This window comes from Rhododendron vialii, chromosome 10a (genome assembly GCF_030253575.1).
Source record: "Rhododendron vialii isolate Sample 1 chromosome 10a, ASM3025357v1".
NCBI lineage: Eukaryota > Viridiplantae > Streptophyta > Magnoliopsida > Ericales > Ericaceae > Rhododendron > Rhododendron vialii.
This window is the reverse complement of record NC_080566.1, coordinates 32,521,233-32,648,298: the sequence shown is the minus strand read 5'-3', so window position 1 is coordinate 32,648,298 and position 127,066 is coordinate 32,521,233. Positions and strand designations below refer to the sequence as shown.

At 37.5% G+C, this 127,066-nt stretch overlaps 8 protein-coding genes, 2 long non-coding RNA genes and 1 pseudogene across 14 annotated transcripts; 3 read left to right on the top strand and 8 right to left on the bottom strand.

The window, feature by feature from the left end:
* Nucleotides 1-15,682: 15,682 nt before the first annotated feature.
* On the top strand, nt 15,683-23,406 carry LOC131302465 (inosine-5'-monophosphate dehydrogenase 2-like). Of its 3 annotated transcripts, none has more exons than XM_058329130.1 (5): nt 15,683-15,782; nt 19,806-20,813; nt 21,276-21,455; nt 22,164-22,421; nt 22,966-23,406. In XM_058329130.1, exons 2-5 carry the CDS (start codon nt 19,815-19,817, stop codon nt 23,035-23,037), a joined length of 1,509 nt encoding a protein of 502 aa, XP_058185113.1. In that variant the 5' UTR covers nt 15,683-15,782; nt 19,806-19,814; the 3' UTR covers nt 23,038-23,406. The 3 variants fall into 3 exon arrangements, with proteins under 3 accessions (XP_058185113.1, XP_058185114.1, XP_058185115.1); XM_058329131.1 differs by lacking the exon at nt 22,966-23,406 and adding an exon at nt 21,919-22,012 and having other exon boundaries at nt 22,164-22,303; XM_058329132.1 differs by lacking the exon at nt 22,966-23,406 and adding an exon at nt 21,915-22,012 and having other exon boundaries at nt 22,164-22,303.
* On the bottom strand, nt 23,083-23,582 carry LOC131302466 (uncharacterized). Its single transcript, XR_009191750.1, has 2 exons — nt 23,245-23,582; nt 23,083-23,207 (listed from the first exon to the last, which is right to left on the bottom strand). It is a non-coding gene; the product is annotated as an uncharacterized LOC131302466 (long non-coding RNA).
* Nucleotides 23,583-30,916: 7,334 nt separating this feature from the next.
* Nucleotides 30,917-33,416, bottom strand: LOC131302464 (uncharacterized). Its single transcript, XM_058329129.1, has one exon. The coding sequence runs from the start codon at nt 32,476-32,478 to the stop codon at nt 31,087-31,089; it is 1,392 nt and encodes a 463-aa protein (XP_058185112.1). The 5' UTR covers nt 32,479-33,416; the 3' UTR covers nt 30,917-31,086.
* Nucleotides 33,417-50,965: 17,549 nt separating this feature from the next.
* Nucleotides 50,966-54,063, top strand: LOC131303136 (ATP-dependent Clp protease adapter protein CLPS1, chloroplastic-like; annotated as a pseudogene).
* Nucleotides 54,064-59,214: 5,151 nt separating this feature from the next.
* Nucleotides 59,215-59,631, top strand: LOC131302463 (uncharacterized). Its single transcript, XR_009191748.1, has 2 exons — nt 59,215-59,374; nt 59,547-59,631. It is a non-coding gene; the product is annotated as an uncharacterized LOC131302463 (long non-coding RNA).
* A 2,870-nt stretch (nt 59,632-62,501) lies between these two features.
* LOC131303135 (PKS-NRPS hybrid synthetase cheA-like) lies at nt 62,502-63,905 on the bottom strand. Its single transcript, XM_058329927.1, has 3 exons — nt 63,846-63,905; nt 63,297-63,395; nt 62,502-63,218 (listed from the first exon to the last, which is right to left on the bottom strand). The coding sequence occupies exons 1-3, from the start codon at nt 63,903-63,905 to the stop codon at nt 62,502-62,504; spliced, it is 876 nt and encodes a 291-aa protein (XP_058185910.1).
* Nucleotides 63,906-65,206: 1,301 nt separating this feature from the next.
* Nucleotides 65,207-84,133, bottom strand: LOC131302462 (actin-related protein 4). Of its 2 annotated transcripts, none has more exons than XM_058329127.1 (21): nt 84,035-84,133; nt 83,691-83,870; nt 83,466-83,557; nt 80,863-81,039; nt 80,691-80,764; nt 78,143-78,223; nt 74,038-74,098; nt 73,850-73,899; nt 72,712-72,766; nt 71,354-71,431; nt 71,214-71,267; nt 69,968-70,021; nt 69,823-69,883; nt 69,168-69,219; nt 68,753-68,819; nt 68,156-68,218; nt 67,986-68,048; nt 66,623-66,685; nt 66,400-66,464; nt 65,894-65,962; nt 65,207-65,610 (listed from the first exon to the last, which is right to left on the bottom strand). In XM_058329127.1, exons 2-21 carry the CDS (start codon nt 83,701-83,703, stop codon nt 65,565-65,567), a joined length of 1,338 nt encoding a protein of 445 aa, XP_058185110.1. In that variant the 5' UTR covers nt 83,704-83,870; nt 84,035-84,133; the 3' UTR covers nt 65,207-65,564. The 2 variants fall into 2 exon arrangements, with proteins under 2 accessions (XP_058185110.1, XP_058185111.1); XM_058329128.1 differs by having other exon boundaries at nt 83,953-84,091.
* An 8,644-nt stretch (nt 84,134-92,777) lies between these two features.
* Nucleotides 92,778-98,151, bottom strand: LOC131302461 (uncharacterized). Of its 2 annotated transcripts, none has more exons than XM_058329125.1 (3): nt 97,746-98,151; nt 95,245-95,984; nt 92,778-93,604 (listed from the first exon to the last, which is right to left on the bottom strand). In XM_058329125.1, exons 1-3 carry the CDS (start codon nt 98,046-98,048, stop codon nt 93,088-93,090), a joined length of 1,560 nt encoding a protein of 519 aa, XP_058185108.1. In that variant the 5' UTR covers nt 98,049-98,151; the 3' UTR covers nt 92,778-93,087. The 2 variants fall into 2 exon arrangements, with proteins under 2 accessions (XP_058185108.1, XP_058185109.1); XM_058329126.1 differs by having other exon boundaries at nt 92,778-93,590; nt 97,746-98,103.
* A 3,439-nt stretch (nt 98,152-101,590) lies between these two features.
* On the bottom strand, nt 101,591-103,177 carry LOC131303134 (uncharacterized). Its single transcript, XM_058329926.1, has 3 exons — nt 103,171-103,177; nt 102,434-102,561; nt 101,591-102,214 (listed from the first exon to the last, which is right to left on the bottom strand). Exons 1-3 carry the CDS (start codon nt 103,175-103,177, stop codon nt 101,591-101,593), a joined length of 759 nt encoding a protein of 252 aa, XP_058185909.1.
* A 4,379-nt stretch (nt 103,178-107,556) lies between these two features.
* LOC131303133 (uncharacterized) lies at nt 107,557-111,121 on the bottom strand. The gene is made up of 3 exons (XM_058329925.1): nt 110,941-111,121; nt 108,111-108,919; nt 107,557-107,744 (listed from the first exon to the last, which is right to left on the bottom strand). Exons 2-3 carry the CDS (start codon nt 108,895-108,897, stop codon nt 107,557-107,559), a joined length of 975 nt encoding a protein of 324 aa, XP_058185908.1. The 5' UTR covers nt 108,898-108,919; nt 110,941-111,121.
* Nucleotides 111,122-122,922: 11,801 nt separating this feature from the next.
* LOC131302460 (uncharacterized) lies at nt 122,923-126,364 on the bottom strand. The gene is made up of 2 exons (XM_058329124.1): nt 126,021-126,364; nt 122,923-124,310 (listed from the first exon to the last, which is right to left on the bottom strand). The coding sequence occupies exons 1-2, from the start codon at nt 126,258-126,260 to the stop codon at nt 123,474-123,476; spliced, it is 1,077 nt and encodes a 358-aa protein (XP_058185107.1). The 5' UTR covers nt 126,261-126,364; the 3' UTR covers nt 122,923-123,473.
* Between the last annotated feature and the right edge of the window lie 702 nt (nt 126,365-127,066).

Sequence of the window (127,066 nt, the reverse complement as noted above, 5' to 3'; positions counted from 1 at the left end):
AAATAGAAAATCCAAAAATTTAGGAGATAAAAGAGAGTTGTTGCGTACATGCATTTCAACTAAATAGCGCTAGGCACGATCGTCAATTAGTTAAGTCAATCGTCAATATCAATAGCGCTAGGCACATGCAAAGCACATGCTCGATCGATCGTCATATTAGTTAAGTCAATCGTCAATGGCTATTGATAAATAGTAGTATCACGCACATGATTAATGATTATGCTATCAAATTATAATTATAGTTGTGTTATTGCAATTCTCAGTTTATCCGCAACATTATGTTGATATGTATCATCTTTGTGCATCAAAATTGTTAACCTCGTTAACTACCATCATCAATTGCCGCATCATCATGTTTCGAAATATTTTTTTGCCTAATAATATATCGTCGCCTGATAATATATCATTATTTTTTGCACTATTTCTATTGAGTCTCGTTTTAAATCTTCTCTTATCTGTATCACTGGCGACCAAATTGTTTTTTGCACAAATTGTTCCATCAATATTATGGATTGCCTCCATCGTCTCGGCTATCAATATTTTTTTGGTGCGTTTAATGATTTTGAATCACTAGCTTGTATTTAGAGATCACTAAGAGTAGAGCCCACAAGCTCATGCTTATTAAATGTCATGAGTCCTATCTATAGTATATTGTTATTGCAGGTCCCACAATATAGTATAAGGACAAAAAAATAAGGGTTAAAGAAAGATTGAGGACAAAGTAGTCTTTTTGCAAGGTGCACGACAAACTTGCAACTCCCTCGTTTATAATTGGTATATAGAAGAGAAAAAACATTTTGATTACACAAAATGGTACTTTTATCTCTTTGTCTTTTGTTAGTCTTTGTTGAATTTCCGTTTGACCGAAAAATAAATAACTTTTCAAGAAGAAGACAAGCATTGAGAGTATAATTCACGTATGCAATAGGATAAAATTTGTTGCCCGACAGAGTCTTGCTTTTGATTCTTTCTTAAGTATCTACTAACAAAAATTATTTGCTTTTTACAATTAGACATGTAGTTTGAGACATCTTTGAAAATAAACACAATTGTGGAGTAATTTTCTGATAATTCCATTCATCGTAGTTGTACAATATATATAGTACAAACATTAACAAGGAAAGAATACAAGATTACATGGAAATATTCTACACTTATGGCATAAAATAAGATTACACAATTAAGGATATTGACCAAATCAAATATTGACTAAATCATATCCTTAATTCTAGCACTTCCCCTCAAGTTGGAGCATGTATATCGCACATGCCTAACTTGTCTAAAGAGTGACTAAAAACACTGCTGGCAACAGCTTTGGTAAGGACATCGGCTAGTTGGTCTGCAGACTTCACAAACGGGAAAGCAATGATTCCGGTTTCAAGTTTTTCTTTAATGAAGTGCCTATCAATTTCCACATGCTTCGTCCGATCGTGTTGGACTGGATTATGAGCAATCTCTATAGCAGAAGTGTTGTCACAATACAGCTTCATTGTCTCCTGAGAGTGAATACCCAAATCCTTAAGCAAGTTCCTCAACCATAGTAACTCACATACTCCAAAAGCCATGCCTCTATATTCAGCTTCTGCACTTGACCTTGCTACCACCTGTTGTTTTTTACTCCTCCAAGTCACAAGGTTGCCCCCTACAAAAGTAAAGTATCCTGATGTAGATTTTCTGTCGTCAGATGAACCAGCCCAATCTGCATCAGTGTAACCTTCTACCTTCAAGTGATTATTCTTGCTGAACAATAACCCTTTACCCGGAGCAGACTTTAAATATCGCAATATGCGTTCCACAGCATCCATGTGAGGTTTACGAGGATCATGCATAAACTGGCTTACTACGCATACTGAATAAGCAATATCTGGCCTAGTATGGGACAAGTAAATTAATTTTCCCACAAGTCTCTGGTATCTTGCTTTATCAGTAGAAGTTGCATGTAAACAATTAAACAACTTGTGATTTTGTTCAATAGGGGTATTTGCATGCTTACATCCAAGCATACCTGTTTCAGTTAACAAGTCAAGAACGTATTTTCGTTGAGACAAGAAAATACCATTCTTTGAGCGGGCTACCTCGATTCCGAGAAAGTATTTTAAATCTCCAAGTTGTTTCATTTCAAACTCTAAGGCCAAGTGTCGTTGTAAGCTCTCAATTTCTTCTTGATCATCTCCTGTCACCACCATGTCATCAACATATATAATCAAAGCAGTAATTTTACCCATTCGATGCTTTAAAAACAACGTATGGTCTGAGTTGCTTTGTTTATATCCGAAGCTCTTCATAGACTTGGTAAATCTACCGAATCAAGCTCTTGGAGACTGTTTTAACCCATACAACGCCTTTTTAAGTTTGCATACCATTGTAATATCTGAGTATTTTTCCACACCTGGAGGGGGATCCATATACACTTCCTCTGTAAGATCTCCATGTAAAAAAGCATTTTTTACATCAAACTGAAGAAGTGGCCAATCTCGGTTCACCGCCAAAGACAGGAGCACTCTAACTGTATTAAGTTTGGCAACAGGTGCAAAAGTTTCCTGATAGTCAACCCCATAAGATTGCGTATATCCTTTCGCAACCAATCGAGCTTTATACCTCTCAATTGTCCCATCTGCTTTATGCTTGACCGCAAAGACCCATCTACATCCCACGGTCTTTTTTCCTTTCGGTAGAGTCACAAGCTCCCAAGTATCATTTTTCTCAAGCGCTGCCATTTCTTCTGCCATGGCTTGAGTCCATCTATCATCTGCTAGAGCCTCCTGCATTTTACTAGGAATAGGAACAGATGATAACTGTAGCACATAAGACGCATATGACTTGGACAGTTTTTGACAAGACACATAATTACTAATGGGGTATCTAACGTTGGATTTAGGATCAGGCTCATATTTAACAGGTGGTACACCACGATTAGAACGAGGCGGAAGACGATATTGAGACACTTGAGATTCAGAAAAAAGATCATCACTACCAGTGGAGTTAGGGTTAGTGGATACCTCTGGAGGAATCTCAGAAGAAGACTGGCTCAGTGGTTGTGTTGAATTGTTGGGAGGCATTGTACTATCATGAAGAGCATTATCTTCAGTATGAGACGTCTCTGGTTCAACAACCGATAACTCTTCCCTTTCATCTGAAAATTCACCCTGTCCTGAAGAATCTCCGGACGAAGAAATATTTTCTGAGGTAAAAAATGCTTCCAGTTCTGCATAATTTATCACTTCGTCTGAATTCTCCCCTGGAAATGGTAAATTAGGAATTGGCGCCCTGTAAAAAAGTTCGGTCTCGTGGAAGGTAATATCCATGGAAACATAAAGCCTTCGAGTTTTTGGATCAAAACACTTGTAGCCTTTTTTATTGTTCCCATATCCCACAAAAACACACTTCAAAGCACGAGATTCAAGCTTAGTCCGTTGGCGAGGATGCAAATGAACATAAACCACACACCCAAAAATTCGTGGAGCCAGAAGTACTACCGGTGGGAGAGTGCAATGGTCAGAAAGGGCATCCAATGGTCTTCGAAAATTAAGAACACTGGATGGCGTACGGTTCATTAAATAGACCGCCGAATTCAAAGTTTCACCCCACAAGTAAATAGGAACATGACCCCCAATTAAAAGAGACCGAGTAATTTCCAATAAATGTCGATTTTTTCGCTCTGCGACACCATTTTGTTGAGGAGAATCTGTGCAAGATGTTTGGTGAATAATCCCTTCAGAGTGCATAAATTCCATCAATTCTTTCTTTTCGTACTTACCACCATTATCAGAACGAAAGACTTTTATTGGAACACCAAACTGAGTAGTTATCATTTGATGGAACATGCGAAAAATTGAACAAACATCACTCTTGTGTTTCATTTGATAAACCCAAGTCATGCGAGTGCAATCATCAACAAAAGTTATAAACCACCTCATCCCATTAAGAGTAGAAATTGGGGCCGGTCCCCAAACATCTGAATGAACTAATGAAAAAGGTAAATCTGTTTTATGATCACTCAAATAAAATTTAGTACAATGGCTTTTTGCTTTCACACAAGTTTCGCAAACAAAATCTGAAAGATTACATCCATGAAACAAGGATGGAAATAATTTCCTAAGATAGCCAAAGGAAGGATGTCCCAATCTCCTATGCCATAACCAAATTTTCTCCTTTTTTTTATTCATCGAATCTCCATTTACCACAAGAGCGTGCCCTTTTTTATCGGATTGTTGGAATCCATCTTCAAGATAGTACAATCCGCCCATTTGTCTACCACTGCCAATCTTCTCCCGAGTATGGATGTTCTGAAAGACACAGTGAGTAGGAAAAAATAGAGCAACACAATCATGAGATTTGGCTAATTGATTCACAGAGAGAATATTACAATTTAACGACGGCACAAATAAGACATCATGGATTTTTAACGTGGAAGATAATGGAACTGTACCAACTCCAATAACCGGAGATGATACATCATTAGCAGTGGTGATAGTGGCTTTGGAACATTTAGGAGATAAATGACTAAACTTATAACGATCACAAGTCATATGGTCTGTTGCGCCAGAGTCAATTATCCAATTACTATTTCCAGTAAAAGACATACCAGACTTAGCAGTGAATGCAAGGGTTGTAGCTAGATTTGCTTTTGGATCATAATTGGTACCGTCCAGCCGTTCCGGAGTGATGAGAGAGGATGTTTCCTGCATATGGAGACCAGACACAATAGTCGAAGATTCGTTCTTCTTTGGTGATTTAGCACCACTTACTTCAGCCATGACGGCACTAGAAGAAAATTTTGCAGCGGAATGATATGAACAGAAACACCAACAATTGTGAATACAGGACCTACTTCAATTCCTAGAGTTTAAGAAAAGGAGATTGAAGGTGGCTTTGATACCATGAAAATAAACACAATTGTGGAGTAATTTTCTGATAATTCCATTCATCGTAGTTGTACAATATATATAGTACAAACATTAACAAGGAAAGAATACAAGATTACATGGAAATATTCTACACTTATGGCATAAAATAAGATTACACAATTAAGGATATTGACCAAATCAAATATTGACTAAATCATATTCTTAATTCTAGCAATCTTAAGAGTATAAAGGTATGTATTAAAATGTTGCTTATCAAAATGTATTTCCCTCCTCTCTTTTTTAATTGGATCTCTTAGTGCGTGTGGTCACCTTTGCTCCATTGCTTACAAGTAACGATAAGTAGACGTCATATTCTTAGTATTGTAATGCACTTTTAGGAGATTTTGAATTCGTGTTAGTAGTCCTTTTAACAATGATCGACTAGTATCAAGTATATGCTCAATATCGCTTTCCATATATCCTTAAACAACTTTATTTTAACACAAATAATATAGTATGTTCAATTTTTAAAAGTTTATCATTATTTTTTTCTCAATTAATAAGGTCAATTTCCTAAATTGTTGTCAGTGGCATTCACCATAGTTCTCATAGTTTTTATTTTACTCACATATGTAATAAAATAGTTTAATTGCTTTAATTTTCACCATTATTAAATGTTGTCACTTCTAATTAATTCTTTTATATAATCTTCATCTTGCGTTTATATTTAGCCTCGGGTTCCACAATACCAAACTCATATTTTAGTATATTTAATCTCTTCATTGTCAATCTCAGTCGGCTCCCATCATCGATTTTTTTTTTTTTTATGGTAACTATTAAGTTAAATCTCGTGGGTCTAATCTCATTAGGAAAATTTCAACAATGTAGCACGGAGTAATTTTTATGTGAAAACCTTCAAATTAATTTTGACTAATCATATGATGCCTAAATGCTGATTGGCCCAATACTTAGGTACAAATATAATATTGAAGTATATATTTAGTGATGCGGGTAGCACAAGTGCACCTTATTTAATGAGGAGAGGAGGAAACGGTACAATAATCATTTTACGTATGCGTTGAAGAAATCATCAGCCCGCTCATGTGTAGGCTTTTAATAGTAGTATAGTAAATTTACCAAATTAGAACATAAGAGCCCGTTTCAGAAACCTTCTTAAAAAATAAGCAGCTTATTTCACATTTACAAATTCAAAAATAATGTAAATGAAAAATAAATTTTCAATTTTTTTTGCATCGTATAAAAGATCCCGATGAGATCTTTCAAACAAGATCCATATTGCATATTTTTAGATTTCAATAAATCCATAATTTTTGAGTTTGAAATTGCCTTCTTAAAAAATAAATGTTTTTTTTCTGTTTTGGAACGGGTTCTAAGTCCTTTCAAAAAAGTTGCCTTGACCGGGCCGAAATTACCGAACAATTTTATTTTTCTTTCCCGTGAAGCGTAATTTAAAAATTGTCCGGGTGTAATTATGATAACTGGTGTAGAATTCGAGGGGTAAATAAAAATCGGTGAAGAAGCTTTTTTTTTTTTTTTTAAGAGGTGAAGAAGCTGATGGGGGTAATATCTATCTACGTAGGATTTCATCACATGCGGGTGTCTCTATATTCCTATGTTTTAGAGCATCTTCAATCCAATACTCTAATTGAGAGTATCAAAATACTCTATTTTATTCATAAAGTGATTTTAGAGAAAATCACTATTTCTATTTACTCCAACCACAAATTCTCTATTTTTCCCTCTAAAATCACTTTACGAAAAAAAAAACCTTTTTTTAACTCTCATAAGGATATGGTTGGTATAAAAATTTAGTTAGAAAAGCTTACAAGGACAAAAATGTCTTTTAAAAAAGTGAATAGTGTTATGGAGATGATCCTCTATATTTTCTCTTACCCTCTAAATATAGAGGATCAAAATTCAATACTCTCAAATGGAGGAGGGTTGAGAGGATGGGTTGGAATGTCTTGATACTCTCAAATAGAGATATAGAGTATGGGTAGGAGATGCTCTAGAGCATCTCCAATGCACCCTCTATTCCTCTATTTCTCCATTTGAGAGGATCATTTTTGGAGGAAATATCATTCCAATCCATCCTTTATTTTCTCCTCTATTTGAGAGGATCAACTTTGGTACTCCAAATATGAAGGATGGAGAAAAAAATGGAGGATGTCCTCCATTTCACTATTCACCCTCACCAAATCCCATTTTGTTCATCAAATTAGTTTTGATACAATAATCCTTTATAAAATTGGTACCAATCAAAAGATATGTACAATATCTTCAAAATAAGACCTATATTGAGTATTTTTTTAATGAAGTTAGAAAAATGAAAATTTGAGTTTTGGAGGGAAAGTGAGGAAGTTTGAGATTTGGGATGAGTTTTTAAAGAAATAGAAGTAGAAATAGAGTATTGGGTTGGAGTTAGATTTCCTCCAAAATCATTTTTGCAATAAAATATATTATTTTGATACTCTCAAATGAATAAATGAAGGCAAAAATGGAGTATTGGATTGGAGATGCTCTTAGTGTTTTACTAATGAGATAGACACGTGCCTTGTTTGGCGTGCTCAGCCGATTGGGACGAGCGTATGTTAAAGGCGGTTGGCGCCGTGCTATGTTCAACACTTGAGGCGGTACCCAACACCCTTTTTTACACGGATTCAGTACTATTGGGGCACCGCCACAATCTGCCTTAACACCTTATGCTGAAAAATATAAGTTCAATCGGATAACACCAAGCGCTTAATCCATTCTTCCAACTTTCAATTCAAAATTTAGGACTACGAATTTTGAATCAAAACATGAATGAATAATTAAGCACTTAGCGGGATTCAATATAACTAGAATTTACAAAATTAACGTGTCTGTTCAATTGTGTAAGGCTCACAAGTGAGGATCACGTGCCCCCACTCATTTTCATTGACTTTGTACATATAGATTTTCTAGATTCACCTTAAATCCCATGTAAATGATCGCAATCATTCAATTTTTAGATAAAAATATTTAAGTCTTATTTGAAAAATGTTAGCTCAATCGGATACCACCATGCGCTTGATCCATTCTTCCAACTTTCAATTCAGAATTTTAGACTGCGAATTCTTGAATCAAAACATGAATGAACAATCAAGCACTTGGGGGGATTCGATAGAACTAGAATTTGCAAGGAAAGCTAAAAATTCGTTCTTTACAAAATTAACGTGTTTGTTCAATTGTGTGAGACTCAATGTGAACCCGCCCATTGCATTTGTAAATTTTTGGTTCCCGAAATTTGTATACGTAGAGTTATTGAAACTGTGCACGTGTTGTGCCGTGTCAGTTCGGTCTATTTGACACATCTACCCAAAATTAGACTAGGCTAGAGGATATACCAATAAAACTACCAAATCTGGTGATAGTCTAAAGGATATAGGAGTAGCAATAAAACTACCAAACCTGGCCCCGACACGCAATAACGTGCTTTAAATTTTCAAAAGGGTAAATTTCACTAGCACCCCTCGATTCTATCATAATCACACTGTATACTCCTATACTCTTTAAAATCACATTGAAACCCCATGTTAGAAAACCTCATGCATACCACTCTCTTCTCATTCCCTCTTTATATTTTTTTTCTTTGGTAATATTCCCCTTCCCTCCCTCATTCTTCTTTCCCCTCCTTCTATTGATAACATTGTGGGACCACATCCATATCCACCTCTAAATCTTGTAACACTCAATCAGCTTAAGCATACTAAGCACAATCCATAGCAACATTGTTGTAGCCTATACCCATATTCAAAATCATTGAGCCATCAATTCTTTCCAAAAAATTAATCACCAACTTCTCCAAAAATACAGTCGGAATCTCAGATTATAGTTTCTCTATACATATCCATATATGCATACGAACCCCGAGGAGAAAAGAACAAAAATGTATGTCTATATAGGTGGATAGTGAAATAGTCCCAACCGTTTTTGGTCGTATCTCCAGTCAAGTTTGAACAGTCCAATTGAGAGGTTTTTCGGAGCAATAATTGAAGGTTTCTGTCGCACCCGTCCCGGATATTTGGTATTTTAATTCACGTATTTAATTAAATTATACGTCTCGGGGTTAAATTGCATACATTAGAAGAGTGAGGGCTTGTGTGTGATTTGGGGATTGGAGCATGATAGCATGTCGTCTGATTTGCACACAATAATTCTTCTTAGAGTTTATCAAACTGAAGTACGTGTTCTATTTCCTTTTCCTCGTTTATACACGTAGCGAGAGAGAGAGAGAGAGGAATGGCAAGACGGAGGAAGAAGATGAGAATAAGGGAAAACCTAGGGATTGTATCTCTTTGCTTGAATTGAGGTTTGATTTTGATAATTCTTGTATTCATGCACTAGATTTCATGCCTTTGTGTTGAATTCCATGTTCTAGGGCTTATGTCTCATGTTTTGGAGGTGAATTGATATGGCTTAAGTTGATTTAATGTCTTGTGAATTCTGGAAAATCTGGACAGCTTCCAGAGCTGTGTTTTTCATTCAATTCATTATAGTTAAACAAGCTAATTGGTTATGGGTCCTTATGAGTCTTAAAGATTGATGAGTTGGTGATGTTTTGGTGTAAGAATCGTCGAAAAATATTAAGTGTACGATTTTTAGTGATCTTTCGATCACAGATAGTTCTGCTGAATTTCGTATTTTCTGCATCGACACATCTTGAAAAAATAGGCATATCTTTTAACACGTGTATCGGATTTGTGAACCGATTTTTGATTTGGAAACTAGACTCTTGTACCTTTCAGAACATGTAGGGTTTGTACCTTGAAATTTCGTAGGTAAATACAGCTTTTGGTTCGAACTTGGCTGATCTGCAGAAATTGCAGATTTGTGTTTCTAATCGAGCATCTTCGGACGGTCATAACTCTGTCATCCGAAATCTATTTGGGACAAACTTTATATCGATATTGGTGTATTGGAAGTCTATTTTCAAATGGTGGTGGTTTCATGACCCAACTCTGATCCTATAAAATGCTACAGTCATTTAAAGACAGGCTAGTTGTAGGATGTCTTGTCATTTTGGGAGTTTTGTTGTGTTTGAGCTTCATGTGTGTTTTGGTTTATTTCTAGGCCAATGAGATGAACATACTTGCATTCTTTGGGCATTGTTTAGTTCCTTATTAGCTATATATTTTTGTGTTGATCGTTCGTTGAACTCATTACTAATATGATTAAGCGTGTGGCTAAGTAACGAGCTAAGTGATCGGGCGGTGCCAAAACCGTGATTTGGCATACTTCGGTCGACTCACAGGTGAGTGTGTTTGATATCTTATATCTTCAATAAAATGTTAACATGTTGGTTGTGTATCATGCTATGATTGGTTTAGTTATTGATGTGCATGATTGGTGTATGTTGATTGTACCCGTATAGGGTTTGTGGAGCGTGTCACACCTTGTCGTGGGCCGTGCCGTTCTATTTACAATGAATGGGAGCTTGGTGTACGGGACACAATACCTTGGGTACATGGGATGTGGCAGACGTGTCACTGCATGTGTTGTGTATATAAATTGTGGACATTAAGTTAGTTGTTTATGTTGAGTTTTATTGGATATATTATATATCTCATACACTCCTGGTTTTCTTTTGGATTGCCAGATAGCAAGGGTTCGTAGGATGGTCCACTACCGGTCGGCGTTTTGGGGTTGGCTTTAAGGTTGTTGTTTGTGTCGGTGGTGGTGAATCGTCTTGTACATATTATCGACTCGTTTTGTAGCAAGGATGTATTACACTTTAGTATGCCAAGTATGTAATGGTATGGGTTTGATGTCGACTCTTTTGTTAATATTAATGTTGAGTCTTCCGCTGGTTTATTCTGAGTTAATTACTTTTGTTAAGTGGTTGTTTGGTTGGTGATTTGGGAATGTCACGTGACCGCGCCGACTCGGGCCCACAATGGGTGTCGTTTTGCAGGGCGAGGCGTGACAGTTTCATTTAGGGTTTGGTTAACGCAGGAATAATTGCAGGGGTTAATTCAGGATTTCGATAAATTGGAGCTTTTGGAAGAACTAATGGGGCATTTAATTTGTGGGTTTAAATTCTTTGATTTATGGTGGTTTCATTTATTGTCATTGATCTTGGTGTCGACTATTAGTAGGTGGAAATAGAGAGGGTTTCTGCTACAAAAAAGTCTAAGATTACAACTTTCATATACAATTATATTTGGAGCCATCTGATGCATGTGACCCATGTGCATTGAATGTGTCTTGAGTTAGTTGTGTCCGTAGTCAGAGACGGATGCAGCAATGGTCATATGGGGGCCACGGCCCCCGCGTTGTTCCGGGGTTTTTTTTTTTTTTAAAAAAAATTAATTTTAATATTAGGTATTTTTTATTTGTGAAGAACACCTAGATATTGTATTTTGTATGGAGTGTTGTTTAGACATTTAAATAATTTAAGAATGTGTTCATTTTGGATCCCAAAACTCAATTTCGCTTTGTGCATACGGTCTCTCATAAGTTTTTCTTCAATTATTAATCTCATTTTTCTTTCTCTTCATCTCCACTCATTACTCAAAAAACCTCCCTCCAAAAACTTAAACCAAACAAACTATTAGAATTCTGAAACTTGAAATTTCAAAATCTTGTTGCTCATATTTCAGCTCCCGCGTTTATGACATCCTAGTTTCGTCCCTGTCCGTAGTTGAATTTTAAAATTGTATTCCAAGCATTGCTCAGGGGGCAGTCGGAGCTCTGGTGGTTGGGAACGGGAACAGTGGCGATCATGTGTTAATGGTGAATTTTGTAGGGAGGGAGATGGGTTGCTGGAATTTTTATAGTTTGGGTTACTTCTCTCTTTCTCCTGTGGTGTTTCTATTTTCTTTTACTAATTGGAATGAGCCCAACTCAATATCAGGTGGGAATGAGAAATACAAAGTACCAAAAAATGGAATGAAAAATACAATTGTGATTGATTTCTCTCATTTCTTTTTTTCTTTTATCATCTCCCTTCTACTTACTAAATGTAAAACATAAAGGGCTCCCCTTTTATCTATTTACCCTCCTTTTCTTATATTCATTCACATGAAATATTCAAATTGTTTTTCACATGTGGAAGAGTGATGTAACGCCCCGAATTTTGGGTACGTTAAAAAGACAATTTTATTGAAAATTGAAATAGAGTTCAAGAGTTTGGCTCAATATTACATCATAAATCTTACAAAAGTACTTTTATTCAAACAAGAAGGGAACTAGGGTTCCTAAATACTGCTCTTCTTCTTCCTCCATCCGGGCTAGCTCTTCGGCTCCGAAGGCCTCCAAGGTGTAGAGTTCACCCTGTTCATCTATGAGGTCTGACATATTATACCGGCGTCGCCACCAATATAATAGGTTAGGGTCACCAAAAAGGCAACACCGTGAGCTTAAAAAAGCTCAATAGAATAATCTAAACCCACTAATCCTTAACTTACAAACAATGGAATTTATACAACAGACAGTAACAATAACACATCCATATTCGATATTCAACTATCGTTGGTATCCATGATTTTCTGTGTTTCTCCTACGCGACTCATCGTCGACTGTGCCCCCATTTTCCACTTTTCTTTTTCCAAATCAACGTTTCCAAAATTTGTGTTTATCACACTCAACCTCGGTTCCGCCGCTCCGGGTTCTCGAGTATCCGCACAATGGTTCCGCCGCTCCGGATTCCCATTGGCACACAATTGCATTGGCTCCGTACCGCGGATAACCAAGCCACACACCCAACCTCAGTTCCGCCGCGCCGGTCTCCCGAGTATCCTCACAATGATTTCGCCGTGCCGGGTTTCCATTGGCACACACACACACACAACTCACATAATGCCACCAAAATCGGTCATTTTGTAGTTTCAAAATATTTTCTTCCTCGGAAAACACATTTTCTTCCTCATTAACCTCACCCTAAGCGTCATGTCTCTAACTTTCTTGGTTTAGGTTTCTCATTTTCATGCATAAATTTCCGCAGTAAAACTTTCCACATAAACAAGCATTCATAAAAAAATTCAAAACTATTCTAATAAGATCATCCAACTCCAAACTACTTAGCTTGCTTAAATCAACATGAGCGAACATAAATCATGCATTTCCAACATTTTAAGATAACCTTATCTACTTTAGAAGAATGATCAAAGTTTACTTCTTAATGACGTTCTATTCACCAACATACGATCTAATACAATACATAGAGTTGGTGGACTAGGATTCCTACCTTACTTTTTGGCGGTGGTCGGCTACGGAGAATTTGGTCGTTGATTTTGTGATTCGGCGGCGTAACGGGTCTGGATTGCTTCGAAAGGAAGAGAGATGAACTTTTCTCTTCCCTAGAAACAACTTACTAACTAAGCCAAGCTACTTTAGAGATCTAGAGGTGGTTTTGGAAGTGGTTTGGTGGTTTCTCTCAAGAACTCTCAAGAAACACAAGAAAAAGAGAACTTTGGAACTAAGAACACTTAGAATTTCTAGAGAGAAGGAAGAGCAAAGCTTGAAGGTGTGAGTTTGAAGCTTGGAATGACTTCTATTTATAGGCCAAGACTCCTCTCTCTCTCTCTCTCTCTCTCTCTCTCTCTCTATATATATATATATATATATATATATATATATATCTCATTTTTTCTTTCACTTGTCATGGTTGATTAATAGGTTGATGGGTGAAGTTAAGGCTTGCTTGCACACTAACCACCTAGTTTTAGGCTTTCATGGCTAGTTTTAGTACTTTGGAGGGGACTATGGAAGATATGGAGGTAGAGTTGTACAAGATTTGGTGTTTAAATAACAATTCAAGGACAAAAGGTGATGAATTTGGAAGATATTCATCCCAAAAGTTGAAAGGATGAAAGAATAACAAGGTACAAGTCTCATCCTCCTTCTTCTTCCTTCCCCCTTCCCTCTCTCTCTCTCTCTCCCTCTTCCTCCCTCTCTCTCTCGGCCTCTCTCCTCTCTCTCTCGGTCTCTCTCCCTCCTCTCCCTCTTGGTAGTACACCCCTACTAATATATATATATATATACACATACATACATACATACATATAAAAGGAAGACTAAGTATATTATATATATAAGTACATGGTATTAAGATCTAAGGGGTTTGAAAGTCAAGATTCTCCTATTATACTAATACAAAAGGTACTAGTACTTAATTTATAAAATAGTGTACTTTGTACTCTAGGGAATCTTAATAAAAGATTAGTTTAATAGGCCTAGTACTTAGTTGGCAAGACTAACCTATTGACCAATGGGTAATAAATCCCCTAATGGTTAATAACCAAGGGATAATAAATGACAATGTACTTATATAATAAACTAAGCTCTTAGAAAAGACTACATGTCCTTTTAAACAATTATAAAATTCTATTTTTTTATAAATATTAGTACCTGAACAAATCCAACAAGGAACACTTTTAATATAAAGAATGAGGTTTCTATTATCCAATGGATAAAAGTTCTCCTAGCTTTTATTGTCCAATGGATAAGAAAGAAAACCAAAATAATAAAAGAAAAATAAATAAACAATTTCAAGTCTAGGGTTGAAAAGGTTTTCAAGGTTCAAAGATGGTCAAAAAGGTCTATCTAGGATTAGGAAATGTAACTAGATGACTTCCTAGTTTGGTTTCTCCAACAAGTTGGTTAGAAGCTAACTAGACTTGCTAAGTAGGGCTTTAAAGATAAGAAACGATCTTTGAAGGGCTAAAGTGTAATTACGACAAATTATGAAAATTTAAAAGGAAATATTAAAAGCAATCTAAGTAATTAAAAGAAAATTTCAAATATTTAACGAAATTTTTATTGACTGAAAATCAGGGCTGTTACAAGTGAAATAACAAGTGAGGATGTTTTACTACTTGAATGACTGGTGGCAAATAGGACTCGGGATACTGTGGTGTAGCGCTGCACCACAACAATATCCCCGAATCTTAACAAATAATGGAGATTACCGTATAGAAGGTTATAAATTTGTGCTTGATTAATGGACTAATCTTTTAATATTGAGACCGATTAGATTTAAACAAGCATCTCGTTACAACAAATTACTCCTACATCGGTTTCTTAAAAGAAAAAAAAGTAGCACACTCTATATTGCCCATCTATTACACTAACATGTATTATTAGAGAAATAAAATTGCAAAGCATAATGATAAGTCAATAAACTGAATTTAAAGAGGAATTCAAACCTTGATGAATAACATCAAAAAGTTTCTCATTCAATCAACTTTTGTTAAATGCAATGAGTTCATTTTTTTTTTCCTTTTCTATAATATTCAAAGAGTGTCAAATGCAGGTGGGGTATTATGGTAAATGGAAGATGAATGAGGTAGAAGGTAAAAAGGTAAAAGTGGCATTTCAAGCTTTAATTTGCTTATTTCGGATAATGTATGTACTATGTACTAGTCGTGTATGGGTATCAAATGCGACAAATAGGTACTCAAGATTTTAATTTAAGTGTTTTCAATTTTGAATACATTTGGATATGCCAAAGATACGTTTTAGGTTACGGGCCTACGGCGCGTCCAAAATGAATTTTTTAAGGAATTAAGTAGAACTTTAAGGGGGAAACTATAATAATACTGTAAATATAAAGTAGAAACCCTAGTAGATCAAAAAAAAAACAAACGAAGTAGAAACCCTAGAAAATTAGATAGATATGTTAAGAAAGAGCCCTGCTATCCGCAGAGACAATTTGCAGAGAACCACACAGAGAAAAATGCATTTGGCCCCATTTCGAATCCCGAAAAAATCTAGAAAAAAATCTATAAATTTTTGAATATTATTTTTATGAGACCCTGTAAAGAATCAGTAAATATTACGCTCCAACGGATATCGGTAAATCGATACCTGAGGGCTGAGGCTTCAGGTGAACTAGTTACCAGTGGATACTTCCAAACCCGGAAATCCTAGATCGCGAGTCGTCACTCCGAGGTACTCACTCTCTCCTCCCTCTCTCTCTCAATTGGATTTCCGTTTGTCATTTTGGGTGTTTGGTTGATAGTTGATGAATATCTCCCATGACGAAAATTTTCCCAACGAAAATAGAGTGGATATCAGTGGTGCATCACAACCACCAAATTAGGGTTTTTAACATGTGATTAAGATTGATTGTGGTTAGAGTGCTTCAACTTTGTAAAGATACTGATCGAATTGGGGTTTTACATGTGATTAAGATTGATTGTGATTAGAGTGCCTCAACTTTCTAAAGATACTGATCAAATTTGTGTTTTGCATGTGATTAAGATTGATTGTGATTAGAGTGCTTCAACTTTGTAAATCTACTGGGAATGAAAAGGTTGGCGCCTACGGAGGAGCGCAATAGACTCACGATTATTGATTTGTAAATCTACTGGGAATGAAAAGGTTGGCGCCTACGGAGGAGCGCAATAGACTCACGATTATTGATTGAGCATGTGAAGGAATAGGAAACCAAAAATGACTTACACCATTTCCGAGTGTAATACTTTTCACCAAAAATTGTTTCTGGAAAATAGGTAAAATATAGGGAGAATTTTTCATAAGTCCACTATACCACTTTCCAAACCCGCTAAGTCCATTTCTAAATTTCAAAACCTCTTAAGTCCACTAACTTATTAGTAAAGATATAATAACCATGTTTAGACTAATATACCCTTATTTTAAAAAATCTTTTTGCCCCGTTTTTTCATTTATTTCAAAAACATCAATTTGAAATTTCTCTATCCCGGAAATTTCTCTCCAATCCAGTACAAAATCCATTTCCCCTCCCCCCCTTCCCCCCACCATTATTTTTCCAGAAAGAACTATCCGGTACAAAAACCATTTCCCCTCCCCCCCTCCCCCCACCATTATTTTTCCAGAAAGAACTATACTTTTGGTGAAAAATCGTAGAAGAATCGAGAAAAGCACTAGATCGCCGTTCTTCACCCAGATTCAGTCGGACATTCTTCTCCGTTCCTCACCTGTTCTAGTCGGACGTTAATCGCCATTATTTGACCGTTCTAGTCGTATCCGTCGCCGTCGTTAAGCACTCGATTGCCGTCGTCACTCCAACAACGAGATCAACGGACGAAAAACAGAGATCAACCCACGTCCCAGACTTCCTTCGTCGTCGATCGCCCTTCGTCGCTGACATCGCACTCCTCCTCGCCGTCGTCCTTCGTCGTCGATCGTCGCCCTTCGTCGCTTTTGCATATATGTATATATAGTTTCTGATTTATATAACATTATATATGATCTACTGTCTCGTAAGACATTTTATATGATGCTCTATTGCTTCTGCATATATGTATATATAGTTTCTGATTTATATAACATTATATATGATCTACTGTCTCGTAAGACATTTTATATGATGTTCTGTTGCTTTTGCATATATGTATATATAGTTTTTGCATATTTGTATATATAGTTTCTGATTTATATAACGTTATATACAATATAGTGTCTCTTGAGACATTATATATGATGTTTTGTCGCTTTTGCATATATGTATATATAGTTTCTGATTTATATAACGTTATATACGATCTACTATCTCGTGAGACATTATATATGATGTTCTGTTCAACAAATATATAGGGTTATATATGGTTATATCAATGTTGGTGACTGAGTCCAGTTCAAGGTATATATAAGAACTCATTAGCAAAGCACAATTGAACAGTTAATAATATATAAGTTAGGGTTTTGATTGCGAGTAGTTATGATTATATCAAATTCTGATCATTATATGTTCTACTTTATTGAATTGGTCCGCGCAGCGGCCTTACTGACTTATTATTTGTGCAGTTGTTCAAGGGGTGAAGAGTATTAAGTTACATGTGAAATCGGCCGTTAAGAAGGCGACGGCGACAAAGGGAAAGAAGTTACAAGATCTCCTCCTCTTCTTTTTTCTATTTTTTTTAGAGTTAGAAAGGACAGAATCTCATGTAAAATGTTATAAGCTATATGTTTATTTTTTGTCACACTTATTACGTTTTTTTGTGTGTATTTATTTATGTGACAAAATAATACACATATAAAGTTCTTTGTTTGTTTTTGCATTGTAAACATATATAAGATTATTTATATACGGTTATCAGAAGTTAGTCAATGAAGCCGCTGCGCGGACCAATTCAATAATGTAAAACATATACCGTTATATGTGAGTTTCTATGCTGTGAAACTCCAAAAAAAATAAAACATATAACATTATATGAAAGCTGCTGACTTGTGTATCTCCCAACAAAAAAAGAACATATATTGTTACTCGAAGCAAGTCATTGAGGCCGCTGCGCGGATCAATTCAATAAAGTAAAAATATAATGTTATATGGGAGTTTTTGTGCAGCGAAACTCCAAAAAAATTATAGAACATATACCATTTTATGTTAATATATGTACGTTCAGATGTAAATGTGAAATGTTATATGTTCTTGTATTATAATAAAAAAAAAAGATTTCAAAAACTCATATAACGTTAAATGCGAGCCGATGAATGAGTATATAACGTAAAATGTAAGTATCGCACGTTAAATGAGAATTGATAAACGAGTATATAACGTTATATATGTACAATTACGTTATATACAGTGTATCAGAAAAGGAGAATCTTTTGTCGCTTTATTCCAACGTAACTGCTGGGATTTCAAATATAGAACGGATAATAGGCTAAAAATATGGGATTTGAATGGAAATGGTAATCTTCTCTCTCTCTCTCTCTCTCTCTCTCTCTCGTTTGGACTCTGTTTCCCTTTTGGATATGGAAACAACGTGAATATGAGAGATTTTATAGGAGTGGGATATGAGAGATTTTATAGGAGTGAGATATATTAGATTAACAGTTTTTAAAGGTAAAGGTATTTTGGTCCTGAACTAATTTATTTTTTAATTGAATTGGACTTAAAGCCTTACCAAAACCTAATTAGTGGACTAGAGGGGTTATGAAATTTAGAAGTGGATTTAGTAGGTTACATATATGCTATAGTGGACTTCCCAACAATTTTTTATAAAATATATCTTCAAAACAAATGGAGGAGCCTATGTATGACATACACTGATATATACTATATACTACTCCGTCCGTTCCAAATTGGATTACAATTTTTGAAATTTGTTCTATTTTTTATTGCTTATATCTTTCAATCTATAATGTTTTTCACGAATTTGAAAACTTTATATAATAGAACTAATCGAGAACTATCAAACAAGATCCATATTGCATATTTTTTAAGATTCATATTGAAAGATATAAAGAATTGAAATTGGCACAGATTTCAAAAATTGTCATTCAATTTGGGATAGAGAGAGTATATAGTATTAGAAATTGGAGGATATACCCCTTACTAAACTGGAGGATGTACATAGAAGGCGAAGCGGGTGCAGTTGAAGTTGATAATTGAAAGCTACGGTTGACATGAATGGAAATTAATAGGGATTTTAACTTCTTGTTATGGACTTTTGGCATGTACTGAATGTTGGATGTTTCGTACTTCTTTCGTTCCAAAATGATTGTCCGGTCCGCAAAACGGAGTGATAAAAATAATGCAATTTTTTTAAAAAAAAGTTTAAATTTTTTTCAAAAATTAAAAATACTTATTGATATCTAGTAAGTTGTTAAAAAACTTTTGATTTTTTCTTGCAAAAATTGTATTATTTTTAACACTCCGTTTCACGAACCAAATAAATATTTTGGAACGAAAAAACTATTTGTTCTGAAATGACTTATGACATTGACATGTGCTTGATGGATGGTATTGACAATTCAACTGCTCTTTTTTATTTCTTTTGACTTCCTTTTTTATGCCTAGTAGGAGAGTAATAATTATAATAATATATAAACACAGCCATATTCCTGATGTATCCTATTTTTTTTTGGCTTTTCGTATCCGTATCGTATCATATTGTATTCGTATTTGTATTCATACATATGATTCATAGTACTACTAGTTGTTTGTAGATTGATCATTGTTTCTTCTTTGTTTCCAAACTCTAGGTCTCTCCGATGGACGGAGCTCCGATGGACGATGGATTCCCGGCGGAGAGGCTATTCAACCAGGGATACTCTTATACGTACAATGATGTAATCTTCCTCCCTCACTACATCGACTTCCCAACAGATTCGGTCCAGCTCTCCACCAAACTCAGCCGCAACCTCAACCTCTCCATCCCCTGCGTCTCCTCCCCAATGGACACTGTCACTGAGTCCTCTATGGCTGTTGCCATGGCAGCCCTTGGTGGCATCGGCATCATTCACTCTAACAACTCCCCATTCGATCAAGCCGCCATCATCCGCTCCGCCAAGTCTCACCGTATACCTTTCGTCTCCGATGTAATATTCAAATCTCCTTCTGATTCTATCGATTCCATTGGGGAATTCAGTTCTTCACCTTCGTGTATTCTGGTTACTGAGTCTGGCACCAGGAAGTCGAAGCTGCTAGGTGTGGTCACAAAATCTGATTGGGAAGCATTGAATGACAAACAAGCTAGGGTTTCTGACTACATGGTCAAATCACCCATGTCAGCTCCATCCGACTACGATTTAGAGCAAGTTACTGCATTTTTAGCTGCAAAGAATCTTGAATTTGTACCTTTGGTGAATGAGAAAGACGGACAAGTAGTGGATGTGGTGAGTGCAGCTGACGTAGGCAGAATTAGGGGGTTTCCAAAGTTGGGAATGCCGTCGATGGGGTCAGATGGCAAGTTCATGGTGGGAGCGGCAATTGGAACAAGGGAATCGGATAAGGAGAGGTTGGAGCAATTGGTGAAGGCTGGGGCCGATGTAGTCGTGTTGGATAGTTCTCAGGGAAATTCAAGTTATCAAATTGACATGATTAAGTACGTCAAGAAGACGTATCCGGAGTTGGATGTGATCGGGGGGAACGTTGTGACAATTAATCAAGCATGCAACTTGATTCAGGCTGGAGTTGATGGGTTGAGAGTTGGTATGGGTTCCGGCTCCATTTGCACCACGCAGGAGGTCTGTGCTGTCGGTCGAGGACAGGTAATGGTTAATCAATACGTCAAGTTTCTTATTTTTTTTTTTGTTGTAATCTCGTTATCTATGTCTGTTTCAGTGGAACTGCACTGGAAAAAGCTGTAGAATGGATACATAAGGTTTCCTTTTCTGAAATTCTTTTTAGTTATTTGCTCTTGGGTAAAGCTAAGTGGAGCAGGATTGTGAATTATCCTCTATGGCGTGGGGCTGGGATACAAACAGTGATGGCCTCTCGTCTCTAACTTGAATGAATTTTTGCCTAGTGGACGCTGACTCCTGAACAATGTCCAAAATGAGGGGACTTTGATAACATCTAGTAGTACCTTCTTGAGAAGTTAGTTCAACTTTAAATTGATTTGGTATATCTATGCCATAGAAAACTTCTGATGATGGCTGAAAGTTCTCTTTTATTTTATGGGGTTGTTCTATTTGTTTTTTACTGTCTTTCATTTCTTGAAATTGCTCAAGGCAACTGCAGTGTATAAGGTTTCATCTATTGCTGAAAGAAGTGGTATTCCTGTCATTGCTGATGGTGGCATTTCAAACTCCGGACATATTGTCAAGGCTTTGGTCCTTGGCGCTTCAACTGTAATGATGGGAAGCTTCTTAGCGGGAAGTAATGAAGCTCCTGGAGCTTATGAGTATCAGGTGATGCATGCCGTGTCGGGTTCCTTTTATTTTGCTTTTGTAGATGATGAGTTGTTCGTATTATGGAATTAAGTCCTTCCATTATTTATGTGCAAAGTGTGCGGTATGGACATTTAGTATCCTTGGTGTATCTACATTGATTCATATCAACTATTTCCTCTCTCTCAATTACAGCAAGTAGATATGTTTCTGTTTCTCTTTATATTGATGTCGTTGCACACCTATGAAGGAGCGACGACATAGACTTACAAGCTGCGAAGTAGCTGTCTTTCTTTCTTCCTTTCTCTTCGGTACAAGTCCTTCATTTTCTCTAATGAGAGAACAGGGGAAGGGGGTGAATTGTTTTTCAAGATATCGTCAACAGTTTCTGATTGTTTTGATAAGTAATCAATTTATATCTCATTACATTGCTTCCCCAGCCTTCTGATAATTCCTTTTATGTTGGATGTTTGGATGAAGGAAGATAAGTATGGCAGTGAGAGATATGGATTCCACCAGTTCTTTATGGTTGAAAAATACACTCAAATCAGTAACTGATGACATGTTCATCAACTAGAGTACGATTTTATCTTTCTTGTTTGTACGGATACTTTTCTGTTTGGAGTAAGGTGTTCTATTGGGTACATGGGGATGCAGAAGCAGCTCATGTTTGCCTTTTCCTCTGAATTCCTTCCTTATTATCTCTTTCCACGTGTTTTTCTGTAACAGGGTGGCCACCGCATCAAAAAATATCGAGGCATGGGCTCTCTAGAAGCAATGATGAAAGGGAGCGATGCCCGATACTTGGGTGATACAGCTAAGTTAAAGATTGCTCAAGGGGTTGTTGGCGCTGTTGCGGACAAAGGCTCTGTCTTGAAGTTTCTACCATACAACATGCAAGCAGTTAAGCAGGGTTTCCAAGATCTTGGCGCCTCTTCCTTGCAATCTGCTCATGAGCTATTACGATCATCAGTACTTAGGCTCGAGGTATGATAAAACAACCAGCTTTTTTATCTGTTACATATTCTATGGTTCTGAGCTCTAACCAGTACGACTATTGTTTGCTAATCTACATTAGCTATAAACTTGAAGCACAGCTTATGTTAACATAATATTGAGAAATATTATGTTACCATGTTTTGTAGGGTCTATTACTCATGTTTCCTAGTTGGGTTGATTTCTTTATAATGCATGTTTCCTATTTGGTTTAGATTTCTTAGTGACCAAGAACATTGTAGCCTATATAAAGGCATGTTAGGATTATGGTTTGACACAAGCAATAATACATCATTTCTCTTTTCTTCACAGCTTATTCCATCCGCAATACATCTAATTTCATTCTTGCTCATTGAGAGTAATTTTCTTTTGCTTATTTAGTGGGTTAAGGGTTGGTTCAGTGGTTGGAAACTTGAACATGAGACCACAATCACTGACGGATGAGAGTTCCTGTGAATCGTATATAAGGGGGAAGAAGTAGTTAACTATAGTAATTCTGTCACATGATATTTTTTTGTTACTTCGGCTTGTACAGGTTCGTAGTGGTGCAGCACAAGTTGAAGGTGGAGTACATGGGCTGGTTTCTTATGAAAAGAAATCATTTTGACATTTGGAGCCCTTATGTGTGGAATTCAATCTATATCAAATTCATATTTCAGCATGGGCAGCTTACACGTTGTAATGGAGAGGACCAGGTAGTTTTTGCGGCCAGCCTTGTCACCCAAGGCACTTGTACTCTCTTGGGAAATTATGAACTGCATCCGTGTATGGATCCCCCTTTTTGGTGTTCCATATTTTTTTGAATGGCAAGAACCCTTTTGGTGTTCCATAATGTGACCAGCTGGACCGTTTGTTACTTTTTGCGTGTTTTTTTTATAAATTTATTGCTCGAGTGTACTATTAAGCAGGGTTAATAAGAGATTGAATGTTTTGTTGTGGTTGAATGTTATATTGAGGTTGAAAGTTTGATGCTAAATATGAAACGTGTATGTCTATGGTGCCACATTTAATAAGAGGTTGAACTGCATACTTAGGGATAGAGAAAGAAAGGCCACAAGGCCCCTTTGTTTGATCGGATATGAACATCGAATTGGATTATACATTCAAGGAGGCCATATATCTGGTGTAGGGTTGACATTTTTACAGGTTGGATTAAACGTACAACGGATTTAGTATCCCACGGTGTAAGGCATATAATATCATGTGATGTTTGGTATTATAAATCCCATTATTGTTACTTTGATGCAGACTAAATATCTTAGGAAAGTGATGTGATTTTGGCACTATTCTTTTTGTTTTGTAATCTCACATGATCAAGACACAAAGTGGAGTGCTAATAGCTAAAACTGGAGTGTCAAAATCAATTTCCCTTATGAAACTGTAAAGTCCTTGGGATTTAAAACACAAGTACCCCATAATGGTTATGCTTTTGGTTTTTTGTCATTCAGCCAAGACCTAGGGGGCTCAATGAATCTGATACTAATGGAGAATTTTGTTGATCAGATTTGGATAAATCTTTTGCATCCTCTGAATCATGTTTCTTGGACTCTTGTAAAGTCAATTAGCTATTTTTATTAAAACTTGGTGTAATTTAATTTCTACTGTGGCCTTATAAGCCAAATGGCTTATTCTTTTTTTGCTTATTTAAATCTTTTTCGTATTTGTTAGTTTTTGGTCAATTTTTTTTATCTTTATTAAAAAAAAATTGGGGTTTCGATCGTAATTTTTTACTTTTTAGATTCTTCATGTTATGAAAAGACAATATATACAATTTTTTTTTTGAATAAGAATAAAAAAAAAAGCCATTTGGGCAAAATAGGCCTATGTGACTTGCTGATCTTCGTAGGTCCTACTTATATCAGAAATGATTCGTGCACAGCAGCTGTGCACAACGGCTTTTTTCTCCCGCCTTGGGTCGCACAAAGATGATCGGAGCCGCTCATTTTGTTCAAAATATGTCGTTTAAGGTCTTTGTAAAAAATGAGTTTCGTTCGATATCGTTAGAGGCGTTAACAAAACACCCAAAATCACTTCAGAATTTAGCCATGAGCGGCTCCGATCATCTTTGCGCGACCCGAGGCAGGAGAAAAAGACCGCTGTGCACAGCCGCACAGCTCTACTTATATAATGGTAAGGATTCATTAATTAGTACAAACCAATCGTTATCAAATGATTAAGACCCTACCCATTTGTTTGCGTGGTAGTTTTGGGTTTTTCTCCGTTTTGCTAAATAAACTAATTGGCTTTTTTTTTTTTTAATTTTTTTCATATTTGTTAGTGTTTTTGGAAATTATTGCATCGTCATGACAGGAAGAATCCAAAAAGTAAAAAAATTACGATCGAAATCTAATTTTTTTTGAATAAAGACAAATAAGCCAATATTTTTCACAAGGACTCTCGAAGAAATGTTTTTAAAAAAAAAAATTGAACGATCCTGATCATTCGTGTGGACCAAAGTGGGTTCCACGAAATGCGATGTACATCTTTGGGTGCAACAATGGTGTACCCATTAGCAGGGATCTTTTGAAAATAATGTCTGTTGTCGCTGGGGGACCCATTCACAGCTGTGCACGTCTCTATCTCTCTCTTCTCCACCGACGCAAAACCACTACCTTCGAACAGCAATCGCAAATGTCAATGTCTTCACTCTCTGGGGAGCAGAAAACGCCGATTTTACTCGACAAACCTAACGTCCCGGTGGGCCTCCACACATGCGTCCGTAGGCTCCATACCATGTGTCTTCCAAGCTCTGTGTTGTGAGCGGTCAAATAGTTATGGACGCATGTCGGATAACTATTTAACCACTCCCCATCGGAAAGCTAAATACTAACTTTGTCCGTTAGGCTAGCTCTGTCCGTAGGCGACTAGGCGGTTTCGACAAAAGTTAACCTAACTTCGGAATAGTTAACCTAACTTCGGAATGAGAAGTTAGAAGATTGGATCGAATACTCCCACATATTTCATTGAGTTGATTTTTCATTAGCCACTCGAAAAGATATTTTTAAATTTTCCAAGGGATCAAATCAGTTATGTGGAATTTGTAGTGAGCCCCATACTGTGATATATGCCGTATGTAGATTCCCTCGTCGGTACCAATAGTAGGGCTCTTCTTAATACTCCTCCCTTCGTCCAATTTTCAATGTCCATTTTTGACAATTTTTAATTGCTTATATTGCTCAATTTATAATGTTTTTCATAATTTTAAAAATTTTGTATTATAGAATTAATCGAGATTTATCAAATAAGATTTATATTGCATATTTTTCAAAATCCACACTAAAAGATATAAGCAAAAGATATAAAAGAGACAAACAGAATAATGAAGATGGGACGGAGGGAGTATTAACAACTCCTTAAATGGATTACCAGAGAGATGAGGTGATAAGCACCCGTTAATGCAATGCAGGGTGCGCTAGTATCTAGTTTTAGTTAATTTCATCGCTTAATTAGTTGCTTCTTAATTGCGTTTACTCATAAGGTATGTTTTTAGTGCTTTTAGGTAAATCGTGTGAATAAGACATATTTTGACATCATCCATGGCCCGAGTGCGTCCAAGTACCCGAGGAACCAATGAAGACCCTGTTGGCCCCTGAAAATCTGTCTAAGTATGGAAAAATCACTTTTCGAAAAAATATCGATTTTCGAGATAAAAAATGGCGGTAATTGATCATTGAATTTTTCTAAGAGCAACTTCAAAATTGCAAGGTTTTATTCAAAGATTAAGGTCATGTTTTGAGCCATTTATTAGATAGAAAAGTGTGCTGTTTTCTGTTTTACACTAAAAGCTGGGGGTCAACATTTTGATTAGATTGAAATCTCAAAATTCTGGTAATGCCATTGTTTCCAAATAGGGGTACTTTCTTATTTTCATTAAATAAATTAAAGTAAATAAAAGGTAAAAGAAATGTTTAAAATGCAATCTTTACTTAAGTTTAGAGAATGAAAAGGGAAAATTTCAAAAAAGCCCCTGAACTTTCTGACAATTTGCAAAAAAACACCTGGACTTTCACTATTGACAAAAAAACACCTAAACTTAGCATTCCGTTAGCAATTAGGCCCCTGCCGTCCAATTCCGTCTAGTCCTAACGGATGGAGCTAACGGAAGGCATTAACTTTTTATTTTTTTTTTACTTTTTACATTCAAAAATTACTTTTAACTCTTTCTTTTTTTATTGGTAAATAAATATGTAATAAAGTTCTTTTTTTTTCTTATTATTTATCAAAAATTACTTTAATCCTATTTTTTATTTTCAAATTTTACCTTCCTCAACTCCCCCCTCCTTCTCCCTTTTTTCCTTATTAGAATCGACTCCACACCACCAATTAACCCCACAACCAACCGCCAAAACCTTAGCCACAATTTCAAAAATTCAAAAGTTCTTTTAACCTCCTCTTTGTAACCTTTTCTTTTTTTTACTACTTTTACTTTCAAAAATTACTTTTAACTCATTCTTTTTTTAGTCATAAATAAATATGCAATAAAGTTCTTTTTTCCTTACTCTTTTCCAAAAATTATTCACCCCAATTTTTTAACTATTTACGAAAATTATTTTAACACCCCCCTGCTTCCCCGCACCCCGCCCCGTTTTTTTATTGTTACTTTCAAATTTAACCCCACAACCAACTGATAGAGGAATTTTGGGTTTCTCCAAATTGATCGGTGGAGAGAAGAGGGGGGAGGATTTTCATCACAGAGAGAGAGAGAGAGAGTATTTGAAAGTAAAAATGGGTCTTAAAGTTATTATTATAAATAGTAAAGATTCGAGTTAAAGTAATTTTTGATAAATAGTAAGAAAAAAATTTTATATCATATTTATTTACTAAAAAAAATAAAGAGTAAAAACAAGAATGCTAAAAAAAACGAGGTTAAAAGTAATTTTGAATTTCTGAAATTAGAGCTAGAGCTTTGGCAGTTGATTGGTGGAGTGGGTTAAAGTTCTAAAAAAAAGAGAGAGAGAGAGAGAGAGAAAAGGCGAAAGGTAAAATTTGACAGTAACAAAAAAGATGGTGGTTAAATTTATTTTTGTAATTATAGTAAAAAATAGAGTTAAAGTAATTTTTGATAAATAGTAAGGAAAAAAAAACTTTATTGCATATTTATTTACCAATAAAAAAAGAAAGAGTTAAAAGTAATTTTTGAATGTAAAAAATAAAAAAAAATAAAAAGTTAATGTCTTCCGTTAGCTCCATCCGTTAGGACTAGACGGAATTGGACGGCAGGGGCCTAATTGCTAACGGAATGCTAAGTTTAGGTGTTTTTTTGTCAATAGTGAAAGTCCAAGTGTTTTTTGGCAAGTTGTCAGAAAGTTCAGAGGTTTTTTTGAAATTTTTCCGAATGAAAATAAGATGCTGTGGAGATTTGCCCGAGCAGAAGCAGAATTGCCCGAGCAAAAGGAGATTTGTCCGAGCAGAAGGAGATTTGCCCGAGTAGAAGCAGAATTGCCCGAGCAAGAGGAAGGCAGCCAAGGCAGAATTCTGGGTTAATGCGCTCAGCATCGATGTCAAGTTCTATGGTCCATCGATGCCGAGCCCCTTAGTGGTCCAGTCTCTTATTCATCTCGGTATCGATGGGATGTAATGTGTTACATCGATGGCGAGCCCCTTAGTAGAGCACTTTAAGGCCGTTGCCATCGATGCCGAGGGGCTTAGCAGGGTATTTTCAGAGCATCTAGGGAATATTCCAGGCGCGGATCTTAGAAGTATAAAAGCTTATTTCATTATTTTAAAAAAAAAACAAGTAGATAGATTCAAGTAGCATAATTTCTAGATCTAGATTAGATTTCATTACAATTCAAATTGTTCTTGAGTGTTCTTCATTTTTCAGTTTTAAATACTTTAATTTCTGCCTTTAGTTGTTAGTTTTTGATATTGTTGCTTTAATTAAAATTGTTTATTTTCTCCCGATCTATCTTAATCTCTAATTTTCTTCTAGTGTTGCTTTTCATTATGCTAAGTAGATTTTTGCTTGCTCCTATCTCTCTAGATATGGGTGAGTAGTTTCAAAGGTTAGGTCATGGGGTGATTAGCACCTCATGGCTCGGGCGAAAATTGCATTTTGCACCCAATAAAGCTTAAAACTTTGATTTGAAAATTGATGTCGGGTTCGGGTTTGTTTGTCAAATCACCGAGGTGTTAACCTCTTTGATCATGTGTAGGTGGGAGCATCGCCTACCCACCACACATGATGCTTAGAGCTCTGTCGCTCGAGGTATTTGCCAAATGAATTCTAGAGCTAGCTTGATTCTCAAACCATTTTATCTTCCGATTTGAGAATTTTAACCAAATATCTTAAATTGTGTAATTGGGTGAAGAGTGTGATTTAGCTTGAGTCTTGAGTGTTAATTTCCTAGACCTAGCCTATCTTTTCTCTAATTAATTCGTTTTTAATTTAGCCCTTTTATTTCCACCGTTTAAAGTAAAACAAAGTTGGCTGTCTAAAAGCCGAAAGCCCTTACTTGCATTTACAAATCCGATCAAGCCATATAATTATTCCCTTGGGTACGATCCCGGATTTCCGATTTACTATGCTTCAATCGATGTGTTAAACCCTACGCTTGGAGTATTATTCCACATATCACCATTGGAGTAAGCGAAGCATGAGGTGACAAGTTTTAATTTTTTAGTATCCAATTTTGATTATGCCATTAGAAATACCCTAGTTTTTAGGAAAGTTAAAATGTGATTGTTGTCATGAGTCTCATGACTAAGCTAGGGATTGATCGTTGAAGGCTCTTAAGACTATATGCGCTCGACGAGATCTAAAAAATAAATGAGGTCAATCTTCAAATTGAGCTTGGAAAGGAGCTAAAAATTGATGGGACTAAACCGCCCAATCCCATTGATCCAATTCCTTCTTGAGCCCATAGACGAGCCAATAGCACCGGCCCTCTCTGTAGCGGCTCGTTTGTTAGCTATCAAAATTTTTAGAGGGAATAAATGGGATATATATATATATACACACACACACACACACACACTCGGGATCCAATGAGGGATCCCGCACGGGCTTACCGTGTGGGACTCCCCTTTCTCGATTGAATTGCGACGATCCGAGCCGCTCAAAGTGTGCAGAACGTGATTTTAAGGGTACCCGCGAGAAATCGGCAAAAAAGATGATCGGGAAGGACTTGATCCGAACAGTTTTTTACTGAACCGTTCAATAAAAAACTGTTCGGATGAAGCCTTTCCTGATCATTTGTATTGCTGATTTCTCGCAAGTACCCTTAAAATCACGTTCTGATCACTTTGAGCTGCTCGGATCGTCGTAATTCGATCAGGAAAGGGGAGTCCCACACGGTAAGACCGTACGGGATCCCTTAGGAGATCCGGACTAATATATATATACAGTTATTTTCAAATAAGGAGGTCCTTATTTTAGTTAAAATAAGGACCTCCCCATTTCTCCCATTTTCCGATTGAATTTCAATGATCCAAGCCGCTCAATATGTTTAGAACGTGATTTTAAGGGTACGCGCAAGCAATCGGCAAAAAAAATGACCGGGAAGGGCTTGATTTGAGCAGTTTTTATTTGAACCGTTTGATAAAAACATAACAAAAACTGCTCGGATGAAGCCCTTTCCGGTTTTTTTTTTTGCTGATTTCTCGCGGGTACCCTTAAAATCACGTTCTGAATACATTGAGCGGCTTGGATCATCAAAATTTGATTGGGAAATGGAGGTCCTTATTTTATTAAAATAAGGTGGTCCTTAGGAGAAGGGGACTATATATATATATATATATATATATATATATATATATATATATATAGGAATTATTTATAATGTTTATTTGGATAAGGGGCATATGGATGAATAATGGCATTTTCAGTTCATTTTTGTAAATAAAATAATGACAAAGTTATAATTTTTAAGGTGAAAATAGAGAGGGATATAAATTGGATGGGGTGTCTAAAAAGGACGGATATAAATATTTTCCACAATTCTCACCGCCTTCCATATTCGGCTCACAAATTCCAAATATGAAAAGGAGGTGTCCGGCTCACAAATACCGAATATGACAAGGAGGAATTGCTTATCCGGCCGAATTTCTTGTGGCTTTCCATTGACCCCTAGCAAACATGCCAGGATCAGTTTCTTATTGTAGCGAATCCTAAGTTTTTGTCAAAGTCTATTGACTGGACACCTCACCCACCAAATTTACCAAAAATCTCATCCCATTACCCTTATGCCTGTCAGAAAAAAACCAAATCTCATCCCCGTATGCCTGTCAGAAAAACGGATGGGAATAGTTGTCATTTATTCATGATTTTGTACGTTATTCTATCAACAAATATATGACACAAATTGTCAATATCCAAATCCGAAATCCTCGCTTCTACAAAACAATGACCAAAGAAGAATAAACCCAAAAAAATCCTGTTATTTTTGGCTTCCTCACCACCGTCTTTTGTGAGCATTAGCTAACAGACAAATCACCAGAAAAAACACGGCATAAAACTGGACAGAGATATACTGGACTAGAAACACTTTAAAAACAGGGAGGGGAATAATTGCCCTTTATTCATTATTTTGTCTAATACGTAGTAACATACAAATCGTCTATCAACAAATATACGACACAAATTGTCAAATAAAAGAAGGCGAAATTTCTCGCCTCTACAAAATATTGATATTGAAAAAAAAGGAAGGAAAAAAAATCAGTTCTTTTTGGCTTCCTCGCCACCGTATTCCAAGTATGCCTTCTTTCTCCTGTCGGCATTAGCTAACAGACCAATCACGAGAAAACACGCGGCGTAAACCCCATGGATCCTCCAGTTAGTCCTGGGCGGCTGGCGCAACACGACCCTATGGAACACCGTCATGTAGCAGTGCAGCCCAACGGCAAGGCCCACGAGCGTCTGGGCCAGGCCCAGCATCTTCGAGCCCAGCCCAGACTCCGTCGCGAAAACCAGCACGAGATACATCAGCAGCAGCAGAAGGTACAACACGTAACCCAGGGTCTGCAGCACCTGCAGCCAGACGTAGGTGGACCGCGACGTAGCGTAGAAAAACCCCAGGGGCTCGAGGCCGGTCACCAGGGAGGACAAGCAGAGGATGGAGAAGTAGATGGAGAGGTAGAGGTGGATGAAAATGAGGATTTTCTGGAGAGAGAAGTAGGCTTTGATCTTGGTGAAGATGAGAGAGACTAGAACTAGTGGGATCAAAATGAAAGCAAACGAGACTATGGAGGCTATGGTTGGGGCGTAGCTTGTGCCCACGAAGGGTTTGAACCCTTTTGTTATCTCTTTGTGGCTTCTGGTTAGGTAGATTTTGGAAGTGGTTGAAATCTTCTCCAAGTCTGGGAAGAGTGCTGCTTGTAGCTTGGAAGGTAGGTCTCTGAAATCTTCTACCAAATCATCCACAACATCATCTTGTTCGGTTGGTTTTTGGGTCTTGTTTGGCTTGGGTTTTTTCTCTGTTTCTTGGTTTTTGGATTTGGTCTCATTGAGAGCCTTGTCTAGTTGGGTTTTGGGCTGTTTTGGGGACATGGGTTTTGTTGTTTTGTTCTTTGGCGAGCTTGGTTTGAGTAGATCCAAGGGTTTCTTGGCTAGATTTGAACTGGGTTTGGTCGAGTTCGATGCCTTCGAGGTGGAATTAAGCTTCTTGAGCTTGATTTTGATGGTGGGAATGGTTTCCATGGTTGAATTCTTATTGGGTTTGATGAGCTTGGTCTTGTTTTTGGTAGATTCCAAGGACACGAGCTTCGTAAGCTCTGTTTGGTTTTTGGCTAAACCAGACGTGGTTTTCAACAATTTGGTTTGGTTCTTGCCCGAGTCTGTGGTGGCGGTTTTGATCAATTTGGTTTGGTTTTTGGTGGAGGGTTTGATAAGTTTGGTTTGGTTTTTGGTGGTGGTGGTGGACTTGTTCTTGATTGGTTGATCTTCTTCTTTCTGTACCTCTAACATTCTTCTTTTATTTGAGGACTCATGGCTCAGAGAGTGGGCTTCAGTGTGGGCACAAACTAATACAGAAGTGAAGAAAAGTAATAACAGAGAAGTGGAAAGAATGAGTACCTTTCTGAAACTGAAGTACTGCAGCGGTGGAGCCATATGTTATGAATTATCAGATGTCTGTAGATCTATTGAGGATTACAAGACTCAGATCCCCAGTTTAGTTGTGAATTTTATAGAGGAGAGAGAGAGACAGATGGATATGTAGGTGAGTATGTGAAAGCTTTAAGGGAAGACTTTAATGGGAAGGAGATGGGATGAGTAACGAAATCATCAGTCACATGGTGCCACTGCACTCAACCACCCGTACGCGCTCTCTCTCTCCCTCTCTCTCTCTCTCTCTCGTGTGGAAGACATTTTCTTGGGCACCTGTTAAGTAGTAAACCGCACTTTCATTAAACAACTTGGTCCCGTTCCGCAACGGGAAAAAAGTCTTTATTTTTTAAAAATAGAATTTTAAGTTTAAAAATTATAAATTTATTGAAATCTAAAAAATATGCAATATGGATTTTATTTGAAAAATTTCATCAAGATCTTTTATACGATGAAAAAAAATTGAAAATTTATTTTTCATTTACATTATTCGTTTTGTCTTTATTTAAAAAAAATTTGCGTTTGTTAGTGTTGCGTCAAAATTTATGTAATATGCGTTCGTTTCGACGAGAGAAATAAAAAAAATAAAACTTTTACATAAGTATTTTAAAAAATATCCAAGAAAAACTAAAAAAATTGAGTAGCTTCAAATTACCCGTAATAACTTTAATACTCCCTCCGTCCCCTTTTTAATGTCCAGTATTTCATTTTGGGCTGTCCCTTAATAAGTGTCCATTTTGTAAAGTTAGTGGATAAAAGTAAGTATATTTCTCATTTTGCCCCTAAAAATAGATTCTTTTTTGAAAAGTTAGTGAGTAAAAATATAATGATGATGTCTCCATAGAGGGTAAGTAGGGAAAGTAGAGGTAAAAGTTGATGTGAGAGGTGTAATGATGATGTTTTTTTAATAAGTTGGAGTTACGAAGTGGGACACTTAAATAGAGACGGAGATAGTAATTTTTTTCATCAATGATTATACTCATTTCTCTGTCTCTCTCTATTTTTTACCCCAAAAATCTCACTCAAAACCCAAACACCTCGTTTTCGGTGTCGATCCCTCTAGTTTTAGTGTCTTCTTTCCTTCCGATTTTCGAAGTATAAGCGGGAGATGGAAGAGACAACATTAAAACGAAATGAAAGGGTAAGGTTCAAATTGCTAAAACTAAAGCTACATAAGCAAAAATTAAATCTCAGTAATATCAAGGGGACCAATAAATTAAAGTACCCTTAAAAGGACCACAAACCTTTCGAGATCTTCACAAGGGACTTGAAAATGACATAACTAGTCACCTTTAAACTAGCTTCCTAAAGAGAGTTTTTTTTTTTGGCCACACGGTATAGTAACGGCGGTTAGCGGGATGTGTTATGTTAGCATAGGAGATTGAATAAATTATCCATAGCCCTGATCTCAAACTGTCTATGGACAGACTTGAACCTCCACCTCCAAAAAGAGGAGAGTGGTAGGCAACCAACTGCACTAGGTAGTGGTCCCTAAGAGAACTTTGTTTACATACCGTAGACTTGGTTGACAATTCATGGCAGGTCAAAGATAAAGAAAATAGTCCGGTTGGTTGGTGGATTTGCTTCCTACACAACTGACTAGGGTTCAATTCTTAATTGGGGTCAACATGCAAGAAAGTGATTTTTGGGATTTTCCTAGCTAGTTTCGACGTGGATAACCTCTCTTTTTGACCAGATTATAAAGAAAATTAGTTAAGATGCGCGTAAATTGCCCGGACACCCAAGACCATGAAAAGAAAAAAAAAAGAAAGAGAGAATGAATTGAACAGCTACCTACCTACCTGCCTAATGCGAATGAACTAAATGCCGACTTTGGGCTTGCAAGTCACAAATGCAAATGTGCTGCTATTGGTACATACAATTTGTATATATAGATTTTGTGAAGTCTAATTCGGGTCCCATAAAGATGATCCGAACCGCTCATTATTTTTAAAACATCTTTTTATGGGGCCCTGTAAAAAATCAGCTCAATCTGATATCGGTAAGGATTTTTTCTGAATTTGTAGGGGCGAAACTAAGTAGTTAAGTAGTTTTGCCTCCACAAATTAAGAAAAAATCCTTACCGATATCGGGTTGTGCTGATTTTTTACAGAGCTCCATAAAAAAATGTTTGAAAAATAATGGGTGGTTTGAATAATTTTTGTGGAACCCGAGGTGGGCCCCATAAAACTGATATGTACATTTCATATGTACTCCTAGCATTTTTGCAAATAATGCCCAAATGGTATTACAAGTTAGCACCTACTTGATATTTGACTAGGATATGTGAGTATTACTGGTCTTGAAGCCATGGAATTTGGGATATTAATGGCCAAGTATATTAATAGTAGTAGTACATTACCACCTACCTTTGGACTCCATTGTTGACGCGTCTTAACTAGCTAGGTGATCATGAAGATACTAGTAATATAGTACAGAGGGATATGCATGCTTATCAAATTGATTATGATCTGGCAAAACCTTGCTTCCAGGCGTGAGAACACAATTTTTGAATTACTTGACTTTTAAGTGCACTTAATTCATTTTAAAAAAGCATAAAAAAATGTACGTACGTTTGGTTGCTATTTACACCCTATGTGTGGATAAATTTTTGACGTTGAATTTGTTGCACATAACCAACATCGATCTGCTTTGTGAAAGATTGCATCTGCACCCAATTTCGTATAATTTGAGAGGCATGGATGTAATATTTGTCAAGCTCTACAAGATTAATGGTTTGATTTTAATTTTTGGATTGAAATGAAACCCATATTAAAGGCAAAACAAGACCTATTGTCATTGAGTCAAACTCTATTAATATGGATGAAAAAATATGATTATAATGCACGTAAGTCCACAAAGCAACCACTTTGTTTATGAAAACCATTAATAATATTATAAATTCTAAATAGATATTTTTTTGTGGAATTGTGCAGATGTTGATATTGACATTTAGGCTCCGTTTGTTTGGACGTAAAATATTTTACCTATTTTTCAGTGTTTGATTGTGTAAAAAATGAGAAAAATATTTTACATGTAAAATATTTTTCATTAATTGGATGAAAATGACTTACCCTTAAATCTTCCATAAGTTATTTTCCGAAATGAACTCGCTGCCTTGTACTGCAATTCTCACTGCTCAGTTTTCTCGATCGTCTATCCTGACCCACGTTCAATTCCAATAATCTCATATCTCTCCACCGTTTAAACTCTCCATCTCCCTCTCTACACTATTTTGTTGATTTCTGAAAATATTTTCAAGTGCCAACCAAACACCGAAAAATAAAAGTTTGAAGTTTATTTTCTGAAAAAATATTTTACATCGTAAAACATTTTACATCGAAACAAACGGAGCCTTAAATTTGGATGGAGATGGGTTAAGTTCCTTTTCATACATCTATCCTCTCCACCCCTTAAGACTCCTTTATTTGGTCCCACTTTGAGTCCACAATAATGATCCCAACTATTCATCTCGTAGATACAGCAAAGGAAGTCATCCACACTGTTTGCTCAAAAAACGTAATGTACCCTGCGTTCAGGGAACGTTGAGTTCGAGTGATGAGGGCGTGCCATGACCGTGCGTGGTCCAAACGGATTAAGGTGTCGTAGTACCCTGATCTGACTTATTCGTGCAAGTGATTGTTTCATAATTGTGGGACCGCTTTTCCACCATCTCTCATAAAACCAATTGGTGTTAGCAAATTTTCAATTAAGTCTTTTATGACATTCGACATCGCACCCGCAAGTCTGTTTTTAGAGCGGTCGTAGGGAGTAGCATTCTGTAACCAAATCTGTCACGCCATCAATTTTCAACATAAATATCAATGATTTTCGTAATAAGAATTCTCACATTAATCCGTACGATACCCAAAAGAGTTCAACATTCCATTTTCGTAATTGCATTTCAAAGTCCAATAATTCCCAAAATATTACATCACTGGCTCAACGGCCTCAAATTGACATAAGTATCAAGTGTCAAGAGAGTAAATGTTCCTTAGTCAAAAGAATTACAACTTAAATTACAAATACATCTTTCAAAAGGAATTTATAAAGATGAATTGGTAACTCCTTTGGTTAGCTTTCAAAAAGGTATGTCCACATTCCAAGCATTCTAGTCATGCAAGCTACTGATCCGGGTTAGCACCTGAAAATTATATAAGGCTTGAGCTACACTAGCCCAGTGGAAAATTCTACGTAAACTCTACATGCGAATGAGCAATACGGAAGAACAAATGATAGAAACCAAACGACAACGGTTGCAAGCACAACTTATCATGACCAAAGTGTCCAACTATCACCGATCCTTCTTCTCGACATACTCTTAAGTTTTGTTCATTCTATTCGTGTTGCAACATCTTGTATCTTTTATGTGTCTGAACCGAAACTCCTGCCGGGCCAATTATGGGATCCCGCTATCCTCTACCAAGCGCCCACCTTGTAGGTTAAGCCTTGAGTGTTCAATACGAGCATTAGCTCCTGCCGGGTCAATTATGGGATCCCGATATCCCCTACCAGGCACCCACCCAACGATGGGCCCCGAGTGTTTGCGTGTCATTCACATACTCATGTGTATCGTTCGTATTTCAACGTGCAATAACTTACATTTCTCATTTCTTAACTCAACGAATTCATTCAAGTCCATCGGATACCACTCTTGTATGAAACAAAAAATACTCTCCAAAACACTTGAAATAATGCATAAATAAACTCATTAGAGTCGATGAGAAGCTCCAAAAAGTGATTTGGAAGATGTAGGAAAAAACAGCTCCTAGACAATGTGCCTACCGGTAGAAGAGGAGAATTTTGCATTTGTCCTACCGGTGGGTGAAATTCCTACCGGTAGAATTTGGAAACAGAAAGGCCAATATTTTGAACGTAAGAATCTTGTACTTGGCCTATTGGTAGATGGAAAGTTCTTACCGGTAGAAAATGGAAAATTTGAGCTGCTGCAGTATGTTTGAGTTGGTTATGAAGAATTTCTCGCTTGTCCAACCGGTAGGTGAAAAGTTCCTACCGGTAGGGAGAGTGTTTTTCAGGCAATTTTGATAGAATTTTTAGATTTCGATCCAATCTCAATAACAACCAATACAAGCTCAAAGATGACATAAGAACACTCAAATAACATATAAAGAGATGTAGAATTTCCTACCTCGAGTATCCAAGCCGAAACCGAAGAGATTGAGCAAGCCCAAGCTTCCGAAATCCAAAACGAGCTAAATACACCGAACCGAGCTCTATCCAACGTGATACGAGGCCGAATACGCTAGTAGAGATGAAGTTAAGGTTGATTGTTGTGGGTTTGAAGTTTGGAGGTGAATTTTTGGGTGTGGGAGATGGATAGATGGAGCGAGAGAGAAAGAACGGGAGAGAGAGAGAGAGAGAGAGATGGGGGAAATGGGAAATAATTTCCCCGGGCACACACACATATACACACATGCACTAAATCACACTAACACCCATATTTTTCAAACTCTTTCACATTTAACCTCCACATTCACATTTACATCATTTTCTACCCTTTTTTCCTCAATTACAAACATTAAAATTAACTAATGAAATTTAAGGGTTTCTACAAAATCCATGAGGGCATTTCGGGCCCAACAATCCCTTCCTCATCATGACGCTCCCGCGACTCGAGCTCATGACTTTCAGGCTCTGATACCACTTATCGAACCGCAGGGAATGACATTGTGTAACCAAATCCATGGGGGCACTTCGGGCCCAACAACAACCTTTTGGGAAAGGCCGTGAGAATTGGTTCGAATTTGCCTTACTCGTGAAGGACTTAGTATTTAGTGAATAACAAAATGAAATAAGAAACAAACGTAGCCACTTGTATTTCAGCGAATAAAGTGGAAGAGTACATGAGCAGAAAAAAGATAAAGTGTTGGGAAGCAAAAAGACTAGTATTGAGTGATGAGGCAAGCCTTGGGCCTGCCCTGTTTTCCCCTATTTATACCAGTAAAGACTCTAAAAACAGCAGATAAGGCCTTGAAAGTACTCCACGTGTCCTCTGCAAAAAACTACTCCCAACTGATTCAAAATAGCTAAAAATATGTACTGCCGTTGATATTGGTGGTAACTCCCCTAATTGATGCCGCGTGGCTCTTTGAATTGGTCAAAAAGTGACAACTTCTATTTTTTAGGGCCTTCTCCCACATTCAAGCATGCACGAACCATTTCAACTATAAACATGGCTCACTCACGCTCCATGTGGCAATAACTTCCTAACAGTCATAGTGGAGGACTATTCCCTGAATATGCCTTGAAAAGTGTCAACACTCCCTTGAATTTAGGCTCTGAGAATGTGTAACGATCCTAACCCACTCTAGTAGGTTTTAGCCGTAACAAAGCACCGATGAAACCATCATCAAGGCCATATTAACCCTACTACATCTCATAATCATAAAATTAAAAGGAATAAGAGTGTGTAATCAATGGAGGCATGACCTGTGCAGTCAAGTATAATGAGAACTTACATTTACAAAAGACTATAAACCCCAATACACACCTCAAAGTTGTGCTTAGACATAAAGTATAGCAAGTAACTTACAAGTAATTACATAGTTCAAACGAATAACACGAAAGTACATTTCATAACCGCAAACTATTCCCCACGTCTCGAATCCACAAACAAGTGCCACACCATCTTACTTCTTATTTCCTGAAAGGTGGAACATTTACATAAGCCAAAGCTCGTATGAATGATTAATACGCAATTCACATGCTTTCCATGGACAATGATTAAACCATTTGAAAAGGAATCTCATTTCATAGCAACATAACATAGTAATGCAAATCCTCTATTCATTTCATGTCTACCAGGCGTCCCCGGTAGTGGATAAGTTAAGACGTCTTTCATTATCCGATATAATAGCCATGTTTTGCTAGCCTTTTAACACGTGTCCCCTAGCAAGCTGGGACGTGGGAGGAGGCCATTAATAGATATAAAACATGTCAACCTTTCATTGATATTCCATGGAGTTCATATCAAAGTATAAAACATCATTGAAGCGAAAAGCTTATAACAAACCATGTGTTTTGGGTATTAATCACTCACCTTGGTCCGAGCTTCTAAACCACGTTCCCTACATAAGCATATAAGGTAATTTTAATTCAGATTCAATGAAACACATTTAGACATCTAAATACTTTCATTAGATCTCCCTAGTAGCTCACAAAGGTCTAAGGTTAAGGTCCCAATCTAAGTAAACTCGAAACCTAACAAAACTGCAAAATCGGTATGGAGTCCAAAAATCAGTCTCTGTATTTTGGCTATAGAATTTGATAGGATTGGAATTAGATGCTGGGACTATCACCATTGAAAAGTAGACTTTCAGGGCATCAATTTCAACATAAAATTTGCCCTAATTGGAGTCCGGATGACAAAAATATGCTTATCCAAAGTTCAGACTGTCAATCTATCCAGTTCAGCGATTTTTCTACAATTCATACCCTAAACTCACCAAAACTCCTACAAATCATGCTCTAACTCGTGGTTATTAAGGAGCCACATAAGATACTTCAATTTCATGGATTTAAACAAGTTCCAAACATCAAATTCAAGGGTTTCAGTGATGGGTTCTTGAGTTCTCTATGAACTCACCCAAATTCAATTAATTTTAGAACCATCTTACAAGAACATGGAATTCAACAATTAAGACATGAGATTCAACATCCAGAGTATGGTAAATACCTAATTGAACTTCAATTCTTCAATTCAAGGCAACTAGGTTTCCCCCTTGATTTTCCCCCCTCCTCCTCCTTCTACGGTCCCATCTCTCTCTCTCTCTCTCTCTCTCTCTCTCTCTCTCTCTCTCTCGGTGAAAAGAACAAGGGAAAGAACATAGAACCTCTCCCTCTCCCTCTGAAGCAGTGAAGATAGGAATGAAGGAAAAGAATGTCATAGAACTCCCTTTTGTTTTATCAGACTTGGGAAAATTATTGTGTGTGGTGCAACCACTTGCTATCATATACCCTCAGGCTAATTAAATCAAGTCTAAACCACACAATTAACCAAAACTCAACACGTACTCCAATCATAAATTAATTAAGGATCCGGAATACTACAGAATGCGACATGTGTCGCATGTCTTCAAACCACTTCCTTTAAGCTCAAATTGATTGTAGACGTTGATTGAAAACCAAAACCCCTGATGGTTGCCACGTGGCCCTTTGAATAGGTCAAAAGCTAGTAAAAATTCTATTTTTTAGGGACTATTCCTTGATTTTGCTCATCCCACTAATCATATTCAACTGAAACGTGCTTCATTAAGTGCCATGTGGCATTCATTCCTCACGTATTTGGCCCCGTTCCACATTCCAAAATAAGTACTTAAAAAACAAGAACCTATTTTCAAGCTTAAAAATAATGGGTTTACGAAAATAAATTTTCATTTTTTTTATTTTAATAAACTTATTATTTTTAAACTTGAAAATTGCAAATAAGTACTTTTTTTAAGGGGTAAACCAGAATACCACCTTAGCCTTTTTTATGCTTAAAATCTAGGAGAATAAAGGAATATTCCCTGATAATCTGCTTGTGAATGCAATTAGATCCTGAAAAATCTCAACTGCCCTAAAAAGTAGGAGTTTGTTGTTGGATATTAGGATAGGGCAAATCTAGTGTACCATTGTTATTTTGGGATTGGTTCTTCAATCATTGATCATTTCGCATTTGGACTTGATCAACTTTGACTTTCTAGTAGACCAACCAAGCGGGCCCACTTGATTTTGACTCTTTGTTGACTATGAGTTCGGGCCCACTTGCCATGTGACACTTAATCATTGGCTCTTTTCAAAAGTGTCAAAAATGGTTATAAACACACGCTAAAAATTCAATATCAATAATTGTGCGAACAATTTACGTTGTATTTTATGAAATAGACGGCAAGTATAATTGTTAAACTTACATTGACTATTTCATGCGAAATGTTCATGTGCCTATTTGTTATCCAATCAAGCCTATTGTTGCATGGATGTTCTTCTTTGCAATAACTACGAGATAAATGGTTGAGATCATTGTTGAGAGTCCGAAGTGCAATCTAGAAAAAGAAGTCTTAAGGGTACTCAGGACAGAGACATGAAGAGAAGCTCAACCCGATGAGACTAACAGTTTATTACAAGTTTTCAATACGCATTGGGAAGCATGGGGAAAATTAAAATTCCCTTGGATTGGTTCCCATGCACGCCGAGTATTCAATTGAAGCATAGGGCTGTATATATCAATTATATTCTCCAATCGTGTCTATTTTACAAACAAATTCCGTTAAGTGTTTGAGTTCCACCCACACTTTTGCAATGCGTATGGAACCCCAACACCTTTTTTTTTCCGGTCAATCGAAAATTTAACCCCAACACTTACGTAAGCATGTGCGCATGAGCTCAGGTGCAGAATTCGATGTAAAGATATGACATTTGACAGGCATTGACTACGAGGTAGGCCAGAAAGAAGCCCTTTTTAGGCAAAGACAAGAAATAGATGGCAGGATTAGGCAAAAAAATGTGGGAGCTATACATCCGTCTCAATTAAACGGGTCCCTCCCTAGCTAGCTAGGCTGCCTCGGATGCTTCCTATCTTAATCTCGGGAGGTGGGAGGTAGTGATCAAAAAAGTTGCTAGCCAGAGCCCTCTGAAAAATGGTGGGATCATGAATATTCCCCTCGTTAAAGTGGCTGCACAAACTCAACAAGGGTTGTCTCCGTTGGTTAAGGAGGTTTGCTTCAGTCTTAGAGGTTTGAATTTGATTCTTAGGAGATAGGCTAATCACTAAGAGCATCCACAATTTAATAATCAAAATTAAAAGGTTGCTAAAGTTAGTAATGTTTGTTCAAAAAAGTGCTCACATTGTAATAACTAAACTTAATAACCTCTTAACAACTCATCAAATTTTGGCCTTTGAATAAACAAAACTAGCAACCTTTTTACCAATAATCAAATTTAATGGTCTCCACATTTTCTCAATCAAGTACACCCATCATTACATAAAAACCTTCTCTCTCAACAATGTTTCTAGAAAATTATTTTTAAAAACTGTTTTTTTTTTCAAAAACTTTTTAAAAAATCAGTATTTAGAAAAAAAAAATTATAAGTGTTTTTACACAAAAAAATGTTGATTCTAACAGTTTTTCAAAAAAAAAAAAAAACTGTTTTCTTTTTGAAAAAAACTATTTTCAATTTTTTTTTTCACTAAACTATTTTCTTAAAAAAAAAAAACTGTTATTTTTTTTTCAAAAAAAGTATTCAAATTATTGTCAAAAAATTTACTCCTTCCGTCCCCTTATTATAGTCCAGTATTTCATTTTGGGCTGTCCCTTAATAAGTGTCCATTTGGTAAAGTTAGTGGGTAAAAGTTGGTACATTGTCTATTTTGTCCCTAAAAGTATATTCCATTTTGAAAAGTTAATGAGTAAAAAGTGTAATGATGATGGGTAAGTAGGGAAAGTGGAGGAAAAAATTGATGTGAAACGTATAATGATGATGTTTTTTTAATAAGTTAGAGTTATGAAGTAGGATATTTAAAAAGGGACGGAGGGAGTAGTTTTTAGAATTTTGTAGTTTAAAAAGGTGATATGAAAAGTTTTGGTTATCCAATTTTGATTATTACATTGTGGACCTCTACATTGCTAACCTTAGCAATGTCTTAAATGGATAATCAAAAGATGATGTGGCAACTTTTGGTTATTCAATTTTGATTATTACATTGCAGATGCTCTAAGGAAGTAAAAGTCTATGTGGGTAGTCTTATGGACGTGTCCAGTGGTTTCCCCTCCTAGCTATTTCTAGAGGTGTCAAATAGGCCGTGCCGGCACGGCACGGCACGACACAAGCACGGGGCAGCGCGGCACGTCACAGGCACGGTATTGGCTTGGCACGGCACGACACAACACGATTGTAGTAGGCCCGGGGCACGGCACGAAAGTTGGCTTAGCACGGCACGGCACGACACGGTCGTAGATGGGCACGACACGGGCACAAAAAGTGGACAGGAACGGCACGGCACAATTCTAGCAAGGCACGGGCACGGGCATGGACACGACCCGGCACGACATGGGCACAAAAGGGCACGGCACGAGGCACAGAAAAAAAAATTAAATAAGCCAAATAACTTTTTTTTTTAATTTTAAAAAAATTAAACAATTTCTATTCTGTAAAAAATATTTGTTAAACAACTAAGATATTTAATTTTTTTAAAAAAATAATTTATTAAAAAATCATGTTTTTAAAAAATTATTTTTTCACTTTTAAAAAACTATCAAATTTTATTCGATAAAAATATTTGTTTTGTTTTTGTTAGTAAAATTAAATAGGCTTTGGACCTTTGGTTTGCAAATTTAACATTACAATACAAGATAACAAGTAAAATTAAAAAAACTTATCAAAATATTTATGGTGCAAGAGTCATTTAATATGAAAGGAAACGTGCAAAAGTCATATATTATTTACACCAAATCTAACAAAAAATAAAAAAAAAGTGTTAAACAAAAAAGAAAAAAAATACATAGTAGAAATAAGTGAAAAAAATATATAAATAAGGGTTAGCTGGACAGCCTGGACTAGGATAATAGGACCATTTATAATATGTTATTTTTTTAATTGTTAAATTTTACTTCATTAAGACCAAGAATTTCTTTTTAATTAGGGGTTGTAATATGTTATTTTTTTAGTTAAATTTTTTTGGCGTGCCATGGTATATGAAAATACAGCGTCCATTGTTATTTTTCTCCTTTCATTGTGAATTGTCCTCTCCTTTTTCTCTTCTGCAAGTTACAAAGTGATTATAATATTTTGAGACAGAGTGTAGACCTTTTGCCTAACATAATTTTCGTGCACTAGCAGGAGCGTAAAACGGTAAATTTTTTTTTAAGAAAACACCTTAAACTATTCAAATGTGTGACAATAAGAATTGAAAGCATAACTGCAGATTGATTGAGCCCTTTACCAAACTCGCTTGTATACTAACCAAAAAGTTGTCTAAGATTTATTAAGTAGGAAGCTGGAAAAGCGAGAAAAAAGAGGGGACGTTCAAAGAAAAAGAAGGAAAAAGAAGGGGCAACCGAGTTGAATAGCAACTTCGCTCTCTCTCTCTCTCTCTCTCTCTCTCTCTCTCTCAAACACACACACCCATCCCTTGTTTTTTATGAGAATGCAGTGAATGCAAGGATCTCTCTATCTTTGCCCAATGTCGCTGAGTTTTCAATATGCCAAAAAACCAAATGTATACAATGGTTGCATGTTTGATGCAAGATTAGTTATGCCTTAAGTCAACCCACATATATTAGGGCAGACTAAAATGACACGACTTAAAACGGCACGGCCTGGCCCGATCCGACACGACATGAATAAGTAAATGGGCCGGCACATCTTGACATGATTGAAAACGGCACGACACGACATGATTTAAGAACACGGGCCGGCACGACACGACACGATTTAAGAAAACGGACCGGCACGACACGACATGATTGAAAACGGCACGACACGACACGATTTAAGAAAATGGACCGGCACGACACGACACGATTTCAGAAACGGGCCGGCACGACACGACACGATTAGCAAATGGCACAGCACAACAAAACACGATTTAAGTAAACGGGCCGGCACGACGCGGTCCGATTGACAAACGGCACGACACGACACGATTTAAGTAAATAAAGTAAACGGGCCGACACGGCACGGCACAAAGCACGGTTAGCACGAAGTTAAACGGGCCGTGCCGTTAACACCTCTAGCTGTTTCTCACTGTTTTTCGTGGGTGTTGGTTCATCACGGCTGGCCCTAGGAGGTGAAAGCCCATGTAGGTAGCCTTATGGGCGCATCCAGTGGTCCCCCCTCCTAGTAGCTTCTCATTGCTTTTTGTGGGTGCTGGTTCATCACGGCCGGCTCTAGGTGGATTAATCTTATTTCGTTTGGGTACGAGGATACTTCCTATGTTTAAAAAAAAAAGAAAAAAAGTGGCTGCACTGACGTGGATTTCGGAATACCCAAAATATCCCTTTTTTAGGTTGGAGGTGTTTTCCTCTTTAGAGCGTCAACATCAGAGTAGGTATATGCATAAGTTTAGGTAAAGTAGAGAAATAGAGCCAAAAAAGTGCATTGCAGTAGATTAGCAAAACGCAAAGGTGGTAGAAATAACTAAGAGCATCTTCAATATAATAATCAAAAGTGAATAATCAAAATTTGTCACGTCAGTTTTTGATTATTCATTTAGAGTTGCTAAAGTTAGCAATGTGAAATCCCATATTATTACTTTTGATTATTCAAATGCCCAAACTTGATTATTGGTTAGGAGGTTGCTAACTTTGATTATTACAATATCACTTTTTTAAACACACATGGTTAACTTTAGCAATGTTTTGATTTTGATTATTACATTGTGGATGCTCTAAGCACTGTTTATTAAGTACTGTTTACTTTATTATTGTTTTACACAACTGACACGCTCACTCTCCTTCCTTCTGTCTTCGCTTGTATTTTATAATACTATAAATGTCATATTTTATCATATTTTAATGGATGAAAAGTATTATATACAGAGCATTGGTGTGGTGTTTAGTCAAAGAAGGCAGCAAAAATACATTTATTAGTCAAAAGAAGGCAGCAAAAATACATTTATGCACTGTTCACCTGCCATGTACTTGCTCTTACAACTTAGGCCTTGTTCTTCTAAGTTTTTTTTTTTTTTTTTTGGGTTTTTGCTTATTTTGTCTTTATTTAATTTTTTTTGTATTTATTAGTTTTGCGCAAATATTTGTGAATTATTGATTCGTCTCGACGGAAGGAATCGAAAAATTAATAAAATTTTACTTTTACTCAAATATTTTTGAAAATATATATCCAAAATAAAGACAAAAAAGCCCAGCTCAAACCAACCCCAACCAAAACCCAAAACAATTAATTAAGTACTAGTGGAGTATTTCATTTCCAAAACCTAAAAATCCGGAAAAAAAAATACTCATTCAAAACCCGTTCCCATTAGGGGAATAATTTCGGGGGGGGGGGGGGGGCAAGATAAATTGTCTTGATAGATGTGGGTCCGTATGATGGGTATGACTTGCGAATCCATCTTGACAATCAACGGTTCAAACCTTAGCGAGTAATGAACGATTTAAATTTGTATATACTCAAATTTGATCTGAACCATTCATGCCACAATGACTGGTTAGATCGGCCCGCTTGGCAGCCAGAAGAAGCTGCTCGGCAGCATCCTGACTTGCCAGCTACCATGTTTGAATGTGTTTGCTGAGGAGTACTTGTAGTGATGATGAGGAGAAATTTTTTAGCGCCGGGTGCATACCACGTCTTGTCTAGCACATTCGAGCCCACGGCTCGAATTTGGAGAGAGAAAAAGAAGAGAGAAAAATGAGGGGTGAAAGGAGAGAAAATATTTCAATTTGAGCCGTACAAAAGTGCATCAAACAACTCAGAAATGTCGAACAGGCACTACGTGAGATATACTCACCCAGCACTCAAAGATTTCTCGGTAGTGATGGGCACCACTGTACTGTGTGTAATCCAATTTCAAAAGGGTGCCCCATGACGTTGACCTTGGCACCCAAATTGTCTCTGTCTTTGGGGTCAATCATATTGGAGTATTTCCGAGTCAATACAAAAGGGACTCGGGTCCAATCTCCCATCCAGTCCGGTTTTTTAGCTCATTCCGGGCTCACACCAGTGGTCGGAACCACTAATTTTTGTAGGGCTCATCAATTTTTTTGAGGATGAGAAAAATCAAGTTAATTGATATCGATCAATGATTATTGAATACCATTATTTTGAAACAAACGGGCTTGATTAGTGTGCATAATGCATTTATTTCAAGATAAATATGTTTTGATAAATGATTGATATGTATCAGCTGAACATGAATTTTCTCATGCCTAAAGAATTTAATGAGCTCCACAAACGAACGGTAGTACCGATCATTATTGTGAGTCCGAATAGTCCAAAAAAACCAAAATAGACCGGACTGGCGGACTCGATGGTAAGAACACTAGACAGGATCTGAGTCCATACAAAGGGTAATTTTATAGACAACTGCGGCGCAATAATAACTTGTAAAGGTTGAAAACTAATGAAATTTCTGTAACGAGTGTAGTTCTGTTAGTGCCTTGAGAAAATTGGTTCGGTTTTAATAGCAGGAATAAGACCAGCTGGGACTAAGATAGGATCATAAATTTGACTACCCAAAAATGATGGAATCAATCATAAAGCTCGAGATATGACATGATCACAAGAATTATTCATGTATGCAAGTGTTTTAGTTGGAACTCTAGAAAAATAGTGCGGAAAAACAGTAAACGATTTTACTAATTTCTGAAACTTACAACATGAACATGAATTATAAAATTACAAAATATGAAATGTAGACATAAACTATAAAAGAGTATTAGCAATTTCAAACCGAGACCCGTTTTGTTCAATGGTGCTCTTAAGACAAATTCACCGTCTCATCGGTGCTAGAGGTTGTGTCAGTGTTAGTCTCCCAGGGTTGACTCGATTACCACTAAGCCGCCGGAGTACTGCTGTAGGCTGCCCGTCGAACCAACTTGTGTTTGTACTCTCTCTCTCTCGAAAAGAACAATTGTATTGCAGAAGAAGTAGTAGAGATGCTTTGGATTGTTTTCGGTGTGTTGAAACCAAAGGTGGAGGTCCCCTTTTATAGTTGAAAGAAAAGCCTCTACCATCAATACGACAATGAATGCACTATTCATGGAGGAGCCTATACAATCAATAGAAAAATTGATTCCGCAATTCAATTCTGGAATAAAACTGATATAGTTATTATTCCCGAAATTGAATACACAATAGTGGGTAATAACTCTGGGTAATCAACCTAGCTTTGACCATCCAACTGTGCACTGTTGTTGATCTGAAACCCACTTTGAGAGACAATTTCTCATTCATCTCTCAATGGAATTTATTTATTCTTTCACCGGTTTAAACTCCTTAGCAAGTAGTATCTAAAACCCACTTGGGCTCACCTTGAGCAGTGTAGATCCCACCAAATTTTCTTTGGTTAAAATTCCATTTTTTCCAACAGGAACAACATTGTGTACTATTTTTTTTTCATTGACATAACAAAGAATTTCACAGATATATAAGAGGATAAGAATTATAGTGAGCGTATCAATAAGGATATCGATGAGATATTGGACGTTGACTCTGTGATTCATGATCCAGCTACGAATGGAGTGAAGTTTGATAGAGGCTTTTGGAATATCTTAGAAGTGGGTTTTTTTAAATCATAAGGATGTGGATGATCTTAACCCAACCCAGGTTAATTTTACTGAGGGCATTAAGCTAATTGTGGATCTCAATCCATCTGACGAGGCTAAGGATACAGGAAAAGGAAAATGAAAACAGAAGTCGATCAATGATATTTTGGGTATTCCAGAATCCAAGAAGAGGGGCAGTAGAAAGAAGTAAAATTGCCTAGTGTTTAGATCTGTTGTTACAGCTATTGCCCTATCCTCCTCTTCTGTTGGCTTTAATATAATTCACCTCAATGAGTCTCAGACGATTTGATCTTTAAATAAGATGATGGATACCTCAGTTATTAGGGTGATGATGAGAAAGTAATTAGAAGCAGAGTCATGATTACGGACCTGAAGACGAGGAAAAGGCAAAAGTTTAGGCTCTCCTACATGATGGTTGATCCTTGCGTGTTTCTTTGGGGGGTCTTATGTGTTTCTCAAATAATATCGGCAGCTGCGAAATCTTATGGGTGACCATTTTCAATGAGAATGTGACCCCATCATATGACTACTAATGTCCAGTGATAGACTTGTCCAATGGCTTGGATCATGAAGGTATATAGAGCCCATGGCTATGACCTGCATGAGACTGTCAAAATTGGATTGCTAAGGGAGTCGTCCTAGACAAACAGAAGCCCTGTTGAAGCACCACTACGTCTTAGTCTTCTAATTATTTGCCCTATTAATACCTTAGTCATGTGTTTATCTTACCCGGAGAAAAAGAAACAAGATGAGCACATGACTACTCAGTATTAGTTGGACACACCACGTAGCCAGTGGCGGAGTCAAGATTTTCGATAAGTGGGGTCAAATGGACATCGGTAGCATCACGAAATACAAAAAGAATGCTAAATATAATTCAATACTTAAACCGCTAGTTACTTCTGAAATAATTATGTTTCGATGATCTACGCACAGAATATCCATTCGTTTTGCTACCTTTACTTTTGCATAAATGATCTCCAACACAAGCCTGTGGGTTGTATGGTTCTGATCATCAAAATGAGTTCAAAATGGGCCCGTGACGACTGAAACTCGGTAGTTCCGATTGCGACCACACCAAAGGAAGAGTCCATTCCCAGTTATCCCACATCGGCTATTGACAGAACATCTGCTTCATTTATATTCCACAGATTCCATTTTTCAGTTGCCAAAATGGTTGAGATGGAGTCCGGCTGAGCATGTCTGCCATTTTCTTCCCTTTTTTTTTTTTTTTTTTATATTCTTTTTTTGGTTAATTTTTCTTCCCCCCTTCTCTTGTATTGGCTAGGGATAAAACTTGCATAGACTTTGTTACTGAGTTCTTATTTCAACCGAGACAAGTTGATTTGTTGGTGACCGGTTGAATATGGGGCGGATAAACGTACCAAGCTATTTGAGTTTAAACTTGCTTTCGTTCGTTAAAAGGTCATTCAAGATCAGTTTGTTGCATAAAAAACTAAACTTTGACAAGTTTTTTTAAGCTCGTCAAATTTCAAACCAAGTTCTAAATGCTACTACTCCGCTCGTTCGACTTATATTGTATACAAAATCCAAGCTCGATTAAAGCTTGTTCAGAACCCTTCTACGGCCACCGACGGTGGGTGCACCGACCGACACGCGGGGCCCACTCTAGGTCCGCACGGAAAGTCAGAATTGTTCAATATTTAAAATAAAATAAAAACCAAGTGGCCTCATGAAAAATAAGCTCAAATGGATAAGTGCAGATGCTTGATTCAATCTTTTAACTTTTTATTCAGGCTTCAGGATCCTATAATCTGAATAGAAAATAGGAAGATTAGATCAAACACTTATCCATTGGAACTGATTTTTCATGGGGAGCACTTTTTATTTTTCTTTTCAATTATTGAACGGCTCGAATTTTATTTATTTATTTATTTTTATGAGATTCGAAACAGAAATGCTGCTGGTACAGCAGATGTGGCACAGACAACCCGTACAACGCACGTTTGAACCCTTTTCGGGTCCAACAAAAATAATCGGAGCCGCTCATTTTGTTCAATATATTTTGCTTAAGGTCCCTGTAAAAAATCAGTCTCATCTAACATCGATAAGGCCGTTTACGAAGCGTCAAAAATCACTTTAGAAATTTTCATAAGCAATTTTGGATGCTTCGTAAACGCTTTTATTGATGTCGGATGGAACTAATTTTTTACGGAGACCTTAAGCAAAATATATTGAACAAAATTAGCGGCTCCGATTATTTTTATTGGACCCGAAACGGGCCCAAACGCATGCTGTACGTGCTGTCTGTGCCCACTTCTGCTGTACCAGTGGCATTGCTCGATTCGAAATGGGTCCTGTGCGCCAGTCGGTGGCTCTAGCGTTTGGTGTGCTTGCGTGTAGTAATGGATAAACATACACTCGCATACTCGAAATATCTTTTTACCTGGAAATTGAATAACCGTTTTTTTTATTATCATACATAAACTAGAAATAGTATATTTTTACCTGGAAATTGCCTTATTACCTGGAAATTGCTTCCTTTTACGACAAGAATCATCGCCGCTCGCATACTCTCTCTCTCTCTCTCTCTCTCTCTCTCTCCAGAATCTGTTATTGGCTTCCATTTAGATCCCTGCTGAATTCTTTCATCAACTGTACCGAAACCAATGCAACGGCTCGTTGACAACGTCTTCGCTGTTACCAAAGAGCGAGTCTTCAATCTATACCTCTATATAGATATTTGTACATGTATATAGATATGTATGCAATGGTACATATCGAGGTGCACAAACCGGAGCTTTTTTTGGTCAATACCAGCCACTGCGGGCATCGGGGAAAGGTGGTGTTGTTTTGGACATACCAACGAGAGAGAAAACAAAACCCGGTCGCGAAGCTGAATTTGGTGTGAGGTATGGATAGTGGCCGGAAGGTCATTTTTCACATTGTAATTAAGTTATATAAACTGAGCTAAGACCTTTGATGAAAAAAATAGGATAGTGGTTTGGGTCCAAGGAGAAAGAACTGACTCGCAATGGAGGGGGAAGGGAACGAGCCGTAAACTACATGGTTTTTTTCCGAAACCCTAGAGATGTTCAACAACGTTGCTACTTAATGTCCTAGAATTGCAGACTTTTATATTCAGCTTTTGGTACGTATCATGGTTCTGTTGGTTTCATTTTCAGGAAACCAAGGAAAATTTCCCCTCGCTATCGAGTCATATATGCTGCATAATGAATGACTACTATACAATAAGAGGGAGTATGTTGTTCAAGTCCTGATGAAGGTCATACCTCCGGGATGACTGCTGACTAGGGGTGTCAAATGGGCGGTTTGGACCAAAATAGATAAGTTGTAAGTGGGTTGGGTCTTTAATGGGTTATTGACCCATTTAGACCCATCAATTATGAGTTTAATTACCCATACCCAACCTAACCCATTTATTTTAAAGTAAGCCCGACCCGTCCATTAACTCAATTACATACTATATACTAAAATGACTAAAATACACATGTACACTAAAATGACCATATTACCCTTGTAAATTCAAATGTCTAAAATACCATGTACACTAAAATTACCATACTATCCCTCTACTACAAAAATGACCAAATTACCCCTGTACTCTTAATTACCATATTGGTCACTCTTAATTACCGAATTGCAGTGTATCCAAGTGGCATTTTTTTTTTTGTCTTTATTCAAATATTTTTTTGCATTTGTTAGTTTTTTGTCAAATTTTTTAGAATTATTGCTTTGTTGTGATGAGAAGAATCTAAAAAGTAAAAAATTACAATCGAAATTCATAATTTTTTTAATATAGACGAAAAAATTGGCTTATTTTTGTCTTCATTCAAAAAATTTAAATTACGATCATAATTTTTTACTTTTTAGATTCCTCTTGTCATGTCGAAGTAATAATCCACAAAAAATTAATGAAAAATAAACAAATGCGAAAAAAATTGAATAAGGACAAAAAAATAAACCACGAACAAGCCAGCTTTCCATTCATAAGTTGAATTTTCCATTCGATCAGGATCAAAACTAGCCCGTTGCGAGATGCATATATCTTTTTTTTTTTGTCTTTATTTAATTTTTTTTCTTATTTGATAATTTTGCGTCAAACTTTTGTGACTTAGTGATTGGTCTCGTCAAGAAAAATCGAAAAAGTAAAAAATTATGATCGAACTCATAAATTTTTTCAAAAAGACAAGAATAAGTAAATTTTTTTGGGTATTATTGACTTATTTTTGTCTTTATTCAAAAAATTATAAGTTTCGATCAAATTTTTTTACTTTTTCAATTCCTTTCATCGAAACGAATTAATAAGTCACAAAAGTTTGACGCAAAACAAAAAAATGCAAAAAAAAATTGAATAAGGACAAAAAAATAAATCCCTAACTTTTTAATCTAAACCCTATGTGGGACTACCATGAGAGAAACTTATTCACGGCGGAGTGCAATTTCATCATTCCATTTGCGCAATCGATGGATGAGATGTGTTTTCAATTTTGACTGGTCAAAATAATTATTACCGGTCACAATTGGTTTTTAATTCGGACCGTTCAAAATATTTTTGGACATCTATAATTTAGCATAGAAGAATTGAGAGAGAGAGAGAAAGAGAGAGAGACTACGCGAATTTTGAAATTTGGTAAAGAGGGGAATTTTTAGTGGGTTACCTTCATGACCCATTGGGTCATCTAAGTCGACTCAATTGATGCCCAATTAAGACCCAACTAATAATGGGTTAGTTGGGTTTGGACTCATTCTTACCCAACTAATAAATGGGTTGGGTTGGGTCTATTTTTTAATTGATGGGTTTGGATTTGTTAATGAGACTGGGTTTAATTTGTCACCCCTACTGTTGACAATGCCATCAATATCATGCAAGAGGCACATATTAATGGCCTCTCGGTCGTGATTATATGCGCTCAAGCAGATGCGGAAGAGCACTGCACACGGCTGAGAGGTAATGGCCTTAGGAGCTCGATAGAGCCTGCAAGTGGAGGTTGTTAGACAACTCGATAAAATTTGAATGCGTCCGGTAAAGTTATCTCGGGTCATGTTTTAGGACACGGTTTATGTGTACATATGCTGAATAACATGGTTGTGGATCATATGTACAATGCTTGTTGAATTAAAACAAGAACATATTATGACAAATAAAACGTAGTTCTAATATTTCAGTATAGGTTACCCCGTTCTTATGATGATTCGTTGGCTCGTCCCTCATTCAGTTGCACAAAAAGGTTTTACGATTGGAAAAGAAACGCGAGGAATTGCTTATATATAGATTGCAGTTTTTGTGCAAAATGTTGTTGCAGCATTATGGAAGCGTTGGTATGTTCTTGTGGAAAAAACAAGCAATTGAAGTCTTTGTAGCATTTAGGGCCGGCCCAAAGGTTTTGAGTGCCCAAGGCGAAATTAAAAAAAGTGTGCCCCTAATACTTTGATCCCACTGTAAGACTTCTGAATGAGAATGCTCTGTTCCTACGCTAAGAGGCAGAGAAGAACTCAAACATTCTCTTCCACGGTGATCCCAGCCATATTTTTTCTTTGTGAATCCGTCGACGAAACCATGTCAATTTTGCTTTCGTTCTAACACCAGATTTACGCTTTGTTTGGATAGCTGGCAAATAGCTAAACATGCCTTGCAAATTAAAAGTCCCAGAGAAAAATGAGAATCTTTGTTGACATTGGTGTTTATGAATTAAGTCCAGTTGTAGTTGTTGAATGTATCAAGTAATTGCTACAGATTACAGATTCATATAATCCTTCAAGTCTTGAACAAAAGTTCAGGGTTTGCAAAGCTCTGTTTTTTTCCTTGATTCTTTAGAGGCAATGCAATTTGAGTCAAACATAAATAAATTTTAATCCTAAAAAAACAAGAAGGATATTTTCCCCAATTCCAACACAACGCAAAACCCCAAAACTGAAACAATTAAACTTAGGTAACATCAGAAAAACTATGGGAACAATATCTGTGGATACACAAACTAATACACCAATATATGTACGTAGATTTCTCTGATCCGAAATACAAAAGTTATGATAAAAAAAAAATGCAAAACAGAGGAACCCCAATCGCTGCCATCTTCACCAAAGCTAAACATATTGAGGAATGAGGACCCAACCTCGACTTTTGTCACTCTGCTCAACAATCCCTAGAAAAGCACCAGAGAGAGAGGAGCACTGGTAAGAAAATGGGTGCACTGATGGCAAGGAAAAGGTGGGATGGCGAGAGATAGGCCGCGGCGGTGGGAAGGCGAGAGAACGGCAGAAATGACAGATTCGTTGAAATGAGGGTGGGCGTTTGATGGTGGTGGGATTGGGTGTCGGTGGTGGTGATGAAGATGGGAAGCAGACCATTCGATGGGGAGAGAAATATTTTAGAGAGAGAGAGAGAGAGAGAGAGAGAGAGAAGAGGGGAGAGGGAAGGAAGAGGATGAAGATTTTGGAAGTAAAATTGGTGCGTGGGCCCTCAAATTTCAAAATCTCCAATTTTTTTGAATTTTCACTAAATGTTGATGAGTGCAGCATCGGTTTTTTTTTTTTTTTGAAAATGGACCAATTAGTTCTTTAATTTACAAAAATGCCATCGAATTTTTTGGTCATTTAAGTTTTTGGGCCTTTATTTACATGTTGGGCCTTCATTTGCATGTTAGATGGGCATTTTTTTTATGGTATTGGACTAAAAAAGAGTCCTAGTCAAACCCAAACACTAAAAAAATTGGAGTGCCCCAAAAATTGGACATTTTTAGGATGCCCAAGGCCCAGGCCTCTTGGGCCTTGGGGTTGGGCCGGCCCTGGACTAGCATTCAAAAAAAGGTGGTCGTATTTTGGATCAAGAAGGCTAGAATTATTCTTGAACAACTTGGAGATGCCTATTGGTAAATCTGTCCACACAGACAGATTGTGCACAAATTTTGTTGTGGGATCCACCACGGGTTCCACACAAACGATACGGGCCGTTCATTAAATGTAAATTTTTTTTCAAGGTTTCTCATAAAAAATCAACTCAATCCAATACCTATAGGTGCTTGATCTAATCATGTAATTTTTCATTACCCGAAAATCTAAATGGAAATTTAGATAATTGGATCGAGCACTTATAGGTATAAGATTGAGCTTATTTTTTACAGGGACTCTTGAAAAAATATTATACATCTAATGAACGGCTCGGATCATTGGTGTGGAACCCATGGTGGGCCCCACAACAAAATCTGTGTACAATCTGTGTGCAGATGTATGTGTGGTTAGCAGGGTTGGATGCCTATTTGAGTTTCCGTTGTGCACATTTGGCTGTGTTTGTGTCTTGGATAGTTGGATTTGTAAGGGGATGATAAGCGGAGGGTTTTTTATTTTTTATTTTTAAGGCAACGTCATCCCAAATATTTAAACAAGAACAAAATTACAACCACAACAAAACAAAATACAAGAAAAGCCGCTTAGCTCCGTTGCCGGATCCATTACTCTCGCTTGTGGAGGTGGGTGAAGAATCGTCACTGAATCTGGTCCCGACGCAACACCATTGGTCCCTATAGATTTTTTTGTATTTAGATATGCAGCTTCAAGAACTCAATTTTATTTTGCCACTATAGTTTTTTTTTTTTTCCCTTGACGAAAGTCAGCATCATAAGTTGTAATTAGTGATGTTTGAACATTGTCAAATGCATAGAAGTATGTAGTGTCCACTCCTCCACTTGCTTGCCAATGCAGATTATCCTAGAGTCGGAACAATAAATTGCAAGCATTCGGCAAAAAAAAGCTAAAACTTCTTCGGTTGTAGCCTTTACAACAATTATTTTTGGTGGCCGCTATTCGCAGCCCAGTTCTTGCTACTCGCAGTCAATTGCTATCTACAAACCACAACCTTATAAGGAATTGCTACTTACAACCAAGAAATTATCCTTGAACTCCCCTTTTTACCCTTTTGTACAAAAAAACATACAGCCCTGAAGAAGGAACAAAAACATACAGCCCAGGATCCGTTCCTTCTTCAGTACGACGTTCCCTTTTCAAACCTAGGTTTTATTTCTCCTGTCCACAGCTCCATAGTCTGTTCCTTCTCTCCAGTCGACAGCTCCAACTCCCACCCCATTACCGCCACCACAAACTCCCACCCCACAGCCCCACCTCCCGTCTCTCTCTCTCTCTCGCGCTCTCTCTCCCTCCCCCCCGTGCGTTTCTTCCCCTCCCCCCGTCCTCGTGCGTTTCTTCTTCTTCTCCACAGCCACCAACACCACTCTCACCACTCTCACCACACCACAATAACAGTACAACTTTGAGGCGAAGGAGGTGTGAGAAGAAAGCACAACACGCCGGCATCACCAACTATTTCGAAGTTAAACATCGGTAAAATTTTGAATTTTGTTATTACGCGGGTTTTTTTTTCCTGATTTTTGTTTGAATTTTTTTTGAGAAACCCACAGTGAGTACACTACTATTTCGTGTATTTCAGATTTGATCGAACATTAGAGTCCGATTGTTTTCCACAGTTTCGGGTATTAAAGTCTGATTGTTTGCCCCTTATTCGGATTTTAATATCTGAAATTCATTGTATTTAAAATTCATTCGGATTTTAATTTCCGAATAGCCCCCTAGTTGAATATTATAAAAGTTGAATTGTTAGGTCATTCAGAATTTAATATCCAAAATTTATTGTCTCATTTGGATTTTAATATCCAAATCTTTATACCCCATTCAGACATTACAGTCCGATTAGTCCCCTCTATTTCGATTAACACCCCTTGGTTGTAGACAGAGCTGTAGCTTTTCTTTCAACCAATTTTTGAAGGCATCTTATTGTAAAAGCAAGCCAAATCAATGAGCTCTGTGGTCTGCACACGTGTTAATAAATTTGTAAGATGCAATATGCATGAATAATGCTTAACACACCAATTGTAGCTCTTTTATTATGCTTATAGAGATGCGATATGGCTTCACAACTATAACTCAATATCATGACATGTAGAAACACTTTCAATTTGTAACACAATAACCTAGTGAAAAGTCTGTTTTGATTACACTCCTAGAAATAGTGTCATTAACACAAATGCGAAGAAAACCCGTTTCTGAAATAATTAATTACTTTCGATTTTGATACCAAAGTCCAATTGGCTATGTTTTTTTGAAACGAGTCACCAAAGGTTGTTAATGTAGTCAATTGGTAACTTGGTATACAAACCATTGACATTGTCCAGGAATGATTGACAAAATTTTTGGATTTTAATATTTAGCTGAATTTGTAAGGTAAGGTCATTCGGAATTTAATATCTGAAATGTTTTGCCTCATTTGGATTTTAATATCCAAAGTATTTTACCCCATTCGAACATTAGAGTCCGATTTGTTCCCTCTATTTCAGTCATTAGAATCCGATTGTGAAAACCCATAAACATTCATAACATTACCCCACTCGGAGTTCTTTCTTCCCCATTGAAAAAGAATAGGAAAACCCTAGCTTGGCATGAAGAACTTGAAGTAATCTCTTGGAGTTTGACATGTAATCTGAAAATTTCTCTTCTTGTGGTAAGAAATCTTCCTTAAACTACGAGTATTGATGAATATGTGCATATAGAATCAACTTACATGGAAGAGATTTAAGAATTATGGTTCTATAGTGCTTACATGGTGATTTTTTACCTAATTCATCTTAAATTCTCAAATATTGTTAATTTGTGGATAATATGATTTTGATCATGGAAACCCAAGATTGATGTATGTTAGTTGGTATATAGATGGATTATGACCATGAACTTGTAGAATTTTGAAGTTGCTTACTGCTATTGATGTGAAGATATTTTAGAAAATTTGGGCAGCATCCAAAGCTGCATTTTTCATCAAATTTGTTATACTTAGACAAGTTTATTGGTTATGGGTCCTTTCGAGTCTTAAATATTGTTAAGTTGGTGTTGTTTTGGCAATTGAATCATCGAAAAATATGACATGATTTGTAATGAATATTCGACCACAGACTGCTCTGCTGAAAAATTGTGTTTCCTGCACAGAATTTCTGACTTTGAGATTGAATTTGACTTGGTTCTCTTGCTTATAAAATTTTGGAAAAAATCAAGGATGAACTTTTAGTCTTCTATTTGGGAGGGACATGCATTTTATGCATTCATATGTTGGTTTGTGCAAGTAAACTTGATTTTTTCTTTTCGTAAAGGTGATTTGGTGATATCAATTGTGTTCTAGGTGTTAACGGGGTTTTCTTGACACTTGGCTCATATTTTATTACATGTGGAAGTCTTATGCCAATTTAATGCTTCTCTTATGAGCTTGAAAGTAAAAGTTTATTGACGGAAAGTTTTTGTCATGTTACCATTGATGGATTCTGATATAATTCTATAGCCAAGGTTTATGTGGTATGTCGTTGGTATTACCTGACACGGTAGTTTATTCTTTGTTAAACTTCGTTTTGGGTGTTTCTAGACGCGGGTGTGACACCGATTTATGTATCTTTATTCAGATATTAGTATCCGATTCACCTACCTTTAATTCAAGCGTTAGACTAATGTATTGTTTGCAATGTACAGGAAATACAATGACACGAGTTCCTCCTACTGTTTCTACAAGGAAGAGGAAGGCTGAGCAAACTTTAACTTTGGAAAGTAAACGAGGCAAAACACGAGGACGAGGCCAGAGGTAAGAGGTTGGGGGTGAGGAGGATGTGGTGGTTGAGCAACATCGTGAGGTAGAATCTAGTACCTAGTAGGAAAATAAATACTATAGTTTTGCATGTGGTTTCATATTAGTCAAATGCAATAATGTGATAAACCATGATTCATTTATAGATTTGTATCGTTTTTGCGTAAATCGTAATATTTTGACAACTATGATTCTAACATATTGTTTACAATGTACAGCAAATGAAACGAGTTCCTCCTACCGTTTCTGCAAGGAAGAGGAATGCTGACCAAACTTTAACTTTGGAAAGGAAACGAGGAAAAAGTCGAGGACAAGGACAGAGACAAGAGGTTGAGGTACATCCGGAGGTAGAGGAGTATGTCGAAGTTGAGCAACATGCTCAGGTAGGGAACGATGTAGAGGTTGAGATACATTCGGAGGTACAGAAGGATGAGCCACATGCTGTTCTACGGGAGGATGAGCCACATGATAATGTAGGGGAAGATGAGCCACATGTTGAAATTTGTGAGGATGAGCCACATGTTGATGTACGGGAGAGTGAGCATGAGTCCGTTCAACAAGAGGACGAGGTACATGAAAGTTAGAATACGATTTTGTGTTTCTATCTTTGAATTGGATAGATATATTTCACTCAACTACTAGTACTACTACTACTCTAGAATTTTTCGTCTATGATTCATTTATAATTCATTTATTAGACTAAACTATTGTTTGCAATATACAGGAAACGACACAAGCCAGAGGACGAGGGAGAGGGCGTCAGGCAAGGCAAGAGGAGGTAGACGGTGAGGCAGTTGGTCCACAAGACCAGAGTTTGTTAGTGGATTTTAGGAACCATGTTGCTGTTGATATTTGGAACGGTATGGAGCGACCATTGTTGAAACTGCACTCGCACGGACGTAATTTGAAGAAGTGGTCAATAGCGGAGGCAAATGAGAGGTTACTTATGAGGGTTAGAAGTTCAGGGTTGTTTTCACTTTCTCAGATTATTTCTTCGTACTGCAACAAAGTGTTATTGTTTGCCTTTGTGGAGAGGTGGCATCCGGAGACAAATAGCTTTTACTTTTGATTTGGGGAGACGACTATTACACTGGATGACGTGCCGCACCTTGTTGGGCTTCAAGTGGAGGGGTTAGCGGTGCATGCAGTGGATAAGACGAGTGAGGAGTGTTTGGCAATGGTACAGAGGTGTCTTGGTGTGACGGCAGCCGTTGCGGAGAATAAAGTTTCAACAAACAATCGCGTTGAGTTTGAATGGTTGATGAAAACTTTTAGTGAGGTGGTAGATGGGGACTCGGAGGAAAGGGTTGATTGTTGCGCACGGGCTTACTTGCTCTATCTCCTTGGTAGCACTCTATTTGCTGTCAAGACTGGGACTCGGAGGAAAGGGTTGATTTTCTAAATATGTATTATGTGTAATAAAATACAGGCATGGATTCGGGAGCATTTTCCTATGTTTCGACACGCTAGGGACCCAGCCTACACGGAGAACCTACCACTGACAGCACGTTGGTTGTCTCGTCGGGAGATTACCATGGAGACCACTTACCACTACCGTGGGATGTTAGACGATCTACGTCCAAGTCAGGTTAGTGGAAAGCTTAAGTATGTTTTGAGTTAGATACTTATCTTGAAATACGAAATTATGTATTATAACATGTTTTTTTTTTTTTCGCAGGTTGTTTTTGACCCGTATACAGATCGCAGGCAAGTAGTCGCAGATGTTGTTTTTTACACGGGCTGCATCCGTGCCATGGCCGTCCTTGAGCCGTACCTACCTGATAGAGTATTGAGGCAGTTCGGCATGGTGCAGTTGGTCCCTGGGCCTTCGTTAGTCCCATTGTGAGGTAGTAGAGGCGCTAATAGTCATTCATACAGTGTGGTTTACGCGTACACAGATGGTCAATGGGAAAATTGGCGCGATCATGTCATGAATGCAAAGAAACAAGTTGCGATTCAGCCTGGAGTCCCGTGGGAGTCACACCCCGACTACCTTCCTTGGTTTTTGAGGATCTCCCACTTCAAGGTCTCACCCCGTCCCGTAGAGGTGCCGTATACCGAGAGTGCGAAAGAGCGCAATGCAGCAGCTTTGGCCATTTTGGACACTGTTTTGGGTGGGACTAGGGCTAGGACTTCAACTTGCCCGTATGAACTACGACAAGCACTTGTTGAAGTGCAGATGACTTTGAGGGGACCGGAGGCTGCTGAAGCAAGCATAGCAGGCCCTAGTTCTGATCGTTACTCGAGTCGTTACACTAGGTGCCGGCGCCATGACCGTACTTGAGACTTGGTATTCTCTGACTTGTTTTTAATGGACTTTATGGCTTGTTTTTGATGGCCTTTATGGCCTTGTATTTATTTTGGACACTTTATGACCATGGTTTATGGACTACTTTTCGTGGTGGAATGACTTTTGTTTTATTGCAGATAAGTATTAGGATATTTGTAATAATTGGATATCGTTAAAATATGAATGTTAAGTAGGACACCAAATGTGTCCGAGCGCAATCAAACGTCGACTCTCAAAGGGAAGGGGCGGATATCGTAGTGAACGTAAGACATTGATGATTCGATAAAAAGACAACCACAGCCTGAAAAACAGATGCTATGAGGTGAACATAAGAATTTTGCTCAAAAAACCCATTTTGTCGGTTTCCAGTTAACCCGTTGCAATTATTGTAGAGAATCTGAAATTTCATTGAATAGTCATGTCGGAAAAATTTCTACACAAAATCCTGGCAGCACGTATTTTGAGGCATAAATTCGCTGCAAATAACCCATTTTTAACTACAGAAAAATGCCAGCATCATTGGATTTTTGGACACGAACACGTTTTATGAGGAATAAAATTCCTGCAAATGTATATTTTCATGTCGCCACGTTATACGAGGAAGAATTTCATCCCATTTTCACCAATAATAAATAAGGGAGTTAATTTTCAAATTTTCCTTTTAATATCCACACTCTTTTTCGTCCATTACAGCCCATTCATTCGGAGAAAATTCAATTCGGAAATAAATATTCAAAATATATAACAAGTTTTGGACTTTAATTTTTGATTTATATATCAGTACTTGGATTTTAATTTCCAAACAGAATGCGAACTATTAGATAGAATAACACCAATCGGACACTAATTATCGAACTGGATCAATAATTTCGGAAACAAATTATTAAAATGTGGGGAAAAGCAAAGGAAACTTGTACTTATTCGTCTTGTATGTGCAATCCATCATTAAAACGTGGGGAAAAGCAAGTAACATCTCCCCGGCAGATGGAGGAGACCAAAACAACTCCGTGACATTCTCAGTCTCGTTCCCACGGGCCCAATGAACGTAGTGGTACTTTTCTAGCCGATCCAACAAATGTTGCATTTGAGATTTTCCAGCTTTCTCTATCACTCGATACTTGTGTCGTACATTGTACACAGTTTTGATAGACGTTACGTTATCAGGATCTTGAACCTTCAAATGGGTTAAGATTTCTTTGGGTTTCACCAAAGCGACTGACAAATCAACCATCGTGCTAGTCTGCTCTGCTGACAACCTCCCGGCATACGAATGGCCCTCCAAGTACACCGCTGGAGGATGGTTATAGGTGCCATTGTGGACAGAGACAGTCCAACCATCATTGCCCTTTACAGCTTTCAATTCAAATGGGCATTCACATTTTGTGGTGCCCGTGGACCGTACTCTCTTCTTCACAGCTACCTCCTTCCCATCAACTTTCTTCACAAACGGCCTATACTTACCACGCCTTTCACATGAAAATCTCATCCTAGGTGTGCGATTCTTAATACATTTCTCAGAACCCTTAATCACAATGATAAACCCGTGTTGTTTACCAGTGCATCTTATCCAATCTACCAACGCTTCATCGGATAGAAAAATCTACACACACATAACAAAAAATTATAGCCCGTAATATAAGATTGCACAAGATAAATACTCTATCAAAAAAACACTTACCATCTCCGTTGTAAAATGCTCCGTATAATCGTATGAAGGACAAGTTGAAATAGGTATAGTCGATGGCCCTACAAAACTACCAAGTGTTGAAGTGTCAACCTGTAACACCCAAAGACCAACCAGGTAAGTGGAGGATTTTCTGCAGTTTTATTCAGATATTAATATCTGAAAACTGGCACTAAATTCGGATATAAGAGTTCAAAAATGTTGACAATATTTGGATATTAATATCCGAAAAGTTGTACATAATTCAGACATTAGAGTCTGAAAAGTTAGTAAATTTTTGGCACTATGTATCCAACTGTAAATACAGGATTCTCTGCAGTTTCATTCAGAGATTAATATCTGAAAACTGACACTAAATTCGGATATAAGAGTCCAACAATGTTGACAATATTCGGATATTAATATCCGAATAGTTGCACATAATTCAGATATTAGAGTCCGAAAAGTTAGTAAAGTTTTGGCACTGCGTGTCCAACTGTGTCGGGCCAGAACTGAAATTGAAAATGGAGGGCTTCTGAAATTGAAAATGGAGGGCGGGCTTACCTCTTGCTTCGATTTTTGCTTCGTCACTACAACACCTGTGACATGTTTCTCAACATCCATTGTGTGATCTTCCGACTCCAAATTGTGGTGTATTAATGGGTCAACTTTTTCTTGTTTATCAATGGAGGGAGAAGAAGCAATCGAGGTTTCCATTGACAATGTAGGAGGAAGAGGAGAGGAGGAAGATAGGCAGACTTGGCTGCTGGTAGGAGGGGCCCTGTGGTGGGTGATGGCAGCTGAGTAGGGATGAAAATGGAGGAGTTTGAATGGGGGAGGGAGGAGACGTTTCAGGAGGGAGGGATGGACGGGGAGATTTTTTGAGGTTGTATGTTCTGGGAGGGAGGGATGGACAGGAGATGATTTTTGTGGTTGTATGTAATGAATTATAAGAGGATAAAATGGTCAAATAACATGAGATTTTAGGGGTATAATGGTCAAACTGAATAAGGGCATTTTTGTCCATAATTGATAAAAAATTTAATCGGCTGCGAGTAGCAAGAAGTGCGTTGCAAATAGCGGCCACCTTATTTTTTTCTGTCAATCAGAGGCATAACATAAATTCCCATAGTCCCTTTTGAAAGGGCTCGTCACAAAATAAAATTGAAAACCATTGGGCAAATGCCACACAAGTTATTGTTTCATCACGGTCACAAAAAGTTTGCATTAACCTTTCATGTTGCAGCTACTAGGAAGTGCCATATGTCAAAATTATGTAAAAAGACGGACCGGGAGACGGGAGACGGATGAGTCCGGACGACTTTTTTACCTATGTTTCCTTTTTTTTTTTTAATTATAATTGTAGTAGTTTCTTTTTTGTGTGAAATTTTTAAATCATATCGGTTCACCCACCCAACGTCTTCTTTTAAAATCAAAGATTTGCCCATCCATGTTCCTTAGTAATGCATTTTGCATCATGAAGGAACATCGAACACAATTCTAGATTCTGCTTTTCAATAGTACAATTCAAGATTCTCTTTCTCAATACTGAAATCCTATGCACAATTTTGTATGCACTTATACAATCAATCGGTTTCATCATATAGTTCATCGAAAATAAATGATGTTTTAGATGGTATTTTCATAATTTGTACTATCATATTTTAACAAGTTCCAAATTTATTTGTAGTGTTCCCCCATCCAAAACAAAATTCCTGTGTCATTCCCAGTGTGTACTTTGGTTTCTCCCGAAACTTGCGTTTTCTCCCATCACCTCAACTTTCGAGTGTTCGCGTAAATAACAGTAATAACAATAGATACTGCTGAAAGAAATAAGATTGATATCTCAGTTTATAAAACAAAGCACTATGGTAACTCTGACGAGTGAAAAGATGATCAAGTCCAGATGAGACATTGCAAGACTCTGGTTAAATGATTCGTACTTTTCCAATTAGTTCTACTCCACAATAGAGTGGCATATGACCCTAGAAAAGGAATCAAAAAGTTGGCTACAAGTATAGGTTAATAAACTAATTGTACAGTACAAACTAGTGCAAATCAACGGCCACGAACTTGAATCACTACATCCTAGCTATTTGGAGAAGTTACATTAAAGAGAATTCCAAACATCCTCCCAAACTCGAATGAGGCAAACAATTAGCAGCTCAATAAACGCAAACGATATTGTTTTGTGGATATACGGATAGCAAAGTGTTCCTTAAACTCAGATGGGAAGACACAGGAAGCTTCTCTTCTTGATATACAGCCAGAAAGAAAGGCATATTAAGGGCATTTCCTTTGAATGTACGATGCTCCATGCTCTTCGTACCTGTTACATTTGCAGTGTGAAAAAAAAAAGGAAAAGAAAAAAGGAGAGAGTTCACTTGGGAACGCAAATGTTCAGAACAGTGGAGGACCATTTGCCTGTGTTCGGATCATGGCATGTGGGAAAATGTAGTACTAGGGGAAACGAAAATGTGGAAAAAATATAAGACACTGAAGTAAAGATGCCAAATTTATTTTGTTTCCCTCTGTAAATTCCCCCACAAATCCATGATCCAAGATTTCAGAACACAGCACTAGAGAATTTTTGCCAAAACACACGAACTTACTCAGACTTGGAGAACCACATCTGCTGAAATGAACCAAGAGATGCTAGTATGCTCCCTCCTATCCAAACACTGCAAAAAAAAAAAAAAAATGCACATATCATTTAATCTACTAAGAGGAAGGCAATATCAGGCAGCCATCTTAAACAATGAGTTTTTCACGGGGGAAAAAACAGAAGTAAAAATATCAACTGGACAATATAGAAATTCCGAACGGTTAGACTAAAACCATAGTAATTAGCTTCTACCAATGATTCTGTAAATGGCTACTAAATTACAAGTGAGACATCTAGAGATTGCAGTTTTTACATTCCAAAAGTGGTAACCAGCATTGTTAATTCAGTAGAACTACCAAAAAGACAAATAAACGATGTAGTGAATGATGTTGAAATGCGTTGTCCAAATACAATTTTCCCTTGAACTGGATTTCAACTTAATGCATATCAAAATATGTGACCCTGTAATGTGAGGGAGAAAAGATGTAAGGTAGTTAGCAACACATATTCAACCTGAATCTCCTTTCTGTTGCATTTCCGCTTGCCAATACTTTAACTCTAGCTGCTTGAGGAGATTCCTAGTAATTGAAAGGGCCAGAGGTTCATATTCAGTATTTCACAAAACCAGGAGCCAAAAACAGTAACAAAAAAAATGCCACCAGTCAGTACCGAACTTGAACTTGCACCAGCAAAAAAATCAGGATGCTGTATATTTCAAGTAAGTGGAGAACTATACCTCTAACAAGTCTTTCTCAAGGCGTTCTTTTAACTGCTGCATTGATGCTGTGCCTCCAGAAAGCTGCATCAAAGAGAAACAATACTCTGTTCAAACTTTAAAAAAAAAAGAAAAAAGAAAAAGAGAAACAATACAAAATTATATTCAACCTATATGTGCAGTCATTTACAAGCACATGGCACCACTTAGAACCAAACTGAGCCTTACAAATAAATTGGAGTTGGCTCCGTTGAGCTTTTTTTAGGGCATCTTGTTCCCTAATATCCGAAAAACCTAGATCTTTTTAGACTATCGCCTCTAAAGTCTTGGTGTAAACATCTACCGTCACCATATCACTCCTCTTAATGACTTCATCGAATGATCAACGATAGACATGTCCAAACTAACTTAATCCATTTCCTCTCATCTTATCTTCAATTGATGCTATCCAGATATCCCTACCATTTCATTTTTCATATACAATTCTATCTCACAGAGTCTTACCACGCATTTATCACATCATTCTCATTCAGCTGCACTCATCTTACTCGCATGTTACTTTTAGTAGTCCAACACTCTGTGCCGTATAATATGGTTGGCCTAATAGCAGTAAGGTAGAATTTTTTCTTCATCGTGGGTATCCTACACTCGCACAACACTCACAAAGCACTCCACCACTTGATCCTCCAGCTTACCTCTTTGTGTCACATGATTTGCAATCATGCCATCCTTACAAACAATTGAACCAAGATACTTATGAGCTCTATCAAATTCAGGTCAATTTGGCATCTTCTAATGCCTGAGGTGACTCATCTGCTTCACTACGAGGAAAGAAATCAGCACTAGCTTTACTGCACATGGACTTACATCCATTGCTTTTGGTCAATTTCCTGACTCTAAGAAGATGAACTTCAACTTTCTAACTATAAGACCTGAACCATCATTTGCTTGCATCAACCATTTCAGTCCTCAGAATAACCTCTGTCCAACTTTAAGCGGCTATTGGGAAGCAAGTCAGGAAAAAGATGACCCACACTTGCATCACTTCGAAAATGTAAACACCATATTTGACCGTTCGCCACCCAGTCGCCCATGCACATGATATATGTACAAGACTTATAAGCGCATCATAATCGCAACAAACGATGAGCAAACATTAAAGCGCAAGTTTGTAACTCAAAGGAAATTAAAGCAAGAAACTTCATCGAAGTGTTCAAAGTCTTAATTTATAAGAAAAAATCCACATAATGGCGAGAAAAGAAAAGAAAAATGTGCAATAGAACAGTTATCAAACAAGATCATTAGAACAAAATTCAAAACTTAGGTTACGAAAATAAGTAACAAAAAGTATCAAAATCAAGGAGGCATAAAGTAATAACTTTACCAGTATACTACTGAACAGTTCCCTTCGAATATCCACATCACATTTGTTAATGCTCTCTATGACCTGCATCAATTCAGAGGAATTAGTTGACTAAAAGGAGAGGAAAAAAATAGTACAGTAAAGCCCATGTCCAAGCCAGTGAACATGTGCATTTAAAGAAAGCAATCTACCATTTGTGGCAGGCCTCGTACTGAAGCAGCAGTCTCCGCAAAACTTTCCATGCCCGGAATAGTCTGAGATAAAAATCACAAGCAAAAAATTACCATGTTAAAGGAGATGTCATACCAATTTTATTGGAATAGAAAAGTGTGGTAGCATACTGAAGATAAGTTCAGCATCCAGGGCGGGAAATGTCACTAGAATATGAGATTATATTACTTTTCATTAAATACCCAAGTAGAAGGTCAGTGGTCACTGATTTACCGGGGGGGGGGGGGGGGGGGGGGGGGGGGGGGGGGAGAAAGGTAAGTGGTCACTGAAGCAACAGTTCAATGGGCAAAACGATCATTGGGCACATGCAGAAGGTCAGTTGCTCAAATCAAAAGTATGACAAGCAGAACGCTTGTATTTCAGACAATTGTATAGATAGGAAAGAGAAGCTGTTCTAAAGAATAAACAATTTGAAGACTTGTAAAACCATCTCTAAACTTTGTGGCATCTCCTTAAGTTTCTGGAATTTCATCCACTTCCAGACTAGCTGAATGCAACTGTGGTCTTTCAAAAATATCAAGTTAACAGCCGGAATACCAATTATTTGAGCCTCTAACCTGAACCAAAGATGGATTGAATAGCACATCAGGAATCTTGAATCTGTCAGCTCCAATTTCTATTGTCCTGGTCATGCAAAGTGAAGTGAATATAAGGGATTTCGAATCTAAGCAGAAGATAGACTTTAGAAGTTTTAAACATTGTCAAAAAAACCCATAAACATACTAAAAACAAAACAATGAAGCAACTACCATACGGTAGTTCAAGTTGAATTTAGCCATGACACAAAAAAGCTGTTTGCCTACACAGCAGGCACTGAGAGACCTCAACCAATGGACATCAGCAGTTTAAAATGCAACTCATGAGATTATGGCGACTAGACTACTCTTACGGTGGGGAAAATAAAAGCAAGCAAAAAAGGTTGTGACCATATTCTCTAAAGAAACTCCAAGGAAAGATTTGAATAAAACTTACTGCCCGTCAGGGAGCTCATATGGTGTCATTGGAATGTTTGAATAGGAACTCTCTGCAAAAGAAAGTATACAGGATGAGTATGTATTCATGGGGTCAACGCCTTCAAATCTTCAGAGATGAAACAAGGAAACACATTACATCTAATATATGAAAGATGCATAAAAGATAATAAAGATACAGCCAAAAGCCCATCGATACCGTCAGTTGTCGATTAGACAAGACAGAAAGAACCCAATGAAATTGCAGCCCATTAGCAGTATCCTTACTTCCTGCATTCGCATGATATCATGTATTCGCAATTCATCCAAGAAAAGAGAAGGTATAAATAGTTTAGGTTTCCATGCATTGTCCAGACAGATGTTTGGAACACCAATTCACAATGGATCAAATCTACCCATACAAAATGAACGTAACCACAAGTAAAAACATGCCAAGACTAAAATCCATTATGAACAGAACATTGCCAAGGACTCAAAAGCGGAATTACCATATTTCACAAAACACACACGAACGACAATTTTGCACCGCAAGCCAAAAATATTTTGACTTTATAGAAAATAGCTTCCCAAAAAAATGAAACATCAAAACAAGAAGCAAACAATGGCCACAAACAGTTCAGGAGACAACAGATGGAAGATTGCAATGGAGAGCAGACCATCATAAGGAGTGTCTGGAGCTCGACACACACATTCCTTAATATCACTGGCAATTACCCTCTGCCACCAAAAATAAAAGAACAATCAGTAGAAATTAGAGGGAAGTGACAAAGGAAAAGGGGAAATTTGTGGCAAGTCACTGACCTGTGAGTACAGTCTGTAACTTTCTGTCGTATTTGGGAAATCAAGATCCACTGTCTGTAAATCAGAAGTGTATTCGACAAGGACATAAGAAAGTCAGTCATCAACTGAATCAAAGTATCATCACAGGAAAAAGATGGCATGCATCCATATTTATGAAAATGAACAATTCACATTGGATATTGGTTTCAACCTAAGGGTATCTCTAATGGCATAACCATAATTGGATAATCAAAACTTGCCACTTCATCTTTGGTTATCCATTTAAGGAGTTGCTAATATTGACAATGTGAAGTCCCACAATGGTGCATAATCAAAAACTCATTTTTAGTTGAGAGAGATAGAGAGAGTTGGAAAAAAAATGCAAGTGGGTGGGTCCATTGATAGTGGTAGGAGGAGAGAAAAAGGAAAGAGCGTGTGTGGTCTCCATTAAATTTGATTATCCAAAGAGAAAAGGTTGCTAGTTTTGGTTATCCAAATGCCAAAATTTGGTTATTGGTTAAGGGGTTGTTAAGTTTGGATATATCATTGTGAGCAAATATTGGTAAGCTTAGAAATCTTTTAATTTTGGTTAAGCAAATATTGGTAAATTTAGAAATCTTTTACTTTTGGTTATGCCATTGTGGATACTCTAACGGTATCTTTTTTTCTTATTCTCTTATTAATAGGGTCCAGTGGATAGGTTAGTGTCTGATCGGTAAATGGCTAAGCAGATGACCTTGGACTACGATTAATTCACAAAACCCTAGAGTGCAAGAATTAAAATATATTAGCTTCACTAAATTCACACTTAAAGCTAAGATTAGGCAACTATGTAGAAGCCCTTACAGAACTACGGTGAGTGGTTTAGAAAGAAAGAAATCATTGCTTATCGCTTGTAGGGAAGTTATGTATTCCGTCAAAATCGCATAGACACTAAACGCAGTTGCTGCTGTTGATATAACCAAAGGGTGTCAGATATAAGCACAGTTGGCGGACCTAGTCCGCGCTTAATGTGAACCATCCAGTCAACTGTGTGATGTGTCAAAGGCAATTATTATTTTCACAATTCTTGACAAGGAATAGAACAAAACACCTGTAAAAGAAACAAGAGGTAATGAAATGGGCCACTCTAAATTATGAGATAACCATGAATTATGCTAACTGCAAATACACACACAAAATGTGCCTATCTTTTCAATATGGAAAATGATATATCGATTTGTGATGCAGAAAAGTGTCAATGTAACGAAATAAGGCCAAAAATAACCTGAAACTCTCCGGGCCGTATTTCCTTCCTCTTAAAAGAATATCTTGGTTTTATCTGCAACCAAAATACAAAAAATACTTTAGCCGAAGCACAGCTATTCCATACCATTACCCTATCAACAAATAAAATTAGTAACTCACAGTAAGGCCTTTGCTTTCCAAGCTTTTCATTAAGCAATCAGATAGAAATTCTCCCCCAATTGGTGAAGATTGCACAGCCTATTGACAGCAAAAACCAATATGTCAGGAAACAGAAAAATATTAAATGTCAAATAAGGAGGCGGATTGTGCATTAGATCCTTGAAGGAGTAGAACATATCCCCAATCTTGAGGCCTTTGTGGGCTTCGAGTAAGAAAGCAAATGGGTCCTATGTAATAAAAAGGCGCTAATCTTTTGGGTGATGGCTGGTCCATCTGACCCTTCATGGACTATAAGAAAGATACTTGATCCCAGTGATTAGGGGCAAGCTTTGACAAAGTACATACTCCAATAGGCGATCAACAAGCTACTTTCCCATGCATTCATAATTGGCACCCGATGGAACCCTTAAATAAGTACAGGGAACAGATAGTCGATGATGTTGGACTATTGGTAAAAGTAATTGATATTATTTTACCAAAGTACAAGGAAATGGCCAACGATCAGGATTAGATGCATTCAAGATGTTATGAAAAGCTTTCCCCCATTATCCCATTCAATGTAACCTAGAACGCAGATTGCTCCAGTCCGAGGAGCGAAAAGGGGTACGCCACATGCGCTGAATGGTGGTAGTATGGGTAAGCAAATTAGATAACAAAATTAGAATCACCATTCTGTGAAAGATAAACATCCAGAAAAATAGAACATGGTAGGTAATGTAAAACACATTTCTAAAAGCATTATGAGCTATTTGTTTCTGTATTTTGTCTTGTTAAACCTCCATCTCTCCAACTTATATAAGAAAAACTTTGAGGTCACTTTCGATCGCTAAATTCACCAAACCATAAGTGTGCCATATTTCAAAAGGCATGCTCCAAAACATAAGGATGATGTGATTTTCTTACCCACTTGATGCCGCTTTTATTTTTCGAAACCTGCTTGGGACTCTATGGGAAGTTCACAACCACTTGTAATGGTTTAAGAAAAAACGTTGGCCAGGGGGTAAATTGGCGATAACACAAAAAATGTGGCCTCAAAATTGTAAGAAAACTCAAGAAGAAGTCACAAAAGATGCATCACCTGCCAGTGATTACACTGACCACAGAACTCAAAGTTGCAACGCTGGCAATTGGCAAGAATCAAAGTGTCTAAGTAGCTTGACCAAGGTCTCTGAATGCTTCGAGACTGCCTCATTGGTCAAGGAAGCTCCTAAAGTCACTAGAAGGCCTTGGCCATAAGATACTATCATACTGACCTCCCGAATTCCAGATTAAAAGTTTGGCGTATAATAAATTAAAAAGACAAAAACATCGAATTAAAGCCATTGGAAAGCCATCTTTCAGTTGATTAAGAGGATTACCTTTTGAAGTACATAGCCATCATGTACAGGGGCGATGGTAGTTGATCCTCCGCCACTGAATCAGTTAAAAGGTATGGCAATACGACTGGTTAGTCCCAGTTTAGTGATCAATCATAAAATATTAGAATTGTAACATACAACGAATCGCAAAACTGCATAAGCAGATTCAGGAATAAAAAGGTAATTTAATATAAATAAATAAATAAATAAAAACAAGTTTGTTTCCCCCTATAAATTGATTAGGGAAATTTGCCTTGGTATAGGACACTGTTGATTATTGTTGTTCAGGCTACAATAGCTGATAATTGACAATGCCCAAAAAACATTGGTCAGTGATCACTTGTCCCAGAGCAAAAGCAACACAAAGTAATGGCCAAAGTCCAAACAGTGTAAATATCAAGCTCCGAAAACAATGGCAATAGTCTGAAAAGTGACCAATCTAATTTACAACAATCAGATGGACAACTTTTCTAATAGGACCTAAAACGACTGTAAATTTTGGGATCATTGACCATATGAATCGTTGGTACACATCAGGAGATAATAATATTGCACAGTAAGAGAGATAGAGATGTCAAAACATAACAGCAAAATGATTCCTTTGTAATTAAAATTTTATGGGAACATCATATTTCATTTCTCTCACATGAAAATTACTCATTACCATCATTTCTCCTGAAAGTATCATTAATTATAAAAGGCAGAGAACACTGTCTTGCTAACCAGAAGCTCCTAACTGCTCTTCATCTGAACATCTTTTACGAACCTGTAAAACTAATTTTCAAGGTAATTTTTTCTAAACGTCAAATCCATGCCCTTATAGTAAACCCCCCATTAACAAGCAATAGCACCCTACCTATTTCTCTTTAAATTCCCGGAGATAACTTAAATCTAACAGCACATATAGAGTATCAGTAGCATTGCATTAAGGTTTTTCCCAACTTATATGTTCATCTACGAAATCTCAGAAATTATTTATGCAATCATTACCCAAAAACTCACAAGACTACCAGAAAAATAATACATGGATAATGTTTAAGTTGTTCGAAGGCACAAATAAGTGGTAACAAGGGTAAGATTGGCTGCATCTAGATTCAAAGATCAAATGTCAAGTGGTAAGAGGTTTAGAAAGTCCCACCTATCAACAACTAAAGAGGTAGCCCGTCCTGATGCAAAAGATGTGAGAACCTGGAATACAACAAAACTTAACCCATTTAAGGACTTCAATGATTTCAGAAAAGGGAGAGAAGAAAGCAGATTAGGAAATAACAGTTTGTCGACTCGCATCGAAAATTAACTTCCTAAAAGATGGAATGAGGAACATACAGCATTCTTTGCCAAAAATAGGGCAGGAACTTTGTACTTTTCAAACATAAGCTCCGCTATCCTGTCAGAAAAGTGATAAGTGTAATTCCTAAACAAATAGCTATATGCTGCAGGCTACGATACCAAAAACAGGGTGAGTTAACTAGAGTTAGGCAGTTCATTAATTATCAAGAGAAAACAATAACTAAAATCACTTTGAATGAATATAGGCATGTCAAGAAGTCTGACAATAATGGACTTTAGCATACGAATCAAACTCTCTTTTAATGTTCTTTTATACTATTGTAAAATGTGGTGTTAGAGTTTGCATGGGTGTGTGTGCCGTGTGGTTCTAGCTCCTAAGAGATCTTCTAGGTCATATGAGATCTTAGGTTGGCTAAGGAAGGGGGTTGTTTTGAGTTGGTGTTAGCTCAAGTGTGATTAGTATTGGATGCTTTTCCATGTAGTGTTTCCGGGGTATGCCCCTACGATCCTGTAATTGGTTGTTTCAGTAAATTAAGTTACCAGAAAACACAACTGATTTCACATTGTAGCTTATCAAATCTAACATCAGACAATATAGATGCTACAAGATGTGGTCAAACTAAAACTTGAGACTTAGCATTCATGAAGCAGGTCCACAAGTCATTTGATGATGTGGAAACTCACTGACAACCACATTCCTCTGATGAAAATAACAGCTTGTCAAATTGAAAATGTTTCTCACATCATTTACGTTTGTATTCATTATCAAACCTTCCAACGCATTAATCATTTTTAGTTAATTGTAAAAGATTCAAATAGAAAATTGGGCTTTTAGAAGGAGAAAGTATCAAGAGACCAAGGAAGAAGTGATAGACCATGATTCCTTAACAATTGAGAAGTTTTACACATTCAACAAAGACGTCTTCAAACTATTTGGGATATGGGTACAAGATCCTTTGTCCTGCCATCTGGTCTATGTAGAGTCACACTTCCTCTCAACTAATAGGCCACTGAGACGTCTCTTTATACTAGTGAACAACCCTTTTTACATTGTGCAGAACAAGCGGGCAGCAGCTTCCAACTGAATAACATCAAAACCCCATCCTCGGTAAACTAACTCATAATCTCCATTACATAGATTAAAACCATCTCATTCCATATTCCATAATAACCAAACCAAACCGAGCCTTGTGTCCTAATCACTTGGGGTCGGCTACATGAATCATTTTCCTCCATTGAGCTCTGTCAAGGGCCACTTGTTCATACAAACCTACAATACTCATATTGTTGCGCACCACAACATCTAATGTCAATTTAGGTCTACCCCTCCCCGTAGCATTGCTACCCAAAGCTATCATATCCGCTCTCTTAACTACTACATCTCCTGGTCTTCGGTAGACATGCCCAAACCGCCTTAGCCTATTTTTCCTCAACTTCTCTTCTATGGGTGCTACACCTACCATCTCACAAACTGTTTCCTTTCTAATCATGTCTCATCTAGTCTTACCATATAGCTATAAAAAAAAAAAAATACATAAGAAAAATTTCCCAGAAAAAAAACTAGGCAGTATTCTGTGTTTACCACCCTCCTCCATCCTTTTCGTCCATAGTAAAGAGGTTTCAATAAACATTCTTGTGTAAAACCTTCAAAACTTGAATAGAAAGAAAGTGAATCTTATGCCTCTTTAACGTCTAACAATTCTTCATGGAATGGAGGAACAACTGAATTTGAGTGCTGCATTTACAAATTCAGGGTCAAAGCACAAATATAGCTAAGTACAAGAGTAATAACAGTATCCCACCTCAGAAGAATCAAAGTCAAAATCATTTGTCAAATGTTACATTTCAGTGGTGACTTGTGTTCACTTGTAGAAATCATAGCTTCTCATCAAAGGCTCAAAGTCCCAAGCATTCGATGTAATCAAACCACACAGAGCCCTACAAGTAACATCCTAATCCATTGGGGTCAGCAACATGAATTCGTTTTCTCCATTAAGTTCAGTCGAGGGCGCGTTATGTTAACCTGCACCAGCCAAAACTCGTATTCCGTGATATCCAACAAACTAGATCCTTCGCACCCCCCGATCTAAAATCAATTTTGGTCTACCCCTCCCCTAGTGCTAACCATATCACTGCTCCTAACTACCTCATACCATCTGCGATAGAGATAACCAACCCACCTTAAGCTATTTTCTCTAATCTTATCATCTATCAGTGCTACCCCTACATTTAACATATCCTATCAAAAAGAATTATACAAGAACCATTCCCGGACCTAATCAGCGCCCAATGCAAATATTCTTCAGATTTCTTATACCAAGGATCATTATTGTGAAATTGAGAATCTGTAATCAAAATCTGAATTGAGAACCAAACTGTAATTGAGAATCGGAAGATTCAACAAACAATAGACTTATGGTAAAAAAAAACTCTTATAAATTCAGAAGTGATTACACCATCTAGTTGGGAAGACATTAACGTCATCACAAGAGATGTGTGTCTAAATCCCATAAAAAACCATAAGATTTTATGAAAAAACACAATAAATACACAAGGGACTTAGAGCATGAAAAAGACTAGTGAAATGACAGCAAGATAGTCAACCTTTTCCCTCCAAAAAAAATTAAGAAAAATAAATGTTAAGAACCTGTTAAGAGTCCAGACTAAGTATTTCTGAACCACAAAAGGACCTCTGCTTAATTTGCAAGTACTTTGTATCCATTCCTCTGTTATAGTGTTAGTGCAAACCTAAGAAGCATGGATACGGGATACGGATACGATACAAATACGCGGATACATGATTTTTCCAAAAGAAGGATACGATACGTTGGGGGATACGTTGAATGTAAAAGTAAATAAAAATATATTATATATAATTTTTGATTCGTAAAATTTCATTAATGATTAAAGTTTTCCATTACACAAGTTCAACGTTTCACATGCCGAGAGAGATATATTCACGTATAGTTATATATATAACTGTATCTATATAGTTATTTATTTATTTATTTACATACACACGAGAGAGATGAGAGACGAGAGACTTACAAGGTTGTCGAGAGGATATCGTTGGTGTGTTTCTGGTGTCGATTGGTGGGAGAAAAAGAAAAATATAGTCCTACTTGCAATTTTAACCCATATATTTTAATTAATAACATATTTACCCTCGCGCATATCCGAAACATATCCGAGCGTATACAACATATATCTAGGCGTATCCAAAACGTATCAGATACATATCCGGAGTGTATCCGAGAATATCCGCGCGTATCCGAAACGTATTGGGATACCCAAAAATAATTCTAAAAGCAGGATACTTTAAAAAGCGTATCGGATACGTATCCGGAGAGTATCGGTATTCGATATGGATACGATACGTGATACGGAGACCAAAATAGGGTATCCGTGCTTCATAGCTAAGTAGATACTAGATCTATTAAATCCTCCATCACCGAAGGAAAGTACGCAGGGCAATTGGTTAGTTTCACACTAAACACCTTGATTTGTATTATGGCTTTTTCACGCAAAAAACAAAGTTGAAAAACTGAATGGAATTGTCAGACTAGACAGCTTTAGGAATCAAACGTATCCTAAAGAGTGAATTTGATCCCGAATCGGTTCTCTGCCAAAATAGATTCAACAACATATTCCTACGGATTTACACCTAAATGGTGAATCAAACGCGAACCAAGTCAGGAACCACAAGATTCCGACAACCATGCCAAGGACAATCGACTTTCAGAAAAAAAGACTGTTTTAACACAATTGCCTATAAGAAATGTGCAAACTGCTTCACCATTCAACATGAAGGACTTCTTCGAACTTAACTGGCCATGTATTCAGTTGTTGACTTCAGGTAAAGCAATAAAACCGGATCTACAGCACATGCTGCACACCAAGTTGGAACAATCTGTGTTTCTGGTTCTGACCAGACAACCAGAACTTTTAAAGGAAAACATTAAAAGGATATAACCAACAAAATGCAGCAACTTCAACGAACGAAGAGGCGTATCAGACAGAATGCCTGAGATCTAATGATTGTGGCAACCCATAATAACAGCTTTTAAAAAACAGTTCAAATTTGAGAAAAGATGGCATATATAGCATCAAAACAATAACAGGGCTCTAGCTGCATGCTTACTTCTCTCTTTGTTGTTGACTGTTAGAGGATGGTTCTGCGAGTAGCATTGGATGCTCTTTCGGATCAATCAGTAGACAATCCCTGAAATTCACAAAGGACGACAGCATAAGTAGGATATTCACAGAATACTTCAAGTGCAACAAGATAAAAGGGTAGTGCAAAACGCTCCAGAAAAAAAAAAAAGAAACAAAAAAAGAGATTGAGTGTTTCCACAAAATATAGACCAATATAAATTCAACTAAGGCGCCGTTGAAGGTGAGTTTTTTTGTGTGGTGTGCGGCCCAAGGCAAAATTCTTGCGATTGACAATTTGATTAGAAGGCGGAAAATCATTGTCAATTGGTGTTGTATGCGTAAACGGGATGCGGAGACGGTTGATCATCTACTCATTCATGGTCCGGTGGCATGGGAGCTTTGGACTTTGGTGCTTTCTTGGTTTAGGATACAATGGAGTGTGTCGAGAAATGTCATGGAACTTCTTATTGCTTGGAGGGGTACTAGGTTGGGCAGGAGAAGGAAGAATTTGTGGGTCATGATCCCGCTTTGTTTGATGTGGGTCTAATGGCGCGAGAAAAAGTCGAGAGTTTTTGATGGGGTGGAAAAACCTCTAGCTAGGATAAAATCTTTCTTGGTGAATAGCATGTCCAGTTGGGACAAGGGAGATTGTTTTCCATCCCTTGACCAATTTTAGACTGGTTTGAGCTTTTCCATTCCGGTGGCAATGTATAGGGTCTTTTTGTTCTGTGGCCTTCTTTTGTATATGGGTGGCATTCCCTTAATACCTTATCTCTAATATAATTTATTACTTATCAAAAAAATATAAATTCAACTTTCTGGAATCACACAAGACTTTATTCTTTTGCTGTACAAATATATCAATACTTTTCAAAATAGACAACAGATGCAATATTGAGCTTGTGTTATTTGATCAATTGAAAGCAGAAGGGCAAATAGAGTTGCTCCAACCCATTCATGCACAACATAAAACCATTATGCATAAAGGGTTATGGGTTTTTAAAGAAAAAACAGGCATGTACTATCGCAAATTGGCTTAACAGGTGTTCCAGGTCTGACTCAAATAAGGAATTATCAGCCATAAGATCCATTGGATATATCAATGATCTCATACAACAGGAATTGCATAAAACACAATTGCTTTCTATTTCACTCTCAACTCAAGGACAAAAGCAGGGACATTTCAGAAGAACTTGGTACCCAACGAAAAGAATGGCCTTAGTAATTTTGTCCAACTTTAGATATTGTTGTTGCTAATAATTCAAACAATCAAACATAGGTATTCAATAAAAAAAACAACTCCCTTCAAAATGTATGGAACAGAATATAATTGGCTTGTCAATCAATGAGGGGCTATAAAACAATTTCACGTAACATGCATCTTTCAAGACCTCGTATCTACTTCTAAAAATAGCAGTTATGCAAACCACAAGAAACTCAGTTAGCATTACAGGGAAGACGCTTGAAGTATCCAGAGAATCGTTTTAAAGAATAGTAATTAGTAAACAATTAAAGGAGTCTATAACACTTCGGTGTTCAAAAATAACGGTACTAGGAGAAATGCTTAGGTTTCTCCGAGATAGGCCCAATTTTAAGACCAGAAATATGGAAACAGCTAAAGCTACATATAATGGGAAGATAACGTGCTCCAGTGGTATAGATGTAATCATGGTTTTCGAAGAGAAGTCAGTAAATGTATATGCATAATCGAAGTCAAAGCCGCTTGGTGAAATTTTGCCAATTGATCTTCCAATTGAGGAACTAAACTTACTTTGACTTTACCAAGAGGCTAATATCTGAAGATTGAACAGGTTTTCTATACACGTAAGCTCCAGAGGGTTTTCCAAAGCATTCAATCTACAAACTCTCTCTACTCTTTCCAGGACAGAATCATTCTTTCCAGTGGGAGCAAAAATAGTAAATAGCAACCCTTGATAATAAGATCAGCCTACCTACTGAGAACGAGGGAAATTTGAACTTTCACCTCCCCGAAGGACTATATTCCTAAAGTAGGCAATAAAGAGGTCAAGGGTCAGTGTGGTTGTGTTTAGTAAAAACATGAATGCTGCAGAGGAAAATATTAAGTTCCATAGATGTGGCTATTCGAGTTTGAATATTGTGAAAGTTGCACTTTCTAAAAATGTACAAGGACGTCACTGATCTCTTCCTGTACCTTCCCAAAGGTGTTCCCAGAAGATTCTCTTGAAAAATTTAACTTAGTACTGGAAACAAGATTACTTTATTGACCCCCCCCCCCCCCCCCCCCCCAACTTCATCCAATCCCATGAACCAGACCAAAAGGACAACTAAATGAAGGAGAAATATTTCCACTAGTGATATTCAGATGTCAGTGTCCAGAGCTGAGGAAACTATATCCCCCCCATAGAATAGTAATTAGTACAAGCAGTGAGTCAGATAGACAAGAAATACAAAAACGAAGTTGAAAACATTTGGCTATCTGGTTCACAAAAACATCAAACAATTGATACAAAAACAATATGAGCATCCACTACATCAAAAAGATTACTACAAACCTTAAGGCATGGTCCCAGATGTTCTCAACTATTTCCCAATCAACGACAACTCCATCCTTTATGGGTGACAGCACCTGATGAAAGACCATAAGATATGATAAAACTACAAACATTAAATTAAACTATTGAAAAATATGACTGACAATACTCGATTGATGTAATCTGATCTGACCTCCATATGATCCCGACGGTATCCTAAGGCCTGAGATCCTACATATAATTTGCGTTTGCCCTTGGATTTCTCTGCGTCAAAAGGCCTAACAACACTCTTAGAATCTGGAATAGATCCAGAATTCTTATCCAAATTATCAGGGTCATCAAGTTCCATTTGATCAATTGATCCTACAACCTTCAAAAACATTCAAATATCACGATCACCGACAGTTTTAATAACATGAAAATATACATATCTGCAAGATGTTACATTTGTATCCGCCAAAAAAAAGAAGCAGCAGTAATCAACTAATACATTACAGTTGTTAGATAGCTTGATATACATTGTTGGGCTCATCTCCTGACAGCTTAAGCTTTTGGGAGAGTTGGTAACTTAACATGGTATCAGAGCTCAGGTTGCAAGAGGTCTTGGGTTCAAGTCTCTCCATTTGCATTTGTTCCCAGGTTGCATTATACTTCTTCGCTTCGTATTCTGCTTCGTTCTGTCTATGGAAATTCGCATCTCCACATGCAAGACAGGGTTGCACGTGAGGGAGGGTGTTAGATAGCTTGATATACATTTTTGGGCCCATCTCCTAACAGCTTAAGCTTTTGGGAAAGTTGGTAACTTAACAATAGAAGATTCCAAAAGATATAGCACCTAGGCTGCAAGCATTCCCACATCTCCGCATGGATAATGAGGAAATTACTACAGACAACCTCCAAATAATGGATATGGATACAGGATACTCATACAATTCATTTATAGGAGAAACCAAAAAAATTGGATACCAATAAAGCTAGGATACATTTGTCAAAATTAATTTATCACTCTATTATGCATTAAAACGAAAACGAAAAGCTAGAGAGCATTGGTATAGTTGTTAATATCGAACACCGGACGCATGCGAAAACCAAACCATACCAAAACAAAGCAAACACCAAAAAATCATATTAAGCAGACCTTCGCCAACATCAACTCAATCTGATCCTCTTTTTCCTCATGTGCTGTAACAGTTGCGGATTTATCAATATCAAGTTTGTAACAAGAAACAAGTTGGGGTTATGATTTGTCTAATTTTTTTCTTTGTCTTCACACAGCTACTTTCAGAGAGAGTTGTTGCTTTGAGACCCCTTTTCTCTTCCTTGCTCATTCTCTGGTACGCAACGGGAGGGTAACAATTAACAAACACTGGAGCTTTTCTCATTCAAGATACCACACCGTGTTTCTTTTATTTTGCCTACGAATGTACTTTGGGAACCAATTAAGCCTTCAAAATTACGTTTTTGCGCCACCGGACCAAGGGGGGAAAGAAAGCCTTCCATATTCAAACCATATCCTAGCCTTATCCAAAATACATCGAAAACATGATTTTTTTTTTTTTTTTTTTAAAGGTTTGGCTACTTATTTAGCGTATGCATATCTAGGGCTGTAAACAAAGCCATGCTTTGGGATGTTCAGGCTTGGCTCGTCAAATAATGGGTCAGCTCAGTCTCAAGCTGTAAAATTCTGACTCAGGCACGGCTCATGAAACATTTCTCTGGCTTGAGCTCGGCTCGAAATAGCCTCGAATGGCTCAAAAAATAGTGCCCAGCTCACGACATATGGTGCAAGGCTTGACCCTCTTCTTATAATGTGTTCTCCACCACTAACATTTGCTAAGAGTCCGATGTGGGACTAGAAGCTTTGAAAAAACACATGTTGAAGAGGGTTTGTTTTGGTGTTCATTTATCCCACATCGGAAAACCACAAATGAAGATGCATCCTTTTGTGTATAAAGCTTCCCGGTGGAGCATCTTTCCACGTGTTCTCCGTACAGGGGGACTCATGACTGCCACCATTGTTGGCAGTCCGAGCTTTGGTGAACAGGCGAGAATGACTCCAACAGGAACTGTATATTCTATTCTATCTAAAAAAATCTGAGCTTGAACGAGTACAAGATTTTACATGTCCACGTACCAAATCATCTCCTAAAGCATTCAGCTAACAAGCTCTGAGAAATTCTCTGCGACGCCGGAAAGTGGGAGCCAACAAAATGAGTCAACATTGTGATCCATAACCAAAAACAGCCACAAGCTAACCTTTGAGAGGACAACTTCCGTGAACTTGACTTCACCTTTAAAAAGGTTAATTTGGCACATACTGTCCAAAACATCTAATGTTATGCTAGAGAAAATGACTTTGGGCTTCCCCATTCACCAATGATTAAAGTAAGTGAATTTTGTAAAATCGAGTCAATTGACCCAATTTGGTTTAACAATTATACTCGTCTTTGTGGCATGCAAGCTTGAAATTTTAAACAACATAAGATTCAAAACTCTAGCCTACAACCCTACATTTCGGTCAAATTGCTCTCCACTGCATCGCTTCACCTTCATAAACGCATATATGCATACCAAAAGTTCCGACCTTTGATAGATCCTAAATTTGTTACGAAGGCACTCCCACAGCTAACCACTATCTATTAACTAACTTTATGCAAATTCAACACGGGCAAGACCGTGAACTGAAATTGGGAGTCTTTTCTTCTTCAAACAAACCCCGAGACAAGTGCCGAAATCTACATTGCAGCTCAATGACATAAAACCAAAACTAAGCAGTAAGCGAAACAAAAGGCTTACAGATGGGAAGACAGCTTTAGGGGCATCCTCGCCGGCGTAACCGGCTTTGCAGGTGTGCGAGCCCAGGTCTATGACTATAGCCGACACTTCATCTGTTGATACACACAAACACACAACCAGCATTCTGTGAATCAAAGTTTGAAGAAAGCAAACAAAGCCCTATAACAGATACCTATACGTATATGCATGTATAGAGGTGTGTGGTGAGAGATGCAGAGTACTGACCTCCTCCGTACATGGTTGCAGGCTCGAATTGCTGAGTCGAGAGGGCGTTGATTCTTCCTTGTACCGCCGGTGATTTATTCGGGAGGGTTTTGTTGGGGTTTGAAGACTCCTTTTTTGTTTTGGGGTCGAGAACGCGAGGGAGGGAGTGGGAGGAGGCCAAAGATGAAAACCCTAGGCTGCCTGCAAGAAAACATAGAAATCAAGGAAAACAAAAGCTGGGCTTTCTTCAAAATCATAACTTGATGAGGTTTGACACACCAACATTGAACTCTCAGATCTTTTCAGGCGAGGATGAGAGTCGAGAGATAGAGGGAGACGAACAGAGAGAGAGAGAGAGGAGAAACCTCAGATCGCCGACTGGAAGGCTGGAACAGGACTGGAGAGTGGAGCTGTGGAGCTGTGGTGTGTGGAGACTGGCGAGTGCGGCTAAAATGAGGCAAACAGTCGTATGTGTGCATACATATGTAGGGGTATTTTTGTAATTAACTCGTTTCGGTTCAGGTATCTACCGAACCGAACCGAACCCGTTCAGTTATCTCCCACCCTCCACCATACCTGCTGCACCCACGGGAAATTTTTCAGTTTTCGGTTATGATTCGGGAAAAAAAATCGGTTACGGTTTAGTTCACTTTGTCATTCCTAAGTTAGCAGCGGTTAGCAGAATGTGTTATGTTAGCACAAGATGAGCTATCCATAGCCCTGACCCTAAACTGCCCACGAAGAAGCTTGAACCTCTGTCTCCAGAAGGAGGAAAGTGGTAGGCAACCAACTGCACTGAGTAGGAATTCCTAAGAGAGCTTCGTTTACAAGCCATAGATTTTGTTGACAATTTATGGTAGGTCAAAAATAAAGAAAATAGTCCGATTGATTGGTAGATTTGCTCCCCACATAATTGACTAGGGTTCGATTCTTGAGGTTAGCATGCAAGAAAGTAATTTTGTGAATTTCCTAGCTAGTTTCGATGTCGATGGCCTTTCTTTTTACCAGATTATGAAGGAAATTAGTTAAGATGCGCATAAATTGTCCGGACGCCCTAGACCATGAAAAAAAGAAGAAGAGAATACCTACCCACCCAAGGCGAATGAACCAAGGCCCCGTTCCAGAACACATTCTAAAAAAATAAGTATTTATTTCACATTTTTCAAACTCAAAAACAATATAAATGAAAAATAAATTTTTTTATTTTTTTGCACCGTATACAATATTTCGATAAGATCTATCAAACAAGATCTATATTGCTAAAAAAATTATTTATGTAAACACATTATTTTTTAACTTGAAATTGTCTTTTTAAAAAATAAGTAATTAAATCGAGTTTTGAAAGGGGCTGAATGCCGACTTTGGGCTTGCAAGTCACAAATAATGCCCAAATGGTATTACAAGTTGAACGTTGCTACAGGTACAGTAGGTGATGTACAGCAGCCGCGCACAGATCACTTTTGCGTCCGTCTCGAGTCCCACAAAGATGATCGGAGCCGCTCATTTTGTTCAAAATACATTATTCGTAAACACCCTTCCCGATATCGGATTGAGGTGATTTTTTACAGAGACCCTAAACGAAGTATTTTGAACAAAATGAGCGGCTCCAATTATCTTTGCGGGACCCGAGATGGACGCAAAAGAGGTCTATGCGTAGCTGTTGTACACCACCTGCTGTACCTGTAGCTTTACTGTTACAAGTTAGCACCTACTGGATATCTGACTAGGATATGTGATATTACTGGTCATGAAGCCATGGAATTTGGGATATTAATGGCCAAGTATATTAATAGTAGTAGTACATTACCACCTACCTTTTGACTCCATTGTTGACGCATCTAAACCAGGTGATCATGAAGATACTAGTAATATACTGTAATACAGAGGGATATGCTTATCAAATTGATTATGATCTGGCAAAACCTTGCTTCCAGGCGTGAGAACCCAATTTTTGAATTACTTGACTTTTAAGTGCACTTAATTCGTTTTAAAAAAGCATAAAAAATGTATGTACGTTTGGTTGCTATTTACACCCTATGTGTGGATAAATTTTTGACGTTGAATTTGTTGCACATAACCAACATCGATCTACTTTGTGAAAGATTGCATCAGCACCCAATTTCGTATAATTTGAGAGGCATGGATGTAATATTTGTCAAGCTCTACAAGATTAATGGTTTGGTTTTAATTTTTGGATTGAAATGAAACCCATATGAAGGGCAAAACAGGACCTATTGTCATTGAGTCAAACTCTATTAATATGGATGAAAAATATGATTAATGCACATAAGTCCACAAAGCAACCGCTTTGTAATGAAAACCATTAATAATATTATAAATTTTAAATAGATATTTTTTTGTGGAATTGTGCAGATGTTGATATTGACATTTAAATTTGGATGGAGATGGGTTAAGTTCCTTGTCATACATCTATCCTCTGCACCCTTAAGATTCCTTTATTTGGTCCCACTTTGAGTCCATAATAATGATCCCAACCGTTCATCTCGTAGATACAACAAAGGAAGACATCCACGCTATTTGCACAAAAAACGTAATGTACCCTGCGGTCAAGAAACGTTGAGTTCGACTGATGAGGGTGTGTCAAGATCGTGCGCGGTCGAAGTCGTAGTATCCTGATCTTACTTCTTCGTGCAAGCGATTGTTTCACAACCTTTTTGGGGAAGGCCATGAGAATTGGTTCGAATTTGCCTTACTTGTGAAGGAATTAGTATTTAGTGAATAACAAAATGAAACAAGAAACGAATGTAGCCACTTGTATTCCCGTGTATAAAGTGGAAGAATACATGAAAAGTAAAGAAAAGAAAAGATAGAGACTTAGTAATATTTCCATTACAAGTCTTTCATGAAAATGCAAAAAAAAAGATAAATTGCTGGGAAGCAAAAAGATTGGTATTGAACGATGAGGCGAGCCTTAAGCCTGCCCTGTTTTCCCCTATTTATAACAGTAAAGACCCTGAAAAACAACAAATAAAGCCTTGAAAGTGCTCCACGTGTCCTCTACAAAAAATTGCTCCCAACTTATTCAATATAGCTAAAAATATGTACCGCCGTTAATATTGGTGGTAACTCCCCTGATTGATGCCACGTGCCCCTTTGAATCGGTTAAAAAGTGACATAACTTCTATTTTTCAGGGCCTTCTCCCACTTTCAAGCATGCATGAACCATTTCTATTAATAACATGGCTCATTCACGCTCCACGTGGCAATAATTTCCTAGTAACCGTCATAGTGGAGGACTATTCCCTGAATATGCCCTTAAAAGTGTCAACACTCCCTTGAATTTAGGCTCTGAGAATGCAACACGTGTCTTATGTCTTCAAACCACTTCCTTTAAGCTCAAATTTAAGCTCAAATTGATTGTAGATGTTGATTGAAAACCAAAACCCCTGGTGGTTGCCACGTGGCGGACTATTCCCTGATTTTGCTCATCCCACTAACCATATTCAACTGAAATGTGCTTCATTAATTGTCATGTGACATTCATGACTGATCCTCACGTATTTGGCCCCATTCCACATTTCAAAATAAGTACTTAAAAAATAAGAACCTATTTTCAAGCTTAAAAATAATGGCTTTACGAAAATAAATTTTCAATAATTTTCTTATTTCAATAAACCTATTATTTTTAAGCTTGAAAATTGCAAATAAGTATTTTTTTAAGGGGGTAAACCGGAATACCACCTTAGCCTTTTTGATGCTTAAAATCGAGAGGAATAAAGGAATATTCTTTGAGAATCTGCTTGTAAATGCAATTAGACCATGAAAATTTTCAACTACCCCAAAAAGTAGGAGTTTGTTCCTGGATATTAGGATAGGGCAAATCTAGTGTACCCTTATCATTTTGGGATTGGTTCTTCAACCGTTAATCCTTTTGCATTTGGACTTGATCAACTTTGACTTTCTCGCTAACCAACCAAGCAGGCCCACTTGATTTTGAATCTTTGTTAACTATGAGTTCGGGCCCACTTGCCATCTGACACTCAATCATTGACTCTTTCCAAAAGTGTCAAAAATAGGTGTAAACACACGCTAAAAATCCAATATCAATAATTGTGCAAACAATTTACGTTGTATTTTATGAAATAGACGGCAACTGCAAGTATAATTTTTAAACTTACATTAACTATTTCATGCGAAATGTTCATGTGCATATTCGTTATCCAATCAAGCCGATTGTTGCATGGATGTTCTTCTCTGCAATAGTTACGAGATAACGGTTGAGATCATTGTTGAGAGTTCGCAGTGCAATCTAGAAAAAGTAGTCTTAAGAGCATCTCCAATCCAACACCCTCCAAATCTCTATTTGAGAGGATCAAATTAATCTATTTTATTTGAAAAGTAGATTTAGAGGATTGTACTATTTATCTCAACTCCAACCCAACACTCTATTTCTCAACTCCAACACATATTTGAAGGAGATCCTCTATTTTTTTCCTTCATCCTCTATATTTAAAGGATCAAAGTTCATCCTCCCAAATGGAGAAGAGTTTTAGAGGATGGTTGGAGAATATTTTTTCTCCAAAACGAAGAAATGAAGTATGGGTTAGAGATGATCTAAGGGTACTCAGGACAGAGGCATGAAGAGAAGCTCAACCCGATGGGACAATAGTTTATTACAAGTTTCCTCTACCCATTGGAAAGCATAGGGAAAATTAAAAATTCCCCTGTATTGGTTCCCACTCGAAGTATTCAATTGAAGCATAGGGCTGTATATATCAATTATATTCTCCAATCACGTCCATTTTACAAACAAATTCCGTAAGTGTTTGAGTTCCACCTACACTTCTGCAATGCGCATGGACCCCCAACACTTTTTTTTTTTTTTTTTGTCAATCGGAAATTTAACCCCAACACTTACGTATGTGCGCATGAGCAAAACGGGTGCAGAATTCGGTGTAAAGATACGACATTTGACAGCCATTGCCTACGAGGTAGGCCAAAAAGAAGCCATATATTTTTAGGCAAGACAAGAAATAGATGGCAGGATTAGGCAAAAAAATGTGGGAGAGCTATACATCCGTCTCAATTAAACGGGTTCCTCCCTAGCTAGCTAGATTGCCTCGGATGCTTCCTGTCTTAATCTCGGGAGGTGGGAGGTAGTGATCAAAAAGTTGCTAGCCAGAGCCCTCTGAAAAATGGTGGGATCATGAATATTTCCCTCGTTAAAGTGGCTGCACTAACTCTGCAAGGGTTGTCTTCACTGGCTAAGGAGGTTTGCTTCCATTTTGGAGGTATGAGTTCGATTCTTAAGAGATAGGCTAATCACTTAAGAGGTGAAAATCCATGTGGGTAGTCTTCTGGGCGCGTCCGGTGGTCCCCCTCCTAACTGTTTCTCATTGTTTTTCGTGGGTGTTGGTTCATCACGGTCAGCCCTAGGAGGTTAAAGTCCACGTGGATAGCCTTATGGGCTCATTCAATGGTCCCCCCTCCTAGCTGTTTCTCACTGCTTTCCGTGGGTACTAGTTCATCACGGCCGGCTCTAGGTGGATTAGTCACATCCCGCTTGGGTATGAGGATACTTCCTATGTTGTTTAAAAAAAGAAGTAGTTGCACTGATGTGGATTTCGGAATACCCAAAATATCCCGTTTACCAGTTGGAGGTGTTTTCCTCTTTACAACTTAGGCCTTGTTCTCATAAGTTTTTTTTGGGGTTTTTTTATATTTTATTTTGTCCTTATTATTATTATTATTTTTTTGCATTTGTTAATTTTGCACAAAAATTTTGTGAATTATTGATTCGTCTCAACGGGAGGAATCGAAAAATTAATAAAATTTTACTTTTACTCAAATATCTTTGAAAATATATATCCAAAATAAAGACCAAAAAAGCCCAGCTCTAACCAACCCCAACAAAAACCCAAAACAATTAATAAGTACTAGTATTTCTTTTCCAAAACCCAAAAATCCCGAAAAAAAAAATCCTTCGAAACCCGTTCCCATTGGGGGAATAATTTAGGGCGGGGCAGGATAAATTGTCTTGATAGATGTGGGTCTGTATGATGCGTATGACTTGCGAATCCATCTTAACAATCAACGGCTCGGATTTTAGCGAGTAATTGACGATTTAAATTTGTATGTGCTCAGATTCGATCCGAACTGTCCGTGCCGCAATGACTGGCTAAATCGGCCCGCTTGGCAGCCACAAGAAACTGCTCAGCAGCATTCCGACTTGCCAGCTACCATGTCCGAATGTGTTTGCTGAGGAGTACTTGTAGTGATGATGAGGAGAAATTTTTCAGTATCGAGTGGATACCACGTGGTGCCTGGCACATCCGAGCTGTTCAATGCGGTTTTGGACGGTTCAGATTTGGAGAGAGAAAAAGAAGAGAGAAAAAGGAGGAGTGAGAGGAGAGAGAAAATTTCAATATGAGCCGTACAAAAGTGTATTGTATAGCTCAGAAATACCGAACGGACACCACGTAAGATATACCAACCTGGCACTCAAAAATTTCTACGTAGTGATGGGCACCACTGTACTGTGTGTAATCCAATTTCAAAAGGGTGCCCCATGACGTTGACCTTGGCACCCAAATTCTTTGGGGTCAATCATCTTGTATTTCCGAGTCAATACAAAAGGGACTCAGGTCCAATCTCCCATCCAGTTCGGTTTTTCAGTTCATCTCGGGCTCACACCAATGGTCGGAATCCTTAATTTTTTGTAGGGCTCATCAATTTTTTTGAGGATGAGAAAAATCAAGTTCAGTTGATATCAATCAATGATTATCGAATACCATTATTTTGAAACAAACGGCCTTGATTAGTGTGCATAATGCATTTGTTTCAAGATAAATGTGTTTTGATAAATGATTGATATGTATCAGCTGAACATGAATTTTCTCATGCTTAAAGAATTTAATGAGCTCCACAAATGAACAGTAGAACCGATCATTGTTGTGAGTCCGAATAGTCCAAAAAAATCAAAATAGACCGGACTGGTGGACTCGATGGTAGGAACACTAGATATAACCTGAGTCCATACAAAGGGTAATTTTATAAACAACCGCAGAGTAATAATAACTTGTAAAGGTTGAAACCTAATGAAATTTCTGAAACGAGTATGGTTCTGTTAATGCCACGATAAAGTTGATTGGGTTTTAATAGCAAGAATAAGACCAGGTAGGACTAAGATAGGATCATAAATTTGACTACCCAAAAATGATGGAATCAATCATAAAGCTCGTGATATGACATGATCACAAGAATTATTCATGTATGTAAGTGTTTTAAGTTGGAACAACGTTGTGTACTAGTTTTTTTTTCATTGACATAACAAAGAATTTCACAGATATACAAGAGGATAAGAATTATAGTGAGCATATCAATAAGGATATCGATGAGATATTGGACGTTGACTCTATGATTCATGATCCAGCTACGAATGGAGTGAAGTTTGATAGAGGCTTTTGGAATATCTTAGAAGTGGGTTTTTTAAATCATAAGGATGTGGATGATCTTAACCCAACCCAAGGTAATTTTATTGAGGAGTCAGGGTATTAAGCTAATTGTGGATCTCAACCCATCTGACGAGGCAAAGGATATGGGAAAAGGACAATGAAAACAGAAGTCAATCAATGATATTGTGGGTATTCCATAATCCAAGAAGAGGGGCAGTAGAAAGAAGTAAAATTGCCTGGTGTTTAGATCTGCTGTTGCAGCTATTGCCCTATCCTCCTCTTCTGTTGGCTTTAACAGAATTCACCTCAATGAGTCTCAGGCAGTTTGGTCTTTAAATAAGATGATGGAGACCTCAGTTATTAGGGTGATGATGACAAAGTATTATAAACAGAATAATGATTATGGAATCTGAATTCACCTCAATGAGTCTCCAGCATGATGGTTGATCCTTGCGTGTTTCTTTGGGGGATCTTGTGTGTTTCTCAAATAATATCGGCAGCTGCGAAATCTTATGGGTGACCATTTTTCAATGAGAATGTGACCCAATCATATGACTACTAATGTCCAATGATGGACTTGTCTAATGGCTTGGATCACGAAGGTATATAGAGCCCATGGCTATGAAACAGCATGAGTCAGTCAAAAATTGGATTGCTATGGGAGTCGTCCTAAACAGAAGCCGTGTTCTAGTCTTCTGGAAGCACCACTACGTTTAGTCTTCTAATTATGTGCCCTATTAATACCTCAGTCATGTGTTTATCTTACCCGGAGAAAAAAGAAACGAGATGAGCACATGACTACTCACTATTAGTTGGACACACCACGTGGCTAGTGGCGGAGTCAAGATTTTCGATAAGCGGGGTTGAAAAATTTGAACTATGTATAATTCACTTTTTCTAGTTGCTAATTGAAAGAAGTTAATCAAAAAGTAGATTTATATTAATAACAAAATGTAGCTTCGATTTACAATCGACCTCGACGACTTTTCATACTTTGGAAATGATGGATGATATCCTCATTTATAATGGTTTCGAAAATATCTCTCTATATACACAACTAAACTATCAAGAAGAGAAATACCGTCAAGAAGAGAAATATGATGAAGAATCTCCAGAAAGGCAGAAGCCCCGAAAACCTAGTTTTTTCTGAAGAACGAATGAAACTGACGTTTGGAGATTTTGTGGGTGGTGATTCTATTTTGACCCATCTTTTCTCTAAATACAAAACCCTTATGTGAGTTGGGGCCAAGTAGAGTGTAACCTTATTGAGTTCCCCTCCTTTCCCCTAATACACTGTAGAAGAGCAGTTTTAACATGCTATAAAGATTGAAATGGAAGAAAAAGGAAATTAAACTCAATGGACCATTGGGAATCTAACAAGAATCAACGACAAAACATAGCTATATATTGCTGATAGGGGCAGACACAAGGGGGTGCTGGCGGGTGCCCAGGCCCCGAACAACTCCAAATACTAACCACTAATTATACGAGTTTTTAAGTTCCATATGTAAAAAAGTTATATACGATTGGCCCTTACAAGTCTCTTGAATGAAAAAAAAAAAAGTTTATAAAGTTCTCATATATGTGTGAAAAAGCCCACTAAAATTTTAAACTATTGCCCATTTTTGTTGTGGGTACAATATCAAATGACGGTTACGTATATGCACACACAATCTCGCCTCTTTCTCAAAACTAGTAAGTAGAAATATATTATGGACTATAACTCTTGTTATCTATATAGAAAATTGGAAATACATGTGATTCGGATCTCTGCATGCTGAGTGCAACATCGCAACGACACGAGACTGGTAAGGTGTTTAAATTGGGTCTATACAAAACCAAAAAAATGAACTCTTCACAGCTTAATCAGGAGTAAATAAAAGGTAACAAGATATGCAAACAACCTTTCGTCCCAAATTCTGGGAACCATGTAGGAGGAGATCGTCATTGATAAATGGAATTGTCAGGTGGTAGTACAACTTACGCGAACCGGCTTCCAAACGTTAGTTGCTGGAATCCGGTTGTTCATGGGGAATCAATCTCTTCTCATCATTCTCGTCGAAATCAAGGCTTTCGTCTCCTTCGTATTCCCCTTCAATCACACTTCTTTCGTTTTGCCCCAGCACATCGGATCCCAGAACATGAATCCGAGAGTATTCTTCTACGGAAGGCGAATCCTCCATCCGTTGCATCTCTGACTCTATTAAGGTCTGCATTCGTGCGCGATCCCTATCTCTTGGATACGTGCAGTGGAGGAGAGAGTAGATGAGGAAGCATATTGTGAAAGGAATCCCAATTGCTGCGTAAAGTGCCTTGGCTAATGATGCAGCATTCTTTCTGTCTGTTTCAATTTCTTCTGAGCTTGTTGATCCGTTTCGAATTGGTTTGTAACCAAAAACACGCTGAGCCAGTAGCCCAACAATTGGGGGAGCAAATGCAGCTAGAACGGTCTCAAAAGATCGGTCCAAAGCATAAATACTCGTTCGAGATTTCACGGGAACTATCTCTGCAAATATTGGACTGTACACATGTCAATATGTCATTAATGAAGAGTTTCATAATATAACATAGTAAATATATAGTTTATGCAGTGAAATCTGCAGAATGCTAATATCGTCTTCTAGATAAAAATTGAAGGAAAAATGAAAGGTCAAAGATTGTCCATGTCCACTCTAGGATATACCATAGTCCATAGCAATTGCTGCAAGCAGAGAAATCTGCAGTATGCAACTAACTCTAGCCCTTAATGTTGGTCCCTTTTCGCACAACATACTCACTTTTAATGCACGTCCCTTATAAAGTTGGATTTTTGATTTCCAACATTGCCCCCTAAGTTTACACTTTTAAGATTACTTTTGTAATTTGTGGAGGTTAAGATTTGAAAATTTAGACACTTTTTTCTTCCACCCATCAAAGTGAACTGTAATTGTGAGACATCCTAAAATGGGGTAGAGGCAGTGTTCTAAATGGCTGCCGCCTAAGCGCTTGGAGGTGTCCTGCCGCCACGCTAATACCCCTTGGCGTTTGATTTGGCGCCCATGGAGGTTTGGCGGCCGCCTAGGCAGCCTTGGCGGCCATGGCGGTCTCGGCGGTCTTGGCAGCCTTGGCGGCGTCATCGGTGTCTTTGGAGGCCTAAAATGTATAGTATTAAACTAATGGAGATCAAGTTTTGGAAGGGTATGGAGGAGAAGAGTTAAAGGAAGGAGATGGACTTTGAACTTGGCATTAGGGATCTCCGATCTCGTTTATTTCTACTTATTGTCTTATTCAACTTATTTGCTAGTTGCTACTACTTAATTTTATTTGGGTTTATACATTAAACTTTGTATTATGGTTATATAGAACTTTGAACTTGCATTATGGATACATAGAATATAGTTTGATTGGATAATAGTTTGTTAAAATAAAAATAAAAAAACGCCGAATTGCTTGGCGCCGCCTAGGTGGCTTGGAGGTGGGTCTCCGCCCTACTAGCGCCAAGCGCTATTTAGAACATTGGGTAGAGGACCAACATTAAGAGACAGAGGGAGTAGTATCATCTTGTAGACATATATTATAAAGAAAAAATGTTTTCCATACAAATTAACACAACCATTTTTTCATGAAAACAACAAAATGCTGCTATGCTTCAACTTCAATTGCTTAGAAGATCAGAAGAAAACTGAAAATGGCACGAAGTTAACCAGGGCACAGCCACCTTAACTTGTAAACAAACCGACTATTGTTATCCAAACAGTGGCACAATATACCATTAGCAGTTATTTATCCAATTTGTAAAAGAGTACTCTATGTATTCAACGGTTATGTAATAGTTGGATCATGGGGTTTACACCATTCCCATTCCTGGTCCATGTATCACACTGATTCACATTCTAGGTAGCATACTTCAGGCAGGGAATGATAGGCTATCCTGACAGACGGCCAGTACTCACGGCCTGCATATGTTTCAGCCATATGGTGCAAACACGTATACCTATATTTCCAATCTTGTTGGTTTTGTCACTTTCCCTTGACAGTCACAGCCTGCATATGTGTCCGTGTCACATGTCCGTATATGGGCTTCTTAGTAGGACAAAAGGAGTATGCCTAAAAGCTCATATTTCCATTTATTTGGTCCACAGAAACTAGGGAAGAATAACATGGAGTTTGAAGAGACATACTTGTTTGTGGCTGGAGCACACCACGTCATGACTAATCCCATACTAAACAAGACAAAACCGTGCATGAATGCTGTGGAAGGATCATAAGGCAATAGTAGCAGCAGCACTGCAGCTAAAGGGATAGCCGAACTGGAGCTTATTTGGGATAAAACTATCCTCCCAGAATTTGGATAGCGTTGCCCGAGGATATCCCCCATCTTCCCTCCAAAAATACTTCCGAGCGAACCAGCAATAATAAAAAGGGTCCATAGAAATGCCACTTTCTTGTGGGAGAAGCCAATAAGCTCTAACCACATAGGGCAAAATGACAATGCATTCCAAGGAAAAGATCCCGCCACACCTTGTGCAACAATTATCTGGAAAGATGGTATTTTGATTACCGATTTTGCTTCTGTAATCAGGTATTTAACTTCTGTCCAGAAGGGTTTATGAGGAATTTGAGCTGTAGCTTCATCAAAGCGGGGATCATTTGCAAAGAGACGGACCAAAACACCAACAACAACACTAATCAAGGCAACCAGATGGAAGGCTATCCTCCAACCTGCGATACCCATGAAAGATGTTGAGGCTAACAGCACCGAAAGAAGCCCACCGATGATGGACCCAATGTTTCCGGTTAATTGTAACCAACCGAAAGCTGTTCCACGGTTGGTCTCATCGGTTGAGTCTGCAACAAGGGACTGAACGGATGGTATGACTATGGCAAGTCCTATCCCATTCAAACCTCTTGAAACAGCCACCTGAATAACCATTTAAAACAACTAAGCGCCGCATGACACAAATATTGGGTTATGAAAAACAATAGCCAGCCTGTCACATTGACAATTCAGGAGGTTGTCTGCCGAGTTGAATGCGTAATATACAATCATAATCTGTACACACTCAGTGAGGGGATTGCCTGTTGAGATGTGTACCCTATAAAATTGGACTTGCTCTAAATTTATGAAATTATGAGATATCTATGCAGATGGCCTAATGACAAGTTTGTGCAACATGGTTTTGCCAAGTTGAGATGTGTACCTTTATGTTTGTGTTATCCTGACTCAAAACTATAGTTGAAAATTTCAAGAGATATACATGTGTACAGGGGTGGAGCCAAGCTTCTCATCATAACGCAACAACATGCAGATGAACGCTTACAATAAAACCAAATCAAACTGGATTCTTCATTATTCCAAGATCATTGACCAATTAACAAATAATGACTTGATTCGTAAGCGATACAAAAGATCGTGAGCAGGGGCGGACACAAGGGCTTGCCTGTGGGCCAAACACAACTCCAAATTTTCACTAATTATACTAGTTTTTCAAGTTTGTTCGGAAAAGTTTTATGGAATTGGCTCCTCCAAGTCTCTTGGGTAGAAAAAATTTCTTAGAACTTCCAAACATGTATGGGAACACCCCCCCTAAAATTCCAAGTTATCAATCAATTTTTTGTGCCAAGAGGCCTTTGGTCGAATAGCAATCAGGGGTGCACTTAAGTGCCAGAAGAAAGGAAGTCAAGGATTAAACTCCTCTTCAAATGTATGAACGTAAATATTATAATGGGGAAAGTATACAATGCACACCCTTTAAAAGTGTGTATCATATACACCTATTGTATAGTTCATTCATTAAATTTTGGTGTATTTCGTAACTTTGGTCTAAAACTCGTAACCTTTCAGCAATAGAATTTGTAACATTTTCACTATGATTTATATCATTTTGGTGCATCTCACAACTTTTATACTAAAAAATCGTAATTATTCAGAAATAGAATCCGTAATGTTTAGGATTCGTAACATTTTCACTAGAATCATAACATTTTGGTGCATCTCGTAACTTTTATACTAAAATCGCACATTTTCAGCAATACGATTCATGACATTTCCTTTGTGAATCATAACAATTCTGGGGGTGCATATGATACACACCCGTATTTTGGGTGTGTATTGTAGCCCATTGTAATGATACTGACATTTTGGGTGTGTACACCACCGTTTGGTTGTGAACGGTATGCAACTGCTTGAATCACTTTGAATAAATAACATTTCGCATAAAAATTTCTAACATTTATAAATAAGATTCATAACATTTGTATATTCATATGCACAAAAAAAAGTCATACATTTTTAAAAAAATCACAACAACAGCTCATAAAATGTGGAGTATATCTTACTAATTCAAAATAAATGTTCTAAATTTATGTCCCAAGTGTTATGAATTCTAATCTCCAAGCTATGAATTCAAGTCGATTTAGACGAATGATGCATATCGTACATACCCACCTAAATAAGGGCCCGTATTGTATTCCCATGAAACCTAAAAGGTCAACGAAAAAACGAATTCATATAGCTGATCCTAGGATCAGTTTTCTTTTTTTTGGATCGGCTAGGGTCGATTTTATTTGGTTCGATTATAGTTATATGTATACACTCATGTAATTTAGAGAGAGAGAGAGAGAGAGAGAGAGAGAGAGAGAGAGAGAGAGAGAGAGAGAGAATATGACGAAGGTGGTGTACCTCAACGTAAGTGGAGGAAATGGCGACAAGGAAAGTGGCGGCGGCCCAGAGGAAGGCCCCGAGGGCGACGACGTGGGCGCGGTTGTGGCGGGTGGCTAGATAGGCTGCGAGAGGGTAGCAGGAGGTCTGGACAATGGATCTGAAGAGAGTGAGGGAGCCCAGCCCAGTTGGGTCCGTGTGGAGTGCGGCCCCCACCTCCTTGTACACTCCGGGCAGAAGTGACTCGTCGGCTCTCTCCATTATTCCGGCCAGATTCACCAGTATCAGCGTCAACGTCTCCGATTTCTTTATCCCCATTTTCATTCTTTTGGCTTCTCTGTCCTTTTTCTCTGTCCTTTTTTTTTTTCCCCCTGCTCTGCTCTCCCTTTTCTATGGAGAGAGAGAAAGAGGGAGAGAGGGTTGACTTGACTGGGGGCGGGAAGATCTGTATCTTTTAGTTCTATCTTTTGTCCGAACGAGGGAAAATTATGGTGTGCCACTGCCATACCGACAGGGGATGTCGCTACTTGCAAAGCGGTGTCAAGCGACCGATTTGATCGTTTATCCCATCGTCTACTCGTCATAAAAGACTTAGATTGAACCTAAGTACAGATAAATCTGAGCCGTTGATTCTTCGGCAAAGCATCGAGCCGTCGATTGTGAAGATGATCGGTCAAATCGGCCACCCTACCCTTACTTTCCAGGGGTGCTTGACAGCCCTTCCGTTTCCAGCAACTATAACCTTGCCACGTGGCATTGTGACATCTTAGCGGTAGTTATTTTTCCTGAACATTCAAGGGGCGTTACTGGCAAGCTAAAAATTGACAAAAAATAACTTAAATTTTTAACAAAAAATTTAGTTTAGCATGAATAACTTTACAAAAGCTATTAAGTTGCAGTGAAAATGGGGTCTCACCATAGTGCTGCTAGTAGGGGTGATACCGGTCCGGTTTCGACCGGTTTGAACTTATTTTTCGGTCGAAAAAAGATGCAGTGTCTTTTTATTCATCTTATTTGGAGTTTTTCATTTGTTTATCGGTGATACCAACTCATTTTACTAAAGATTGAAAAGATCGGGAATAATGTTGTACTGTAGTAATTATTTTCAAGAATCACTGATTTATAAGACCGTGTGATGGGGATGTTTTCAAGCGGTAGATCCGATCGCTCATCTCTTTTGGGAATCAAGGGTTCGAATCTTAATCGAACAATAGACGGTTCTAATTTGTATACGTTCAGATTTAATTCGAACCGTTCATGTCGAGATGAATGGTCGGATTGACTGCTCAGCAGAAACGATATCAGTGCATCGATTAATTGATAAATACTCACAAAGGAGTGGATATGGGTCTGGCTAATGTAATGTGACGGTGATGTAGTAGGATTTTGGGAGATTGCCACGTGTACAGTGGGCTTAGGTTTCGGATTCTGGAACAGGGTAGTAACGGTGGGCGCAGGAGTTGGAGATGATTGGCTTCTAAATTGCGAGTAGGGAGTAATTTTAGTTCTTGCTTTAAATGGAAGTAAAGCGGAAAGTGAGTGAGATGCCATTTTTAGGCCAATCAAAACCGTTGCAAAAGTTTTGGAAACCTTTGTATAGGAATTTGGGACCCGAAACTGCTGTAGTGTAACCTGCACTGTGCTTATAGTGTAGCTAATTCGGCCGTTCATCTCGACAATGGACGGTTTGAATTTTCATTCGAATAATGGATGGCAAAAATTTGTAGAAGTTTAGATTAAATTCAAGTCGTTCGCATTAAGATGAACGGTCGAATCGGCCGCACTACACAGTGTAGTGCGTGTGGCGGGTGCACTATAGCCCCTCCCATTCCAGGAATTTGAGCACGTGCTGTGCAGTAGGCCTGTGCAAAATCCCCGACTACTTGACCCGACACGAAGGGTCTCAGGCGGCTCTGAACAAGTGCTTTGGTTGGGTTCTATAAAAAAATATACGAGTTTCGGTTTGGACTTCGGGTTGGTGTGTCCCTTACCCGTGGGGTCTAACCCACTCGAAGGATAGAATCGACCCGACCCGAGGTAAAAAGTCGGGCTCGCGGAAGGGTCTATACCATCGGTTGGTTTGGTTGTGGGCCTGAATTTTCCTTACCCGATATGGTCGGGTCGGGTTTCGGTCCATACCCGACCCATGCACACCCCTACTGCAGCATCACTGCCGCTAATGTATTTGCCTAATCCGTATTTGAGCTCCATTAAATCCGACGGTGTGATTCTGAGCCGCTCGTAACTTTTAATCTCCACTTAGCAGTTACATTATCTACGCAAAATATGATCGAGGTGGTAAACATCATCGGATCGAGACCTGTTTTTGAATGTTACGAAAATGGGCGAGGATCGATCACTCGTTATGAGAACTTTAAGTTATCAAAAAAAACAGTGTCCTGAAAGCAATCAATCGTTATAAGGCTGAACAAGTTAAATTCCATATATGCAACATGAAATAATTTTTATTTTGGAAATTGATATTTACGTTCCTTTTTTTTTGTTATCCACATTCATATTTTTTTTTTGTGTTTTAACAAAAAATAAAAAATACATATATTTTCAACACTAAAAAACAAAAACAAAATGGTGTGAATAACAGAAAAGAAAATGTGAATATTTATTCCCTTTTTTTTTTCCTTCTATTCTTTGCCTCACAAGTGTGAAACATAAAAGCAAACTTGCAATAACTGCTGAAATTAACTAAATTAATTCCAATTATCAATAGGATTAGAGATCAAGAATAAGTTATATAGTTAAGCTATTGACAGCCTACTGAGTTGTCAATAAGGCAAAAAAATATAAGAAAACACAATTTCTGATACACTTTTAACACTTTTCAAGACGCTTTAACACGTAAAAAATTATATATATATATATATATATATATATATATATATATATATATATATATATTGGTTATTTTCATGTCTTATTGACAACCCATTAAGCTGTTTTTAGCATTTTCCCAAGTCATATTACCTATAAACTTCTTCTACGATTATGGTAATTCCAATCCTTCCTACTACTATGATTACAAAGCCAATAAGCCCAACTTTAACTAGCCGAAGAAACGGAGAGAGGATCGAGAGGATGGGTGTGGAAAACTTTGAAGAAACGGAGAGAGAGAGGGAAAGACGCAGAAAAGTAAAAACGGTGCGGCGGCGACTTGAACGAGGAATAAAAATTATAAGGAAAGTGTTACTTATAAAAAATCTACGTTCAACTCCCTATGTTTTATATCCCATTATTAAGGTAAAATACAAAAATTCATAATTTTTTTTTACCAATACTGACAATTATTTATATAAATACATAATTGACTTGTGATAGGCCGCATGAGCCCAACAGTTTGGTGAAGTCTAATATATGGAGTGGATAGGAGCCATTTCCTACCCTTAAATCAGTGGAAAAATGACAGCCCATGACGTATTTTGATAATTAATACCCGTCAAGGACATGTTGAGAACATTTTTTAATGCTGAAAATATCCTTGACAAGTATTAATTATCAAAATACTGCCGTCATTTTTCCTAAATTGGTCTATTTGACCCATCAAGTCGATTCTATTTGACTACTTATTATTGAGAGACTGAAAGCACCAAGTATGTTGGCCTGATAAGGTTGGGCCAATATATTGCAAACTGGGCTGTCAGTTGCACTAATATGTGGATGGACTTGTGGACCATACTTCTCCTGACTCATCAAAACAAAATAGAAACCCCCAAAAAAATTAGCTCTCTGGAAAACAGGTTTCCACATGATTATACAAACCATCATGAAAGGAACAGGAAGTAGAGAACAAATAGAAACCCAAAAAAAAAAAGCCAAGCCAAGCCACAAGTGATGTTGAAAATGTGAACCAATCACTTGCGAGGGTTGATTGTGAAGTAGGTCTGAATAAAACTCATGATAATAAGAGCAGACGCGGCAAAGAAAGCGATGAATGCCCACGGACTGTTGAAATAGTTATGAATCAATTCGGCAATCCAAGTCTTCGCCTTATTGTCATAGTGATTTTGAATGCTCTGCTTCACCTTCGCATATATTGTGAAGTCCTCTTCAAAGATTGTGGGGATGCTGTTGATCATGTCGACCACTTCTTCATCACTTGTGCAGGGGCTGAGTAGTATATTATTTGCACGCAACTCTTTCACATCTTCGGCGCTATTAATAAGAGATTTCAGGAAATTTATGTAAGCCATTGTGGGTTGGTTGGTAGGATTGTTTGGTGTCAACTCGTACGCAATCTGGTTTGAATTATGTATAATGAAACAGGGATTCAACATAAGAGGAGGAATTTCGAGCACTGCGAAGAAGAAGAAGGAAGATCTGAACTTAATATCCCTTTGGTTATCGGTACTGCCACGCCTAGCCTGGATTCCCTTACTTTTGAGCTCACTAATAGATCGGAAGGCGTAAAATAAGTCCCAGAAACGACCCTCATCTGAGGTTTCAGGAACATGAATGGATTGGCACAATTTGTTTCGCTGAAACCAAACATATTCAGGGTAATGAAGCAGTTGCTTTCTATTGATTCCTTTTCTGTCCAAAAAGTCTCTGAATTTTGTTAGTGCAAAAATTGGAACCTTCAAAATCTGGAGCCTTCTGAAACTTGAACAAACTGATGGAAACCGCTTCGAGTCACGTTACGTCGTCGCTTTCCGAAAACAGTATTCGCCCCCACCAATTGGTGTGCACCGGGTTACAGCGAATCTGTTCTGAGGATAAAACGAAGCCCGATCAATGATCTTCTGCCTGCGTCCGCACAAACGAAGGACAGACAGAATACCGAGCCTATGAGAATCAATTGAACCAAGTACTGTTAATTCCGTTTCTGCAGAATAACGGAATAACAGTATAGAAAACAACGAGACAGAGAAGCAGGAGAGTTTCTGGATATTTTATTGGTGTGTCAAATGAATTAACCAATGGCCTATTTATAGACTTATAGGCACCCTTACGTGAAAGGTTGTGTCTTTTGTAAACACACATTAGAAAGGGTATGTCTTTTGGAGACAATTAATTATGAGAAAGGATCATGCCTTTTAGTAGGCACCCTTTCATGCAAATAATTAATTAGGAAGAGTCATGCCTCATGGAGGCACCTCTATGTATCACATCCCTTCCTAACAATCACACCCCATTCTAATAGTCACACCCTAAGTTAATAGGTGTAATAACTATTCACGTAAAGTCATACCCCATGTGAAAAGGTGTCGCACCTTTTCACGAATAACCTCCCGCAACCTTTTATTTTGAAAAACTCCAACAATCCCCCACCATTTTCGAAATAGAGAAAAAGTTTTCTTGGTTCTTTTGAAAAGACTTGTGCATCAATGAAGGTGTCTCACGACTTGAACCAACCACCTAGTGAAAACACATCAAAGTTAGTCGGAAAGCATAGTAGACTTGTCTTTGAACTAGCGATCCTTAAATGACTAACCGGACATGTCTCACGCACGCATCTTGCCTGACTCAGGTATTCAAATTTGCCGACACGTGGTTTGGCCGTGTGTCTTTATCCTGAATTTCATGAGCGCTCTAGAGTCCTAGCCCTTGAACCCATAGAAGGCGGCACCACCTTCACACTCATATAGGTAGACTTTGAAAGTGCCCCTGTAACTACAGCACTTGAAACCTAACAAACCGTTAGAAGTCTATTAAAAGCTAAGTAGCTTAACCTCCATGTTTACATTACAGGTACCAAGCATTTACCATGGGATGGATAAAATCGGAAAATGCTTGCAACCACAACTTATGGTGTACTTTGCTCATTGAACCCAAGACTTGAAGTTATTCAAGCGTTGAGTCGAGTTTCCACCAAGAGTGATTAGATTTCAATGGGCTTGAGTCCCATCCCCTGTGATGTTCTCCACATCAAATCCCTTGCAAGACCTTTTGTTAAAGGATCAGCCAAGTTTTGACTTGATTTTACATAATCAATGGTTATCACCCCATCTGTAATCAAGTTCCTCACATAGCTATGTCGAAGTCCTATATGCCTGGACTTTCCATTATACACCTGGCTATAAGCCCGTGATAGAGTCGACTGACTATCACAATGCAAAGATATAGGTGGCATAGGTTTTGGCCACATGGGTATCTCCCACAACATACTTCTTAGCCACTCTGCCTCTTTGCTCCCTGCTGCTAGTGCTACAAACTCAGCTGCCATAGTTGAGTCTGTAATGAGACTTTGTTTCTTAGATCCCCAAGAAACTGCTCCTCCACCAAGTGTGAAGACCCATCCACTTGTTGACAAGTGATCTTCATTCTCGGCTATCCAACTAGCATCAGAATATCCTTCTAGAACCGAAGGATAACCACTATAAACTATCCCATAGTCTATAGTTTTCTTTAGATACCTCAATACCCGATTAACTGCGTGCCAATGGACATCGCTCGGATTATGTGTGTACCTACTTAGTTTCCCCACTGCGTATGCAATATCTGGTCTCATGCAAGTCATGGCATACATCAAGCTTCCTATCACTCTAGAATATTCTAGTTGTGAAATTGCTCTACCAGTATTAGGATACAACTTAACATGTGGATCAAATGGTGTAGAAATCGGCGTGCAATCAAAGTGATTAAACTTCTTTAAAACTTTCTCAATGTAATGAGACTGATTAAGGATTAAATTTCCTTTTTGTCTCTTAATTCTGATTCCCAGAATTACATCAGCAACACCCATATCCTTCATACTAAAACTAGATGAAAGGATATCCTTTGTACTTTGAATGCTTTCTAGATCAGTCCCAAAGATAAGCATATCATCCACGTACAAACATATGATTACACCTTGATTACCACTAAATTTACTATATACACATTTATCAGACTGGTGTATCCTAAACCCGTTTGATACAATCACCTTATCAAACTTTTCATGCCACTGTTTAGGTGCTTGTTTAAGTCCGTAAAGAGACTTAACAAGTTTGCATACTTTGTGTTCTTGACCTTGCACAACAAAACCCTCCGGTTGCTCCATATAAATCTCTTCATCCAACTCACCATTTAGGAATGCAGTCTTAACATCCATTTGGTGAATCTCAAGTTTATAAATGGAAGTCAACGCAATTAGTACTCTAATTGTAGAGATCCTTGCCACCGGAGCATAAGTATCGAAATAATCAATACCTTCTTTTTGCGTAAAGCCCTTGGCAACCAACCGTGCCTTGAACTTGTCGATTGTACCATCGACCCTCATTTTCTTCTTGAAAATCCATTTGCAGCCAATGGCTTTGGAACCCGGAGGCAAATCAGCAAGAACCCAGGTATTATTACCCATAATAGAATCCATTTCATCCTGGATTGCTTCTTTCCAGAAAGCATAATCTTGTGATTTCATAGCCTCCCCGATGGTCAAGGGATCCGATTCCACATGAAGCGAAATCATGAAATGATTATCTGCAATCTCTCTAGTTCCTTCAACTAGATAAACTATGAAGTCAGGACCAAATGACTTAGCAACTCGAGCCCTTTTGCTTCTCCTAAGTCCGTCATGTTCCGTAGGTTCCGCCTCTATGTCAGACTCCAGAGAGTCTGGCTCATTCTCTTGATTAGGCACCTTTGGAATAGATACGAACCTATTCTCATAAAATACTGCATCACGTGATTCAATAATGGTGTTTACTCCAACTGAATCATTTGGCTCAGAAACCAGAAACCGATATGCTTTACTAAGTAAAGCATAACCAATGAATATGCATTCAATTCCTTTTTCACCCAACTTCTTCCTTTTGGGTTTCGGCAATCTAATGATTGCTCTACATCCCCAAGTTTTGAAATAACTTAGGTTCGGTTTCTTTCTTTTCCATAACTCATAAGGAGTTATACTAGACTTTTTGAGAGGCACCCTATTCAAAATATAAGCAGCAGTAAGTATGGCTTCGCCCCACATACCACTACTTAATCCTGAATTACTAAGCATAGCATTAACCATCTCAGTCAAAGTCCGATTCTTTCTTTCAGCGACTCCATTTTGCTGTGGAGTATATGGTGCAGTTTTCTCATGAATGATCCCAACTGATTCACAGTAATCGAGAAAATGGTATTCACCACCCCTATCAGACCTTAAACGTTTTATCTTTGTTCCACATTGATTTTCAACTTCGGTTTTGAAAGCAATAAACTTCTCAAGAACTTCATCTTTTGAATGCAATAGATACACATAGCAATATTTGGAATAGTCATCTATGAAAGTTACAAAATATTCCTTACCTCCTCTAGTTGGAGTGCTATGCATGTCACACACATCACTATGAACAAGTTCTAACAGAGTAGTTGTTCTTTCAATTTTAGGAAATGGAACTCTGGTTATTTTAGTAAGTGAACACACTTTGCATTTATCAACCATATCAACATCATATTTAGGTATCAAATCTAATTTAACCATAGTATCCATTTTCCTAGTATTAACATGCCCCAACCGATTATGCCATAAAGAAAGAGAGTCAATCAAGTAAGCAGAAATAGCAACTGTGTTATTAATGTTAAGCTTGAACATGCCCTCATACAAATAGCCTTTCCCAACAAAAGTACCACTCTTAGACAGAACAAATTTGCCTGACTCAAACACTAACTTGAAACCATGCTTATTAAGCAGGCTTCCAGATACAAGGTTTTTCCTAACTTCTGGTACATAGTAAACATCAGTCAGAGTCAGAATCTTCCCAGAAGTGAACTCTAAGTCCACTTTTCCTTTGCCTTTGATAAGAACAGTTGATGAATTACCCATGTAAAGAATTGTACCATCTTCAACCGATTCATAGTCGGTGAAGAACCTCTTATCATTGCACACATGCTTTGTAGCCCCTGAGTCGATCCACCAGTTATCAGCATCCTCGAGAACATTAATCTCGGATATTACAGCCACAAAGTTATTCTTTGAACTCGATGCCCCTGGATCATTCTTCTTGTTGGACTTGCAGTCCTTCTTGAAGTGCCCTGGCTGACCGCAACGCCAACATACAACTTTTGGTTTTTTCCCTTTTGGTTCATCACCACGGTCATCGCCCTTTCGGGCTTTCTGCTTCTGTTTACCTTTACCCTTGTTGGTACTCTTTCCTCCCTCAACCACATGGATCTTGGAGATATTATCTCCAAGTTCCTCCTTTTCTTGACGCTTTGACTCTTCCTCCACCCGAAGATGGACAGCCAATTGTTCCAGCGTAAGATCTTCAGTTTTGTGTTTAAGAGTTTTCTTATACTCTTTCCAGGAGGGAGGAAGTTTATCAATCACAGACGACACTATGATCGATTCATCCATGTTCATGTTCTTAACCTTAAACTGATTTAAGATATGCTGAATTTCATGCAACTGATCAATCACAGACTTGTTATCAATCATTTTGTAGTTCATAAATTGACTGACCAGAAATTTCTTACTTGTTGCATCTTCAGTCAAATACCTCCCTTCCAAGGAATCCCACATCTCCTTTGCAGTCTCCGTATCCGAATACACATCGAACAAAGCATCCGAAAGTGCATTCAGAATATGACCCTTGCAAATGTAGTCATCACTTTCAAACTTCTTCCTCACACGAGCCTCCTCCAATGTTTCATCTTCATTCTCCTCCGGAAAGGGGTTGGTGAGAACATACACGACTTTGAGAGTCGTAAGCAAAAAATGCAACTTCTTTTGCCAACGCCTGAAGTTACCGCCATCAAACTTGTCCAATTTCACGAAATCTTGTGTCAACGCTCGCAACGATTTTGAAGCCATGGTAGGATTACTGTTTTCGATTGTTAGTGCAAAAATTGGAACCTTCAAAATCTGGAGCCTTCTGAAACTTGAACAAACTGATGGAAACCGCTTCGAGTCACGTTACGTCGTCGCTTTCCGAAAACAGTATTCGCCCCCACCAATTGGTGTGCACCGGGTTACAGCGAATCTGTTCTGAGGATAAAACGAAGCCCGATCAATGATCTTCTGCCTGCGTCCGCACAAACGAAGGACAGACAGAATACCGAGCCTATGAGAATCAATTGAACCAAGTACTGTTAATTCCGTTTCTGCAGAATAACGGAATAACAGTATAGAAAACAACGAGACAGAGAAGCAGGAGAGTTTCTGGATATTTTATTGGTGTGTCAAATGAATTAACCAATGGCCTATTTATAGACTTATAGGCACCCTTACGTGAAAGGTTGTGTCTTTTGTAAACACACATTAGAAAGGGTATGTCTTTTGGAGACAATTAATTATGAGAAAGGATCATGCCTTTTAGTAGGCACCCTTTCATGCAAATAATTAATTAGGAAGAGTCATGCCTCATGGAGGCACCTCTATGTATCACATCCCTTCCTAACAATCACACCCCATTCTAATAGTCACACCCTAAGTTAATAGGTGTAATAACTATTCACGTAAAGTCATACCCCATGTGAAAAGGTGTCGCACCTTTTCACGAATAACCTCCCGCAACCTTTTATTTTGAAAAACTCCAACAAATTTCCTTTTGAGTTCATTCTTATCTTGTTGATTTGACACGTTGGACTCCAAATTCTCCCAGTTTTTGTCCAATAGTTCAGCGAAATTGTTGTCTTTGGACATTAAGCTCATCAACAACTCGAGAACTTGAAATGGAAGTTGATTCTCAATCAATTCGGATATATCAGCTCCCAGAAAGAATAAAGCATGATTGCCCAAGCATTTCTGTAGTTCCTTTCCAATTGTTTGATCCCAGTAACTTGGATTATAACTCTCAAAAAAAGCTAAAACAAACAAACCGTCGAGGAGCATAATCTCAACAAATTCCTCGTCGGAATATTTCTCTGTTGATCCTTCAAGGTAGTAGCTTCTAGCAACGTCAACTATCTCGCGAATATTCCTACGAAATTCATCCATTTCCCTTCCGCTACGCCTAATATACAATTGCACTACAATAGGCTTGATCCTCTCTGCAATCTGGAGCTCTTCCTTTCCATGATGGTATGGACCGATTGAAACCACCTTAGGATCAAAGTATCCCTTAGTCTTTTCATCTTGTCGCATTGTCAATGGAACTTTTTCTATTCGACGTTCAGATAGCTTAGTTCTTTCAGGTTCCATGCTACCATCAGTCACAACTTCCAACGTGTGGTCCGTGGTAATTGCAGCAGGTGCATAGCTGCTGCTGCTTCCTTCATCAGCTCCTCTAGTTGATCCATGTTCAAAGTTGTACATTTGAATGAACTCCTTTCACCTGCTGTTGCTTTTGCATGTTAAAATATTTATCTGTCTATGAAAACACGATCTCTGGTTGTCATTTGCAAGAAAAGAAGCCAACAAACCATTTAGATGGAAAACATCAAGTATGTAATAAAAATTTAAGTTACCACTACAATTATTGTTAGGTTCTTTGGCCAATGGAAATGTTGATTGTTCCATGGAACTCGCGCAGGTTCGAGTCACGACGTATGGCAGTCCCCCTTTTTCATTTTTTATAAGCCCAAGGGAGAGAGAGCCCCTTCTTCTTTTTCTCTTTTTTTTGGTGAAACGAAATTAGAGCCCCTTCTTATTTGTCTCTCCAGAGAACATCCCCTTATTTATTTATTTATTTGCTTAAGCTTCCTACTATTACTTCTTTTCGTTTTATTTTTTCATATGACTTCTACCATTAAAAGTTAAAGGATTTATTTGGTAAATAAAATTTGTTGTAATATACTTTGTTTTGGTCAAACTATTTTACTTTCATATTCCTTTTGATTATAATTAATAATTGATATAGACGTTAAACAGTTTATATTGGTAAATATCAGTATTCACTTAATTTTAACCTTATATAGTAGGCTTATTTTGCTAAAAGGAATTTCTAAAAACAATTATTTTAGCGGAGAATAGTTTTTCTTAGTTGAAGTCACATAAAAATTTATCTTTGGATTACATGTCACAGAGAGATTTAATGGATTGGCTATGATCTCAATTAAAAATGAGTACATGGATAAGCCAAAGGTACTATAACTTAATTGAAGATTTTACTCCAAGAAATGCAAGGAGAATTTTTTTTTAATAGGATTATGGTAACCATGAAGTAATATAACGGAGTTACATTTTGTTTTTATTTTATTTTTATGTAATTTAAGTTGAAGCACAATGTAACATTGATTTTTTTTTTTTTTACTTGTATGTCGTTTCATTTTTTATGACATAATGCTGATAATAGTAGGGATGAGCATGGTTCGGATTGGTTCGATTTTATAGTAAACCAAAAATCAAACCAATACATATGGATTATGTATTTGGAGAACCAAATGAACCCATAACAAACATAGAACCAAACTAATCCAAAGATTCCAAACCATTAAACCACAGTTCGGTTTTAAACCACAGTTTACTTTAAACTAAGATATCATCTTCAAAAAATATTTAAGTACTTAAAATTACTAAAAAAATTACAAGAAAACTTATGTTACAATCAATTCCATTCAAATTACCAAAACACACTAACATCAACCAACTGATTACGAGTAAAATACCAACAATTGCCTCAAATTTTAGACTACAAAAATAAAATACTGGCAAGTCACTAAAATGAACCAACTAAGAATACCGATTACTAAATATCTTAAGATAGTTTAATCAAATAAAAGGCCAAAGATAATTCCTAAAATTATTTTTGAATTGAAATGAGGTAGCATAAGGGCTAGGGAGGAAAACTAAATATGTTGTGGTAGATTGGCTCAATAAATTAGGAAAATATTTGACTAAGGCTCCCATATTTATTTGGTGAATCATAATTAAATTGTATATATATAATGAAATTATATATATATATATATATATATATGTATGTATGTATTGTACGGTCGGATTGGTTTGGAATCATAACCGTGAACATGAATCCATAAACCAAACCATATAACGTGGTTTCTAATTTTTTTAAACCATGACCAAATCATACTACTAAAAAATCGAACCAAATCTTTTCGGTTTGGATTGGTTTGGATTGGATTCATTGTTTGACGGATTTTTTGCTCACCCCCGCTAAATGGTACGTGGACAATCAAACTTTGGGTCGGACTTGGACAACCCAAATATTAAGGCCGGTCCTGAGTGGAGATGTACTGTAACAGATTAGCACAGTCTGAAGATGAATAAGCGCGCGCTCTCTCTCTCTCCCCGAGAGGCAACCCACAAACAGCATTTTACCTAATCTTAGTAGATGCAGAATTTGCAAGCCTAAACATTGTTAAGATGGAGCTGAAAGACCTGGAGCGTGGGCATTACCTGATTTCAGCTGTCTTGGTCTTGAGTAATTTGAGATCTGTTCTTGAATTTGGGTGAGAGTTTCTCCTCCTCTGCTCAGGGAACTCAGCTCGGGCTAGAGCAAAGTTCGTCAATGCCCTCAATAAAATAATTGGAGGTCAATAATCAAGTCTTCCATCTCCCTCTCCCTCTCTCCCTCTCTCTCTCTCTCTCTAAGACTGTGTTCCAGAAATACAATAAGAACTTATTTTTTGTGTAATAAGAAAGCTTGTTCAGAAAAATAAAAAGATTGGTACTTATTCTGGAAGAATTTATATAGGTATCGGCCGGCCGGGGAGGGAAATCGTACCGGCGGCCGTGCCGGGCTGTCTCCGGCCACAGGACGGCCGATCCGAGCCGTCCAAAAATTCTATAAAAAAAAAACGAGGGGGCCAACATGAGAATCAATGACATCCGAGGTGTGGGATCGAGCACCCCTTTTCCGTGTATGGTGTTTGATCATATATACACGGAAAAGGGGTGCTCGGATCAAGCACCCTACACACCTCGGATGCCGTTGATTCCCGCGCAAAGCCCCCTCGGTTTTTTTTTATAGAATTTTTGGACTGCTCGGATCGGTCGTCCGGTGGCCGGAGACAGCCTAGCGCGGCAGCCGGTACAATTTCCCTCCGCCGGCGCCCATTATCATAGTAACAGTCTTATTTTTTGTATAAGGCAACTTCAAGCTCAAAAATTATGTGTTTACGCAAATAATTTTCCTACCACTATGGATCTTGTTTAATAGATCTCACTAAGATCTTTAATACAGTGCAAAAAAATTGAATTTTTTTTTTCATTTACATTATTTTTGAGTTTGAAAATGTGAAAGGAACTTTTTATTTGAATTTTTTGGAATGACTCTTCTTATTTTTGAATGAGAAGTGACAAAATAAGTACTTATTTTTTAAAAAGGTCCCCAGAACGGAGCCTAAGCAAGTCTTCCACCTCTCTCTCTTTCCTTAGAACTGTGCTACATACACAGCAATCTGTGCACAGATCGTGCACAGATTTTATTGTAGGGCCCACCACGGGTCCCACACAAATCATCCAAGCCGTTCATTAAATGTAAAACATTTTTTCAAGGGTCCCCGTAAAAAATAAGCTCAATCCAATACCTATAAGTGCTTTATCCAACCATCTAACTTTTCATTCAGATTTTCGGATAATGAAAGTTATACGATTGGATCGAGCATCTATAGATATCGGATTGAGATTATTTTTTACGCGGACCTTTGAAAAAATATTTTACATTTAATGAACGGCTCGGATGATTTGTGTGGGACCCGTGGTGGGCCCCACAACAAAATCTGTGCACAATCTGTGCACAGATTGTATGTGTGTGTAGACTTTCTGCTTTCCTTAATGTCTGAAAAGGTAATCTGTGGGATCTTTGTCCTACCATCATCCATTTGTTTTATATTTGTTTTATATTGAGAGTTCCATAAATAATTGTTGTGGTTAAAGAAATTCTTGCAAAAAACAAATTGAGAGTTCCATAAATAATTGTTGTGGTTGAAGAAATTCTTGCAAAAGTTAGGCAGGTTACAATCTTTTGTGATAGCCAAAGTGAAACGCATTTAGCAAGAATTCTACTTGTTATTCTAGAGATCATAGATATCATTGGATACGGAATACGTTTGACATGAAGTTGTTGTAACTTGAAAAGATCCACCCGGATGATAATTCTTCAGATATGAAAAGATTCACACAAATTAAACATGAAAAATTTTGAACTTTGTTAGGTTTGATCGATCTTTCCACATAAGTCGGAAATGGAGAGAATGTTGGGTTCACGCCTTATGTTAATTTTTTTGGAGGTCCAATTTTGTTAGCCTAATAATAATTTGTTTGACCTAAAAGATTTATTTTTTGGAAAATTCCTAGTCGGTCCTATTTTTTGTTTGGGTTCTATGCAAATCCCTTTTTGTAAGTGTTGTCTCATGCAAACCCTTTTTAAATGTGTCTTTACATATTTGTCCTTTTGCAGAATTTACACCTCCAAGAATTCAAACTCTCAAAAATTCACATCAAGAATTCATATCTCCAAAAAATTTTAGCCCAAAAATTCACACCAATAATTTTCACTCCCAAGAATTGAAATGTGTGAATTCTCCTCCAGTACACTTTTTTTTTTTTTTTTGCACCATTCATATCTAATAATTCATGCCTCGTCTGCACTATTCACACCCCTTTGTAGAATTCACTATTTTATGGAATTCACATCCATGGGCATAAGAGTAGTGCTATCCGTACCGACGGATAGCATACTGAAACTGTACCGACGGCCGCACTGGGCTATCTCTGGCCACCGGACGGCCAATCCGAACCGTTATAAATATATACATGAAAAATAGGATGTTAGGATCAAGCACCCTACACACATCGAATATCGTTGATTCTCGTGTGGACCTTCTCGTTTTTTTTTAAAAATTTTTGAACAGCTCAAATCGACTTGTCTGATAATCAAAAATGACCCGACGCGACCATCGGTACAGTTCGGTGTGCTATCCATCGATGCGGATAGCAGTGCTCTTTTTTGGGGGGTTCTCTATTTGTTTTGTCTGCTCCCTCTGCTCCCTCAGAGAGAGAGAGAGAGAGAGAGAGAGAGACGGTGGGGTCGGAGGTTGACAGGGATGGGAATATCTGTATGGTGTATTCTTTGTCCGAACGGGGGAAATTATTGGGTGCTACTACGATACTTCCACGTGGCATTCTAATAGCATAGTACTGGAGCCGAAACCGGCTCGGTGCAAAGATCTTGTTATTCTGATTATATTGACAAGATTTTTGCACCGATTCAAACGGAATGAAAATTTAAGCACTTAATTTTTTGAGACTGTTTATATATATTAAAAAATATTGTTAAAAAATTAAGTGCTTCAATTTTTAATGCGTTTGAACGGGTCTGAAGATTTTTTTATTCTGATCATATTATTTAAATTTATTTCTTTATTTAATTACTCATATCTTTTTAAGGCCTTTCAACAAAACACCCTAAAACTTATTATTTAGTTCCAAGACTCTCTTAGGATGTCCATTGAAAGGCCTTGAAGTAAAAAATTTATTACGACCATTTAAGATAAAATAATCAGAAAAATAACAACTTTGCACCGGTTCAAACGGATTGAAAATTGGAACACTTATTTTTGTAACTATATTTTTTAATCTATAAAGGAGAAAAAAAGGAGAGAAAAAATAGTCGGATAAACATGACCAATTGAAACATTTTTTTTTTCTCTCAATTACTTTACAAAATCTAGAATTAGACTTGAACCTATTGTGTAAGAAAGAAAGAACAAATTTTTTAAATGTAAGAAATAATAGTTTGATTAGTAACATGGATTGAAAATTGAAACACTTATTTTTTACACCGTTTATATATTAAAAAATAGTTAAAAAAATAAGTATATTAAAAAATTTACTACGACTATTTAGGATGAAATGTTTGGAAAAATAACATTTTTGTACCGGTTCAAACGGATTGAAAATTGAAACATTTATTTTTTAAACTATATTTTTTAATATATATACATATATATAAGGAAAAAAGGAAAAAAAAACAATCGGAAGGAAAGAATGGGAGGGGGTAATAGAGAAAAAAAAAGGAAAGAAAAAAAGAAGAATAAAAATTGGAAAGAAGAAGTTGGGGGGTTAAAACGGGAAGGGAGTGGTGGGGTTTGGGGGGTGCTGTGTTAGAGGGGAAAAAAAGCAGCTTTCTTACCGAACAACGCTGCTACTTGCACAGCAAAGGCTGCACAGCAGCCGTGCACAGACCAGTTTTGCGCCCGTTTCGGGTCTCGCAAAGATGATCGGAGCCGCTCATTTTGTTCAAAATACTTCGTTTATGGTCCCTGTAAAAAATCACCACAATCCGATATCGGGAAGGGTGTTTACGAATCATCTAACTTTGCTTCAAAATTTAGATGATTCGTAAACACCCTTCCCGATATCGGATTGAGGTGATTTTTTACAGGGACCATAAACGAAGTACTTTGAACAAAATGAACAGATCTGATCATCTTTGCGAGACCCGAGACGGACGCAAAACTGGTCTGTGCACAGCTGCTGTGCAGCCTTTGCTGTGCAAGCAGACTTTCTGCTTACCGAAAGCCTCTTCATCTTTGAAAGCATCTTCTAGCTTGGAAAAATTTATTTTGACACATTGACCGTTCGTACAATTTAACTTGTACACAGTAAACAAAACAAAAAAAATCTGATAATATTCATCTCTTTTATCTCATTATGTATAATTTTGCTTTAGAATTTTATACTGTAGGTGGTACCAAAATAGAACCCTCTATAATTTGGAGCATATGACTTTAATCGAGAGCCGTCACTGCATGGGGCTGTTCAATTGAGATTCGATCTATCGAGGGAAGGATCCAGTTCAGTTTGTTCAGATCCTGTTTTGGGTGTTTTGTAATAAAAATAAATCCGAACAAATTTGAGCCGTCCAAAACACTTTTGGACGGCTCAAATACAACAAATGGACCTAACTGATTTGAACAAATTGGACTGGATCCAATCCCTCTATGAAGATGGCGATTTGGATTGGTTAAAGATGCAATCAGCATTTACTTCTATTTACAAAGTTTTGTTATTAGAGAGTATTGGTCAACTTTTAGCTTAATAGGTTAGGTACCACGTCAAAATTGTACTAGTAAATAAACGAAAGTGAAGTAAATGGACCTAACTGATCTGAACAAATTGGACTGGATCCAATCCCTCTATGGAGAGGGCGATTTGGATTGGTTAAAGATGCAATCAGCATTTACTTCTATTTATAAAGTTTTGTTATCAAGGAGTATTGTTCAACTTTTAGCTTAATAGGCTAGGTACCATGTCAAAATTGTACTAGTAAATAAGCGAAAGTGAAGTAAATGGACCTAACTCATCTGAACAAATTGGACCGGATCCAATCCCTCTATGGAAAGGGCGATTTGGATTGGTTAAAGATGCAATCAGCATTTACTTCTATTTATAAAGTTTTGTTATCAAGGAGTAATGTTCAACTTTTAGCTTAATAGGTTAGGCACCACGTCAAAATTGTACTAGTAAATAAGCGAAAGTGAAGTAAATGGACCTAACTAATCTGAACAAATTGGACTGGATCCAATCCCTCTATGGAGAGGTGATTTGGATTGGTTAAAGATGCAATCAACATTTACTTCTATTTTCAAAGTTTAGGTGTTATCAAAGAGTATTGGTCAACTTTTAGCTTAATAGGTTAGGTACCACGTCAACATAGTACTAGTAAATAAACGAAAGTGAAGTAAGAAAATATGAAAGAATCTGGTTTTGGACCGCAGAGGTACTGTTCAAGTGATCGCAACCGTTGAATGATATTTTTAATTGTTCAAATTTATTTTTATATTTTTACCGGCAAGAATATATTTTTACTGGTAAAAGTTTCAGCAAATCTGAACCATTGATTATCAAGATGAACGGTTCGGAATGAACTGCACACGCTTCTTTGCAGTTGACTGTAGAGAAGCCAGATCCAATATGAAATTGCTGACGGCCCCTTTATATATATATATATATACGGGGCGGTTCCGGAGACACCCAAAAAAATACCTAAAAAAACACCTCATAGTTTCCGATCAAATTTTGATGATTTGAACCGCTCAATGTGATCAGAACGTGATTTTAAGAGTACCTCATGAGAAATCAGCAAAAAAAATGACCGCAAAGGACTTGATCCGAACAGTTTTTTAATGAACGGTTCAAATAAAAACTGCTCAAATCAAACCTTTGCCGGTCATTTTATTTTCTAATTTCCCGCTAGCACTCTTAAAATCACATTCTGCACACATTGAACGGTTCGGATCATAAAAATTTGATCGGAAACTATGAGATTGAGATTATGGGTGTTTTTTTGGGTATTTTTTTAGGATGTCCCTTGAACCGTTCCGATATATATATATTATAGTTCCTTAAATTTTAGTTCTTTCCTTGAACTAGTTCTGCCGAAGATAGTGATAGTGATAAGAACCAAGACAAAAGAAAAAAAAAAAAGTTGTCATTTTGAATATCTGCTAGTGATAAGTAACAAGAAAAACGGAGAGATTGACTTGAAACATATTTGCTGACGATTTTGTGAAGTAATCTGTCTACATATCTATTTTTCAAAGAGAAAATTGCCATTTGACAATGATAAGGGTGAGTTTCTCAAAATAAGCTGAGTTTATTGGCGCGGGTACTTTGTTTACGAGAAAAGGCCCTTTAGCTCCAAAAATTGATGTATGTGAAAAGAATAATCCGTCTCAAAATCCGTGTTTGTTGGGACTAAAACTCTACTCTTCTAACCCCTTTAGCCCTGTTGAAAAACTCACCCTAATGAATTTTTATTTTTATTTTGGCTAAGCCTCCCAGATGAATTTTTAGAGTGACCAAAATAAACTATTTCATTTGATAGTGATAAGCAATGAAATTCATTCGGTGGTCTTGGCCGGGTTCCATCATGTAGAGTTGCAACACTTTATTTATCGCATATTTTTGTGAGGTTCAATATGTGATGAATAAAGTGTGGACCCCATAAAATGTTGGTGAAAAAATGTATTGAAGCACCAAGTGGTGGTGTCCGAAGTACTTTATAGAGTTACTTACACAAAGAGGGGTAAATTATAAAAAACCATCTTGAGATTTCTAAAAATTATAGATTGCCTCCTTATGTTTGAAAAATTACAAAATATTCCTATCGCATAACAAATCACTCTCTTGTTGTTGGTGTATCCGCTAGAAAATTTAACAGAGTTCATCTGACATCATCAAATCTTAATTATAATAGACCACACTGTTTTTTTGTGGCTTATGAAAATATTGCAGAAATGTGAAATTGGCCTTCCATAAGTTAAAAAAATATTGTTTGGACTATTATAATTAGGATTTTATAATGTCAGATAGTTACCGTCAAATTTCCTAGCGGCTGCACCACGACAAGGGATAAGTTTAGGTAATTGATCCCTTGCTTCAATCCGACCTCGGGTGACAGATCAGGTGAGGCTTCCTTGTCTTTGTATCGGTGTTTATTTCGTTTATTTGGCCTTTTTTAAACCTTTTATGGCAGAGCGACATGGGATATTTTGTAATTTCCGAAATGTGAGGGAGCAATTTGTAATTTTTAGAAACCTTGGAGGTGGTTCTTGTAATTTACCCAAAAAACAAAACAAAGAGAGCTGTACCGAGAGAGAGAGAGAGAGAGAGAGAGAGAGAGAGAGAGACTCCATAGCAATTGCTGCAAGCAGAGAAATCTGCAGTATGCAACTAACTCTGGCCCTTAATGTTGGTCTCTTTTAGCACAACATACTCACTTTTAATGCACGTCCCTTATAAAGTTGGATTTTTGATTTCCAACATTGCCCCCTAAGTTTACACTTTTAAGATTACTTTTGTAATTTGTGGAGGTTAAGATTTGAAAATTTAGACACTTTTTTCTTCCGCCCATCAAAGTGAACTGTTATTGTGAGACATCCTAAAATGGGGTAGAGGCAGTGTTCTAAATGGCGGCTGCCTAAGTGCTTGGAGGTGCCTTGCCGTCACGCCAATACCCCTTGGCGTTTGATTTGGCACCCAGAGAGGTTTGGCGGTGTTTGGCAGCGGCCTTGGCGGTCTCGGCAGTCTTGGCGGCGTCATCGGCGTCTTTGGAGGCCTAAAATGTATAGTATTAAAATAATGGAGATCAAGTTTTGGAAGGGTATGGAGGAGAAGAGTTAAAGGAAGGAGATGAACTTTTAACTTGGCATTAGGGATGTCCGATCTCGTTTATTTCTACTTATTGTCTTATTCAATTTATTTGCTAGTTGCTACTACTTAATTTCATTTGGGTTTGTACATTAAACTTTGCATTATGGTTAGGGAAAATTTCAAAAAAACCTCTGAACTTTCTGACAACTTGCAAAAAAACACCTGGACTTTTACTATTGACAAAAAAACACCTAAACTTAGCATTTCGTTAGCAACTAGGCCCCTGCCGTCTAATTCCATCTAGTCCTAACGGATGGAGCTAACGGAAGGCGTTAACTTTTTATTTATTTTTACTTTTTACATTCAAAAATTACTTTTAACACTTTTTTTATTGGTAAATAAATATGCAATAAAGTTCTTTTTTTTCTTACTATTTATCAAAAATTACTTTAACTCTATTTTTTACTATTTACAAAAATAACTTTAACCACCATCTTTTTTGTTACTTTCAAATTTTACCTTTCCCCTTCTCTCTCTCTCTCCCTCTTTTTTTTTAGAACTTTAACCCCACTCCACCAATCAACTGCCAAAGCTCTAGCTCTAATTTCAGAAATTCAAAATTACTTTTAACCTCCTTTTTTTTAGCATTCTTGTTTTTACTCTTTATTTTTTGTAGTAAATAAATATGATATAAAGTTTTTTTCTTACTATTTATCAAAAAATTACTTTAACTCTAATCTTTACTATTTATAATAATAACTTTAAGACCCATTTTTACTTTCAAATACTCTCTCTCTCTCTCTCTCTCTCTCTCTCTCTCTCTCTCTCTCTCTCTCTCTCTCTCTCTCCCTCTCCCCTGATGAAAATCCTTCCCCCTCTTCTCTCCACCGATCAGTTTGGAGAAACCCAAAATTCCTCTATCAGTTGGTTGTGGGGTTAAATTTGAAAGTAACAAAAAAAAAAAAAATAGGGCGGGGTGCGCGGAAGCAAGGGGGTGTTAAAATAATTTTCGTAAATAGTTAAAAAATGGGGGTGAATAATTTTTGGAAAAGAGTAAGGAAAAAAGAACTTTATTGCATAGTTATTTATGACTAAAAAAAGAATGAGTTAAAAGTAATTTTTGGAAGTAAAAGTAATAAAAAAAAAAGAAAATGTTACAAAGAGGAGGTTAAAAGAACTTTTGAATTTTTGAAATTGTGGCTAAGGCTTTGGCGGTTGGTTGTGGGATTAATTGGTGGTGTGGAGTCGATTCTAATAAGAAAAAAGAGGGGGGGGGGGGGGTGGTTGTGGAAGGGTAAAATTTGAAAATAAAAAATAGGATTAAAGTAATTTTCAATAAATAATAATAAAAAAAAAACTTTATTGCATATTTATTTACCAATAAAAAAAAGAGTTAAAAGTAATTTTTGAATGTAAAAAGTAAAAAATAATAAAAAATTAACGCCTTCCGTTAGCTCCATCCGTTAGGACTAGACGGAATTGAACGGCAGAGGCCTAATTGCTAACGGAATGCTAAGTTTAGGTGTTTTTTTGTCAATAGTGAAAGTGTAACGCCCCGACTTTTCGGAAGTAAAATAAAATAAAATTTTAAAAAAATTTGCTAAATAAATATAATTTTTCAAAATAAAGTTTAACTATTACAGTCACAAGATAAATTTGTTGATTCAAAATACATTAATTTCAGAGCTGACTCTAAGCTTGATACAAATCCGAAACATACTCGATCTTCGTTCCTGATATTCTCTCCGTGTTGAACTGCAACATCTTCAAATCATCTCCGGTGAATCCTGCGCCCTCTAGCAAATTGATCGCCGAAGCAAACAATTTGCCAGGATACAGACGTATCCGTGAGTGATAAATCACCCAATAGAATAATCCAACCCAACCACCTCTCTTACATTACAGATAGCAAGCAGCAGGATAATAATAGTGCGAAAAAGCAAGACAAAGTTTGTTCCACATAAACCAGTTTATTACTATCCATTAACTAGTCGTGTAATCTAAGATCTCCTCCGCGGGATCTTTCCTCCCCAACCACTAGCCATGCTCGGTCCCATGAGATCACTTCCCTTTGCTGTCGCAGATGCATCTAAGTTATGTACCGAGTATGCATCCCAATAACTACAACAAGGGGAAAGCTTATCATGCCTGAATCACGACTAGGGTTCGCTTATCTTATGTACCACTTCACAAACCACATCACAATCACCACTGGACACCCGCCAGTATATCAATTCATCACTGGACACCAGCCAGTCTATCAATTTATCACTGGACACCCGCCAGTTTCAATCTCATCACAAATCTCAACATCACGCCTGCAGGCAATCTAGAAATAAAACTTTCCAATTCATCCATTATCTAGCATCGTCTAGGTGAATTCTACTCGCATACCACCCCATGTCTCTAGGGTCCAATCTATCACTTAAATCGATGCAATATACAACAAATCAATAATAATTAAAACAATTAATAAACAACGTAATCACGCAACTTATTATGAACGGGCCGTTGCCCTTAATCTTGTATGGTCAAAATGTCAATATCAAGTAAGAGTTTTAAAAAAGAATTAAAAGAAAAAATTTTCTGGGCTCTTATTAATTAATTCTAATATAATATATTAATTAAAAACTAATTAAATACATTAAATAGATAAAAATATTGAAATATTTATCATGACCTTAATAAGAGTCCTAAAGGTTCTATTCAATCAGTTGAGTGCCAAAAGTTAAGTTCGGAGGGTCGCGGGATTATTTTAAATAAAGATATTAAATAAAGTGGCCGAAAGTGAAGTAAATAAATAATAAATAACTTACTGATTAAAATATATTGAGGTTAACAAAGTTTCATCTTTGGAATATAGAGAGTCTAAATAAAATTATTCGGGCATTTATAATAACGTGTATAAGGTCGTAAAGAATTTTTGATTGAAAACGCTATAGAAATAACAATAAATAGTAAATTAAATTAAAAAAATATTATTTTAACAATTAATGATCTTTCAGGTGTGAAAAGTCTAGGAAAAATAGTTCGGGGGTCAAAACAATGTTCGGAAGGTCGAAAAGTTGTTTCGAAACATTTAAAAACAACTAAATCTATCAGATAAATTAAACTGATATTATTAATACGTTTTATACTAAGTTGATATTACATTGTAAGAAAATAATATCAGATCAGTAGTTTTTCATAATAATAATATCAGACGGATTGTAAAATAAATATCATAAAGGTCATCTTCTTCGCAAATAATTACAAATAAAATGTCGGGATCAAAAATAATATCAATTTGGTGAATACGGCAGAAAACGCGCGCTTAACTACATTTTTTTTCGTTCGGGACATAGACTTAAGCATATAAACACTTAATATACTTAGAGAAGAGGTTGGATATGATTATAATACCTTTAATCGGATCGAATTGATTCAAAAACGAATCTTGAATTTTGAGAAAGAAAACTTCGATTTTGGCGATCGGGGGACCTTGGGCTCGAATTGAATGATGCTTGGGGATGCTTGGGGTTGAGGGAAGTGATTGGAATAATCAATTCGGGTCTCGGTTCGTCGGGGCTATGAAACCCACTTTTCTCTCTCTTTCTTTCTCTCTCCAGAACTCCATGGATTGAAACTTGGTTTCCTCTGGTTTTTCTCTCTCTTTTGGACTGGTGGAGCGTGGGGAATATTGTGGTGTAAATTTCGTGGGTCAAGGGGGTGGGGTATTTATAGGAGAATTTTGGTAGAAGATGATAAGAGTTAATTTAATGGGGTTGGGTTCATGGGATTTGGAATGGACGAATAGGGCTTGATTTTTGGGTTAGGGAGGAAGTAGAGACGGAGTAGGAGACGGAAGGAGTTTGAGGTGAGGAAGGAGACAGAGTGTGCATGTACGCATGTATGTGTAGGAAAATTTTTTAAAAAAAATGCATGTATATATTGTATGCATAATTGTATTTAAAAAAAAGAATTGCATTAAGGAAAATAATTCTAATAATATTATATTTAGAAAAAAAATTGGGTCAAAAATCCGGGTCGTTACAGAAAGTTCAGGTGTTTTTTTGCAAGTTGTCAGAAAGTTCAGAGGTTTTTTTGAAAATTTCCCTTATTGTTATGTAGAACTTTGAACTTGCATTATGGATACATAGAATATAGTTTGATTAGATAATGGTTTGTTAAAAAAAAAAAAAAAACGCCGAATTGCATGGCGCCGCCTAGGCGGCTTGGAGGTGGATCTCCACCCTACTAGCGCCAAGCGCCATTTAGAACATTGGGTAGAGAACCAACATTAAGAGACAGAGGGAGTAGTATCATCTTGTAGACATATATTATAAAGAAAAAATGTTTTCCATACAAATTAACACAACCATTTTTTCATGAAAACAACAAAATGCTGCTATGCTTCAACTTCAATTGCTTAGAAGATCAGAAGAAAACTGAAAATGGCATGAAGTTAACCAGGGCACAGCCACCTTAACTTGTAAACAAACCGACTATTGTTATCCAAGCAGTGGCACAGTATACCATTAGCAGTTATTTATCCAATTTGTAAAAGAGTACTCTATGTATTCAACGGTTATGTAATAGTTGGATCATGGGGTTTACACCATTCCCATTCCTGGTCCATGTATCACACTGATTCACATTCTAGGTAGCATACTTCAGGCAGGGAATGATAGGCTATCCTGACAGACGGCCAGTACTCACGGCCTGCATATGTTTCAGCCATATGGTGCAAACACGTATACCCATATTTCCAATCTTGCTGGTTTTGTCACTTTCCCTTGACAGTCACAGCCTGCATATGTGTCCTTGTCACATGTCCGTATATGTGCTTCTTAGTAGGACAAAAGGAGTATGCCTAAAAGCTCATATTTACATTTATTTGGTCCACAGAAACTAGGGAAGAATAACATGGAGTTTGAAGAGACATACTTGTTTGTGGCTGGGGCACACCACGTCATGACTAATCCCATACTAAACAAGACAAAACCGTGCATGAATGCTGTGGAAGGATCATAAGGCAATAGTAGCAGCAGCACTGCAGCTAAAGGGATAGCCGAACTGGAGCTTATTTGGGATAAAACTATCCTCCCAGAATTTGGATAGCGTTGCCCGAGGATATCCCCCATCTTCCCTCCAAAAATACTTCCGAGCGAACCAGCAATAATAAAAAGGGTCCATAGAAATGCCACTTTCTTGTGGGAGAAGCCAATAAGCTCTAACCACATAGGGCAAAATGACAATGCATTCCAAGGAAAAGATCCCGCCACACCTTGTGCAACAATTATCTGGAAAGATGGTATTTTGATTACCGATTTTGCTTCTGTAATCAGGTATTTAACTTCTGTCCAGAAGGGTTTATGAGGAATTTGAGCTGTAGCTTCATCAAAGCGGGGATCATTTGCAAAGAGACGGACCAAAACACCAACAACAACACTAATCAAGGCAACCAGATGGAAGGCTATCCTCCAACCTGCGATACCCATGAAAGATGTTGAGGCTAACAGCACTGAAAGAAGCCCACCGATGATGGACCCAATGTTTCCGGTTAATTGTAACCAACCAAAAGCTGTTCCAGGGTTGGTCTCATCGGTTGAGTCTGCAACAAGGGACTGAACGGATGGTATGACTATGGCAAGTCCTATCCCATTCAAACCTCTTGAAACAGCCACCTGAATAACCATTTAAAACAACTAAGCACCGCATGACACAAATATTGGGTTACGAAAAACAATAGCCAGAATGTCACATTGACAATTCAGGAGGTTGTCTGCTGAGTCGAATGCGTAACATACAATCATAATCTGTACACACTCAGTGAGGGGATTGCCTGTTGACATGTGTACCCTATAAAATTGGACTTGCTCTAAATTTATGAAATTATGAGATATCTATGCAGATGGCCAAATGACAAGTTTGTGCAACATGGTTTTGCCAAGTTGAGATGTGTACCTTTATGTTTGTGTTATCCTGGCTCAAAACTATAGTTGAAAATTTCAAGAGATATACATGTGTACAGGGGTGGAGCCAAGCTTCTCATCATTTGAGTAAAACCAAATCAAACTGGATTCTTCATTATTCCAAGATTATTGACCAATTAACAAATAATGCCTTGATTCGTAAGCGATACAAAAGATCGTGAGCAGGGGCGGATCCAAGGGCTTGCCTGTGGGCCAAACACAACTCCAAATTTTCACTAATTATACTAGTTTTTCAAGTTTGTTCGGAAAAGTTTTATGGAATTGGCTCCTCCAAGTCTCTTGGGTGGAAAAAATTTCTTAGAACTTCCAAACATGTTTGGGAACACCCCCATAAAATTCCAAGTTATCAATCAATTTTTTGTGCCAAGAGGCCTTTGGTCGAATAGCAATCAGGGGTACACTTAAGTGCCAGGAGAAAGGAAGTCAAGGATTCAACTCCTCTTCAAATGTGTGAACGTAAATATTATAATGAAGAAAGTATACAATGCACACCCTTTAAAAGTGTGTATCATATACACCTATTGTATAGTTCATTCATTAAATTTTGGTGTATTTCGTAACTTTGGCCTAAAACTCGTAACCTTTCAGCAATAGAATTTGTAACATTTTCACTATGATTTATATCATTTTGGTGCATCTCACAACTTTTATACTAAAAAATCGTAATTATTCAGAAATAGAATCCGTAATGTTTAGGATTCGTAACATTTTCACTAGAATCATAACATTTTGGTGCATCTCGTAACTTTTATACTAAAATCGCACATTTTCAGCAATACGATTCATGACATTTCCTTTGTGAATCATAACAATTCTGGAGGTGCATATGATACACACCCGTATTTTGGGTGTGTATTGTAGCCCATTGTAATGATACTGACATTTTGGGTGTGTACACCACCGTTTGGTTGTGAACGGTATGCAACTGCTTGAATCACTTTGAATAAATAACATTTCGCATAAAAATTTCTAACATTTATAAATAAGATTCATAACATTTGTATATTCATATGCACAAAAAAAAGTCATACATTTTTAAAAAAATCACAACAACAGCTCATAAAATGTGGAGTATATCTTACTAATTCAAAATAAATGTTCTAAATTTATGTCCCAAGTGTTATGAATTCTAATCTCCAAGCTATGAATTCAAGTCGATTTAGACGAATGATGCATATCGTACATACCCACCTAAATAAGGGCCCGTATTGTATTCCCATGAAACCTAAAAGGTCAACGAAAAAACGAATTCATATAGCTGATCCTAGGATCAGTTTTCTTTTTTTTGGATCGGCTAGGGTCGATTTTATTTGGTTCGATTATAGTTATATGTATACACTCATGTAATTTAGAGAGAGAGAGAGAGAGAGAGAGAGAGAGAATATGACGAAGGTGGTGTACCTCAACGTAAGTGGAGGAAATGGCGACAAGGAAAGTGGCGGCGGCCCAGAGGAAGGCCCCGAGGGCGACGACGTGGGCGCGGTTGTGGCGGGTGGCTAGATAGGCTGCGAGAGGGTAGCAGGAGGTCTGGACAATGGATCTGAAGAGAGTGAGGGAGCCCAGCCCAGTTGGGTCCGTGTGGAGTGCGGCCCCCACCTCCTTGTACACTCCGGGCAGAAGTGACTCGTCGGCTCTCTCCATTATTCCGCCAGATTCACCAGTATCAGCGTCAACGTCTCCGATTTCTTTATCCCCATTTTCATTCTTTTGGCTTCTCTGTCCTTTTTCTCTGTCCTTTTTTTTTTCCCCCTGCTCTGCTCTCCCTTTTCTATGGAGAGAGAGAAAGAGGGAGAGAGGGTTGACTTGACTGGGGGCGGGAAGATCTGTATCTTTTAGTTCTATCTTTTGTCCGAACGAGGGAAAATTATGGTGTGCCACTGCCATACCGACAGGGGATGTCGCTACTTGCAAAGCGGTGTCAAGCGACCGATTTGATCGTTTATCCCATCGTCTACTCGTCATAAAAGACTTAGATTGAACCTAAGTACAGATAAATCTGAGCCGTTGATTCTTCGGCAAAGCATCGAGCCGTCGATTGTAAAGATGATCGGTCAAATCGGCCACCCTACCCTTACTTTCCAGGGGTGCTTGACAGCCCTTCCGTTTCCAGCAACTATAACCTTGCCACGTGGCATTGTGACATCTTAGCGGTAGTTATTTTTCCTGAACATTCAAGGGGCGTTACTGGCAAGCTAAAAATTGACAAAAAATAACTTAAATTTTTAACAAAAAATTTAGTTTAGCATGAATAACTTTACAAAAGCTATTAAGTTGCAGTGAAAATGGGGTCTCACCATAGTGCTGCTAGTAGGGGTGATACCGGTCCGGTTTCGACCGGTTTGAACTTATTTTTCGGTCGAAAAAAGATGCAGTGTCTTTTTATTCATCTTATTTGGAGTTTTTCATTTGTTTATCGGTGATACCAACTCATTTTACTAAAGATTGAA

Coding starts and splice junctions, on each gene's coding strand:
- LOC131303135 (XM_058329927.1), bottom strand. CDS start 63,905: ATGGATGTTGAGAAACATGTCACAGGTGTTGTAGTGACGAAGCAAAAA. Junction 63,396..63,845: donor AGCAAAAATCGAAGCAAGAG/GTAAGCCCGCCC, acceptor TGGGTGTTACAG/GTTGACACTTCAACACTTGG. Junction 63,219..63,296: donor AGCATTTTACAACGGAGATG/GTAAGTGTTTTT, acceptor ATGTGTGTGTAG/ATTTTTCTATCCGATGAAGC.
- LOC131302460 (XM_058329124.1), bottom strand. CDS start 126,260: ATGGAGAGAGCCGACGAGTCACTTCTGCCCGGAGTGTACAAGGAGGTG. Junction 124,311..126,020: donor TTTCCTCCACTTACGTTGAG/GTACACCACCTT, acceptor ATGGTTATTCAG/GTGGCTGTTTCAAGAGGTTT.
- LOC131302461 (XM_058329125.1), bottom strand. CDS start 98,048: ATGAAAATGGGGATAAAGAAATCGGAGACGTTGACGCTGATACTGGTG. Junction 95,985..97,745: donor TTTCCTCCACTTACGTTGAG/GTACACCACCTT, acceptor ATGGTTATTCAG/GTGGCTGTTTCAAGAGGTTT. Junction 93,605..95,244: donor TGTGCTCCAGCCACAAACAA/GTATGTCTCTTC, acceptor ACATGTGTACAG/TCCAATATTTGCAGAGATAG.
- LOC131303133 (XM_058329925.1), bottom strand. CDS start 108,897: ATGTACAACTTTGAACATGGATCAACTAGAGGAGCTGATGAAGGAAGC. Junction 107,745..108,110: donor GCGACACCTTTTCACATGGG/GTATGACTTTAC, acceptor GTTATTCTGCAG/AAACGGAATTAACAGTACTT.
- LOC131302462 (XM_058329127.1), bottom strand. Junction 80,765..80,862: donor ACCGTCGGGATCATATGGAG/GTCAGATCAGAT, acceptor GTCTTTCATCAG/GTGCTGTCACCCATAAAGGA. Junction 68,820..69,167: donor TATGAGCTCCCTGACGGGCA/GTAAGTTTTATT, acceptor TTGCATGACCAG/GACAATAGAAATTGGAGCTG.
- LOC131303134 (XM_058329926.1), bottom strand. Junction 102,215..102,433: donor ATCCTCAGAACAGATTCGCT/GTAACCCGGTGC, acceptor GTTTGGTTTCAG/CGAAACAAATTGTGCCAATC.
- LOC131302465 (XM_058329130.1), top strand. CDS start 19,815: ATGGACGGAGCTCCGATGGACGATGGATTCCCGGCGGAGAGGCTATTC. Junction 20,814..21,275: donor GTGCTGTCGGTCGAGGACAG/GTAATGGTTAAT, acceptor AAATTGCTCAAG/GCAACTGCAGTGTATAAGGT. Junction 22,422..22,965: donor CATCAGTACTTAGGCTCGAG/GTATGATAAAAC, acceptor CGGCTTGTACAG/GTTCGTAGTGGTGCAGCACA.
- LOC131302464 (XM_058329129.1), bottom strand. CDS start 32,478: ATGGCTCCACCGCTGCAGTACTTCAGTTTCAGAAAGGTACTCATTCTT.